The 143816-nt window shown below is 39.6% G+C and overlaps 5 protein-coding genes across 7 annotated transcripts; 3 read left to right on the top strand and 2 right to left on the bottom strand.

Annotated features, from left to right (window-relative positions):
* Positions 1-76821: 76821 nt before the first annotated feature.
* Positions 76822-91809, top strand: PRLR (prolactin receptor). 2 transcript variants are annotated; one of them, XM_074165867.1, is made up of 13 exons: positions 76822-76891; positions 77881-78013; positions 80084-80253; positions 81048-81214; positions 82361-82363; positions 82557-82698; positions 84163-84295; positions 85535-85704; positions 86971-87140; positions 88091-88235; positions 89028-89127; positions 90081-90150; positions 90787-91809. In XM_074165867.1, exons 1-13 carry the CDS (start codon positions 76822-76824, stop codon positions 91807-91809), a joined length of 2496 nt encoding a protein of 831 aa, XP_074021968.1. The 2 variants fall into 2 exon arrangements, with proteins under 2 accessions (XP_074021968.1, XP_074021970.1); XM_074165869.1 differs by lacking the exon at positions 82361-82363.
* A 10220-nt stretch (positions 91810-102029) lies between these two features.
* AGXT2 (alanine--glyoxylate aminotransferase 2) lies at positions 102030-116801 on the top strand. The gene is made up of 14 exons (XM_074166174.1): positions 102030-102084; positions 103216-103301; positions 103728-103912; positions 104224-104347; positions 105145-105239; positions 107685-107778; positions 108876-108969; positions 110015-110115; positions 110765-110857; positions 111680-111812; positions 112465-112553; positions 114113-114262; positions 114625-114723; positions 116685-116801. Exons 1-14 carry the CDS (start codon positions 102030-102032, stop codon positions 116799-116801), a joined length of 1515 nt encoding a protein of 504 aa, XP_074022275.1.
* Positions 116802-118689: 1888 nt separating this feature from the next.
* Positions 118690-131462, bottom strand: DNAJC21 (DnaJ heat shock protein family (Hsp40) member C21). 2 transcript variants are annotated; one of them, XM_074166830.1, is made up of 12 exons: positions 131232-131453; positions 130801-130894; positions 129754-129877; positions 128720-128842; positions 125435-125739; positions 124005-124156; positions 123559-123646; positions 123158-123316; positions 122459-122498; positions 120364-120554; positions 119877-119952; positions 118690-119181 (listed from the first exon to the last, which is right to left on the bottom strand). In XM_074166830.1, the coding sequence occupies exons 1-12, from the start codon at positions 131326-131328 to the stop codon at positions 119017-119019; spliced, it is 1614 nt and encodes a 537-aa protein (XP_074022931.1). In that variant the 5' UTR covers positions 131329-131453; the 3' UTR covers positions 118690-119016. The 2 variants fall into 2 exon arrangements, with proteins under 2 accessions (XP_074022931.1, XP_074022932.1); XM_074166831.1 differs by having other exon boundaries at positions 118691-119181; positions 119877-119949; positions 131232-131462.
* A 1483-nt stretch (positions 131463-132945) lies between these two features.
* Positions 132946-138187, bottom strand: BRIX1 (biogenesis of ribosomes BRX1). Its single transcript, XM_074166829.1, has 10 exons — positions 138011-138187; positions 137041-137152; positions 136639-136682; positions 135942-136012; positions 135515-135564; positions 135346-135419; positions 135198-135248; positions 134794-134895; positions 133679-133807; positions 132946-133373 (listed from the first exon to the last, which is right to left on the bottom strand). Exons 1-10 carry the CDS (start codon positions 138158-138160, stop codon positions 133104-133106), a joined length of 1053 nt encoding a protein of 350 aa, XP_074022930.1. The 5' UTR covers positions 138161-138187; the 3' UTR covers positions 132946-133103.
* Positions 138188-138263: 76 nt separating this feature from the next.
* RAD1 (RAD1 checkpoint DNA exonuclease) lies at positions 138264-143181 on the top strand. The gene is made up of 5 exons (XM_074166569.1): positions 138264-138477; positions 139142-139250; positions 141659-141917; positions 142288-142386; positions 142842-143181. Exons 1-5 carry the CDS (start codon positions 138283-138285, stop codon positions 143023-143025), a joined length of 846 nt encoding a protein of 281 aa, XP_074022670.1. The 5' UTR covers positions 138264-138282; the 3' UTR covers positions 143026-143181.
* The last annotated feature ends 635 nt before the right edge of the window (positions 143182-143816 follow it).

Here is a 143816-nt window from a genome sequence, read left to right as displayed (position 1 = left end):
AAACACTGGATTGGCTCAGCTAAAGAGACTGTCGAAATCTCCATCTTTGCAGTTCTCAAAGGCACCTCTCTCCATTGACTCATGAGAAATCAGGGAGTTCTCCTCTATCATTCCTCTCCCAGGGTCAGAAGCTTGATTTTAGATTTTGTTAGAGAAGCAGTACCTCAAATGGGTGCTTAAATTGAGCAGAGCATGTTTGGCCTTAGGGAAGTATAGCAATAATTTGATTTGGAGAAATTGCTTTTGCTGCCTTTACACTTTATTTTCTGTGCACTACATTTTCTGTAAGTTAGTGATGGTAGTTCCTTACTCTTTGCTAGGAATGCTTCAGTGAGAAACAGCGTGAGCAGACAAAATTAGCATTATTTTTAATATTTGCTTCTAACTGAGAGTGATTCATAAATAATCTTACAAGGCTTTGTATTTTTATATGATTTTGCCCAGATTTTTTTAAGTATTTATGGAGGTTTTTTCAAATACGTAGTTCTATTGAGAAAGCCATTTATTGTTATGCACAAAGAGCAAGGCATGTATGTTCAATAAAAATTCTTATTTTAGATTAAAGAAAACAATAAAATATAAAAAACAGCTGCTGTCCCTGCAGATAGGCTGTCTTACTGGGGTACTAAAGCTTAAGTACCAAGAAAACAAACATAATTCAGCGCTTTGAATATGCATTATATTATTTGCCATGTGTTTTATTTTTTATTTTGCTTTCCATGGAAGTTTTTCTGTTTATTGTGTTGTGTTGCATGAATGGCTTGAGCAAATTATGTGAAATTACTATTTTTCCAGTCTCTAGAATCTGTCTCTTCAGGTCATATCAATGTAAAGTTCCATGTGTTAATTCCTCCTTTTCAGTCTGTGGTTTGTAAGAAATTGTGACAGCCATTTTCATTGCTAGTTTTCTACTGTGTGGCTGTCTCTGTCTTTTTGCAGAATTTATTTCTTAGTATTAATATGCAGAAAAAAGCTCAAAGTCAAAGCAGGGATACCCCACTAATAAAACATTCTTCAAGTTTTGAACTACTCCAATAGAACAGCATCAGTTAAAAACATTAATTTGGCACTGTAACTATTTGTTTCTTGTTAACAAACTATCACACACAAAGCTTGATTGAATCTTAGGAAGAAAAGTTAGTAATTATCAAGGAGAGAGACAATTATCATCATTATGGACAAGTTGTTTTTTCTTGCAATTATGCCCATCACTCGTAGTGCATAAAGAAGGGGGGAAAAGGCAAACCAAGAACCAAAATGAAATACAGCAGAGAAAAAGATAGCTAAGTGAAGACTAATTATTAGTAATTATGTCAGTATTAAACCAATCAGCTAAAATGCTTTTAGTATACTGATGGTCCTTCTGTGATTTTTTCTAACTAAAATGTGTGATCCTAGTCAAGAGGTGAATCAGTCCCCCCAGATAATCCTGAATAACAATTAAATTATTTTGGTTGAAAATAATTAAGTGGAAAATTGGATAGTCTTGATAGGAGGGAACTTTTCCAAATTTCCTCTTTGGGATCCAGCTTTTTTTTTTTTTTTTACTAATTTCTGAAAGATCAGGTAGTTAATGATGGGAGAGACCTCCTCCTTCAGGCTCACTGCATGGAAGAGGTTTGAGAATGCCCATGTGTGGGAGGAAGAGATGCATCATACCTCCTGTTGTTGTCATTTCTTGATTTAAACTCTGCTAAGTACTGTTAGAAGAACAGTCATACTGGGTCAGATGAAAGGGCCATCTGCTTCACTATCTCTTCTTCAGCTGTGGACAATAAATGTTACTTGAGAAAGAGAATAATCTCAAGCAAACATATATTTCTGTTTTATGAAGTAGTACATTAATCATTCAAACTAAGGCAAAATACAGCAACTTTCTTGTTAAGATAAAGAATACTCAATAGGCAATGAAATACTGCTCACCAACAACATTTTCCTAAGCAATGATTATTCAGATGTTAGGTAAGACAGCAAATCATATAACATGATTTTGAATAGGAATATATTTCTTGGAAGTGAGCATTATTTTCGATTTCATAATGGACTTAATACACTTATTAGAAATAATTCTTAGGGGAGAGTTTTATTCTACTAGAGATACATCTCATAATATGATGTGTTATATCATATTATATAGATGATATGACTTGGAAAACTCCTAATATAAAAAGGCAACAGATTTTTCAACTTTGTTGGATAGCATAGCTGTCAGGCCCAGAAGAGCAGACAGACCTGAGATTGTTCTGAAGCAAGGAGCACGAATACGCTCAGGATCACTTCAGAAAAGATCTTTGAGTAGCCATTCTACTGCAGTCAGGGTTGAATTTAAACATCACTCAGGAGGCACTGCTATTAGCCACAGGGATTATGCTGGTGGCCATCAGTGGAACAGCACAGAGAAGTGCACTAGGCCAAGTTCATAATTGAATAGATTACAGTCAGAAGGAATCTCATCATCATCACATACTTCTGCCTCCTACATATTACATACTTTATTGATTTCACATACATTTCCTCATCTACTTCAACAATGTCTGATTCATTTAGGAAGCAAATGACTCAAAACAGAGTTCTAACATTTTTGCATTTGAAGAGGAAGAACATAAGGAGGGCAATACATAAAAAAATACGCTTTTGCAGCTAGTAAGATTGTCACAAGACAATAATGAAATTAGAAATTAAGCATTATTTGTGTTTAGTGTCTTTTAAAAAGCTGTATCTGCCTTACAGTAATGCATGGGACCATTTCTTAGAGTATTGTAAGAGACAGAATCAATTTAAGAGAGATTGTAAATAACTAGGAGACAAGTGATTTGAAAGCCTGTTTTTATTACCACCTCTTTTTCTACGCATCTTTTCAGACAACATGAGATTCCATTGGACATATTGTGTTGATCAGCTATAGAGTTTTGTGGAAATGCATTCTGGTTTAGAAATGGAGGCAGGATTTTTGTAACAGTAAAAATATCCAATAAGTAATGATTCATTGTATGATAGTGTAACTTTAGTTATAGAACAAAGAGATGAAAACAGTTAAACTGAAAGGGTTCGCTGGTCTGTCACCTACTAGCAGTACAAAGAAACCATCTTATTGTATAAATGCTACTGTGTGTTCGTGGCATAGTTGTTTATCAGTTACATCTTAATGTTGTTAACCCAGTATTTGTATATCAAATCACACATCAACCAAGCTGTTGTAACACAGAATTTTTTTTTTTATAATTTTAGGAAAAAAAAAAAAATCAGGTTATTATCTTCTTTATTTCATGAATGTTCCCATGAGAAGAAAACATATTTCTAGACAATAGATTGAGTTCACTGTTTCCCCCTTCCTCTGCATGATTAAATTTGAAGGAGAGAGTTTTTGACACAGAAATATAAGAAATAATGAATTGAAATACAGATAGTGGATAGGATCCCCATTCCTTCCACCATGTTCCAATTCTGTTTTACTAATAACCATAATTAAACTATGTGACAACTGCGAGAGAATGAGATACTCAGTGAAAGCATCCATGAAAGCTGTGGGTTTATTACAAGTCCACAATTAAAAGAGATAGGAACATTTCAGAAATTTCTTTAGGAGGTAGTCAAGTGATCAAGCTTGGCTTAATGAAGTAGGAAGCTGCCACACTGTACAGTCATCACATCCAAGAAAAAAAAAGAATTATTTTATCTGTGTCAACAGATAAACTCAGCTGAACATGCCAGCCTTGTACAGCTGAATATGAATTTACAGGAGTTTATAGGGCAAGTGATACAAGGCTGAAATAGATAATGTTACTCTTAATATTTAGTCTGTATTAAAAAATAGATCAAAGTACTTCGTATGTGTATTGGACATATGAGACAAGGATGATTCCTGAAGAACAGCTCTCAGTGATGACAGGCATATTCCTTATAGTTATGTAAATACCAAAGAGGTGCTTATCCTTTCAAAACAAAAATAAACATATGCAAAAAACTTCTGTAAAACTAGAAGATCCGGTTAATTCCTTTGTTCATTAATTCACTGAGGCCTTATAAGAGTTTCAGTTTTCTTCAGCACAGTTAGAGCTAGTTAGGTCTTTGTGTTGTATGTACCTTACTTAGTAGGAGCCCAGTGTTCGCTGTTACACCAACACAGATAAGGAGTTGCACTGGCTGCAGGCATGAGCATGTGTGGTAGATGGAACACTTTGTCACTAGTTAAAGGACAACTTTCACACAAGATAAGAAGTGACCTTACTTCTGGCAGAAGTCCTGCCTGCCACAGTCACATGGCAGGCTTACCCCGGAAAAGTGTCAGGTTCTTGGTGACCAGGCAGTCCTCCCTTCCTTTGCCACCCTCAGTCACAGCCGCGAGATGGCTGGTGTCCCCGTGACTGCCTGGCTCCTGAAGCCATGCCTGCTTGCCAGGGTGGTCTGCTGTCTGTGACCACCCAGCCATTGTGTGACCATCTGCTATGCGTTAATGCAAAGGTCATCAGCGTGTCTGAGGGTAAAAAAACCCGGGGATTTCTGTGGCAAATGGTACTGTCACATAGCCCAAGAACAGGAGTGAAAGAATAAGGTGCTCTAAGTGCAGGCTGCTGTGGAGGTCTGGGGAATGGTTACGGTGGCACAAGGCCTTGATTAAAGTGTTGGTGCTTCTGTTTGAGAGGTGCAAATGATATATGGAAAAGACTCAAAAATTTAACGGCTGGAAATGTGGAAGAAATCTTGAAAATAAGCCAGCATCAGTGCTTTTTGTCCATGACCAAAAATCCAGAAACAGGAAAGGGCTGTATTTTTGATGATATGGAGTGTATGCACAATGTCCTGGACATGCTGGCCTTAAGGTACTTCTGGGTAAACGGGGGGGAACAGCTTCAGCCACCAGCCCATCACAGGCCATTCTCGGACAGCATGGGTTACAGCTTTGTCAATATGAGTCCTACCATGGGCTAAGGACATTCTGGTCCTAGGGTTCCTTGCTGTACTTCTGGGGTGAACCTGCTGTGTGACGAGGAGAAGGACAGGACCTTTGAGGCACATGGGTGATGTGAAGGTGCGTGAGCAGCCATGGCACCTGTTGTGTCTTCTCTTGTATGACAAATGTCCTGTAAGTACATTTAGTCTGTCTCTGAAGAGATTCATGCCAGAGGGCTTTGGCTGCTTCTTCAGAGGAAGTCACGGTAAGGAAAGTAGGCAGCAGCAGAAGACAATATTGTTCTCTCTGTAGTTCTATGAATTTTTATTCCTTTTTTATTTCTTATATTCTTTCCTCTACATTTAAAAACAGAGGCTTGACCTGTTTGCTTTCTTCTGCTGCTTTTTTTTTTTTCCTTTTGCCGGGGGTGGGGAAGGGCAGGGACAAACAGCCACAACCCCTATACAAACTGTTACTCTCCGAGGAAAGCTGGAGGTTTTTCATAGATAAGGGCTGTGGGAAAGGGAAAGACAGATTGCAGTCTCCTCATATGCCCTTTCAGATTGCCTAACATGTTCCTTTTAGCATTTTTCTCACCTGTAAAGCCCTTTTATGAAACCTTATTTCTTCCTTTGACTGCTTCCTCCAACTCATGTCTTCTCTCCTGCCTTTCTCCCTATCCTACGTGCTTCCTGTTGAGACACTATTTTGATCTTTTTGAGGGCAGTGAAATTCTGTTCTGCCTAAATGTCCGAAGTCTGATGGAGCTCCTGTGCAGAATAACTTCACTGAGGTTGGTGAGGTTATATTGATACAAATGTCATCATATTTGAAATAAAGTTAGACCCTTGGTCTCTTAATTTACCTTCCTTTCCATAAATGATCTGTTGATGTTAAGGACTGCTGTTTGGAATTGGTAGTTTATTTTAATGGATTCCAAGCCTACAAACTTTTCTAAATAAATCGGTCTCTGGAAATGAAACTATTATGCTTCTAAACCAGCCACAGAGGAATCTTTCTCTGCTGACTATAGGGGCAGCTTAAGATCCTGACCTAAACCAGATTTCTAAAATGGATACACCAGTTACATGACACGGGATGAGTCAAGTTGATAATCCCTTTCAGAGACCGGCCTAGCTCTGTTCCAGAAGTAGCTATGCTTTTTTTTACCCTCTTGAAAGTCTGCTCCAGTTTTTCATGCTCCAGTGGTTAGTATCCTTCTAGTTTACTGCCTGGTTTTATTTGTATTCTGCTTCTACCCGTTGTTTTTTTTTACTCCAGAATGGTCCCTTAGCCTAAACAGCTACTGGACTTTTCCAGGGCTTACTCTCTTTTGAATTTATAGACATATATTACCTTTACAGGGACATGTAAGTGCCTGTTCCATTTTCTGCCTTAACCTTTACTTTGCCACATTAAACCAGCCAAGTTCTATCAGTCACTTTTTAAGAAGTAAGCTTTAAAACCTTGACTTCATCTGGGTGACCTTTCTTTTCTGCTGTCCTAATTTGAACGAATCTTTCTTGAATGTGGGTGATCTGTGTTCTGTGCATATGAGATCTTACTACTACCTTAAAATATTCTGCTTAATCCAATGCTCCTAGGATCACAGTTGTCTTTTCTTGGCCATATTCCACCAGAGGCTGAGTGTGCTTGTACAGACTTGCCTCACTGGCTTGAATATTGCTAGTGGTGTAGCCACAGGCACGCAGTGCTCATCAAAAGCTAAAAAAACTAACTCAAAATCCTGGGGAAATTTAAGAACTATCTCACACTGCACTGCCTGCTGCCGCAGTTACCAAGGTTGCATTACGTCAGCTAGCTATAAACTGGATAGCACAGGTATAAATGTTATTCTTGTTACAGATCTCAATGATACAGATCTCATCCTTCATCTTGTCTTTCACTAAATCATTACTGATATAGTTTTTGTTCTCCTTTTCCCATCAGTGAGATTCCAGGGGTATAAAGCCTATTTTGGTCAGGGGAAAAATCTGCATGCAGACCTTAACATTATATGTTCCTCTTACAGAAATTAAGATAGTGATAGTGTGGGCAGAGCTTCTTGATTCACCTTCATTTTGAAAATCTCTTTTCCCCCTCTCCCCATTTTGATCCCCCTGTGTTTAGCAGAAGCAGGCAGATGCAGAAATAAAACAACCAGCCGCAGCCTGCTACATCTTTTCTGGCTGGTGAAATACCTTCTGTTCTTTTTCTCATTTCTGAGGCAATAGCATCTTTTCAAGCACACATTCCCTATTTACCAGGAGCAGTTTCATCCCTTTCAACACAGAGAGTCACTGGTGGAATTGTCTCAGAGCTGGCTGAATGCTGTGAGCATGTGATCAATTTTAGGGCATAGTTTTATGATACAATCAAGCGAGTCTTTACTGCCAGCTATGCGTTCCGTTCCCCTATCGCCAGCATTTGTTTGACCTCAGAGTGAGCCTGTTCAGAAATTTACAATAGGAGGGAAAAAAAAAGGGAATTGTCTTCCACCAGTTTAGCTCCCTAAACTATCTTAACATGGAGTCAAATGGGTAATACAGTACACACGATGGATGGAAGGGAGCAAGGCAGGCGTAAGTGCAGAGTGAAACTTGTTCCTCTCAGCAGCAGCTGGCAGTCAGAGTAGCCCAAACCACGCTGAGGAAACACACCTGAAGTTTTATAATCTCTGCATGGATAGATCACAAGGTATGTGCTCCTTACTTGAAAATGTTTGCCTGTCATGCCAAGAAACTGTTCATATGATTACTGATTGTTTGAAATAGTCTGCAGAATGTCCATCTGGTCACAAGATGTGAACAATTCTGACCTTGATTAGAGCAACTTGACTCTAGTAACAGCTTAACATCCACACAACTGAAATCCAGAAATCTCACTTCATTATGAAAAAGAATGTTCTTGCTCAATCTTCTTGCTTAAAAGAATTTTCACTACACATGCATACATTTTATTTTCTATTCAGTTCATTGGCATGAATACAGAGAAGATAAAAAATGTTATTGAATGAAAGCATTAGTAAGAATATGTAATATGTTTCCAGTTAAGTAGAGGTGGATGACTAGTGAATAACTGAGTATGTCGGTAAAATTCAAAGCCCTGTTGCATAACCTGAAACTCTTTTCAAATCACAGGAAAAAGCTAGCAAAGTTACAAAAAAGGAATTTTTTTTTTTTTTCTGTTAAGTCAGCTTTTTGATGTAAACCCAACACCTTGCATTCTGTTGTAAAAGGAAATTATATTTTCTGCTATGCTAGAATATAAAACGTGGGTTACCAGTGCACAAAGAGTATTATGGATGCAGTTTATGTTGAAGGGGTATTAGTTTTTTCTTAAAAAAAAATAAACCTAGGCAATAAGCACTTGGAAGGAGACACAACAACCTGTAGAGTATGTAGCTGATGCTTAAAAATATTCTTTTTCTGCTGATGCATTTCTATGCTCCAGAGTGCACCTCTTACCTTTAAAGCTGTCACACTCCAAACATTGCTTGCACTGAAGAGGATCACTGTTTTGCCTCCAGCAAGGAACATAAATGTTGCAAGACTGACTCCTCCTCTAATGGGGAGAGCATGCACAAGTACGCAGAGTTGTATTTCTTCTAGAGCTGCCAGGCTGAATATTTTGCAGTCAGAGCTGTAAACCTTACAGGCTTTTTCTTTGTTTATCATTCTACTTCGGGGTCTTCTCCCCTCCCTTTTTTTTTTCTGGATTCTTTTTTGAATATATGTGAAACTCTTTCAAATGCTGGATTTTGACGTCCTTGTTCAGGAAGCATTCATGAATTGACATGGGTCAACATACTTTTTGTTACCAGGCAAAAGTAAGTACTGCAGTTAAACCTGTTCTTACTGTATGTTTACCTGACTATAAAGGGTTCTGTGTCGCTGTATAAAGGACAGAGTAGACTGTAGTTCTACTAGCAGAAATTTAAAACTTACAAAAAAGGTAAAGTCAGCTGGACTTAGTATGGTATGCTAAATATTGTATGGGTCACATTCTGAAAAAAAAAAGGCGGCATTTTTGCTTGTCAGTCAGGGGTCTCTCTTTTGAAGTACTGAAATAAAATGGACACAGAGATGCTCTCCTATACATTTTTTTTTTAAATGACATTCAGGATTGCGTTTATTTTTTTAAAGCATTTTTAATGCACTCGATAGTACTGATTTTATGATATTACCCCTTTATATCATTTATGTGTACTAAATATTTATGTCATTCATTAATGAAAATATGCTGGTTGAGGAAATAAACCTTCTGGAGCTCCCATGACTGCTGTCATTATCTTCCACTATCTAATGTTCCCTAGCTATTATTTTATTCTTCCTGTGTTACCCTCTTTTATGTTTGCATATACATTCACTAGTTACCAGATCCTGTTGTGTGTTATTATCTTCATAATCTTTGTATTGGCATAGACTGGCAGTCGACGGCTAAAAGGAAAGGGGGAAAAAAAAAAAAAAAAGCTTATAACCTAGCTGGCAAGGAATAAGATAAACGGTGTGATTTGATCCTGAGAGCATCTTTTCATCCACTTTTCCCTGCATTCTGTTGAAACACTGTATCATCATCCTCTGTAATATTTTCACTATTCCAACAGTCACCTGGTAATTCATTAATAGTCTGGGAAGGGAAAGGGTTTCTTTTGCTCTGAGTTCCCCCTAGAGAGCGCAGCAGCCTGCGAGACAGCGTGCAGATTCTGTGTCCATACTGCCAGCACAAGCTCCCTGCTGCAGAAATGCTGTGCTGCAGCTATCAGTCTTGTCTTCTTGTGAGAGTTGGCTTGCGATTATTGAGCTGAAGTGGGCACTCCCTTCCCCAAGGCAGGCAGATGGATTGCCCAGGCCGTGAACAAGTTTAAGCAACAAGTAATGCCTGAACGTCTATGTAATGAATGCAGCCGTTTCCCATATGCACGCTCTCTGTGGCACCAAGTCAGTGGCACGGCTGCGTATCCGTCTTCTGTGATGAAGTGCAGCCTACTTAAAGTCTGACACAAGGATTAGCATCTGCCCTCATTTGGCATGGAGCTTGCAGATCTTGAAGGAAAACAAAATCTGGATAAATGCAGTTAAGTGTAAAGGCAGCAAGGAGCAAAACCTGATAGGTAATCTTAGGACTTTCTGTGTTGTTGAAATTGAACTGGAAATCTGCCAGAGCAAATTTTCTTGTGCAAGACGTGATGGTTTCACAGGGCTATGTTTTCCAGTGGACTGAACTCAGAAGGATATTTCATGTCTCTGAATTTTCGTCTTTCTTTTTGAGAAGGGCTTTATATGGTTTAGAGCTATTTCCATTGGATTATCATCTTTTGCTGTTGCCCAGCTAAAGATCTTTTTCAAATGTGTCAGATTTTCATGGCTCCGGCTGAATTAACAACTGTAGCAAATGAAGCTGTGCTATCAGAAACAGGGTACTTGGGGAACAAAGGTGGCTTTTGAAAGGTCTGGCCTTCATTTAGAGATTGTGGAAGCTTGACTTTTACACATTCCTTACTGCAGTGAAGCAAATGGAGTTCAGCCACTTCCTTCAGCTGCATTAGGATTTCAGTCCAAACTTTGAGTCTCCCAGGCTTGTATTCTTCACCGGAATTTGACACAGGTTAACTACAGGCTCATAAAACAATAGAAATACTTTGTTCTTACTACCTCTTGGTTTTGTCTTGTTTGAAGCTAATATTCCAGACACTCAAATTTGGAAACTTTAATATGTTTTCTATATATTCATGTACCTGCATATACATATATACACATCAATACACTTTTTATCCTTCAGGTAGGATTTTGTTTGGGTTTTGTCCCAAAGTCTTGCTATGCAGTAACCTTCTTTCAAAGATCTACTGCACCATGAAAACCTTGGTTTTCTGTGGCTTCAGCTTCAGCACCACTTTCGGGTCCCATTTATTCCTTCAGTACAGCTGCCTTTCTGAGAGGTTGTAGGACCTCACAAGGTAGGATGAAAGAGAAAAACAACCTCTACCATAGGTTCTTTGTTGGACTAAGTAATTGGACTAATCTGACACTCTAATAACTTCATTCACAAAGACTTTCTCATTTACCTTTTCTTGACTAGTCTCCTACACTTTTGGGGGGATGCCTTCATTCCCTGGTTTGGACTCCATGCTGGTTTAGCTGTGATTGCTGAAGCATTTCTCCTCAGCCTGGCTCTGCGTTAGAAATCTCCTGTGCATTAATCTGTACTTACTTCTGCTGCATGTGCAAGCTAGGCTAAACTTCATTCATTTGAGGCTGATCTTAACCCTTTTGAAGAACTAGCTCATGTTATTTTAATATCTTTTATTGATTGGTCAGCTGTATTCTGCAATCTTCTCCTCACTCTAAGTTACCACTGTGGAGCAATTCAATTAAACATTATGAAATCAAGGATTCAGATATTTGCATGAGCTAAATAATGAGAGAAGGAAGGTTCCTCACTTTTATGTCCTTCCTCCTTCCTCTCTTTTTAATTGCCTGACCTTACTGAAGAGGTCATTACCTCACTCTGAGAGAGTAGTATCTCACAGTTCTGGTAGGTACTGGTTGGTAATGGTTCTGTTTAACATGACCTTTAATCCTTGTAAAAACTTAACTTGCTAAGAAACTTTCATATCCAGTGTACTTTTTTTTACAATCACCCTTTAGCCCTAGGACTTTATCATAACTTTCAGTAGAGCCACAGGTAATCCTGTTGGTAAGAATATCTTTGCAGACAATCTAATTGGACTTTAATATAACTGATTTTTCAGTTCATTGCCAATACCGAAAACTATTTTTGAGGAAATTTAAATGATCAGGTTTTCCTCATTGTGTCTTGGCAAATTGAAAAGACAAAACTTGAGGCAGAACAAAACATTCAGCTAATGCTGTCTAATCTGAAAAAAAATAATTTCACTTTAAAGCTCTATTTTTTTAGAAATAAAGTGAATTATGAAACTCTCATATTAAAAATGTAAAAGTGTTCTTCATAAAAATCTGTGATGGCTGATTTCAGTGTTTCAGAATATTGTTTAGGTTTTCTTTCTCTTCTGAAACACTTTATTAAAGTTGGTAGAGCTTGTTTAAATGTTCCAGCTCCCTTTAGCTTGTGAGTCTTGATAAAAGTTCTAACGAAAAATTTTGTTCAGTATAAATAAAATCTCTGCTTTTCCTTTTCTAAGATTTACTATCAATTTTGGTATGGTCTGGACTAGTGCAAACTTTATTCTGAGAATCTTGTGACTACTTTTCAAATTGTTACTTGTCTGTTATGAGTAAGAAGGAATACCTTCTAATTGCACAAGTACAAGGACTGTGAGACTTGCAGCTGTTGCATCCACCATCAAAATCTTTCTCCCACTTTTTCAAGTATGAGTATTGATAAACACCAAAGCGATGTAGTCATCTCATCTTACCTGGGACATCACACCCTACTTATTTTTGGTTTCAGAATTACAAATTCTTACTGTCCTTTGGAATTTAGTCAAATTGCATGGTAGTTTTCTACAGCTGATCAACGTAAGTTTTATTAAGGAATAATTCAATTCGTAGTGTATAGCAAGTAACTTCATGTTCTCACAAGAAGCCTATGCTTGGTAGAATTCTGCACTGATAGTGATGTTTTCTGTATGTGCTGTATTCTTTTGGAATATTCTTTTGCAGTAAAAAGGTTTCATATTTTGAATTACAGGATAGACAGTGACCTTGCAAAGGTTTGGTTTGATCTTTATTTCAAAATAAACTATGTAGGATGTTTAATTGACTATTCAAAAGAGTTTAGATCAGAATTCTTAACATGAGAAATCAGGAAGCGGTGAACCATGAGGAAATTTGTATCAGTTTCTGAGGTTATGACTAAGGAGTCTAGTTGTAATGACAATGATTCATCTGAAAGATGTATCTGGAGGTTAAATCTGGGAAAGTGTATGATAAGTTTACTTTTACTTAGAAATAAATATCCCCTTTTCTATCAAATTCAAGCATTCAACTCAAACTTTATTTATTGTAAAAGCATTTATTAGAATATACACTAAAGTGACATAAAAGGAGAGAAGAGAGACAAGTTGAGAGACAAAACAATCATTTGTGTCTCAAATTATAGTATTGACGAACACAGTTAACTGCCATGGAACAGTTCAGGTTGAGGTCTGTGGTAGTTCAAACTTTGAAAATCCTCTGCAGGACTGCAGATTCATTTTTGCAAACAGCTTTATTATACATATTTTTCCATATTTCACTGAAAATTGTGAAATTGGCAGGTAATAAAAAATGCATTTTAAAAGATCGTTGCGAAGATACAAACAAGTGTAAATTGCAAAGCGCTTATGCGTTTCCATAATCCAGGCTTCTTGTCTTATACCATGGGCGTTGGGAGGGATGGAGTATTCCAGAAGTATTTGCAACACATGAGCATTTCAGAACAGTACTTAGAAGCTTCTTGAAGAGGAACACTCACGTGTCCACGTATTGTACCTGTGGAGAATGCATGGAGGTGTCTGCGAGGTGCTCTGGTGCCACCAGATGAACTCTGCAACACCCTCTGTGGGGCAGCCTGAACCCGGGCCAGCCCTTAACGCGGAACCACTATTGCCCCACCTGCAGTGTGTACCTGCCGAGTGCAGCCTTGGCTCTGCCTGGTGGCCTTTTCCTACAGCATGTACCCCCATACCTCACAGCAGTGAATGACCAACCAAGCAGAGGAGTCTGGTTAGACTCCTTTTAGGGTGGGCTGACATAATGCACCAAAAAGGAGCTGGGGGATTGCTTTACATTTCTAAAAGACCACTAGATTTATTTATCTTTTTTTCTTTTGAGGAGTCAAGGGCACTCTGCTTTATTTTTGTTGTTTTCTCTTCCTGTCCCACTCTTGGATGCTGAATTAAAAATTTGAAAGAATCAATGTTTAAAACAAATGTTAAAAATACAGTTTGCTGTTGTTCAGGATTGCACTTAGGTAAGTCTTATTGCCTTTGTATATGGGCTAGATTATCATTATGATACCTCTAGCTTTACAGTTAGTGATCTCTGAAAAGATCTCATTCAGAACATTTGTTACATCTGATACAATTTTCTTTCCTTCTCTTGGGTAATTTTCTGATCTCCTGGTTTTCAGCTCCCTGACAAACTGAGGTAAGCAGAGTTTTTTTAGCATGAGGTTTTTTTTTTAGCACATTCGTTGTTCCCTCAGAGTGAAGTCATTCCATATTAATACTATTTTTAAATTGTCACATTTCCACTTCCAGTGAACATGTGATACATAAAATTCCCTGCAAGCAAGTATGTACTGGTTCATAAAAACTGTCAATAAATTTGGCTCTGATAATTTCTGAAAACTTTCAGATCTCTAACTGGAGCAAGAACAATCAGAAGCAACCATGATATAAAAATGGCAGTTTTATCATTTAGGAAAGAGCACTCTGTTTGATTAATAGCATGTTTTGGATGCTGCCATGTGGTGTGACCCTCTTCCTTGGAGGAAACAAGAGATGGCGTTTTGAAAAGCAAAGATGTCTCGTAGCCAAATCTGCATCTGCTTGCAGTCTCATCCAAAAATTGGATTGCTGCTGTTGCTACTTCTTCACTCCTAAACATTAGTTGGGAAATCATAACAGTTCAATCCAAAGAGAGTAGGCTTTTCCTTTAAAAGATTAATTTTACTTAATTGGCATGCAAAGAGAAAATAAAGAACAGTATGCTTCAGTTATGATAGGCCAAAGTCATGGGCTATGGTGATATGAAAGGTAGGTAGATCATGATTGTGTGAATACAGAATAAAAATAGCAAAAGTACGTAAAAGTACAAAAAATAAAAGGTACATACTTTAAATTAAGGGTAAAGATTAGTTTTAAAAACATTCAATAGAGAAATTACCTATTAAAATGGAAGTTTTAATAAACTACCAGGTTTAACCAAACTACTAAACTACCAGGTTCAGTGACAAGGTCTGGGCATCTGAAGCTAGGATGTTTGTGTGGCCCCTTTGTTTTAAGTAATAACATAATTATCTTCGTCTATATAAAGTAATCGATTATGATCATACCATACCAGTGTGAGGAAGATAAAAAAAATTTTGTTGACTATTTGGCATTCAAAATATTTCTTCTAAACTGCTCTCCAGGAAAAGCCCAGCTTAATGTGTCTTGTATCATCACTATACCTTAATCCTCATATATATGGTTAGCCTAACTAATGCCAAATTAACCCAAACTGTCTGTAATAATTACTAATATATGTTAAAATATGGCTCATTGCCAATGATTATTATTTACTGTTTCCTAGCTTATTTTATGTCAAATATCTCACTTCACCCCTTTTTTGAGCGGTGGCAACATAGATCTCTGCTGTGATTCAGAAAGATGGGGAGAAGGTGAACAAAAGGCTGCAACTGAGGGAAATGTTATTAGAATCAGTTAAAGAAAAACTTTGATACATGATGGTGCAGGCCCCATTCCCCCACCTCCTGCTAGAAGACCTACCTCTCAAAATTCTCATGACCCTTGTCCCCAGAAGGCCTTCCCACTTTTCCAGCCATATGCCCCACTTGTCTCAGAAGTGTATTAGATCCCCAGGGCCAGGAAGTCCTCCCTTTGTCCATGAGAGTCACTATTTTGTCATAATCATGGCCAAACCCCATGTGATCTCAGAACCCCCTGTAATTGCTGACAGCTGAAAGCCTGCCTTTTTCTTTACCCCAGAAATATGTCAAAGGCCCTCACATATGCATTTATATACACGCACACGTACTTACGTATATGTGTGTTTGTAAAGATACATGTGAGAGTATACAAAGTGTATAAATGTATGTTTATAGAGTTACACTTCTTTATAAATACATAAGGATTATATTTATAAAGGGTGTGTATAGAAATGATTAATAACAGATAATGAAATTAAGAAAAAATTAAATGTAAACAGAAAGAAAATTAAAGAAAAGGAAAGTACGGTTGAAGGGTATTTGAGTGTGTCAGAAAGAATGGGGTGCCATGAAAAAAATTGAGTATGTGTTGCGCAAAGCCTATTAACTAACAAAGAGGTCACCAGCCAGCCACAGCTGGTCCAAAGAACAGACCTGTGAATCTGACCAGAAAGGCCTCTTCACCTACCTTCAAACCAACCCCATTTCCCTACAGTATTACTGGGGCAGTCCTTCAGCTCTGTCCTATGCTAGAAAATACAGGTAACGTTGCTTACTAAAGTAGAAAGGCAGAACAAAAATCAACTTCACAGAATGTGTGTAGTTACACCTACACCCCAACGGGTTTTCCTAAAAAGACCATGTGCATTGGAAAGAAGATGGTTGGGATGGAATTTTAGAAACAGAAGTTTGTTGGAGAGGGTGGGAGGCAACTTTTGCCTACATCTCAGTGTGCTAACAGCTGCTTGTAATACCACGACAGGGATTGTGCTGCATGTGTTCCCTTATCCTTATGTTGACGTGGTTTTTATAGCACTTTTTGAAAGCATAATCCTGGCTGATTACATAGAAGACGGAATTATTCTGTTAACTGGTTTTTGTTTTTTTTTTTTCCTGCTTAGGACCACAGGATTAAAAAAAAAAATAAACCAAAAAAACCCAACAACAGCTTTGAAAGAAAAGAAACAGAAATGAATTCTCTGATGTTTGTTTTCCTATGTGCATGTAGTAGCAGCATGCTACTAGACTGTATCATCTGTTAAAAGATACTTACTATGCTCCTGGGGAAGCGGGAAGTTTTGGGAGTGTAAATCCCCTTTCTGAAAAAGCCAGGAGAACAGAAACCAGGTGGCCGCATGGCTTGTAAACCAAGACGTGTAACACATAGGTAAGGCAGTGAGAAAGCACATTAGAAGTAATAGGTGTTTATGGCATATTCTAAAGACAATAACAGTGTTAAGATCATTTTAATGGTGATGAACATATTATCCAAATGTGCCTGGACTGTGTGTCTAAAAGGCAGAATGGGTTCCGAAACAAATGAGGTTTTTAAAACTGTTTTTGCTGCCTCAGTAATTGCAGACCAAGCAGGGAATGGATGGTTTTAAACCAGCCTTTAGACAAGCTGTTAGAGTAATTTTCACTACTTTGTTGCTAATAGTGTAGTACAGGCCTCTGTCACAGGTTGCTTTAACAGGACGCTAGAAACCAAGAAGTGGGGATGTTTTACAGCACACAGCTAAGATTTGCTACATCGATGTGTTACTGGAGTTTATGATAAAGAGCTACAACCACAGCTTCCACAGTACTGTCAGAGTCAGATCTGTGGATGTGAAACCTCCAAGCTCTGCAAGGATTTGGAAAACTGCGTCTGGGGATTGGTATAAAATGCCTCCATTCAGAAAGGAAGACCATGTGAGGATGTCTAAAACAAAAGAAAGATTTGAAAATGGTAGTGAGCAGATGTTCACAGATAGTAGTTGAAACTGTGAGAAAGGGTCGGATACCCAGGTACCACTTAATAGACTACAGTCATTGAGCTATCAAGGGGATGTTTTGTTCCCATGAACTTTAAAAAGTGAACACTGTTGAGGACACAATCTGCAAAATTGAAAAGTTTCTAGTAGTAAAAAGGCAAGAAAGGAAGAAACAGCTGTTTGTAAAGTGCTGTTGCTGGCCCTAGAAATTTAACAGCTGGATAAAAGTCTCTCACATCCATGATGTTTAGCAGTTGAAGCCAGAGTGGGAGAAAAATAAGGATGGTAAACTGTGGCTTTTACATCATGCTCCCCAACAATGCTTGCACCCCCACAAAACACCAGTTTGAAGTTTACTAAAGAGCTATTCAAAGCCCCTGGGAGCTGTCAGGCCAGTGGGAGGTGAGGTTAGCAGAAACACAATACCCAGAGAGCTGGAGTAACATTAATAGTGCTCCTGGGTAAGACATGGCATTATTCTTTGCGGCAAGTCCATTATCCATCCATATGCATATTACTGCAACGTATAAACACTTACTAGTTCCAACCACAGAGCTTTAACTGTTGACCAGCCATAGGCCTAGTCTTCAATCCTCTATTAGGAAAAAAAAAGCTTAAAACAGATGAAAAATCTTGTGCTTTTTGTACAGCTGGGAAGCTAGTGATTTTCTTCTCCTAGGTTTGCCAGTGGCAGTTTCCCTTGTGAGCTGACATCCCTGGAAGGTTTATTTTGAACTACCTCTACACAAAACCTTGTTGAGCACCAGCTGGTTGGAGATTTATCAGCCCTATTATGATGCTGTGTTCTGGCAAATGGTAGTAACAGTGAGATCATTACAGTGACACAGTACAAGGTGCATTATGTGCCAGTGAACCAACCTCATATTGATACAGGCAAAACTGAAATAAATACAAATGAAAACAAGCACAACTTCACAGTGGAACGGAGGTTGTGAAGTTGCATCTGCTGCCCTGGGAGGTTCTGATTTTTTAAGAAAGCACACCATCATGTAGTAAGTAAGTAGTAAAGATAGTAGCAAAAGAATTAAAAGGACCTCTCCTTGTACACAAATTTTCAAAGAGCCCAGGTGGAGTAGAAGGTGTATTCTACAGCCTCTTTTCAAAAGTTATATAATTTTTCTGAAGGACTTTTGAAATTAATAAACCACACATGAAAAGCGTGGCTGTGAACATGACCAAAAATGTGATCAGATGTCTCCCAGGCTGTTGTGGCCAAGCTGCAAACATTGGCAAGGCACGAGGTCTGAGGGGTTGTTGAGTGACATGTCACAGCCCTGAAGGGATGGCCTTCCTCAAACCTTTAAAAAGAAAAGGATGGGTAGTGCCAGGTTTCATTCTGGCCACAAGAAGTAAAAGAATAACAAACCCTACTGAACAGTGGAAAAGAAACAAGATTAAAATGGGCCATTTTACCACTAGAAAAGGAGATATATTTTAACAGGCTGGTCCTGATTTTTGTTCATGGCTGCTCAGAATAACGTACCAAACCCAAACTGGATTCATTTGAAGTGGCTCCAATGCAGACAAACATTCAGAAGAGCTTGTTCACTGAGATGTTTTCAGCTATAACAATTTTCCCCCTGGACTTGAATGGGAAAGACTATGTAGGTCTGAACAACTGTACTGGATCTTTGTTGTAAAATTGCTGAAGAAAAGCATGAGTCTGATGAATAATTGTTGGCACCTACTTTGACCCAGCTGGATGTTACATTCGGAGACAACTGCATTCTGAGTTTGTAAGGCACAGCCTGCTATATAAGGTGTAGATCACCTGGAAGTTGTCTTTGGGAGCTCATTTTCTGTCCTGGAAGGAAACATGCTTACTGCTGCATCAGGTTCAGGGGAGCCATTCACATCAGAGAGACCTTTTGGAAGGTGTACTCCCCTGCCCTTGTCAGGCTGCACAATTTGGGTTTGTTTCAGAAATCACAACCCAACTATCCTTTATCCAATGAATGTAGTCTTTTGGGTAGGATCCATTGGGAACTTTTCCTAGTGCCCCTACACGTGTTCCTCTAAAGTTGAGGTTTTGTTCTGGCTTTCCATTTCAGTAGGCAACATTGCCTGTATTGTCATCTGGTTGGGTTTTCAACAGTCTTGTTAACTTGTGGTCCCATACCTGTATTTTCTTCTTATTTAATTTTCCCTTCATATTTCAACTTTGTTAATTTCAGTATCTCTTATTAAGTGATCTTTCTTATGTAAACTTTTGCAAATACAAATTCATTTGTATCTGTAAAAAGAAGTGTATAAATGCATTTATGCATATTTATACACCTCTCTCTGTATATATTTATAGAGATATTTACATGGCTCTATGTCATATGAGGGCCCTTAAGAAGCTTCCAGGTGACCAGGAAGCTGGAGTTTCAGCTGCTTGTTTGGAACTGTCCTGACGCTTCGCAGAACCTAAAAGAGGACAGGGGGAAAGGGAGACTAAATATTTTCTTTGGACGGAAGAATGCCCAACAGTCTGTTTGCAATTAGTAGCTCTGCGCTTCCGTTGTGTGAAGATTTTTAGCTGGTGGATGTGCTTAGTCAGAAGAAAGAAAAAAAATTTATAACAATGATAATTTAAATTTAATGGATGGGGGGGGCAGGCAGGAGAGTGAAGAATAGCTTTTATGATCATTGTGCAAATTTCTCTTAATCACCCATTCTTAGGCAATTAAAACTGAGACACCTGTGCCCTCTGTGTGTTAATCAGTTGATTATATTTATATTGATAAACTGCTGAAAGACACTGAAATGAATATATGAGAGAACCTGGAGATCAGTAACAGCAACATAGGTTCCTCCCAAAAAGAAGCAAACTTCTTAAAGCACTCCAGTTCCCTTCTAACAAAGGCCAACAAGTCTCAGGGATGGAAGAGCAGCCGTGATGTTGAACATCTGCTCGGTAGTCAGGCTGTCAGTGCAGTCTAATGAAATTTTCATATATTAGCTAGAAACACGTAGTCTGGAAAAAACTACTGTGCTGGATACTCAGGTCCTTGGAAAACCCTTTACAAGTGGTTACCAGTAGGTCACTGTCAATGCAAGAGGATGGATTGAAACCACCTGCACAAGATGAACTCCTTGGTGGGGAACTAATCAGTACTTCTTTAGTGACCTGGATAATGTTATACCAAGTGTATTTGCTAGACAACAGTGAAAAGAGAGGGACTTCCAGTTTACTGGAGAAGAGAAAGTGTTTTTTTTAACAGGTTGTTGTATTCTTTCTGATGAAAAAATAAGTTACTTAGTAGAAACAAAAGCAAGGTGCTGCTTTTAAACATAGGTACTCAATTGCACAAGTGCAGGAAAGAGGTAACTAGGATTCAAGAAAGTATTTTGTATTAATAGGGGTTATAATGCTACACAAGAGGAACAGGAGTCAGTAATGTCCTCCTGCTGTGCAAAAAGTAAGTACCATGCCAGCAATTATAAATAGCAGTCTAGTTTGAGGTGTGCAAAGTGATTCTTTTATTCCCTTCAGTATTTTCAAGGCCTCAACTAAAATACTTTGTCATTCTGAGGCACGGTGCTTCATGAAAGATAGGCAGAGAGTCTGCAGGAGAGTTAACAAGAAGATTTAGAGGTCTGGAGAATGTGGCATATGAGAAAATGAATCAAGACTGATAAATCAAAGTAGGAGAAGACAAGAGTGACATATATACAAAGTGTTCAAAATAGTGTTTCTTCTTCTGCAGTCTGTTGTTTTGTTGCTTTTAGACTGCAAAAAAAGTACTTGGATTAAGTTGCAGCAAGAAAGATACAGATCAGATATTAAGAACATTTTAATAATAAAGATAATAAAGCAGTAGCTTACATTGCTTAAGGTGATTGTGAAATTTCCCTAACTGGAAATTTTAAAAAAAGATTAAGCAAATCTCAGGAATGAAATTGGCATTGTTAATCCTTCCTTGGGGCACTTAATGGGCTAGATGACCTCCTGAATCCTCCTCTAGTCTATAATCTATTGAGAAACTTTTATGAATGAAATTATTAGGTTTCACATTCTTTGAAGCAGGAAGCATATCTTTTGTATTTGTACAGTGCAGAGAAGCAACGCAAGTCTAGAGACTGTTGTTATTATAGAAGCTGTATAGCAATAATGACATCTAATCAGCATGTTATGTTGGAACATAACTGTAAAACCATGAGTTACTGTGCTATCAGTGTTGTGGTAGGTTGACCTTGGCTGGATGCCAGGTGCCCACCAAGATGCTCTACTGCTCCCCCTCCTCAACTGCACAGGGGGAGAGAAAATATGATGAAAGGCTCATGAGTCAAGATAAGGACAAGGAGATCACTCACCAATTACTGTCACAGGCAAAACCAACCCATCTTGGGGAAATTAATTTAATTTATTTTCTATTAACGCCAGAGTAGGATAATGAGAAATAAGAACAAATCTTAAAACACCTTCTCCCCATCCCTCCCTTCTTCTCAGGCTCAACTTCACTCCACTTCACTTTCTCTACATCCTCCACACACACAGTGCAAAGGGACAGGGAAGGCAGGTTGTGGTCAGTTCATCACATGTTGTCCCTGATACTCCTTCCTCCTCACACTCTTCCCCTGCTCCAGTGTGGGGTCCCTCCCACATGAGAAAGTCCTCCATGAACCCCAACACGGGTTCTTCCCACAGGCTGCAGTTCTTCACAAACTGCTGCAGTGTGTGTCCCTTCCATGGGGTGCAGTCCTTCAGGAACAGACTGCTCCAGCTTGGGTCCCCCATGGAGCCACAGGTCCTGCCAACAAACCTGCTCTAGCATGGGCTTTCCATGGAGTCACAGCCTCCTTCAGACTTCCACCTGCTCCAACGAGGGGTCCTCCATGAGCTGCAGGTAGATCTCTGCTCCACTGTTAACCTCCATGGGCTGCAGGGGAATAGCCTGCCTCACCATGGTCTTCACCACATGCTGCAAGGGAATCTATGCTCCAGCTCCTGGAACACCCAGCTGTGTCCATTGGTGGATCCAGCTTGGAGCTGGCTGGCATTGGCTTTGTCAGACATGGGGGAGGCTTCTGGCATTTTCTCCCAGAAACTACCCCTGTAGCCTCCCTAATTTCAGAATTGCTTTGCATCATCCAAATTATCTTGGCTAATTTGTACTTTATTAAAAATTGTGGCTGTGACTGGTATAGGTAAAAATCAAGTTTTGATATGATCTGTAATAGAAATCAGCCATGATAAACTCTAATTTATCATTTCAGTATGTTTTTGTCAATATAGTCACAAAACCAATTTTAGTCAAGAATTATTATCGGTGTCATATTTGCAGGGCCCTTAGTGTTTGCTTTCTCCCAGACCAATGATCAAGAGGTACTCAGATCAGATGGTTATAACACTGCATGCCATTGAACTCAAGGGGCTCTTGGATTTCATACTGTTTTTCTTTATCCATTAATTGCCATACAATCATAAAAAGTGTAGCAGTTATTAATACAACCGTCCTGTTCAGCCCCTTGATAAAGGGGAATACTCCCTAAATGAATGATGTTCAATCTGTTGTGAAATGTCTTCATTAAAATGATTTTTTTAATGTCTTTTAGACTCTGTTTAACTAGTAAGAATATTAACAGTGTATCATGTACGTGCCACTGCCTGGTTTTTATTGGAAGCTGTAGTCTAGAAGAGATTATATGCTGCGAAAGGGCTAACAAATGCCTTCTCCTGAAGAACTAAAAAGCAAACACTTTACTAACCAAAGCAGTTTAGAGAAGACACTTCAGGCAGCAGATGGAAGTGGGAAGCTATTTACAGCACACAGTGATGTTACACAACAGTTTTTGGAAGAAAATATGGAAAAGAGTCTTTCATTAACTAAAGCTGCAAGGGGAATTGTCTACATTACACAATGCTAAAAAGCAGAATATATTATCCCCTGTGGAGGGTTACATTAACGCAGTGATACTAATTTAAATGCTGGAACTAATTTAGTTGGAACTAGCTTGATTATCTGTGGATGGCACTGACAGGTAGACGGACCCTTAATTTTGTGTTTCAGACACAAGAAACCCAAGTACAGTTTCACAACAGTGTAAATCAGGGGTGAACTTGTTGAGGTAAAGAGGTGCTTTTATGGTTTAAATCAGGGTGAGTTTTATGAGACTCGGGCCTTTAGAAAGACACAGTCTTTGAAGCAGTGCATCACCTGACTCCATAGAGAGTGTGAAGGAATAGTGCAGGTATTGAATAGTGAGTTTTAATACGTGTTTTTGCAAACAAACTCTAAACTCAGTTACAGATTATTTTAATTTAAAAATTGCACAGTTACTTCTTTAAATGATTTTATAGTTCTTTTAAGATGGATTTAAACTGTTTTCTTTCTAAAACAAACTTGCATGTTTCTTTATCTCTTCCACAGTTCTTTCAATGTAACTTCTTTCAGTCTCCCTTTCTAACCTCCTGTTGTATAATGGAACATATAAATTAATTAGTTATATGAAGAAGTACTGGTGTAAAATGTTGGGAAGTTTTATATTTTGAGACACAAATGTTCTATAGGAATATTTAAAAAGGTCTTTTTTTTTTAATTTGGAAAGGAGATGTTTCTCATTATAATTTTTAATCAGAAAGTCTAGTTAAAGTAGTTGAGAGGCTAGGGCATTCATTTTCATGAGTTTTTAAAGAATCAACTCCAGTTCTTGCTTTCTTTCAACCTAAGTAGAGCCTTTAACTGTAGTATTTTATGCCCTGGTTGATTTATCTTGCCCACTAGGATAAAAATACTATGATACCTTTCTTTTTTTTTCCAGTTTGAAAGAAGTCTAAATAGCTGCTACAGAATTGTTTCACCTCACATCGCCACATAGTTAACTAGTATTAATATTTATGAAAAATAAAATAGTTGAATTTCTTTTGTCAGTAGTTCCACTCTTCGTTAAGTAATACAGTATTAACTGTAGCAGGGATCCTGGCTGTCCAGCATTGTAGATGAATGTTTTTGCTGCTGGATTATGATTTTCTTTTTGCTCTCTGGTTCAAATAATATTTAATAACTATACAATGGGGAACAATTCAGGCAGGCTGAGCTGAGATACAGAAGACTTGTCCATAACTCAGTAGGAATGGCATTGGTTGGGGTTTTAGAGATTGTCTGACAGTCCCTGGACTTTTTAAGGGCCAGTCCTAATCTAATCATGCATACTTTTGATGGAGGCCATACGAGGCTCATGTAAAGAGAGGTAAAGAACAGACATGCTCAATTAGCTGTATCTGACTTAATTTCTGCAGATACATCCTGTGGCAGGCAGGGTTAGTTTGCTTCTGTATTGTAGAAAATGAACTTTGATGGGCTCTCTAAATCTCAAGAAGGGCTAGATTCCTGTGTAAGGTTACTAGAAATGAGATAAACTAGTCATGGGACCTAGAGATGCATTAAAATCATGGAGTATTACGGAAGCAGGACAAGCACTGTTGTGAACCTCTGGGAGGAACAGAGAAGAAAACAGGAAAAGATGTTTTTTAAAATTGCATTTAATTGGGATTTAGGAATTGCTACCCAAAGGAAGCAGTCCAGAAAGCCTGGGACATAGACATGGACATGGCTAGGAGATTTTATGTCTGATAGAAAAGGGGCAGTCTAAGTCTTGGAGTGTGGAAGCAAAGAGGCACTCCAGGAGAGGTTGCTGGAAATTTTTATGCTGGGAAAAGATTGCTAATGCATAGTGAGGAGTGTTTTCACTTTTCTTACTGTTATGGAAAGAAGGGATAGTACAAAAGGATTATGTCAGGGCAATACAGCGTTGTTGAAGGCAGCTCTTTGAGGGAGAAACGTACCTGGGTTGTGCCCAAAGAAACGGACAAGGCACTCCGGCACACCTCACATTCATGTCTTCATATATTTAAAGTAAGGCATCATCAGAACAAGATGGAATTGCTAATAAAAAGATGGAGACACTATTTTACCAAAGCCAGGAGCTCAGTGATTGAGGCACTCACTGTAGCAAGGAAGACTTGCATTCAAGTTCTTGATCTGAATCAAGGAACAGCAGGGTTTGAGACTGTATTTTCTATAGCCTAGTATTGTGCTATTTGAATGTTTGGGAAAATGTATTTTCTTTAATGGGACAAATTTGTAGTGATCTTTGTTTTGCTTCTCCTTCAAAACTGAATCCATCAAAGAGCAACGAAGGCTCTGTTGAAAGCTGCAGCCTTCACAATGAATCTCACTTCTCTACGTCTGATAACATCTGCTCATCCTGTGTCGGAACTCAAGTTTGAGTTCCATTTCCCAGTATCCCAGAATACTCCAGCACCAAACTCTTGAAACATGGTTCCTTGCAGCATACAAACTGGCAGGTCAATGTGCTACAAAATACACCATTCACTGTCACTGCTGAGCGGATTCTGGAAACAAAGGAGTGGTAAATACCTGATTACTGTTTCCTGACTCCAGTAAAAATTAATTAGCAAGTTCAGACTAGAACTCAGAAATGCTCCAGAAGAAGGAGAAAAGCAGCTTTTCTCCTCTCTTTTCTGGTTCCTGCAGTACAGGTCAGCTGAGCAGCGGCACCCTGAACTGAGTTACTAATGCCAGAAACTAGCAACAGTGAAGGAAAGAATTATTCTAGAGTCTAGGCACCGATCTCAAGTGCAAGGGCTGTCTATCCCCTTTCAACTGAAAATTATAGTTTCTTGTGGATGCAAGAGGTGGGTTTGAGTTGGTTCAACACCAATGCCTAGTATCAAAGGTTTTATGTAAGATTTTAGGTACAGCGTGTATGTGTTGGGTTTTTGTCTGACATTTGATGTGAAGTAAGAAAGAATATTAAGCTTGAATAGGTGTCAACTAAAAAGTATTTACATTATACATTGCTTATAATAGCAAAGCTAAAGAAATTCCAGCCTTAAGCTTTTATTTCCTACCCCTATCACTGTGTCGTGCCAATATAGCTGTTTGTTTAGTGACAGTTTAAACTGAATCACTGAGATGACTGAGGCTTTAAGAAAACTTGTAGGTTACTTTTTAGTACACACGCTTTCCATGATTGCCTCACAGACCCATAAGCAGCTGTATCAACCCAACTGGGTAAGTAGGAAACTGCAGTATGGGAAGGGCTGTAAGTTTAGTTAGGAAAGCTTCCTGAGATAGCTGTATTGGTGTACATCAGTGTGTTGCAGAACTGCTAGCAGTTGAGAGGTCAGCGTACCTACACTCCTTGCATGGGCAGTGTGTCTGCGCTGAGGACTGTGACCCTGTTAACTGGGGAACTGCTGCCTTCAGTCTGATGACTAGTAATGGAAGGTGCTTGACACAAACCTGAAGTTTCAAGTTTCTATACACAAGAAATCACAACTTTATATGTACTATGCATCCAAAACCAGGTAGATACGGTCTAGAGTGTATGGAGTAGATACCTTTAATAGGAGATAATTTTCATTGAGTCTGTAGAATTTTGACCCCCCACATCCTATCCCCATTACCATTTTTTCCACCAGACCATAAAGATTTCTTTTTCTGACTGTGGGAAGACCAGTAGCCACAGCTTAAGGACCAACATCATGTTCCCAAATTTTTTACTTCTGAGACTTTTCTTATGGTATTCCATTGTGTGGGGATCCTACTGCTAATTAACTGTAACAAACATACTTGAGAAAAGTGCTGTCTGTGTATTTAGCTGATTTTAATCCTCTCAGGAAAATCTTTCCTTGGTTCCCACAAAAAACAACTAACTTTTCCCAGTTCACAGGGGTCTGTGTGGCTGTTTTCTGGAGACAGGTAGCTGAGACACAGGTCACCCAAGTTTGGAAGCTCTTCTTCAGTTGTGTGATGGACTCTCTTTATAAATCTTGCGTAGTAACTCCATGAAAGTCTGGGTATGTCATCACAGCTGTGCTAGGAGTTGTAGCATGAGCTGTCTTCATTTAAACAAGCATGAGGGAAACTTGTTGCAGGTGATAAGCGATACTCGTGAGTACATGAAAAATGCCTTCACTGCATTTCCAATCTTGTGTTTTGCTTTTCAGCTAACTGCTGTTAACAGATGGCTTAGTAGGTTCAACAGGTCAGTGACTGTGTGGGGCCAGCCTTAATGGCTACAAATAAAAGCTAGACGTATTTTAATCATTCTTTGATAGCAGTCAGGAAAGAACTAGTTTTGCATTGGCTTTTGCATTGTCATCTTGATGTTAACTTTTAGCTACATCCTCATACTTGAATCAAAACTCCACAGGGATTATCCTTAGCTTTTGCCTGAAGCAAGGGTACTTTAAACAGGTTGGGTTTAAGTGTGATTGCATAACAGTTTAAACTATCTCCACCTCCTCACTTGTTCTTTCACTGATTTGTTCAAAGAGATAAGGTAAAAAAAAAAACCAAAACAAACCTCTACAGAGAGAAAAGTGATTGGTTTTAGTTCCTTGAACTGATTCATTGCAGGTTCGGATGTGTACTGGAAAAGATGCTACAGAGAAGGTAAAAATATCTGGAGTTTATTGGGCAGGACTGCTGAAATTAATTCAAGTAGTAGAACCATGCCATATAAACTGACTTAACTGTTCAGCATCACCAAGAAAGGCCAGAAGAAAATTATCCTCTACTACAAAACGTGAAGTGTTTTTTTTCAGGTTGACATCTGTAATTTATAAGTAGGTTGGAAGTTATTCTAACAATCTCTCTCTCTATATATAGAAATTTCTTTTGAAGATAGCAGATGACCATTAGCCATGCTGACCCCATATTCTGCTCTACAGTTGGAGTAACTTTGCATGTTAAAATCCTGTGTCCTATTTTGGTTTATATATCATACCATTCTTTAGGTATTTTCTTCTGTTCTAATCCATATAAGGAAAAAGCTAATATTATAGTGAGTTTTAAGGGAATAACTTCAGACTGGTGTAACTAGAATGATTGCCTCTCCCTTGCTCAAAATGTCCGGTCTCTTTCCTAACTAATAATCTTAATCCTGTTGCACTACCAGAATGAAATAAGCACCTATATTGTTTAATCAGCCTCCTGAATGTTGAGCAGTCAGTGTCCAATGACTGATAACAGGTAGCTCATTAAATTCCATATAAAATACCTCATGGGAAACATTTAAAGGATTAAATCAATGAATTAATGAGTTAGCATTTATTCATTTTTTGTTTCAACTACGTAATTTTAATAGAGTTAATTAAACTTATTTGCTCTTCTTTCCTAATCCAGTTCACAGCCTGCTAGTGTAGGCACTAGTGAGGGTTAAGTTGAAGGAAGAAACCTTTTCGTAAATCAGTGCCATTCTGAAAACAGTTGTCGGGTTTGATATAGCACTGGTAGATTAAAACCTGCCTTCTTGGTTCTGCTGCTTTCCCCACAGGGAACCTCCCACGTTTAGCTTGGTGGGAATTATTCTCTATCCACCCTGAAACTCAGGTCCGGGCGTCCTCATCTGCAGAATGCGTTGTTAATCAGGCAGCGCGATCCTGCTAAGCTACAGAGTAGCTTAAGAGTTAGCTCTTGGCTACTGTCCTAGCCCAAAGGCTGCATGAGCATTTCCCAGTACTTGGGACACAATGCAGAGCAGCAGCATGTGTGTCACTGCAGCTGCTGGCCTGCCAAGCGCAGCGTTCCACATGGGGCAGATGATGTCCATGCCCCTCTCCGCCTTTTGTTTCGCGATGCCTTGGTCCCCAGCTGTGCTGAAGAGATTTGCCTCAAGAATTTGTTCATATTTTCCTTTAGAGAATCAATTAATGCAAACATTCTGGAGTGTTTTACAAAACAGATCTCTTCCCATGTAAAACATAAACTGAAGTCAACTGACAACTCGCACTGAAGCTGTCTCTGTGTTGCCTAAAATAGACCACTGAAGTTAAAAATACATAGGCAAGAGTCTGTGTTAATTTTACAGTCAAGCAAAGACTCTCTTTTTTTGTTTAGCTAGTTGGAGAATTCCACAGGCAAGGCACATGACACAGTAAAACACGTCATGGCACCAAGCAATGGAGACTGCAGGTGCACTTAAAAGTGCAGTTTGTTCAAAAGTCCAGTTAAAGCTGAACATAGAGATCCCCTGGAGACATACCGAAATAATACTGATTTACAGGTATGCTTTCTGCTAGAAAACTATTAACTAATGTAATCTTCAGTTGATCTCTAAAACTTAAAAATAGCCTGACCCTGTTACAACTGACAGAAGTCAACAAGAATTAATTTGGTCAGAAGAATATATATTTAAACAACTACATTGTTCTTTAAAAAAATCTGTCATGGTGACTCTTAAAGGCCAACTCTGAGGATTGATATTGTTGTGCTAGTTCTTTAGGAAAACAAAATGCATAATCATTCTATCCTGAAGATTTTTGTTTGGTCTTACAATTTTCCACAAAATATTTTCACAAGAAAAGACTGCTTTTCTTCTGAATGTAGATATATTTCAGATTTTTTAATAGACAAAGGGCTTTTCACAAGCTTTTTAAAGGGTCCAGTAAGAGTGCAGTTTCATCTTGTCCATGTCCCTGAATGTTTTTTTTTTGTTTCAAATATGCATTGCTGTTTCTATATGAGAATTATATCCTCTAATCCTCTCAGGTCCCACAGAGAATGGATATGAGCTAGCAGGCAGAAGGCATTAGGTGTAGATATAGTTCTGTTGAGTTCTGTGTGAGAACATAGGCAAGCCAATTTTTTTTTTTGCAGAATCAGGCTTTGCTGGATCAGAGTATGTTACAGGATCTAACGTAGAATAGCTGAAATTTAGATTACGTCAGGTGGTTCTGAATTTGATTTTGTTAACCACAGCAATTCCAAAATGGAAAAGCATCCTAAAGCTTTTCTTGACCTACAGTGACTACTTTAAATCCCAAGGCAAGATTTCTTTATAAGGGTTCTTGAAGGTCTGAGTTACATTAATGATATAAAGTTCCATAACATATCTTTTCTTTGAAAACCATCTTAATTTTCTGTTCAGAGTTCTGTTTAAAACAGTAAGTCCTTCAAGAATGGATTAAAATACACAGTAAATCTCCAAAGGTAATAGTGTTTCTTCAGAAGTGTTTCCAAAAGACCTCTGGAGAGAGCAATACCACATTTGCTGTTGCTTGATTAATTCTTGATGATGAAAGAAATAATGAAATCACTCCTGAGTAAAGTGGCCAACCGTTGTCATGGAGGTAAATAGGATGAGAAGACGGCAATCCTCTATGGCAGTTTGTGTCACATGATAGCTTAGAGCCATTCATACAGTGTGTTAAGCATAGTTAGGTACAAAATGGTAGATAGCAAGGAGTGAGTAATGAAGGTAACTTTTACAGAGTGGAGACTGTGTCACTGACTGTGAGAACTGCCGAGGCTTCAGAGAGGACGAGCAACTGGATACTGTCAGTGGGCTGCTGTAGGCTAACATAAGATCTCAACAAGCTTGCCTCCATAACAGGGTAATTTTGTTTACAATCTCTCTGTACATTACAATATGCATTCTTGCATATTCAGTATGTTCCTACATTTTATGAATCCTGAAAAAATAGAAGAGTGCTGAGATCTACAGTATTTGTGGAGGACATGAAGTCAGAGTCTTAATGTGAGGAGAATCAGTCTGGTTATTCAGAAAGAATAGGTGACTTCTTAATTTTTAAGTAATTGCATCAGGAGAAAAATTATTAAAAGCCTTTTCATATGGGGCTTAAAGTTGTAGGAACAAATCACCAGAACCTAAAACCCTAAAACCAGAAAACTTAAAAGTAAACACCACCCTTTCAGTTCTGAGCATGATTCTTCTGCCAAGATAAATTATTGGGGATAATGTCTAAATGAGGACTTTATGGTAGGTATCCATAGGGAGAAGCAAGGCATAAGCTGAAAATTGACACAAGATATTTTTTTTGGTGTCAATTGGCAGGGGGAAAGCCACAACACTGCACTTCAGCCAGGAGATTTGGAGTCAAAGAAGGTTTCTGAAATCTGTGGAGGCTGCCTGAGAACAGAGTCTGGTAAGATCACACTGTTACTTCTGCCCTTTTTCTGAATTATACGTATTATCTCAAGTTATTTGGATAAATAGATGAAATGTACTAGCCCCAGATGTGCAGATGGTACTAGATGTTCTGATTTTTCCTTTCATCCTTGAACTCTGTGTCTGCATATAACGTGGGAATTACTTAAGTAATAAAAGTAGGGTATGTGGAGTGCCGCCCTGCTACAAGTATCCCACTAGAAACTTAAGCTGTGGGCAAGCTACTGCTGACACAAAATTCCTGTTACCTAGGATTATAGAATATGTCTGTATCATATTATCACCAAAAATGTATATAATCTTTGGATTTGAGTTTTAAATGGAACATTTCTCCAAAAACAGTAACTCCCAGTGTTTTAAATAAAATAATGTGTCTGCCCCACCATTCAAGAATTGGAATAAACAACCTACATGTTAGTAAATATCCACTAGGTTTTGTGTCTAATGAAAAGAGACACAGAGTTGAAAGGAAAGACTCCAGAGGAAACACTTAAGAAACATTTCAGACTTTGTTAAGAAGCAGACATAGAATCAAGTCCATGTAAAAAGAATATTTGAAAGTCCATTTTATTTAATATAATGGAACACCCTGTGCCTTTGAACTAGGTCTGTTATTTCGCTATTTGGGTTTTTTTCTTATAGCTAGACATGGTGCTACATCTATGTATGTAGGTAATTTCTTTTCAAGTATTTTCCTCAGATTTACAGAATGAAGCTGGACAAGCAAACCCTGCAAGGCCATGTGAAAACTCTATATGTCTTTAGAAACTAGTATCACCAGAAAAAAGAAAAGAAGTTATTTTTTTACAATCATTTGTTCTCACAAGAGCTGTGTGTGTTTGCTTGGCATTTTCATTGTGTTGAGAATGTGTATAACTTTGTGGGGTTTGTGAGAATTTTACTCCTTGGATAGAAGAAATAAACCTGAGTTTATAACTTGAAACTGTATATCTGAGAAATAAGATATTTCAGTTAACAAACATTTGCTTTTAAATTTCAGAACATCTTTGAAGCAGATGAAATGATGAATTGGCAAACATCTGAGCTAAACCCAATCTTTTTAAGACAATACCAGAATATAATTTTAAAGATCTGAGAACCACAAAAACAAGGGTGTTTTAGAAACAGTGACAGAAAGCCAGGCTGCTACATACTGCCTACAAATCTGAGAACAGTGCCCCAAATTGCTAACACACAGCGTTGGGTTTCAGCATTGTTCTTCATTTCATAAAACTGTACACATTTCAGTAGATGTTAACTTTTTGCCCGCATTGATTTGTACAGTTATACATCAATGGGTGATTTTATTTTTTCAATGTTTCACACGAGATTTCTTTTTACAAATGATTTGTTGAGTTCCCATCTTTTGCTAATGTTGGGAAATGGGGAATCTCCATCACATAGCTGTGTAGAAACAATATAAGAAAGCAGAGCATGTAATTATAAAGTCTGTTTGTTCTTGAATATTATTAGATGACTCAAGAATGTTGTATATATAGACACTATATTAAAGGGGAAGTTGGGAGAAAAAGATGCAGGCAGCTATGCACTGTGCAGAGTAGTTTAGAAAATACACAGAACTTCAGGACAAGTCTTTTAAGGTAAAGACAAATACAGAAATAAAGGGAGAGTAGAATGAAATGCTGAAGTAGTTTAAGCTAGACTAGTCTGATACCTGTCTACATAGAAGTGCAGCAAATCTCATCTAATTTCAGTGAAGCGTATCTTTTGTTGACACATAGGAAACTATGAGATTGAATGGTGAGATTTAGAAAAGTGTTTGTAGGGCTGTACCTCAGTCAGTAATGACACTAGCAATGAAAGGAAAGCTCCTGTGTAGAAGAGGGTTAGCTTTGAAAATCTTCAGGGTAGGGTTGGATCTGAATCTTTAATACCTGTTTTAATCACTTGGATGCAAAAGCTAGGAATATGGTGATGAAATTTCCCGGTCATGCAAAGTGCACGCTCAGTGTCGAAGTGTTGTATGGGAAAAACTAGGTGACCTTGAGAACTACAGTAATGTAAACAGGATGAAATTCAGTGGCACAAAATGCAAATCCAATGGAATGGAATGCAAGGACTCAGAGTGGACTAATAACAAAAATTACTGTTTCAGCCAGAAGCTCATTAGCTGGAAACACAAGCAAATTACTTTGGCAAGTACAATCCTAGGAGCTTTGGCCTGTCTTAGCTGAATTATTTCTAGCAGAATTAGAGGAGTGATAATGATGTTATGCAAAGTTCTAGTGAACACATCAAAATAATTTGTTAGGTTCTACTCATTCATATTAAAGAAACATAAACTATAATTAGTGCAGAAGCAAAGAAAAGCTCTATTCTTACTATTCTAGTAGCCTTTCTTACAGGAAGATACCTCAAAAGTAATCTTTTTACCCTAGCAAAAAGTCTGAGAAGGAATAAAATTATTTAATCATAGAGCGGTTTGGGTTGGAAGGGACCTTTGAAGATACTGAGTTCCAACCCCTCCTACCATTGGCAGGGACATCAAAGCCCCATCCTACTGTCTGCTCTCTGAGAGGGGACATTGTATCTCCCCATAACATGTTGTACAGTGAAGGAAGAATGCCAAGGGGAGGCTGTAATACTAGGGACAGAGAGGAAAATAAAATGCAAAACTCTGAACTATCTGAGCCACAAGAACCAGTAGATGTAAAACAGAGAATAAACTTTAGTGGGAAATTGGAAGATCATTCTTTTCTGTTAAAGCAATTAAAGGGTTGATCACCTCCCAATAAGAACAGTGAGAGCCAAAGAAGTAACTGGTATTAAAATGTATTTTGATTAGTTCATTAACAGGCTTATGCAATATGGTTATTCGTAATAGCAGGTGGTTTGGCTGAATCAGGTGATTTCTTCCAACCTGTGTTCCCACTTGTTGCCTCTCTCTGTAGAGAAGTCTGTGAATGATCCGTGGAAGTCAGAGTGCTGATATATTACAGATCTACCTTAACTCAAAGTGTTTTTTTGAAGACTGAATCATGACACTTGGGTCAGCTCTTTGGAGTTGTCTGGTTCTGCTATTTATTTGATTGCCTGCAGGACATGTATTCATTGCAGATCTAGGCAGTGGTCAGAGATGGTTCATGTATGCAGGGGTGTTAGATTTTCTCACTCTTGAGCTTTTGACATGTCAGTGAAAAATGTGAAAGGCTTAATTTTGCCTTTGTGAAGCTGAGGTGCTGTCTTTGGTGGGAAGGAAGTGCTTTATGGCAGCTGGGGAGACCGTGATCCCCTCAAGCCCTGTGGTTTTGATGGTTGGGCAGCTCCAGCATGACAGGTCTGGCTGGTGCTCCCCCAGCTTGTCTGGCTGTCTTTGCTGATGTGTGCAAGTGAAGGGAGTTTTTTTGGGAAAAAACGAGAGGAAAGGAAAAAGACATGGGTCTATAATCCCACCTTTCAGACACCTCGTCAGAGTGCTGTTGCCCATGTTAGTGGTAACTGTCACTGAGTTTATAAAGCCCTATTTTGTTGACCTCTTCCTTAGATTAGTGCAGGTTACCAGACTGGCAAGTGGGGCAGGTGCCTTGAACTTGTGCTCTTCTTTCCATGCACTATTGCTTTTCGCCCACATGTATAATCCCAGCTAAAGGTCTTGGGAGCTTTGTTTAGTGACCATGCATGTTTAACTGCCATACTGAACAGAAGACTATCCATGTTTCTGTAGCCCAGCTCTGTACAATGGAGTTAAGGTTTTCATATTGTTCTCTTAGTTTCTCACCCCATTTTTTCATCCAGCATCCAGTAACATTCCTGACTGTCCAGCACTGTGGGCATCTGCAATGTGCACTTGAGTGGGAGCAGTAGTTACAGAAACACTTCTGGCGTTTATGCACTTCTCACAGACCTCTTGGAGCCCTTGTGTAATACTTTTCTTCAATAAAGAAAACCGTATAAGTATTAATCATCAAAACTTAGTGACATCATGTAGTTTGGTGGGTTAGGCAGCTTGCCTGGGTTCTGCAGAGCGCAGTTTCATGTTTTTTGGCATTGGCAAGTTCAGGAAGGATTGGATTGGCTAAGTGGATTGGGTCTGGCTGGGTTGGAGTTAACTTTCACTGTAGCAGCCGTCATAGTGCTGTGCTTTGTGTTGGTAGCTAGAAAGGTGTTAATAACACACCAGTGTTTTGCTACTGCTTGAGTAGTCCTGGCACAGCATCAAGGCTGTCTCTCCAGCATCCCTGCTCCAAAGGCCGGTAGGCTGGGGGTGGGCAAGAGGTTGGGAGGGGACATAGCCACAACAGCTGAACGAAGCTGACCAAAGGGATATTCCATACCATATGACTGCTGCTCAGCAATAAAAGCTAAGAGAAAGGAGGAGAGGAGGGGGCAGTAATTATTAAGGCATTTGTCTTCTGGAGCAACCTCTATGCATACTGAGGACCTGCTTCCCAGGAGGTGGCTGAACATTGCCTGCTGATGAGAAGTATGCAATTAATCTTTTGGTTTTCCTGCACTTCTCTGTGCAGCCTTTGCTTTTTCTTTACTGAACTACCACAGCTACTGGCTTATTAACTAGAAAAGCTGATGAGAACACATATATTATATGCTATTCAAGGAGATGAAGTATTTTCTCCACTCTCTTTTGTCTCCCTTCATAAATTCTTAGAGAAGTGTAGCATAGTACAATTTGATTTTACAGTCATCAGTCATGCAACTGGCTACAACTTTTTAGGACTGGGTTTGATGCTGCGGCTGAGTTAAGCTAGCAAATGGTTTTGTAAAAGGGGAGGTCCTGCCTCCCCCCTCCTCCCTCTGCTCCTTTATTCCTACCTACCAGAGAGCCCTACCTCCTCTGCACCATCTTTGGTGCTCACTGGACCTTTTATGAAGCTGATTTAATTTACTAACCTGACAGAGGTTTTTTTTGTCAAGGTAGTTGTTCATCAGTTTGGAGCTCAGCTGGCACATGGAGAAGTGGGAGCACGTGTCCAGGAGAAAGGAGAGTGAGGGAAGTGGGACCTCCCCACTTCATTGATCTGCTCAGCCATATTGTCAAAATGCCCCAGCTGCGCTCTCAAACATATAATATGCTGCCCAGCAAGAAACTAGGTAGAGACAAACGCTTACAATTGTGTCAGAAATATGTTTGTTCATAATTTGTGCAAGGGCTCAGTCCTGCAGTGCCTGAATAAACTTAGTGACGGTAGCGAGGTTCAGCCATAAGCTCAGATAGCCAGACAAGTCCAAAGAGATGAGGGAGGTTGGGAATCAGGCCAGGAGCTCAAGTTCAAACTCAGGGTCAGTGTCCAGACGAGTGAGGTGCCTGGCCCAGCACAGGCATGGCTGCAGCAATTAGCATATACAGGACAATGACATGGTTAATGAATGATGAATAAGCCATTACAACATTTAAAGAAAAGTCTAAAACCAGCTTGCATTTATAATGTTCTGGCCTTAAAAGAAGAATGTACTTGTCATCATAACACAGTGGAATTATTCTCTTAAGTAAATTGAAATAATATACTTGGTCTTTTGAAATGTCTTTGGGTGATCAGAGCTCTCTAGTGACTTAGTTTTACAGATTTTCTTATATTTATTCTTCTTTAATGTATTAAAACTGTATTTGGTCTGCATTAAATAACAACAGAGTTTTAAAACCCACTGTTGTCACTTAATAAATAATTATGTGGCTGTCCATCAGCAGTCTTGAACTAGCCTTACAGAATATCACTGATGTAATTCTTCCCTCATGCTGTCTGCTGTCCTGAGTTCAGTACGATTGTTTCCAGAACAACATTGTGTTCCAGTATTCTGCAAGTCAGTCAAGGCCAGATTATCATGGAAGAACAGAAAGGTTGCATTTGAGTCATTCTTAGGAGTCTACATGTGTAGGTAATTAATCTTTTTTCACTACAGTTAGAAGACACCTGATATTTCTGGTACAGAAGAATAAAACTAAAATATGTCTGTAAGGAAGAAATATTTTGGAGGTTTCATAATTTTTTAAAGTTTATAAAATGAGTATCTTTAAGGAGAAATAGTATGTAAATATGGGCAGTTGAAAGGAATTCCCTTCTCTCTATACTTTGCTGTACGAGCTGGTATCTTATTGCTTTAGTCACTCAGTTCTGTTTTAAAATTATGTCACTTGCTGGAGGCAGAACAGTGAAACTAGATTAGTAGTGGCTGCTTTAATTTGATCAGACAGTTTAAGTGAAATTTAAAACACAGATCCGCTTTTCTGTTATGCTTCTAAAGATGAAAACATATTTGTCTCTTCAAATTCACTGTCCCTATGTATGAGATTTGAATGTATGGGCAAAGGTAGCTTTTGATATTCGAAGTTTTGTAAGACTACTGTTTATGCAGAACTTAAATTTACAAGACCTCTCAAGTATGGTGAAAATGTCTGCCCTGATTTCTGTAGGAGTACTTCTAATTAGAGGTATGCTAACCTGTACATGTATTTCTGCAGTTTTCTCTCTGTTCCTTTTCCCTCTCATGTGAGTAACAATCAAAGGGTTTTTGATCATTGTCTTTCATTGTCTAATTCAACTCGCTCCAGTCCACAGTGATGAAATAACTTCTCACTTCGAAGTACGAAGTCTTAGATTTTGCTTTTGTCAGTTAGGATAGAAAACTTCAAAGCGTGAAACATCTTTCATAATCTTTATAAACTCTTTAAGATAAAGCTAATGTCTGTGGGGATCTGGAACAGCATGATCAAGATCAGATTTATTCTGTATTACAGTAGTAACAACAAGAAAGGGGCCCTTATTCTATGATTCTTTCTAAGGAAAAAAAAAAAAAAAGGCCCTTTCTAAAGCGGTTGCAAATATCTACTGATTGCTGCCATCCCCTAAGTTCACAATCAGATTTGTCATGAGTTTATCAGTAGTAACCCTTGCCATGCTGCTACTGTTTCTTTTTCCTGTGTGTAAGCATGAGGTATCCCAGTTTCCAGTTTTTATTGTGTCAGGAAAAGAGGGTGATACATAGAGGACTGCTGAACAATGATCTAAGAAGCATGTCACAACTTTATGAATACTTCATATGCTTAATCCATGAAGTGCATTTATTGTAGATTGGGTTTGAAGAATTTATTGTGAGTATGCATTCATCAAGCTTTACAGGAACTCTGAGAAGAATAAACCTGGAGACAATTAAGTGTCTTCTGAAATTAGCATCTTCCAACCAAGCATTTGAGATCATACTCATTTCATAGTAATGCACTTCCGGGATCCTGGCAGAGTGACATAGTTGTATAGTCAAATCTGGCAATTAAATAAGAAATAAGAGCACTAAATAAAAGAAACTTTTTTGATTGAGAAATCCGGAGGGTGTATTTGTCAGGCGATGTTCTTATTGGAACAGTCTCAGGTCCTGGGAGAGTATCTGAAAGCAGCTGAAACCTTCCCCAGCTCTCAGGGAATGGTGGGGCTTAGAGAAAGCAACTGTGTAAATGGACTTTTTAGGATGGGACAATCCAAGAGATAATACATTGCTCTAAAGAAGCTGTCTAGTCATGTCTCACCAAAGCCATTACTTTGACAGGATTCAGATGCTGTCTCAATGCTTAAGAGGAAAAGCTGAAGCCATGGAAAGACTTATTTATACCTTTTCCTTGAAATCAAAGCCCCCTCCTGTACTTGAGCACGCTGTTTTAGTTAATTGGATGACACTGGTTTTGTTTTGCTAACACTGGGGTTTTTTTGTTAACCCAGGCTGCTATTTACTAGTTTTGAGATATTTGCTTAGTTTTGATATAAATTCATTTTGGAGGAATGCCTTGATAATTACACTTGCTATTTGCTATCCCAGTTGCTCAGGACTTTAATTTTCTTTATTAAATCCTTCTCTATCAAAATCTCTTTGGTAATGACTACTGTACATCTTTGCAAAATGTTGTGCTTAGGTTGTGTACTCCAGAAAGTAAATTAGGCATCAATTTCCCTAAGGAGATCATCATTCCACTGGGCCTAGAACCTGCTTCTTGTATTTGGTGACAAATAACATGTTGGTTCCAAACTCCACAGGCCAGGGCTTACATATGCCTCTCTCTGCCACCTGACCTCCCAGTGCTGATGCTGGCAGTTAATGCTTATTGAGACAACTGCTACATCGTTTGGGATCTAAGCTGGTTAGAGATGCTTAGGCACCTCCAGAATTCATCAGCTCTGTCTAAACAGGATGGGGGCCTTTGGGCATGTCGTGGCTTAACCTCAGCCAGCAGCTAAGCACCACGTAGCCACTTGCTCACTCCCCACCAGGGGGACTGGGGAGAGAACCAGAAGAGTAAAAGTGAGAGAGCTTCTGGGTTGAGATAAAGGCAGTTTAATAGCTAAAGCAAAAGCTGCCCTAGAGATCTTGCATTATCGCTAGGAAGATTCACCCAGCATTTGCCTCCCTTGTACTACATGTGCTTCATAATCTCAGCACGTAAGCCTGTTGCATGGGGTGCCCTACTTACTGCCTTAAATGTCCACATTCGGGGTTTTTTTGTGTCAGCCTGCTGTGAACAAGCTGATACATGTGAAACTGGAAAAGGACGAGATGCAGGCTGGCTGAATGCACAGTCAGGTAGTTTCCATATTTTTGTGTCTCTGAGACAGTATCACTCAGCAATGCAAAATTACTCCCTGTCCATTTCACCAGAGAACACACCAGAACTGTAGAATGATGGCAACACTGGGGTCAGACTAGCATCACCTGCAGACAGACTGCATCATTCTTCAGGTGTTGGACTATTAGTAATGGGATACTAACCTCAAGATGTGGAAGACCCTTCTGGACCTTATTTCATTAATTCATAATTAGCAATTCTGCCTTTTCAGAGCTGTTCCTGAGTGTCCATACTGATCTGGAAGTGAGAAGACATCATCTGGCCACAACATACTCATGAAAGGTTTGGGGCTATCTTACCATTGGCAAGCTCTGTTCCTGTAACTGTTCCTGTAGCAAACTTGCTCAAGGTCATCCACTAACTGTTCATTGCTTTGGTCATTGCTGTCCTGACACCACTGCTGCTTTCCATGGGTGTGACATTACCAGCCGGGCCAGAGACTTTATAGGTGTTCTCTGGAGAGGTCCTGACAACATTGCATCATACTCTGATAACTTACAAGCTACTTGAAGCAATTCAGCTTTATTGTATACTTTGTGAAACACTGTGATTCACATATTTCAGGACTTCAGAGTCTCCCTGTAGGCCATAATGTTAACTTGTTCCTGTGCAGAGATTTACAGTCAAGACATGAATGTTCTGACCTAGATTCTTACTGCTTATGCCTAGCTCTGCTGCCATATGGTGTGTTCCCCTCTTCTGATGGCAGCTTCTTATGAGGTACCTACTGGGTGCATTATCAGGTGGTTTAAGGCGTACTAGTATTGTCCATAAAATCAGCTTAATATAAGCCTGGATGAAATTGCTGGAAGGCAGCTGAATACTTTGCAGTCCATGAAAGGACAGTAAAGAGCAATGGCCCTTACTGTTTGTGTCTCCAGGCCCACATCTAAGCTGTTGCCAAACCTGGGACTGACTTTTGTTACAAAGCCAGCAGTCTATGAGGAAAAGATCTTGCTTAAGTTTCACAGTACCATAACTGTTCTTGCCTTTTCTTTTACCTAGTCTTGAGAGTCTAAATCTACTCCCTTCACCCCTTGCAAACTCTTCTTCATCTTCCTCCTTATCCCATATTTTCATAGCTACATACAGCAAAGAGGTTGAGCCAGCCAGCCAGAACAGACTTTGTAGCACTCACATCAGAAATGTTAGTGGACATATTGGGTGTAGGTGTCAAGGTCTTGGCATCAGGGGGCTGTAGGGGTGGCCTCTTTGAGAAAGGATCAGGGGCTGGCTCATGCCACACAGAGCTGGTTCCAGCTGGCTCCACAGCAGACCCACCATAGGACACAACTGACCCCATCAGTGAAGCTGGTGGCACCTCTGTGAAAGCATGTTTAATAAAGAGTAAAGTGTTGCATGGCAATGAGAGGGAAGTGAGGAAAAAAGCGTGAGAAACAATAGTGTGAGAAATAATAGTGTGAACACCCGGGTCAGAGAAGAGGGAGGGAGGTGCTCCAGATGTCAGAGCAGTTATTCCCTTGCAGCTCATGGAAGAGATCACAGTGGCACAGATACCCATACTGTAGCCAGCGGGAACACCATGCTGGAGCAGGCTGGTATTTCCTGAAGGAACTGCAGCCCGTGGAGGAGCCCACATAGGAGCAGGTTCTTCTGACAGGAACTGTGGCTCTTGGAGGACCCACATGGGAGCAGATTTTTTTCCTGCAGGACTGAAGCCTATGGAGAGGACCCACACTGGAGCAGTTCTTGAGAGACCCCAAGGGAAGGACACATGCTGGAGCAGGGGTGTAGTATAGGGGAAAAGCATGAGGAGGAAGGAGTCGCAGAGATGAAGTAATGTGTACTGGCCGTAGTCCTCCACTCCCCAATTCCCCCTGGACCAGTGGTGGGGAGTAAAGGAGTCGTGTCCAGTTCTGGCCCCCTCAGTTCAAGAAGGACAGGGAACTATTGGAAAGAATCCAGCAGAGGGCTACGGAGATGATCAAGAGAATGAAGCACCTCTCTTATGAGGAAAGGCTGAGAGTTGTGGGTCTGTTTAGCCAGGAGAAGAGAGGACTGAGAGGAGGACTGAGAGGAGACCTTATCAATGCTTATAAATATCTAAAGGGCAGGTGTGAAAAGGATGGGGTCAGACTCTTCTCAGTGCCTGGTGACAGGAGAAGGGGCAACAGACACAAGCTGGAACACAGGAAGTTCCTTCTGAACATGTGGAAAAACTTCTTTAGTTTGAGGGTGCGAGAGCACTGGAACAGGCTGCCCAGAGAGGTTGTGGAGGTTCCTTCTCTGGAGATATTCAAAACCCATCTGGATGCATCCCTGTCCAGCCTGCTCTAGGTGAACCTGCTTTGGCAGGGGGTTGGACTAGATGATCTCTGAAGTTCCCTTCCAATCCCTACAATTCTGTGATTCTGTGAGTCAGGAATGAAGGACTGAAGTTAAGCCTGGGAAAAAGGGATGTGGGGAAAAGGTGTTGTTTTAATTTTGTCTTTGCTTTTCTCACCATCCAAATCTATTTAGTTGGCAATACATTAAATTAATTTTCCCCAGGTTGAATCTGTTTCACTCAAGATGGTAATTGGTAGATAATATCCCTGTCTTTTTCTCAACCTACAAGGGTTTTTTAATTATTTTTTTTTTTCCTCCTGTCTTGTTGAAGAGGAGGGCAAGAGTGGCTGGATGGGTGTTTGGCGGCTGACCAAGGTCAACCCAATATGGTTTAAAAAAAAGGCTCTTTCCTGGATGTTATTTCAGCCTTTCTATAAGCAAGAGGACTTGCTTGGATTTTACACTGATACTTAGACAGCCTTAATTTGTGTATGAGCTCAGAAAATGCTCTGCCCAAGGCACAGTGTAATGGGGCACACAGGACATTTGGCTGTACCTCAATGAGATTTTGCCTCCAATACCTTGTGTCAGCAGGGCTTTTCCCCCCCCTTTTTTTTTTCTTTTTTTTTTTTTTTCTATAAGTCACTTTTATTGCTGCCCAGACTTTTTCTGCTTGAGTGTTGCTTTTCTGTCAAGGGCAAATGAGCATCTTCCATAAAAGCTGACACTCAGTAGTGACCCAAAAATGACATGCATATTTCCCCTTTTCCAGTCCTTATGTTGTGCAACACAGGGCTCCGGCAGGAGTTCTGCTGTCCTGTACCTTCTTTCTCTGCTATTTCTAGCGTATGCAGTTGGTGCTGCTGTGTCTTTTATAGAACACTACAGGCTTGCCTTTAATTCATCTCATGATGCACTCATCATGAGCTTCATGAACTGCTTTTTGCTCACCCAAAGCCAGGACTCCCTTTGCTGGGCAATATGGTAGTCGTGTTTGAGGGAAGAGATATTGCCTACATCCTGGAATGCATTACAAGAAAAGATGGCATGATATGGCAGGGTCCCTGGCCTCCATCTGTAATATTTTTTTGGAAAAAGCATGGGGCAAGGCTACCAGTCCTTGTTTATCTAATCAGACTCCTCCATTTGGCCAGAGCGTCCATGACAGCCTTTCATGTGTCTACTTGCTAGCACATGTAGTTTTCCTTAGTGGCTCAAAGCACACTCAGCAACCGTTGCAATGGAGGTTTTGCTGCAAAAGCCTGACTAGTCATGGCATTCAGCTTCTGTCCTGATTCAGGACTGTTCCTCATCCTTTGTGGCATCCTTAGGGACTCCTTCCAGAGCCATGATTTATTGCACTGTCTTGAGATCTTTGTCCTCTGTATTAGGTGATAATGTAACATACTCACTGGAGTTCTGCTCCTTTTTGTGGTTGGCTAAATTTTGTCAGACAGATCCTTCCAGAGGAAAGGGATTTCTTTGTATGTGGGTCAAATAACAGGCTGGGTGGAGGCCAGTAGTCTCAACAGCATCGATATTCCCTGCCAGAAGGAGGAAGGGGTGTCCCAGCTGGATGGATTTAGCTGGTAATTGTATCTTATTGTTTCTGAGTTGTAAACCTAGATGAGTAGATGGCTAGAGATTTTGTTGGAACAGTGGTGTACCGTGGTAAAAGGACACCAACAGCTGTGTAAATAGAAATCTCCCTCTGAGGAGGTATCTACAGCATACCTTGATGGCCCCTTTTATTCTCTGGCACATTATGGTTATTCATGCATAGTTACAGGCTCTGTAGTTCTCCCCAAAGTGAAGGCGTCTAACAAGAGTTCTTCCTCCCCACTCCACTTCAGTTGTCCCTGTCCTCAGATTTCTGATAGTCATAGTTTCTTTACTTTTGTCTTACACTCGTGTCCAGTCCATTCATGGCATATAGGCAGTGATGTCCGTGTAGTAGGTGACATTTTTAAAAACATGATCCTACCTGCACAAACATCTTAAATAAAGTAAGGAAGGTGCTATATGTCACCTGGATTCATGTTCCATTTGCCTCCAGCCCTGAAATGAAGTATTGCAGCATGTTCTCCATTGTGCAGAAGAATGCTGTGAAAGTATAGCAAGCATTGGGCACTCAAGAGGTTTCACTGTTTGGTGCTCTCAGGGAGTGTCTTGAACATGCAGAAACTTGTCTGTCTTCTGAATGTGACTGCCAGAAACCCTCTGGTACTTCAGATGTAGAAAAAGACTGGGCATCCTCCATTGCTTACAGAATTTCTCCTCTTGCTGGCAGTACAAAATGTTCCCTTATTACATACTTATGAAACTCTCTTGTGTTTATACATAAGCAAAGAATTATATCCTTTTTGACAATGAGCAGCAGGCCTATCCACTGTATAGATTGTTTTACTGCTCCTCTTTCTTCTTTTTTTCTTAAATCAAAGCCTTATCCAGTCCCTCTGTAAGCTTCCATTTGAGCCTGACAGACTTAGCTCATTAATCTTTCTGCTGTGGTCTGGAAAACATCCCCAGACTCGTTCCCAGATGTTTTGTTCACTTTCTTATCCAAAATGTGCACCCTGTTGGTGAATCTAAAATTTTAACCCAATCATGGGTACTTTTTTTCACAGTGCCATTATAAACTGCATGTTTTCCAGATCCCTTGCAAACTCAATGCATAAATAGCTTCACGAAGTCATGAAATTTACCAATTTGAATTTTCCCAATTTGTCTGCTAAATTTGTACATCACCACCACTACCACTGCAAAAACACATACTGGTTTTGTTTACAAATTAGTTGGTGTATCTGCAGGGAGTAAGAGCTTGCACTGGGGGACCAAGACCACTTTTAATGAAGGCACATGTATTTGCTGAGGAGGTCCACCGGAGCAAGTTCAGAGCCTCCATTTTGAAAGCCTCTCAAGCTTTCGTTCTGACAGTAGCTGCTTTGCTATGTGCAGCATGTGGTTTACAGGATTTCTGCGTGCCATAGTGTGGGCCACAAACATTCACTTCTTAGAAGTCTGAAGGAAAAAGTCTAGGTTGTTTGTCCATGATCTAGAAGCATGTTCTTCTGGCAACTGGCCCCTGAGAAATACTGATATCATGTGTTAAAAGCATAAGGCTCTTCTATTTTTAAATACTTAACTCTTATTTGTGCTGCTTATTACTTTGATTTACTTCCCTGGACCTTCAGAACAATGGAAACTATTTTAGAATGCTTTTAGACATCCTCATCTCCTCCGTCACAGCACCTCTGCTTGGTTTAATGGCTTTTAGAAAGGTGTACGTTCCAAGTAATGGGTAAATGATATATGACATGCTATTCCATCTTCTTGGTTGCTGTAGCAACATCACACTAAACTACGCATTAGTCAGTAGTCCAGGCCAGCAACTGTCTTTTTTCTAATGCATGGTTTACACATTATGAAGACTATTAGAAACAAATGCTAAACCAGATAATTGGCTATATAAGCAGTTCCAGTGGAAGAATGTGCATGAGAAAGCAAAATATTGATTTGGTTTAGAACTGAATCTGTCTATTAAGTTCCATACATAAAACTTTCAAATTTCCCTCACCTCCTCTTTGTCCATGCAAGTACATATACCATTTTTTATATGCGCGCAGTGAGGAAAAAAACCTATTTCAAAGACAGGTAAAAAATGAGAACTGGAAGTTCTTTGTGATAACCTATGTATCTCTGTCCTATATCTGTGGTACTCAGCCATATGATGTTGTTGTATTTGCCATGGTCTTTTTGTTTCTGTATATAATATGATGACACAGATTTTAGGAAAATTAAATAGGGCGATTATATCTGAAAAACAGCTATCAAAACATCATTTCGATGAGAAATAACATGAGATATTAATAAGCGCTAGTCAGAAAATTGAAAATAAAATTTGAATGTTTGAATAAGTTCTAGATAAGCGGTAATCTGTTCTAAATTTCGATGTGAGCAAAAAGGAAACACTTCTTATATGTAAAGCTGTGCATTTATTTTTATTATAGTAGAAAAGTCTAATCAAAGAAAATCCTTACTAGTCTAGATCTAACAGTTACAGAAAAGAAAAAGATTACCGTGTTACAGATTTCAGAAAAAGTCTCAAATTTAGTAATACAATGAAAATTTTTGTGCACATATTCCTAGGATTTACCTTTTTTTCTCTGCTCATCCTTTTGCTGCCTCTGTCTGCTAAGGTCACCAATGCCAGTCTGCCTCGAGTGGAAAGGAACGGGGAGCATTGCAGCAAACCATCAGTGCTCCAAGTCTTTCACTGAGAGGAGTTTAATGTTGCTGCTGGGGTTACTTGCTCGTCTTTGCTAGGAGGAATATGACATTGGTGTTAATGGTTTCTTTGTCCCCTTCTTTAGGACATGCTTTGAGCCGTTTTTATAGATTTACTAATGTTCTGCACCTGGCTGTTTATACACTGGTCTGCCAGCTTATGATACATCCAAGTTTAATCAACTTGGTGGTTTTATATCTTTTGGATATTGTTCTTCACTACCTTCATTTTGCTCAGCTCAGTGTAGGCATTCTGTAACTGGCCATTGGCAAGTTGTTTATAGCCCTTGGATTTCTAGTGTCAGCTTGTCCTCTTATTCTTATCAACCCGTGCCTGAATTCCTCTGTACTGCATCCTGGGTCCTCATTCTCAAGGCTTCTGCTATCAGACCAGCCTTGTATTCCTCTACACTGTATCATTATGCCATTACTAAATATTTCATCATATCAGAATAACGATGTTACTACCATATATAAAAAATATGGTTATACCATACAAAAAAAGAGAAATAAAAGTAAAATTAATTAGAAAAATTATTATTATGCCTAAAAAAGCCCTCCATAAAGGTGCAGGTGGGCCAAGAAAAATTCAAGCCTCAGTCTTGTGGACTTGCAAAGCCAGTACAGTCTGCAGCTCATTGCTAACAATGGCAATAGTGTGTTTACAGGGACACAGGGCTACAGGAGAAGACAGCTTTACCTTTAGAGAAAAATGGAATTGAATTTGAGATACAATTTGATCATGGATAACAGTATGACAAGCATCAAGGTGCTGTGATTCAAAGTACCTGTAAACACAATTAAAGAAATGTGAAGTCTCACATTAAATCAGTACCTGGAAAACCAGATGCTGATAACTTGAACTGACATGAATTTTTCAGTTTGCTTGTTAAGTAAATGCAAGATAGCTATGGCAAATATTCAAAGTGTTGCCATTCCTGAAAAAAAAAAAAAAAAGTTGTTGCTCACTGGGTAAACTTTACATAAATTATCCCTCCATAGTTAACTTTTGTGAATTACAGCCCATCAGAATGAGAAAGAGGTTGATGATTTGATCATAAAATAGCCAAAAATACTTGGTTAGCTTAAAAAGCTGCTTGAAATTCCACTCTAATTAGGAAATACAGATTTGCTTTCAAGAATTACCCTGAATATGTTTATATGGGTGCAGCGTTCACATGGTTTGTTTCTTAATTTCTGACTAATTGTTCTCCTTTCTTGCATGACATTTTTCCTCTTGTTTAAAGATATATTCCTACTTACTAAGCTAGAATTATTCCAATTAAAGTTGGCACAAGTGGCAGTGAGATTAGGGGGATATTCTTGGTATTCTGTCAAACACTGTGATTTTGTTTTTCTTTAATCATGCAAGTTTTCCATGCATCCCATTTCATGCAAAACTTGTTAATTTGAGTTTTGTGGGGATTTTATATTTTTCACTATGAAGCAGAAAGCTGCTGGCTGGAAGTCAGATGTTTACTATGTGTATCTTAAGCTAATGCTAAATTCAGTGAAATTTCTCTTTATATGCTGGTCTGAATGTGGACAACGCAGAGCAAAAGGAGAGATTAAAGCATACATGCGGTTGGTATAGCGGGTAAAATGACTCAGTATTTAACGTAGAGGACTGCTTGCCATATTTTTGTTACTGGTCATTCTTAGAGATAAGATAATGGCTCAGATGAGCTTTTGTCTAACCAGTTAGAGAAAGTACCGTGATTTACAAAAGAAAAATGTATGCGATCCCTCCCTCAGTATTCTTAAAGGACTGATTAAAACTGTATTAAAATCAGTATTGCAGATTTGCAGATTCTTTACATGTTAATTACAAAGGTTTTAATTGCCTATGCTTATGAACTGCTGGTGTCATTTCTGTATCCTGCTTCTCCCAATGGAAAAAATAATGAGCTAGCATTCACAGACACTGAAAATATTGAACTAAAAATGAAAATAAAACAAATCAATGCTTTCCACTATAAAGGCGAAAAATGAAGACACCAAAGTCTTTTGTTTTGGAATATGCTTTATTTTCTGAATCAAGCTGGAGATCTTTTTCAGGATTCATGGAATATTTTAGTACTGGATTTTTTCGGCATTAAAAGTGGATCCTGGCAATGTCATGGAAGAAATAATTCTGTAATTAATAAAGAGTTTCATCTTTGGTCTGAAGAAATTGAATACACATGTTCACTGTATATTCCTAGTAATTTTTTTTTCCTATTTCATCCTGAGTTGCCATTTTTTATTCTCATTACCACTGATTTTGACAGCAGTAGTTGCTGTGGACAGTTTTGCAAGTTATGTAAGTAGCCTTACAGGCAACTCAGGCTTCTTGCGGTTTCACTGTTACAGTATGCCTGAGCTCCACTATTCTGGCATAAGAGTACTTCAAAGCTTCTTTTGTCAGAAGCAGTTGTAATATTTAGGTTAATTGGGAAGGCAGTGAGCAAGAGGGAGAATCTGTACTCTTAATGCAGAATTAGGAAATAAATATTATTCACTCTTTAAATGTACTCCTAATAAATAACAGTTGTTTTCTTGGGAAAAAAAAAAAGGGTGTTAGACAAACCCAAGCAATATTGTAATTAAACGTTTCCTCCTTCAAATCTTCACCTTCGTCTAAGATCAGATATGCTGATCTTGTGCCATACCAATCTTAATTATAAGTATTTTAGATAGGATCCATATTTTTCCTGGTAATCTCATAATTAGATGATCAGGATAATCAATCAGATAACTATTTAAAATTATTATTTGGAATGTCAGAGCATTCTGATCAATCAATTTGCTTTAGGCAAGATAATAGAGAATTTTCACTAGATTTCATAATTAATAAGCTACTGAAATTAAAAATAAGGTCCACCAAGTTGGAGATGACTGCAAGCTTGTGCAAGGTGCCAGAAAGAAGCAGTTGCAGTTACAGTGCAAAGAACTGTATGTGTCTAGTAGGGTATGTTACCTTCAGATAGGAAGAATCTTCTGAACTATCTCCTGTGAGATTTCCAAGTATCTGTAGGTGCCTAGTGTGGCATTTACGCAAAATCAAAGCATGTAAATCCATCATTTGCAAAATCTATCAGGTGCTTAACTTTGATTTTGAAAGTTCTCTAGGTGTTTAAGCTTAGGCGTGTGTGCCATTGGTGTAAAATTGGTGTAAAAGAGCCAGCGAGAAATACTGGCTCTATTCAGCATGCTGAAAACATACCTAATTCATACCAACAGTATAGCTCCTCTTTTCCCAGTTATAAAATACATTCTTTATTAAGGAGTGCTCCTGACCCAAAGTAATTTCTTATCACATCCTTAAAGTTTGCAGATCAAACTTTGGGTCCTGTATGCAAGCGTGTAACAATAATAGAGCCCCTCCCTCATGTACCAGACTCCTTGAGCTCTCCCCGTGGCAGCCCCAGCTGCCTCACTAACCCATCATTGGAGATTTCTTTCTGGGCAGCATTAACAGCAAGAGCTGCAGGAGAAGCTTCATCTGGATCTGCGTCCATCTGCTGAGTCTCCGTCGCCTTGCCTTTGCTGCAGCTCTTCCTCTACCATGCACAACCTGTAATGCAGTGGAACAAAATCAACACGTGGGTTTTAAAGTCCTCAAAACTTTTGGACAAGTGAAAACTGAAATTTATTATCCGGGCGTAAACTTAATTAATATCTCTTCCTTTTCAAGAGTGTGTGAGATTTGCTTTGTCAGCCAACAAAAGCTCTTTGTTTCATGGGTATTTAAGAAGTGGTTGCTATTTTAATTGAAATTCAGTTACGTATTCTGTGTCAGTAGGTCCCAGTTAATCTCATATTTATAACCCTGGTTAAATAAAACCAAGGTTAACTGGATACTGATAGTTTCCAAGGATTTTAGGAAGATAAGGCATACAGTGACTCGAGTATTTTGTTTCTAATAATGCCTCCTTTATTTTTAAGTAACTTGTTTTCTCATAGCCATTTGCCCATGTTTTTTGCTCTTCTTTTATGTATGCCAGCTGTCTGTATAGAAAGCAAAATGGTTGAAAGTTGGTATGTCATGATAATAAAACTGCAATACATTATGGCAAGCTTGTTCGTTCACAGGTATTTTATGTGGTATCATGTTTACCTGTTTGGCAAATGTCTAGATTCAGAGCTGAAAGAGTTTCTGCATGAAAACAGCATTCCTCTGCATTAAAAAAGTCTTCAGTGATTTTTTGAGAAAAAATAGATTCACTTTTCATGGCATTTTTATGCTATGATCAGTCTCAAATATGACTTTCAAGTACGCCTTTCTCTACATCTACTTTCTAGAAGTCTTTCCTAACTTACTTTCTTGGAAGTTTTCCTCACGGCTTCCTTAATTCAATCTGCTGTTTTGCTTTCAGCTTTGTGTTTGTCTACACGGTCTTTCGTAGCCAATAGGGCCTTGGAATAACCCAGACAACCTGTTAGTTTCTCCTCCTTCTTACCTTGTTGGTTTGCATTATCCTGTGACGGAGCAGAGGTGTTTGCTTTACTCCAAAGGAGCTCGGATTGGTGAGAGCAGATGGGCACACGTGTTGTGATCAAGCGGGGTGATCAAGTGCTTTTGTAGAGTCACAGCAGCAAAAGAAAATACTTTGTTATTTATTTTAAATAAATTTATATAAATTTATTTTAAATATGCTTTACAGTGGGGGTGTACATAAATCTGAGGGCTTCTTTTCCTGGATTTGTAAATCATTAACAGAAGAGTATGTGTGGTCAGTATTCAGTTTACGTTTTAAGTAGTGCTTACTTTTACCTAGGGCATGTGGTTACAGCAAAGCATAAAACTGGTAAAGGTTCAAACTCAGCAATATCTCATCTCTAGATGCAAAAATGATACCTCTAATTTTGCTTATATATAGTAATTGTTCAAAATATAAATACTCCTTTTCCTTATAGACAAATCCAGCTACTGAAAAGCAGCTCGTGAACAGGATCTGCTTAAACTAATCTTCTTTCCTGCTTCGCCCTCTTCTCCTGGAGTCAGTCCACTCATGCCCTTTATTTCCTTAAACAGAATTTAAGCGGCTTGTCCTCACCCTTGAAGACTATACAAACTTACTGCAGTTACTCATACAACCCCTCCCTAACCCATGGCTACACTCCCCTCCTCTTTTGTACTATCATGTGTCAAGGTTATTGTTCTGTGCCTATTCCTATCAAATGCATTTAGGTCAATGTAAACTTTGTTTTTCGTCTTTCCTTCCTCAGTGTAAAAAACATTTGAGGGACAAGTTAATACTTGCTCTGGCTGGGACAGGCAGTGAAGGCTTGAATTTATAATCTGAGTTTTGTGATATTCAGGTTTACTTCTTTCACAGAGTTTTTTATGGAAGAATCAGTCACCCCATTCTTGGCTTCCAAGAATGCTTTTATCAACACTTACTACTTCTAGAAATTCTCCCAAACTCCTTCCTAATTTGTAACTTTCTGCTTGGTCATTCTTAGCTTCTAAGGCATTAGCCGTAGGAATGCATCTTAAACTGCAATTTGAAAAATAGCATGTAAAAATGCAATGCTATATAAATTATTTTTAGCAGTAGCTTGTTTAAGAGTACTATATATTGCAAAAAGAGTTTGCATTAGTTCATTTTAATCCTTAAAAATCATCTACCGATACATCATCTTTAAAGAAGACTGAAAATAAAAGTAATAAAGCAAATATTTTGAAAGGAAAGGATATGTTTTTATCTTTTATGATATTTAAGGTCCCTTCCAACTCTAACAATTCTATGATTCTACTACTGGAGCCCTGCTGTATTATCATTTTAGAGTCTTTCTGAACCCATTTGCAGACTTTTTCCACATAAACAGCATGGGTTTAATTAAAATAAAGATGTTACATTTCCTGTGATCTAGGATATGTTCTTAGAGTGCAACTTTTTTGGTTTTTCTCTAGTATTCACAAGTTACTTATATCATACACACATGTTGCATGAGAAAAAGGGCATTGCACTCCCCTTATGAGTAAAAGAATCCATCAACATCAGCAAAACTTTCAAGGCTTATAACCACATAAACACAAGCCAAAAAAAAAAAAAAAGTGGGAAAGCATATTGGAATCTAAAAACCTTTTTGTGTTTTCTGTTGCTGAGTAAAGGCAAGATGCTGCCTTTTCTCTATGTATAAAACTTTCTTGTATCCCTCCCTGAGGAAGGAGTTTCAGTCTCTTGCCATAGTAAAGAGAATACTGTATGTGCTCCCAGGGCCATGAGTAGGTATATTGACCCTTAGGATCTTAGGGACTAAGAATAATGAACTGATAATTAGTTATTGATGTAACTGCATTCACTTCCACAGTTTAAAACCTAAACATTTGTTGTCTAGTTATCTTACTTAACAAGTAAAAAATCTTTATCTAATAAGTTCCGTTTTTCCTGTGCAGGTCAGTTTAGTGAAATGCTAATACTACCCAGTAAAATGTCTCTTATTCTGCAGCTGAAGGTTTAAATGAGCACCTGCAGAATATCTCCATCTGTGGGGAAGGAGACAGTGGCATTAAAAGGAATGGACTACACCTGGGAACATGCAACTCTTATGAAAATGACAATGAAAAATGAATTCCCACCTATACTAGTCTTATTCCCACTTCTACTAATCTTTTTCATCTGAACAATAGGCAGTTGCATCAAGCTAATCTCTTTCTAATCTTGCCAATTTCAAGAAGTACTTTTTCCATAGGTATGAAATGTTCTTGAATCATTTCTTGTGCACACAAGGCTTGAATACATTTCGTTTTAGCAGTGAGTTGGCATTTTTTGTGCTCGCTTATTCTTGTGTTATTTTTGTAGTGTTCATCCCAAACTGGCTAGGGAAGGCTGATAATATTATACCAGTCAAAATGTAAAGTCCTTTTTCTGAGCCTACAGTGAAATCCATCATTTCAACACTGTTCTATTAACAGCCATTTCTCCTGAGAGCATGACAACCCACAGACTGGTTCCCATTCTTTGTTGAACTCCTGGCACTGGTTACCCTACCTCCCTATTTAGAACAGTTAAGTCAAAATACGACTTGGTAATTATCTCACATATATCTATTTTTAATATTTTCATGGAGTTCTAGTCACATTTAGCCAATGTTACTGAAGGAACTCCAGTTCTGGTTTTACAGTCTTTGTTTGCTTGGAAGAGGGAGAAAGGGCCACAGACATCATAGAATGAACATGCAGTTACTGCATCAGAAGGTCAGCCTAAAATTCAGGTAAGTGCTCCAAGAGAGTACAAGTTTTGGATTACAGAGAGTGACAATAGGAAAGCTATAAACAGAAAAGAAAATATGGGCCTGCATTTTCCTGATGGCAGTCTTCCAGTACCTGCAGGGAAGATATTGAGAAGATGAGGCCAAGTTCTTGCTGCAGTGCATGGTAGGAGGACTAAAGACAACAGGCATGTATTGTAGCAAGAGAGGTTCAAACTGATTATAAGGTAGCATTTGTTCACCCTAAGGACAGTCAAGCAGCAGAACATGCTGCCCCAGAGAGGCAGTGCAGTATCCGTCTTTGGAGATTTTTAAGGTAGGAATGGATAAACACAGAACAACCCATTCTGGTCTCACTGCTTTCAGCAGAGGATGGTAGAGATCTCCAAGCTCCCTTCTAACCTGGATTATTCTTTGATTCTATAGTTCTTCACTGTTCTACTTCATTTTAATAGGTCCCATGAAATGTAGGTGACCCTGCTGGGTTTTCTACTCCTTTTGTTTTCCATTTTTATGGCATTTCTTACAATATACTTCCATACAGACACATTGTCTCTTTCTGTGTGCAGTATTTCCTGAATTTAATGATTCCTGTGTGCAAGTCCCACACAGTTACCTCTGCTTTTTGAATTGATCACTAGCAGTGCCCCGAGTAAGAAGTAAAACTTCAGTAACTTATACTTAACTGGTCTTTGTAGTCTTAGCAATAAGACTGACCTGCTACATCTAGCTCAGTGTAATTAACACACGCAGGAGAATATGTGGATACTGTGCTTCCTAACCATAAACCTAGAGTTTGTTTACTGTGTACTAGGTAGCTCCAAATGTTCACAAAATTTCATGGAGTTCTAAACAAACATGTTGTATTTGGTTTTCCACTTTCCTAACGTACACAGCTGTTGTATGTCTAGAGTTAAGGTCAACTAGCTTTTTTGGTTTTCTTACTTATGTTCAGGCAAATACCATTGATTTGTTCTTCAAGACTGTTTTTAGAACATTTCTTTTGAATGGAAAGTTAAACAAGTGTGTGCTTCTGCATATCTAATTTGACAAACAGAGGTAGTTGGCTAATTTCAGTCTCCAAGGATGGTGATTCCACAAGCTCTCCTACGCAAACTTTCACTATTTAATAAGCAGCTTGTGAAATATCAATTAAACTGCTAATTGATTTCTCTCTCTAAAAAATTGCAAAAGACAAGTTGCTTTGTCCCTTTCGCGCTAAAACTGTCTTCTCTTCTTCCTTAATCTCCCCTCCCTTCTGCATGCACACGTGTACAGACACACACACGAAAGCAGACAGAAGTTTTTCTTTTATCTGTCTTCCATAAATCTTTTGACTACTGAAGCATGTCTTCTCTGTTCTTTCACTGCAGGGGTCTAATCTTGATCCCCTTGCATTACCCCTCCACATCTTATTCTGCATCTCATCGGAATCAACAACTCCATCTATCTTCTCTGTGGTGATTACCCATGAAACTACATCTCCAAACCTTTCCTTTTGCCTTTTGTCTGAAGAAAAATACTGGCCTGTCTCTGATTTTCCATTGTGAATGTGTCACCAGCAGAGCAAGCTAGACAGGGTCGAGGACAGTTCCTGATCAGTCAGCCAAATCCTTTGTTTCTCATGTTCTTCCTTAACTACTGCAGAAGGCTGAACCACCCTGCCAGTTAAGCAGCAAAACACTTTTCACATTTGAATTCAAATCTGTTCACATCCAGGCTGTGTTGCACATTACTTTGTGTTGCTGTTTTAAAGCATCATGTTTCCTGCCCACCAAATCTCTTCATGTATTTTACATATGACTTAGCAGCTACTGTACAATAAACAGAAAACTTGGGCAAGGAGAAAGCAAACCTCATTCTTTCCCAACAAAGTATACTGAATACTAACCTAAATACTAACCAGTCATATTCTATTCTGGTTAACTTTTTTCTGTCCCTCTAACTTGCGTTCATTGCCAGAATGGAAACAAGAGGGGCAGAGAGCAATTCTAGCCCAGATTGCTCTATGCCATAGGAAATAAGAGGTTTAGGATTGAATTCCCCTAGGATGAGATGATAATTTAACTTATGCCTCCTTCTTTCTAGGCAAATGACCAAAAAGGTCTATTTTTATCTAAGTGAAGCAATAATTTGTAGTCCAAACTTTTTTTTTAAAAACCTATGCCCTCTTTTCTCAGGTGGCAACCCATAAAATAGACCTGCATGCTCAGAGTGAGCAGAAACACTTTTACAGACTTACTAGAAAAATAAAATAAAAATTACTCTAAAATTACAAAATAATAATTGGAAATTTTGATATGTGAAGCTCCTCTTGGTTTACTAAAGAAGTGAGGCTAACTGATCTCACAATCTGTAGTCCCCATTCCTGCCAATATTGTATTATCCTGTTGCCCAGTATAAATCACATTTAAAAGAGGGTAGAATTCCCAAACAGAATAGAAACATGCAATTTTTCTGAAAATTGTCAAATTAATAGAAAAGAGGGGCCCTCATGTGTTCCTCCTCATGTGGATGAAAAATTGTGCAGAATTTAGTTAACATTGCGTTATATTTGGCAAAAGCCCATTAGACAATCAGCATATGCATGCTGGCCATTCAAGCCAATTCATGTAGAAGGAACCCCATTGGCATAAGTTTGTCTCCAGCCCACCCATACCCTTTCAGTCTCTTGGCCAATGGAGTATCACAGAGGATGTCAGGAAGGAGGAAGCTGGTATTACAGCGTCAAGATGAAACAAATTCTTAGAAAATCAGGCTTTATTAATTCCATGGCTCATGGAAAAACATGGTTTCTTTCCAGTCTGGTCTCAGCTTAATCATGTGTTACTGCCATGTTTTAGAACTTAATTCCTGTTGACTCAGTATTGCAAAACTGTTCCTGAAAGAGCTTTTGTTCTCACGAAGTCATAGACTTACTATATTCAAGGGCACAAAGTGTTAGCAGTGGCCAAGAAATGGTTGCTGCAACTGAGGGCATATGGGATATGTAGTCTTTCTAAGCCACTTGTCACACCCCGGCACCATCAAGGTAGGTCAATAACTCTGTGTAGAATGCAACTATTTGAAAAGAATTTTGTTTCATACCAGCTGTCAGTGATTCCAAACTCATGTCCTGGCTTGAGAAGAAGGATGGTACATAAATCATTACAAAAACTGGCATGAGTAGTCTCTTCCTCTGTGCTGCCATAGTCATGGCTGGCACAGAGCCCATCTCTTCAATTCACAGTGTCCTTAGTCAGGTTCTCCACCCAGACTTCATAACCTAGTACTGCTTTCATCATATAAGTAGGAGGCTTTGCTGGGTTTTAATGTCAAATGTAATTGTATAAGTAAAGCTGCAGGAAAAGCACAGACCTGCATATTTCGTAGATGCTGGAAAGAACAAAGACGCATGTTCCTCAGTTGAGAAGCTTGCTGTCATTCTGAGCTTTTTGCACAGTGATAATCATTAAGATATTCTAGGATGTAATTTCAGTGCAATCACTGCAAATGTCACTCAAATAGAAACGCCAGGCATATAGTTCTTGTTAGGGGTTACCAACCTGCATGCTAGTGGAGGGAGAGAAAAAAAAACAAGAAGTGACAAAGCTTTTATTTTCCATGCAGTTAGCCAAATACAGACAGATGAACTTTCTGAAGAATGACAGTTTGTTTCCAGGTTGAGAATTTGTATGACTTATTTAATGGTTAGCTGTAAAGTCAAAAATAAAGTAGATTGTAAAGGAATTAGGTCATTGGCTGCTGCTTTTGTTATGAACACAGCACCTCTAAGAGGAATCAGATTTTGACTAATGGAAAAATATCATATAAAAGAAAATAAAAAGAGATGCAGGATTAGAACCAGAATTTCCTGAACCTCAGCGCCAGTTCTTATACATATTCACCAGTGGAAAATGAACATAGTGAAGCTCTAATGCAAAGTTCTTCTCAAAGAATCATAGAATGGTTAGAGTTGGAAGGGACCTTAAAGATCATCGAGTTCCAACCCCCCTGCCATGGGCAGGGACACCTCCCACTAGAGCAGGTTGCTCAAAGCCCCATCCAGCCTGGCCTTAAACACTTTCAGGGATGGGGCATCCACAACTTCCCTGGGCAACCTGTTCCAGTGCCTCACCACACTCACAGTAAAGAATTTCTTCCTAATATCAAGTCTAGAACTCCCCTCTTCCAATTTAAAACCATTACCCCTTTGAGCTGGCCTCATAATCTCTCCCTTTCTCAATGAATGGAATTAGTTGTATATTTTAGCTTTGGTTTTGAGTGTTGTCCTGAAAGGTTAGATAGCCTTAAGTTTAAAGCACCTGGAGCGCTGTGTTTGATTCAAGGATACCTAGTAGAAAAAAGACATGAGTATACTGGAGTAAGGCCAACAAAGACCACTGTGGTAATTAAGGGACTGGACCATCTCTCCCATGAGGAGAGGCTGAGTCACCTGGGACTGTTCAGCCAGGAGAAGAGACAGATCAGGGGAATCTCATCAATGGGTGTAAATACCTGATGGGAGAAGTAAAGAAGATGGAGCCAGGCTTTTCTCAGTGGCATCCGGGGAAAGAACAAGAAGCAACGAGCACAAACTGAAGTATAGGAAATTCCTCTTAAACATAAGAAAAAACTTATTTACTGTGAGGGCAGACAAACAGAGGAAAGGGTTGCCCAAGGAGCTTGTGGAATTGCTATCCTTGGAGACATTCAAAACCCAGCTGGACATGATCCTGGGCAGCCTGCTCTAGTTGACCCTGTTTTGAGCAGTGGAGTGGGACTAGACAATCTCTGAAGGTCTTCCAATCTCATCAATTCTGTGAGTCTTTGAAATGTTTACTAAAATTCCTGCCTCTGGGATATTTTTTAAAATTATTTACAACAAAATCACTACTAGCAATTGTTCTGCTCATGAGTAATCCCTTCAATCTAAAGTCCTCAAAGTATCTTGGAAACCTTAATTTCAACCAACATGGAAATTATAAGTGTAGTTAACATACACATCTCAGTCAGATGTGGAGTCTGCCCATTTTTCATGTGGACAAGAGACGTCCAACATGTCAGAGACCAAGCTATTGGCAGAGTTTGGAGCAGAACTCTGGAACTGAGTTCTAATTCTCCCTCTTTTTCCTCTTTCTGATACTCAATTCTGTCTTCCCAACCTCTTGGATGGTACCTGGAAGGCTTGATGTCCTCCATAATTCTCTGCCCTTGACATTTTTTTTTCTTCTCTTACCCACAGATTTGGATAAGACTTGCAGCAGCAAGTCTCTAAACTGAGAGCCTAGTTTTAAAGCCTTTGAACCAATGGAGGTTCCGACCAATTTCACTTGCAGACAGCCTGCAGAAATGCCTCTGATTTTAGCAGTTGCACCCAGTGATTCTGCAATATTTTTTAAGATTATTTTATTGGTGCTAGCAGTACTTCCTGCTGATTGTTTACATATCCAAGTGATATATTTAGCCCATAATCTAGAGTATTTCCCCTGTCAAGGTTCCAAAAACCCAAAGTATTTCTTATCCTTTTTGGTTTCTAGAATGGATTGATTACATCTAAGTATTTAATTCACTGAGTGGCAAAGATGCATTAATTCTGTAAAATAAAATTGACTTCGTATCAGAGTATATACTAGTGAATTTAATTCCAAAGCAAAACTGACCTTGAGAAGCTGCTACTAAGGAAAGTGTTTGCTTCCTGAAGAATTGGAGCAAAAATTGTGTCAAATCAGGAATTACTCCATAAAATTTTACAATTCACATTCATTTAGTGTGCTACTGTTTTAGGAGTCCACTTAATACTATATATTCTACATGTAGCAATTCATATTTTGTAGGTACTATATTAAAAAAAATCCTCAGATGCTATAATACTTAGGGTTAAAGAAAAATCTAAATAAGCCAGTGTGTAACTCCAATTTGTTCATCACAGAAAAGACAGAGAAATCTCAAAAAGTAAGTTCAGATCAATAGGACTGTCAAAGGAGTAAAGAGGTATGAACAGACAGCATAGTAAAGGACTAAGGCCATGTGCTTGATTGCTGAGCCTTGTGAAGTATGAACATATCATTCCTAGAAATTACGCTTGGTAATAACACCAAAAAATAGATTGGTCTGGCCTGTGAAATTCTCATGAGCGTGAGTGAGTTTTAACAGGTGAAATATCAGATGTGTGGCATGTAAACAAAATGTAGTATTAATGATATAAAAATCCATCACATGGAAAAATAGGATAACAAATAATTCCTGAAACACTGATAAGTCCTAATAGCCTTTTCCTGAGTAGAAGAGTCTTGCCTTTGCCACATAGAGGATCTTTGAACTGCTTTCTTCTTGCATCTGCTATTTGCAGTTGTCCCATGGATATATATCGTAAACATATAACAGAGTTTATAGAATCACAGAATGGTTAGGTTGGAAGAGACTTTAAAGATCATCCAAGTTCCAATCCCCCCTGCCATGGGCAGGAACACCTCCCACTAGAGCAGGTTGCTCAAAGACCCGTCCAGCCTGGCCTTGAACACTTCCAGGGACAGGGCATCCACAGCTTCTCTGGGCAACCTGTTCCAGTGTCTCACCATCCTCACAGTAAAGAATTTCTTCCTAATATCAAGTCTAAATCTCCCCTCATTCAGTTTAAAACTGTTACCTGTTGTTCTATAGCTACTCTCTCTACTCTTTTCTGTAGGCCCCTTTTAAGTATTGAAAGGCCGCAATAAGGTCTTCTTGGAGCCCTCCCTTCTCCAGGCTGAACAACCCCAACTCTCTCAGCCAGTCTTCACAGGAGAGTTGCTCCATCCCTCTGATCATCTTCGTGGCCCTCCTCTGAACATGCTCCAACAGGTCCATGTCTTTCCTGTGCAGAGGGCTCCAGAGCTGGATGCAGTAGTCCAGGTGGGGTCTTTAATACTAAGCCCAAAGTAAATATTCATGTATATCTAGTCTCACAAATGTATCTGATCAGAATGTGATCCTGTAAAAGGAATCACAGCGTTTGTTTGCATTTTAAACGTTGTAAGTTATTTGAGGACATGGTGATTCAAGACTGAGTGTTAAAATGAAAAGGAGTAAGTGTAAGCTAGTAAATAAGTAAACTAAGAATAAATGGTCATACTTTGTATAGCGACATGGTTATTATTGTGCACTTGCTGATTTGGAGATTTTCTGTTTGTGTATACTCTTGTATACACATAATTGTGAAACTATTCTAGGTATAGGCAGGTATAAAAAAGTAAGCACTCTTGCTCAAATCAGAGTTTTCAAGACCTAAAAAAGAGCCCCTGACCCTTTCCTTTCATGTGCTTCTGTGCATAGATCAGTATTTTCAATTACGACTTTCACCTTTCAAAGAGTGAATTTTGTTTAAAGCAGGTAAAGAGTTGAGCAATAAATTAGAATTGGAAACTGAAATAGTGGAGGAGATTTTGAAATAAAATGTGCATCAACAACTTGTGGAACCAGTGTCCTTTTGCACCACTGGAGGAGGAATACCAGAAATCTCTATTAAAAAACCTGTCCTCTTGATTTGCTTTTCATATCAAAGACAAAATAGTCTGTGAGAAGTGGCTAAGTGTTACTGTGTTTAACCCTCCAACAACAGGGGCATTGCCTGTCTCTTGTCTGTACAGGATAACACAGCATTCTGACTGCACTTACAGCTCCTGTCCTGTGTTCAGATCTGTACCCCTGTGGATCTCAATCTGAGTAACTCTGGATGCCTGTCCTGAGTAGCTCACACTGTAGTCCAGAAGGGAGACATGGGGTTTGCATCGGAAAGCTGCTTCAGTGGCAGTAGGCTTCTGAAGCAGTTTGGGAACATTGCAGAGGTGGCTGTTGAACTGAGTGTGTCCTTAGCGTATGTTGTTCAGCAGCTTTTACTATGGAGAAGAACTGATCTGTATTATCGAAGAGGTAGTCATTTTTTTACCTGTCAGCATACTTCATAGAAGGTAGCTATGTAAATGAAAAGATGGCAAATGTTTAAATGTGGCTAGGACTCTGAAAGTGAGGTAAAAATCAGTTTGAAGAAATCTGAGTAAAAAAAGCAGAAAAAAAGTTTTTATAACCAAATGAACTTCTATGACTCAGCTGCTCTACTTATTTCTAAAAGGTATGTTTATATTACAAAATGCCTCAATTACCTACACATATTGTCTACAACTAATTTGTCCTCCTAAGGTCCTATTGCTATTTGTGCTGTCTTGAAAGACCATCTCGAGGCAACCCTCAAAACCTGTTCTTCACCCAGATAGCAATTTTTGCAAGCTGAGTCCCCTACACTCTCTGAGCTACACCTGGGGCAAAACTCCAGGGAGAAGGAAGGAAAAGTGTCACTTTTTACCCACTTTCATGGTTCATAGAGCTCTAATAGTTTTTGTTTTCTTGAGCTTCTTCACAGCTGCTTTGTTCTGTGAGCTGGGGACAGCCTTCTAAGACTGTTATATTGGCAGCCTTGTCAGAGTGTAGTGATCCTTTTCTCATGTTCTCTGAAGGATGCGCAGATTTCAAGTGGAAGAATACCTTAAGGGAGGCAGAGATCTCACTATTCTTGCTCAAGTTTCCCACTATGCCCAGTTAAACAAACAATCTGAATTGGATTTGAAAGTCTGGTGCCAGTGTCTATTAAACAGCGTCAGTTCATATATTCAACATACTGTCAGTGGAGCAACTCAATGCTTAAATTAAAAGAGAAATATAAAACATGGTTGTGTTATTCTTTGATTATTTTTCTATTTAAATTATATAAAATATGTTAGGGCAAGCAGCCAAGAAGATGCAGGCATATGACCATAAAAGGCATCACTGAAAAGGCAACTTGAAAGGATGCAGGTAACAATAATGACTGAAGGTGTGGATCCAAGTTTCAATAAAAATGACTTTTATATCAAGTAAAAAGGTCAGCCTTTATGCAAGCAAGGATTTAAAAGCCTGTGTTGTTATTACCTAAAGTAAAACCCACAGTTACAGCATTCTTTCCTCCTGCCATTTCATAAATGTCAGCATAAGGTTTTTATTTCAGGGATTGTCGAAGAAATATTGTGGTTTAAACACAAAATGGATGTTTTTACCATTTGAAATATGATTGGGTAATTGGATGCTTACAAAAAATTACTAATTGAAGTTTATTTTAATGGGATATAAAACAAAATGGGTTGATGTTAAATACAGATTACATTACCATACTTAAAATTATTTCAGCTGTTTATAAGACTTACTAGCTTGCTGCAATTTACCATGAAGTCCACCATACAAAGGGCAAGCATGAAGGTTCCTGTTGCTTATGCCTTCTCTTTGATTCCTTGTAAATATCAAATAGTTCTAAAAGAAATCTCATTGATAGTTCAAATTTATTACCTTCACATTTTCTTTTTTTTTTTTTTTTTTTTTGACATTTGTGTGAGACAGCCTTTGTCCAATTGAAACATGCAGATCTGACATTTCAGATGCTTGGGCATAAAGTCGTCTTTGTCTACCTACAGTTATTGAAACTGAATTTTAGTCAGTTTTCTTTTAGGTGAAAATCAGATGGGTTTGCTTGCAAGCAGTTCTGAATTGACCACTCCAATACCCCACCTTCATACCTTTCCCTTTGGCCCCTAAACTGGATGGCGGTTTTGTAATCTTGAAGAAGCATGCCATTTCAAAGGCAGAGGGCTCCAGTGTTGACTCCAGTGTTCCAAGGTGAAGTCATTACCCTGTATAACAAGGTTTATAAAGCTTGATAGTTATCGTTCACTCCATAGGTCTAATCTGAGACTGAGTGCAAAGAAGGAAAAATTTCACAGCCACTGGAGCTATACAGCACACAGTGAATCAAGAACATTTACAGAAAAAAACAGGTGTAACCACATGCACTGATACAGCTATAACTAAAAGCCCTTAATTTCTGAGTCTTTTTTTCACCAAATAACAGGAATGTACGGAAGAAAAGTGTTAAAATAGATTTTGCTGTAGTACAGAATATATTTTTTATTCTTTGAAATCATTTATCCTCCAAATTCTGTTTAGTAACTATTTCTTCACTATTTAACCAAAAAGTGTGCAAACTCCACAGAGGAGTAGGGCAAACTGACACATTCATGTTAATTCTAATTGGACATGTTTGGTGTTACAGCAGAGGTAAAGGAGAGGCATGGCATTCTTGTGTCCTTAGTATGTTGAAACTAAACACTATCCATAGTCCAAAACCTAATATCCCATATTTAGTTAATCTGTATTCATGGAGCCATTTGTTTGCCTTTGCTGCACCATGAAGATTTCTCTCTCTTTGCAAAATGGATTTCTTCAAGTATTTTCTTGACACATGTTTTATTTACTCTGTCAGAGATGCAAATATTACCTTTTAGAAATGCATTCATCAGTAGAAGACACAATATTGTCCGTGGAGTTTCTAAGGAACAGAGCAAGCAAGTTAATGAATGAATGGGTTAATGAATGAATACATTAATAAATTTACCTTTAACCTCCAGAGATTGCAGTGTAAGTCTTTATGCTGTAAACAAGTACATAAAAGTCTCACAGCCTGCAACCTCAGGTTCACTTCCTTATACTGCAAACGAAATGAAAAATCCAAAACGATTCACCATGACTGAGAAACTCCAAGGAATAGCAGCCTGGCATGAAGATGGGGCATAGATCAGGTTAGTTCTACACTTCATTCAGTTTATATATTCATCATGAAGAAATTAGAAGGGAAATCCGTACTCCTGATGAAAGGGTGAATTCAGTTTCTTCAGAATGCATATTGCAGCTTTCAGGACCTTCAGTATTCTTCCACTGCAAAACTGTGATTAAATAAAGATATTTTTGCTGGAAGATGAGCATCTATGTGGAATTTAACACAGCTGTGATACAGCAGTATTGATACTTTGGCACGTAGGAAGTTCAAAGTAGTTTGAATATTTGACTTTCTTTAATGAGACATTCCTCATAAGGAAGCTGTGTGGTTCTTACTGACATTAAAGATTAATGCCACCTATGAAAACACCTGTAGAAAATAATCTGTTTATAAAATGTGTTAAACACTAGTCTGGTCAGGAATTAGGTACCGGAGGAAATCTACGAAATGCCACCAAGATTAGAGCTGGGCGTGATAACAATACTTCTCTGCATATCCACATATTTCTGTATCAAAAGTAGTATAATGCTTTAGGTTAGAAGTGCCAAAAGGTAAATTATTTTATGCTTAGGAAAGTGAAGGTTGAAGGTTAAATATTATTTTATTCCCATTATTGTCAGCAATTTCTCTCAAGTGATTGTAAGAGAGGATTTTTCCCTCAGTTGCAGATTACCAGGATAGCGTTGTTTCATTCCTTTAGCTAACCCTTGTGCCACTTGATCTGTACGCAGCATCAGTGGTAGCCTTTAGAATGCAACCACAAAGCTCTTTTATCAACAAGTTTGAAGCTCAGGGAATATGCTTGAGAAATGTTAATGTTCACAAATAATAGGTCATTGAGTGCTTATATCAGTTTGTTTGGAGTAGTAATTTTCGATAATTGTGTTCTTTTACAGAGTAACTCTACAGTCATTTAAGCAATTCTAGTGTAAATGCACAAAGGTATTCAGAAAAAGATAAAGAAACAACTACTTTTACAACCCCATACTGAGGACCTCCTGAAAAAGAGAAGACTGAAACAGAAAACAATTATTTGTCCAATATTTTTCTCTGCTTCCAATGATATTGTTAATTACTGACCATATTTGTGATTGAACAAGAACATTTATTCCCCTGCAGCCAGGTTCTTTCTGTTACAGTCTTACCACAGTCATAAAGCTTTGAAGAGAGACTCCAGACACACTCAGCCAAAACGGACTGTCTCAGTGAGAGGGAATAAAGGAAATGTGCTAGACCTAAGGTCACAGCTTTCTTCAGCATCACCTTACTGATGCTTGCAGGCATTAGGATCCAGCAGATGCTTCTGCTCCCCCCAACCCTATTGTCTGTGTTCACCAAGAAAATGCTATTTGGGGATGGCATCCAGTGGATGGAGCTTTGAAACCCAAAGCGGATGTTGGAATACATTCTAAATTACAACTTTGACCCTTTACTGCCCAGTGTGACCAGATTATTTGTTTTTTCCCCCTTCTGTGTCCTTCCTCATTGTCTCTTCCCATCAGATTCAATTCATAAACCTTTCACACTTTTCTCTGTTACTGTGTTCAATTTGCCACTTTCAAAGTACTGTTCCTTTGCTTCCTGTAAAGTCTTACTCATTTTAGTCCCTTCACAACAAATTCCCCCACCTCTACACCAGCATCTACGCCAGCAGATCCAGAGAGGTGATTCTGCCACTTTGCTCTGGTGAGACCTCACCTGGAGTACTGTGTGCAGGTCTGGAGCCCTCAATATAGAAAGGACATGGACCTGATGGAGCGGGTCCAGAGGAGGGCCACTAAAATGATCAGGGGGTTAGAGCACCTCTCCTATGAGGACAGGCTGAGGGAGCTGGGGTTTTTCAGCCTGGAGAAGAGGAGGCTCCGGGGAGACCTAATAGCAGCCTTCCAGTACCTGAGGGGGGCCTACAGGAAAGCTGGGGAGGGTCTGTTTACAAAGGCCTGCAGTGACAGGACGAGGGGCAATGGTTTTAAGCTGGAGAAGGGGAGATTTAGATTGGATATTAGGAAAAAGTTCTTTACTATGAGGGTGGTGGAACACTGGAACAGGTTGCCCAGGGAGGTGGTTGAGGCCCCTTCCCTTGAGATATTCAAGGTGAAGGTCAATGAGGCCCTGGACAACCTGGTCTAGTTGGAGGTGTCCCTGCTGACTGCGGGGAGGTCGGACTAGATGATCTTTGGAGGTCCCTCCCTGCCTGGACGAATCTATGAATCTTCCACCAGAAATGTCAAAATAGCAAGACATTTCATGCCATTGCATTGCTCATTGAAATTCTTTGTATAATTAAAGATTATCAGAAATTTTTCACATTAACAATTTTTCATTGGAAAAAAAAGTTATAATAAAACTGTAATTATTTTCTTAGATTTCAGAAAATGTTCTACTGGAAAATCTCAAAATGCTTTATGTTGATATCTGGTGATATTTGTTAATTCTGGAATTTTGAAAATTTGCATGCATTGGCTTTCGTTGAAAAAGAATTTGTGACATTCTGAAATGACATTTTGAAGTTAATTTTCTAAAACTGATTCTTCATATGCAGTTTCCAGTTTATGAGGTATTTTGAAAATATTTTGAACCTAAGACAGTGGGATTCTATCTTTGTTCTCAGGACTATCATAATAAATACGATTTGAATAATGATTAATTGTTGTAGAAATACTTGGGTGAACGTAGTTCTCCTGATTAATGCAAGAGATGAGGTCAATTCTATCATGATCCTTTCCAATCAAGCCAGTGCTTATGGCACTATTGTAGCTTTGGTAAAAAACATGTTTTATGTCAGTCTTATTATGTAGGGAGGCGTCACCAGTTCATGGTATCACTTCCTGATGAAAGCAGTCATGAAAGCAGAATAAAATTTGCTGGTAGGATAGAACTGTGTATTTTGATGTAGTACCAAGCAGTAGAAATCAGAAAAAGTGGAGGAAGGTTTACTTTCATTTAGTGATCATAACCAAAAATTTTCTTTTAGAACTACGCTTACTTTTAAATGTGGCACATTTGCATAATTTTTAAAATGTCTCTGTGAAGTGATCTAGATCTATATGGCAGCTTGTATTTTGGGAGAATTCTTCTGCTTAGCCAATCTTGAGACAAACTGTGTTCCCAGCGTGCACACTGACAACCAGATTTCTGTCCTCTCTAAAACAGGAAGCAGTTATTGAGCTCCATCTTTAAACTACATTTCACCTTATGTGATGGTTGAGTAACTTCACTGCAAACATTATTTCTGCCATATTCAATTGTATGTTATCTATGCCATTTAATATATGCACACAAGAAAGAAACCATTTATCGCCCTCAATTAAATCTGATCCTCTGTAACAGCATAATGCCAAATAATTTCATGGCATTTTTATTGTTCTCATTAGCCTTACTGAAATGAAGCCAAACAAAAGAATACCTTTGTAACTGGGTAATACAGCTTCTTACCTGGTCTCCAGGTGATACAGACCATTCTTAATGCTAGTTGTAAAAATATTCTACTTTGTTTCAAACTGTTTAAAGATAAATGATTTTGTAAGAAATAGCATGATGAAGTTAGTTATTTCAAAGTTATTAATTTAATGTATAAATAGATTTCTTCTTTTGGCGGGTAAGTTGCGCACTGAAGCTCAGCTAAATTATTTCTTCACAGCATAGTGTATTCATATGGAATGACAAAGAACAGTTACTTAAGCATAGTGGCTTTTTTGGTAAAACATTTAATTTCAGTCTGTTATAGTCAGCTTCAGCTAAATCAGGTAGCCCCATGGATGTGAGGCTGCTGTAGGTCCATATGCTGAGGTTCTGCCAGCAGTGAAGCAGAGCAGCTCCTGATGGGTGGGCACATGGACACAATAAACACACACAGAGGCCGTACATCAACAAAGACACAACATACATGATTACATGTATTTGTGTGCATTTGCACCAAAAAAAGTGGATCACTCTAGTAACTGGTCTTACATGCCCTCTTGACCCAGTAGCTGGCCCCAGATCCTCTGGTGTCCCCAGCTGTGTGGAGTACAAGCCTGAAGGTTTGCGATCCCACTCCTTACTGGCTAAACCAGCTGAAAGTTCACTACTGACCAAATGTACCCACTCAGATCAGAACATACCCAGACGGAAGATAGTCAGAAATAGGACTCGGTGAGAATATAGGGTAGACTATGGTGACCAGCCACACATCTTGGTCAGACAATCCGCCAGGTTACACTTAACTGACCTCTTTATTCCCCTTTTCACCTTATTTTGCCATGCTTGTTTCTCCCCAGTCCACTTTGATCCCTCCCTTTCTTCTACAAATTCTTTCCCCCCATCATCCCTTAATGAGTCCTGTGCCTCCTTCAGCCTGTGAGCCATATGGGGAAGGGGATTTGTTTGGTTGGCTTCTCCTGCTGGGTTCAACACAAGGAACAATGGTCTGACTGTGTTTTGGTAGTCTTAGGCATGACCCATTCCACGTGCCCCATTTTTACTGATTAGGCTGTTAGGGTTCCTCCCCCAAAGTCCCATCAATTTTTATCTGATCCTGTCCCAGCCTTTGCATAGATGGTGATTAGCCTTTAATCACATAGCCTAGCACAGTCTACTGGAAAATCTTAAGCTGCATCCTAAACTGCTACAAAATTTTGTGCTTTTATTGAAACAGGTAAAGGAAAGAGGGTATGGTAGCATGGTATTTTACCGTAGTTGCTATTGCTCTCAATGTTTAAATGTGTTGACTTAGAGTGTCAGTACATGAATCAACTAATACAAAAAATGATTTTTTTTTTTGTTCTGTATGTTTTAGGAATAAAGTAGTGATACTTCCAGTAACATACTAATCCTGGAATTTCTTTTTCTCTTGCAGATTATCAAGTGAACTGACATTCATGAAAGAGAGGAACAAAAATCTTCATCGCACACATGAATCCTTTAGGTAGGAAATTGGACTTTATATTTCATGACTATGCTACATATAAATTACATTTAAAATTATTATAGCAACATAGAATCATAGGATAGAATCATAGAATTGTCTAGATTGGAAGGGACCTTTAAGATCATGTAGTGCAACCATCAACCTAACTCTGATAAAAACCATCACTATACAATGTCTCTAAGCGCTATGTCTACCCATCTTAAATACCTCCAGGGATGGTGCCTCAACCACTTCCCTGGGCAGCCCATTCCAATGCTTAATAACCCTTTCAGTGTAAAAATTTTTCCTAATATCCAATCTGAACCTCCCCCGGTGCAATTTGAGGCCACTTCCTCATGTCCTATCAACTGTGACTTGGGAGAAGAGACTGACCCCCGCCTCTCTACAATCTCCTTTCAGGTAGTTGTAGAGAGTGATAAGGTCTCCTCTCAGCCTCCTTTTCTCTAGGCTGGACAACCCCAGCTCCCTCAGCCTCTCCTCATAAGACTTATTCTCCAGACCCCTCACCAGCTTCATTGCCCTTCTCTGGACCCACTCTGGCACCTCAATGTCTTTTTTGTGGCAAGGGGCCCAAAACTGGGCAGAGTGCTTGAGGTGGGGCCTCACCAGCGCCAAGTACAGGGAGATGATCACGTCCTGAGTCCTAACCATGCTGTTCTTGATACAGGCCAGGATGCTGTTGGCCTTCTTGGCCACCTGGACACACTGCTGGCTCATGTTCAGCTGACAGTCGACCAACAACACCAGGTCCTTTTTCTGCCACACAGCTCTTCAGCCACTCTTCCCCAAGCATGTAGCACTGCATGGGGTTGTTGTGACCCAAGTGCAGGACCTGGCACTTGGCCTTGTTGAACCTCATATCACTGGCCTCGGCCCATCAATACAGCCTGTCCAAATCCCTCTGTAAAGGCTTCCTACCCTCCAGCAGGTCGACACTCCCACCTAACTTGGTGTCATCTACAAACTTACTGAGAGTGCACTCAATACCCTTGTCCAGAAGATTGATAAAGGTGTTAAAAAGAACTGGCTCCAGTACTGAGCCCTAGGGGACACCACTCGTGACTGGCTGCCAACTGAATTTAACTCCATTCACCACCACTCTCTGGGCCCAGCCCTCCAGCCAGTTTGTAATCCAGTGGAGAGCACTTCCATCTAAGCCATGGGCAGCTTCCATTGTCATGGAAGAAGATCAGGTTTGTCAAGCAGGACCTGCCTTTCATGAACCCATGCTTGCTGTGCCTGATTGCCTGGGTGTCCTTCATGCGCCACATAATGGCACTCAGGATGATCTGTTCCATGACCTTCCCAGGCACTGAGGTCAGACTGACAGGCCTGTAGTTCTCCAGATCCTCCTTCTGGCCCTTCTTGTGGATAGGTGTCACATTTGCTAGACACCAGTCAGCTGGGACCTCCCCAGTTTGCCAGGACTGCTGGTAAATGATGGAAAGGGTCTCAGTGAGCACTTCCACCAGCTCCCTCAGTGCCCTCGGGTGGATCCCATCTGGCCCCATAGGCTTGTTTAAACCCAGGTGTTGGAGCAGGTCCCTCACCACGTCCCTTTGGATTACGTGGGCTTCATCCTGCTCCCTGCCACTATCTGCTAGCTGACGGGCTTGGTGCTCAGGTACAACCAACTCTACTACTAAAAACTGAGGCAAAGAAGACATTAAGTACCTCAGCTTTCTCTGCATCTTTTGTCACTGTTACCTTCCACATCCAATAGTGGATGGATATTCTCCCGAGTCCTCCTCTTGTTACTAATAAATTTATAGAAATTCTTTTTATTGTTTTTAACATCCAAGGCCAGATTAAGTTCTAGTTGGGTTTTGGCCTTTCTAATCTTTTCCTTACATAGCCTTACAACACCTTTGTAATCTTCCTAAGTGGCCTGCCCCTTTTCCAGAGGCCATAAACTCTCCTTTTCTCCCTGAGCTGTGACCCTACCTCTTTGCTCAGCCAGGCCAGTCTTTTCCCCCGACAGCTCGCTTTATAGCGCATAGGGACGGCCTGCTCCTGCGATTTTAAGACTTTCTCATTGAAAAACGTCCAGCCTTCCTGGACTCCTTTGCCCTTCGGGGCTGCCTCCCAAGGGACTCTGTCAATCAGGCTCTTGAAGAGACCAAAGTCTGCCCTCCAGAAGTCCATAGTGGCAGTCCTGCTGACTCCCTTCCTTTCTTCCCTGAGAATTGAGAACTTTATCATTTCATGGTTGCTATGCCCAAGACAGCCTCCAACTGTCACATCCCCTGCAAGCCCTTCTCTATTTACAAGCAGCAGATCCAGCAGGGCTCGTTCCCTAGTCGGCTCCCTCACCAGCTGTGTCAGGAAGTTATCCCTGATACACTGCAGTAAGCTCCTAGGCTGTTCCCTCTTGGCTGTATTGTGTTCCCAGCTGATATCTGGTAGGTTGAAGTCTCCCACCAGGACAAGGGCAAGAAATCAAACATAAGGACTGTGGAGCTGGGCTTGTTAGTTGGTAGAGATGAACTTCCATCACATTTCAAGAGCAATTTTCAAGTTCTAATGTAAATGCTAACTTTGAAACTGTAAAATTTTACTCTTTACAGCTTATGTAAAAGACTGTTGTGAAAATAATAATCCTAAATGTACTGACCACCAGGGAAGAAAATAGAATGTTCAGGAGTTGTAAGACTGGTAGAGGAAGATTGCTATTGTTACCTAAATCATGTTTTCTTGGGAAAACAAAGGGAGTAGAGGTAGTATTCAGAAAAGGGGAAAAAAAACACCTAGTAGGATCAGTTTTTAGCTTTGGTTATATTTCTAGTATGAATCTAAGCAAAGTACTTCATCATTCTTTGTCTTAGTTCCCCATGTATAAAGTAGGGATAATGGTGCTTTCTTCTTTTTGTCTTGGCTTTTCTTGTCAGTTTAGATGTTGAGAGTTTTGAAAAGAGTTTCAGGCTCAGTTCTGTAAAATCAATAGGAGTTAAGTGCATGAATACTTTGATTGAGAAGTAAGTGTCTAAGCTGTTGTCAAGAATCTGGGATTTCATGATTTTTCTTTTTTAAAAATTACTCAAGTCTTTCAGACTGAGAAGCACATTCCTACAGGTGAGAGAAGTTGTTTCATTCATCATAACATGTTGACTGCTAGTCAAAGGAAGGACTACAAAGGGTCATTAGGAGAAGGTTTATTTAGGAGAGAAATTTAGGAAAAACATATTAGAAACCCTCACATAGTCTTCTCAGGTGAAATCTGAAATAACTTGTAGGTGCTTCCAGTTTATACAACACAGAAAGATGAATGCTTGATCCCAAGAAATTACCTGGATGTCTAGGTCCCCTTACATGACCAACAGCAGGAACTAAGCAACCTTACAAAGGACCCTACAAAACCTATGTGCTAAAAGTAGCCTCCTGGAATCAGTAATAAGAAATTTAGACCAGACACATGCCTGAACTCCTTGCCTTCTCTGGAGCCTATTCATCTCCGTGAATGCCGTATTGGGTGCCTGAGGGATTCAGAATCTGGAGAGTTCCAATTAGGGCTCATTCAGAGAGCAAAAGCAGAGCTCCAGACATGCTGCCCATCCACAGCTTCAAATTTGCAGTGTAATCCCAACTATCACTGTCATTCAGAAACACATCAGTGACAGCGATGCCCAAGTCTTGGTTAGGGACATATATCAGTGCTGGCATTTGAGAACTTGGCATGGGAAGGCAGACTCATGCAATGTTCTCAGTATAGTTGAATGTATGGCCAGTAGGATTCTGGGTGGTCTAACAGACTGTTACATTCTACATTCTGCTCTTTATTTGTACTTGGTTTCATACAAGTGTAGTTCAGCCTTTCAAATGGTGACGAACTGTGGCGTTTTGAGACTCATTAAACTGCCTCTCCATAGGCCTGAAAGATGGACGTTGTTTATTGTCATAACCAGTGGGAACGTGAATCTTGTTCAGTACAGATTGATAAAGTACTTTTGGCTTTAGATTTCTTTAGCAGCACAAGCAAAGCCTGTGATCGCCATAATGTCATTGCCAGTGGGTGCTATACAGTTTTTCCCCTTCCTGCAAGCCTGAAAACATTGCAGATAGAAATTTTTTCCACCTGTGCAGAACTGAGTAAAGACTTCTCTGTCTGTCAATCTGAAGACATTTGTCCTTCAGCATAGCCAAAAAAGAGAGAGAAAAGAGTGTAAGAACTAGAACTCAATTAGGACAAGGACATTTTTCTCTCAACCCTGCTCCACAGCACCTGATTTCAGTGTTGGTATTTAATGTTAAGACTCGTCTAATAGCATTGTAAGCACAGTGTTCAAACCTACCATTTCATAATATTATTAATTACAGAGTAGGGTTATTTTACAGGAATATCTAACTCTTCCTGCATTCTAAAACCCAGTAATCATTTCCATTTCCATTAAGGTGTACTGTTTTCTGGGGTGCAATTGTGCAGCTGTTGATACTATATAACAGCTGCATTAAAAAAGAAGATTCAACTCTAATGTCAGAATGTGATAACTTCATTGGAATTAAAAAAAAACCTTCAAAAAGGAGGCATGTGATCTTCTAATATCAGTTGCTCAACCCTTGGTTTTGCATGACGTTCTGGCAAATCAATGGTCACTGTCTGCTTTATAAATGAATGTATTCAGTCCCAAAAGTGAGGCATCCTCTCACAGCAACTTCAGTAATGCTAGTTACCCTTTTGTGAAACCATTTTCACAGGCACAGATAGGGGAGATGCACTTTTGATATAGTTATGACAAAGTGGGCATTCTTTTTTGTATTAAAGCAAGTGCTTTTAAAAAACAAGACATCTCTCCAGAAGCCTTATAAACGATATTTGAACCACAAAAACCAAATACCAGGCAACTATGGAAACATAGGCACTGGAACAAATGGAATACAGTTAATACGCCTGGAGCCTCTTGGCTATTTCTCTGCTGTTTACATTCCTTCAGAATGCAAATATCAGAATGAAGCTTTTCTAAGAGGTTTTTAAGCATGATCTTCAAGTAAGAGGTTCTGATAATTCTTTAATAGAAAATATTTTGAAAGCGTTGAATCCTAAATGTAAAATAGGACATACAGCAACTGTTTGTAATTCAAGTATATAACTTGAATCGAAACACTGGCATGGCAAGCATATATTAGATCATGAAGTCCAGTCCTCAGCTACCACAAAGTACTATGTCATATCTATTTCATAATAGATCAGACTACCTGGGAAAACTAAACGGGATTTTTGTATTTGGTAGACTATTCCAGAAACTCACTGCTGTGATGGTAAATTTTTTCTCTAATTTTGGAGCTAATTATGGCCATCTGTTCTGTTCCAACATTTGCTAGATGTTTACACATTCTTAATTTCCTTCTTTTGATGCTAATCTCCTGCTATGCTTATAGAATACAGGCATCTTTGCGTGGAATAAAAAGCCGATTCCTTAAATCTCCATCATGAGACAGCCTCTGTGTCCCCTGCTCATCTTTGTAGCTGTGTAGCTGTGTTCTAAGTCTGTTCTAGAGAGGTTAACCTGGACTTTTTTCCCCCCAAGTAAGGTGACCAGAATTGTACATAGAGTTCAGTCTGTGGCACTAATAGGTCCGTATTCCTCCCCTGTATCTCTCTTATTCTTATTCAACCAGAGTACAGAAGGGGTTCATGATCATCTCATTTTTAAAATACAAATGTTCACAAGAAAAAATACTTGGTTTTAAATTCATTCATTTCATCCTATTTCTATTAATTTGGTTCTTTAGGTCCTCAGTTTCCAAAATTATCCCATTTTCCTTGTGGAGTGCTCTAATACAGCTCTTTCTTGATGATGCCTCTCTCTTTTGTCATAATGACAAATTTCATTCTTTTACTTGCTGTAACCAGTTTTTCTTATCTGTCAATGCTGCACACAGAAAAGATACATCTGTAAAAGTAAAAAAAAAAATAATCATGGTACGAGTTCCCCATAAGGAAGCACAGTATGAGTCTCAGTTTGAAAGTGTCGTATTTTGCAAATGTTCCAACTACTTTTAGAAATAATAAAATATTGTAAGTGGTATCATACATACATGAAATAATTACTGTTTACAGTTCATTATTTCACCTTCACTTGAGAAAAATGTGTCTTGTTCTTGCATTGGCTCAGTGGTCTGTGCTCCATATTATATAACACAGCTCATTTCTGAAGTTAAACACTAGTGTTTGTAACTGCTGTTTGTTTACAGTCATAAAATCTGCACCTGCTTACACAAAACTGGAATTTATATTTATATGGTTTGCTCTCCCCTACTGTATATGCACAGATTGCTGTAAGTGAGTTTAAAACTAACCCAGACGTGATTTTGCAGCCAGTAGCTCAGTTACATGCGTGAAACGTGCCTGGATATTCAGAAGTGGTATATGGAAATGTAGCAAACTGTTGTTCTTCTCCACATTGTCCAAAGCAAACATGGCTTAGACTCAGTTAAATTAACTGACGCTTTCCTTGCCTTTGTGCTTGAAAAACATTTATATGCTGATGGATTATAGTTTCTTGATACAGAAAATGAATTGCATAATGAAAATTGAGTCATCACGCAAAGAATTCTGCCTCAGCAAAGAGACAGCTTGTTTCCACGCTGTGCTACACTAAATGGGTTTCAAGCATACAGATACCTATCAGATGTGCTTGGTATGAGTGGGAAGGTGAGGTAAGGAGTTTCCTATTTAGAGAGTAGATTGTTCTTCTTTAGTTTCAAAGAGTGAGGTTGACTACTGAGAATCAAATATCCGACGGGAGTTGCCGTCTCCAACAGGAAGCATATTGGTGGGAGAAGCAGGAGGTTTGCTTTAAGCTATTTTGTCTTTTCTTTAGGCTAAGCAAACAGATTTAGCAACAACGCGGACTCCTGATCACCCTGAGCTGTAACCTGAGTTCTGAGGACATCTAGTGGTGTCAGCCCACTGCAGGGACTGGGTCTTCACAGCTGGTGGCTTCCCACTTGCACCTCTGTATTTCAGCCTCTGACCTTTACAGGCTGAAGAAAGAGGAATAATTGCATCCCATCTCGCATTTTCACCTGATAAATTAACTGCGAAGTTAGGCTACTTTTTCCCTGGTTTTTGTTTATTTGTTTGTTTTGATTTGTTTTGATTTGTTTTGTTTTCTCTGCTCTTGGCATTTCCACTTTACTGCAAAATCAAATGCAGTAAAAACAATGAGTTGAATTCTTCAACTCAGGTGGTCCTGAATTCAACATTGCCAGTCCCAAATATTCAGAAGTCATGAGATTAGCTCAAAAATCATAAATTTCTAAATAAATTTTGGATATTTTCTGTTTTTCTTCCACTTTCAGGACTTTCAGAGTTCAAATATGTTGAGGTCTTCTTTATGCCACCAGGGACAAAAGTGTATTTTTTGTTGCTAAGAGTCTGATTTCTCAGGTAAATTAATGAGTCTAAAAGTTAGAGCTTTAAGAAAAGCCAGTATCCCAAGATGCCAAATAAATATGCAAAATTTGTTAATGTTATGGAATTGTAATCCTAGCACTACTAACAATTTGAAGACTTTTAGGAAGATGCACTAACTACTCTTGAGATTCAGGTTTTCTACTTCTGAAGTGGAACTGTAGGAGTTGCTCCACCTTTTTGAGAAATAACAAGAATGAATTACCTGCAATTCAAAAAGGACTTTGATCAAGCCAACATATTACATGTTAAGCATTGTTATTGACTATTGCATCATGGCCTATTTTTCAGTGAGCCCTTGATCTGATATTTCCTCCTGAGGAGAAGCAGACATCATGAAGCGGAAATTGACATCATCAGTTCCAATTATTTTGCTACTTGCTCTGACTGCAGTGGGTCTGACTGGTAAGTACACCACTTCCAAAAACACTTGTTTTTCCTTAAAACACTTTCTTTAGAAAAGTCTGAGGCTTTAATGGATCTATCCTGACCACCACTGGACCCTGTACATATTTAAATTACTTTCTTCTGAAGTTTTGTGTGGAGATTTTGAAAATGGCTTGAGTCCTCTGTTCTTTTTGTAGTATCAATTTAAAGATTATGTGGTGGCAATGATGAAAGGCACTTGCTCCATCCCTATACTCACTCCATGCTTGTCACCTTGTTGGGAATTAGCATCATATGAATAGTAACACTATTAGAGATAATGATATGGAACTTTAATGAAATAAATGTAAGCTTAGGTTGAAAAGCCACGTGCTTTTCATGTCAAAATGTATCTAAGTTTATCATCTGTGTTCTTGGTAGAAGTTAATGACAAGTGGTCTTACCACAAAATACTCTTAAATGTATTGGGATTATAAGGGAATATTCAAATAATTAATTAATACATTCAGGTTGCCAATACAAAAAATGCTCCATCCAGCCCATTGATTCCTTCTTTTTGTTACTTGTCTTACCCATAATTTACCCCAATATGTGGAAATAGTGGAATTTTGGTTCTGTTGCAAAGTTGAAGGTGAAATTTAATTTTAAGATACCTGAAGATAAAAATTTTGGATCTTTTAGGAAGAAACAAAAGGTTGTACTCCAAGCCTTTTAATTTAATCTGGGGATAACTTTACACTTTTTAAGTTTGGGTAGAAATGAAATCTTCCTTTGAAAAAGAGAAGTAAAATAATTTTAGGAGCTATTTTAGAAGTTTAATGTAAAACATATTTACTTTTCTGAATGTTTTGACCCCTTTTCCAGGCATTTTCCAAATTCAGTCCATAGTTTAAAATAATTTTATTGTCCTCCAAAAAGCATTCTTTGCTGAATTTACCATTCAACAATAACAACAAAAAATACTGTCCAACTCTAATATAACTAGCTGGATTTCTGCACTTCCCTAGGTCAATCATACCCTGGAAAACCTAAGATAATAAGATGTCGTTCTCTAGAAAAGGAAACCTTTTCTTGTTGGTGGAAGCCTGGCTCAGATGGAGGACTTCCTACCAATTACACCCTGTTCTACAGCAAGGACAGGTAACAAGCAGTGCATACATATTCTGTAAGTGATCATGTGATGATTATGACAGAACGAGGGAATAATAACGTTAATTTAAAAAGGTGGTTTTATGAATCCATGTTAAACCTCAGATACTCAACAAGGCCTATGTGAGGTGAATGGCTTTCCCTTGTTGGAAGGAAACTTGACTACCGCCAGTCCCAAAGCTTCAGCTTGGCCCTCCTGAAACTCATCTCACCTAAAATTGATCTGGTCTAAAGACGTGCTGGGAAAGGTGTAGCTTGTCCATCTTTCCAGGAGGCACACAGCTTTTAGCTGAATGGCATGCTTCTCTGAGGAGGGGAGCATCAGGGCATCACAGGACACCTCCTCCATCCAGGGTCCATCCCACCACCCCACCCAGGGAGCAGGGCAGGCCAGGGGCAACCCAGCCTTGGTCATCAGGCACCTCCTTGGGGATGGGGACAGGCTGAGGTGGAACTGGGGCTGGCTCAGCAGGACCCATGCCTGGCAAGGGCAGGGGAGCTGGAGACCAGCCCTGCTGCGGTGGGCTGAAATGGGGACTTGGGCCCCAAGTGGTGCCTGGGAAGGACCCAGGGAAGCTGGGCAGGGGCAGTGAGGGCTGGTGGTGCCCTCAAGGGACCTGCTGAGGAGCTTCTCCATTACCCTCCACAGAAACCCTCCATCTAGAGAAAACCTGTAGAGAGTCTTTGCTTCCCCTTTTGGATCTGTTGCCAACCTCATGGTTCCCAAAATGGAGTAAAATCAGATGTAGGTATTGCTCTCAAAAGTTAGTTTTGGTACAGTCTGTGTCTCCCCCATCCTGTTAAAAAATGAAATGTATATATGTTTAGTATCTTTGCTTAACTTGTGCTTCTTTGTATAACTGCCCTTCCTTCCTGAAAACAAGAGGTCTCAGAACAGGGCCAAGTAAGCAGGGAGGCTCAGAGGTTACATTTCTTTGAGTAAATCCAGTAAGGTTCAGAATAGACAAGGTAAAGCCTCAGACTTCCCTGCTTCAATTAAATAAACAACAAAACATTTGGTATTAATTATCAGGAAAGATGCAGCCTTTAATGAAATTACCACACTCAACAATGATCTGAGAACTTTTATTTTATGAAAGTCCAGATGTTTCAACCTCGATCACAACAGAAATTTTAATGGCCTTTTTAAGTCATGCCTATCACAGCTCTGAACAGGCCTGCTTAGGGTTGGGTAGGAGTGCTTCTCTGTTTCATTAAATCTGCTGAACATCGGGCACTGCCAAGCACTCCAGATCTGGGCCACCGTGTCCTTTCTTTGCTCATTGTCTCTCAGGTACAGTCCCCTTGCTCACGTCTTTTCTTTGTGAACGGGGACAAAACTGCCTGGAAACTAGAAGATCTTGTTATTAGTGGTGCATAGAACATAACAGTGGGACTGAAGTGCATCCTTGAACCAGCTCAGCTGGTGCTTTGGGTTTGTGCAGTTCTTCACACCTGGAACAGGCTCTGAGTACATCACCCAGTTCAGCTCTAATTGAGTACAAAACAATCCCTCTCCTGAAAAAGCTGAAGACTCATAAAAGGTAATAGGTAAGAGATTATGAAATGTTGAGACACTTGTGATGATGATCATGTTAAAAAAGCAGATAAATTAACATCTTGCTGAAAACAAAACCTTCTCTGCCATAGGGGCCATCCGGTTACTTTCCAGGGGAAATACGTAAAGAAGATACTAAGCAACTTCTCTTCTTTAGTCAGACTGAATATGTTTAATTTGCCTTTTAACTTGCTTTTAAACATTTTTTAAAATTACCTTATGATATCTCTGGAAATTTCTCTTTCCATTCTTTTGTTGATATATTCGTATGTATGAAAAAGGGCATAAAAGTGTTCATCCTGAACAACTGCAGTAAAAATAGCAATGAAGCATTTATGGTAATAGCATTTGACACTCACCAAAATGTTCCCCAAAGGTGGGATTATATATAGGTTTAAAGTTAAGCATTTTGAATTTCTTTGCTGAACGTAGTCAATTACTAGAGTATTATCTGCTTTGCTTCATTTCCTAAACTTTTAACTTTTTAAATCATTTTATTTCAGTGAAGAAAAAATCTATGAATGTCCAGACTACCGAACGTCAGGTCCCAATTCCTGCTACTTTGATAAAAACCACACTAATCCCCGGACAACATATAATATCACCATAGTGGCAACAAATGAGATTGGAAGTAACAGCTCAGATCCTCAGTATGTGGATGTGACCTCCATAGGTAAAAAGGGAAGAATGAAATGGAAAACAAACTAGTTGGAGGTGTATGTGGTACTTTAATCCCAGGACAAGTAGTGGCAAAAAATTGATTTCCTCGTTATGTGAAACTTGCTATGGAGGAATGTTTATCTACAGATGATCTAAAACATGCATCTTTAATTTATGTGAAAACTGCACATTTTATTGTCATTTTAACTTTGGCAGGAAATTTACTCCAGTTTCTAGTTATCTCCAGTATTTCAATTAGACTCAGTGACAGTGTTTTAGGTTCCTAGCATTGCAGATTATAAAACTTTCAAATTAGGTTAAGCTACCTAAATTTTCCAAATGTAAACATCTTTCTGGCTGCTGGCATTGCATTCTTGGGATAGTAAAAATAACTGCTTAAGCAGTGTACTGGCTCTTTGTAGTGTCTCATATTCCTAACTCCATTCTGCTTTCTGCATACACATAATCTACACATTGTAATGATGAATGTACTTAATCTTTTTAGCTATGAAATATCTGATATTTTAATTTCAAAAGAGTGGCTTAATGAAATTATGATTTGTATTTCCTTAGACTGACAAATTCAGAGTAAAGTCTAAGATTTGCTGATACTGTGGTAAATCAGAAACCAGTTAAACATTATTAGGAAAAAGGAAAAAAAAGGCTATTACACTGTTATCTTACAAAAGTCCTGAATGATGCAGTCCAAAAGATCTGAAATTAATGTAATGAAAGACAAAACCATAAAGGCAATGCCTTTTCTGAGAGAAAATTAAATTATTAATGGCAAACTTTTCATTTATACAGTTCAGCCAGATGCTCCTGTGAACCTTTCTCTGGAAACAAAAACATCTGCTAACACAATGTACCTTTGGGCAAAATGGTCTCCACCTCCATTAGATGATGTCAGCTCTAATTCACGTGTATATCACTATGAACTACGACTAAAACCTGAGGAAAAGGAAGAGTGGGAGGTAATGGGAAAATATCTTTATTGTATAAATGCTCTTTTCAGTGAGTTCTCTTGTCTGAATTTAGCTGATATTATAAAAATCTTGGTTTCTATAAGGACAAAAAAATTAATCAAATTTGTATTTGTACAATCACCCTGATGTCATATATTAAAAAACCCCTACTTCATGCACTGATACAATATTTAATTGGAATTTTTGCCAATGTGTCTGTTCCCAAGTGTCACAGTAAGAGACTGCTCAGTTCATATATTTTAAACCAAATCAGGATCAAAGCAGTTTACCAATTGATTAAGAAGTAATTAACAAGCAATCAGTTTACTATGCAGTCAAGGTCAGTATCAGCAATGTAACAGATAAATCACAATACTGGGCACTTAAAAATGTTAATAGATACCTACAAATTTATAAACACGCTTCCATAACAAGTCCCACAATGCTGCTATATAGAGAAATTCCCCTCTCCCAGGGAGGGTGGGTTACAAACACCGCCCACCCTCCTGGAAGTACAAACTCCTCTATTTACACCTGCTTCTGCAGGGGACATGGATGCTTTAACTTAATGTGAACCCACATCCCCTCTTACAGTCTTCTTATTATTTTTACCCTTTTTCAACTACTGCTGAAGTTTTCAGTCTCCCCCCACTATTACAAATTTTTATGCTTCTTTAATACTGCTTTTCAAGGTGACCCTTTTTGTTTCAGAAGTCTCTCAGTTATTCTCTAATTACTATTTAATTGGGCTGAGAGTTGTCGTCATCATCATTCTCTTCCACATGATTAATCAGGGGCAACCTCCCTCTCAGAAAGGTTGGGATGTCCTTCTCACACACACTATTTCCATTGACGTTCCCAGCTGTGGCCATTTTGCTAGGAGTGGGCCACAGTATACTCCCACAGTTGAGAAATCAGGATAAAATGTCGTTCCTGAAGTCATAGTCAGATGGCCTCGATGCTACCTAAATTGTTGATGCCTTAATGGTGGAGAAAGCTATGTGTCTTGAAAGACTTTCGAAGAGAGATTTGAAAGGCCTTAGGAAAGCATTTAATAATAAGCACTAAAACTAGCCACTAAGAAGTATTACACAGAGGGTTTATTAGAGTATAGTGTTCCTTACATTGTGGATCTGATGGAGTACTAACTTATAGGAAGTCTACAATTAAATATGTTCCTGAGTATGAGAATGGCAGCGTCACTGAAGCGAGTTTTTCTGTTAAGACACTACCTTTGCTTCTTTGAAATTCACATCTTATAAAATATCCGACTGACACAAGCCTACTCCTTTATGGTTTATTTGTTAAAATGGTCCGATTGTTTATTAATTTTCCAGTCTTTCTTTTCCAGACAATATCGGTTGGAGTGCAGACGCAGTACAAAGTGATTAGGTTACAAGCTGGGGTGAAGTATGTTGTTCAGGTCCGTTGCATGTTAGACATTGGAGAATGGAGTGAGTGGAGCTCTGAAAGATGCATTCAGATCCCCAACGGTGAGTGAATGATTACTGTTCTGTTAATTGTTTTTAAATTCAAGCTGGTTCAGTGTTGTAAAAGGTTCCTAAAAGGCAGCCCTGAGAACCTGGTTCTTTGCGCACATACTTCATAGTGCTGAAGGAGCAGCGTTGTGCATCTTGCTGTACTTCGTGTGTAATTGCATATTTAGTCTTGTTGATCGACTCAGGATCCTTTGCTGAAATTGGCCATGACAAACAGGCTGGGATTTACTAGGAAGTCACTTCTGATACAGGTGTCCCTAAATAATTTATTGTTCCCATCCCTCTATTTAAAAATCATGTTGATTTCATCTGTAGCTATAGATATCAGCTAATGGTACTTGTATAAGAATCACTTGTTAGTTCATTAGTAACTGGACGAAAAGCACTGCCATGTCTAAAAAAGCATAATGCAGCTACTAGCACATGGAAGTAATTATCTGTGTTTTGTTGGGTTTGAGTGGACAAATTAAATATACATGACATCATATCTTGTTGTCAGACACTTTAGCCAGGTTGTCTCAAACTTTCTTCTTTTGTCACTGACTGTATTATTCGTTATTTCACATGGAGATTGCTGAAGTACTGTTAATATTTTTTAAATGTCCCATTTTCAGATCTGCCTTAGGCAATTAGAAATTTGGAAAATCAATGTCCCTACCATAAATAGTAGAAAATATGTATTATTGATGTAATAGGACCATATTTTGCCACAAATATGTAACTGCAAAAGTTTCATCAGGGTTTTGACTAGCATCAGCCTATTCAAAATTTAAACATTTTCCTCTGCCCTACTCTAAGTGCTTTGCTTGAGTCTATAAAAACATCATCAGGAATCCAAACAAGTATAAATTGCTTGGCAGCAATCATGATACTGAGCATAACATTACTTTACAAAGAAATATGAGAGCTGCTTCTTTGTATCTTTGGAATCAGCTCAGCATAGGTACTTCAGAAGAGAGTTACTGGCAAGAACATAAACAAATGGACAAACACATTCTTCATTTTCTTTTCCTGTAAAAGCCAAGACAAGTGACAGCATATTTTTTAAGCATTCAGGAGCATCTTAAAAACACATTTTTGGAAGGAAAAATTGGTTTATGTAGAAAATAGTTTGGATAGCAGGGTGTATTTTAAATAATTTTGTAGAACCTGCTATGACAGTATTTGAGCATCCCTTACCAAATCTGGGGACAGAGAACATCTACAGCCAGGAAACTAAAACGTATTTCCTCAGCATAGCTGCAGTGGGAAAGGATTTTGAATCCACGTCAAAGTAGCAGGCTGCTGCTCTAACCACTGAACCATCCTTCCTTTCCTATGCTAATACAAAGCAAAACTATTTCTTTCCATGTAGAAGAAGAAATATTTTCCTGTTCTCTGCTTGATATTGTTCTATGAATTCATGGTTGACCTCAAGCATTAAACTTACTAATTAGTTCATTTCTTTATCTCTTACAGGAGAGTCACCTCCGGAAAAGCCTACCATAATAAAATGCCGTTCTCCAGAAAAGGAAACATTTACTTGTTGGTGGAAACCTGGTTCAGATGGAGGATATCCTACTAACTACACTTTGCTTTACAGCAAAGAAGGGTAATAAGTTATGTATAATTATTCAGTGTTTTATTGGAAGGACCTGGAAAATCAATCCTGATTGGTTTTGCATTTAGGAGATATCATTTTCCATAGCACATGTTTTTGTCCAAGTGACATATTCTGGAATAGCACAATCAGCAGCATATTTAAGGTTGAAACAGGATCTCTTTATAATGTCAAGTTTTTCAGATGTTTGTGAATTTTCTGCCTTGAAAGATAGACTGCCTTGAAAGTTGCCATGGCGCAGCAACTGCATAATGGTATGCAGTACAAATGCACAGTCCTGTAGCTCTTTGGCCATGCAGCCCCAGAAATAAAGCTTTCCAAAATGACCAGATACTAAAATTTTTGTCTTCTGGTAATGCTTATTTTGCACAGCTATTCACAGGCCATGAATACCTCCTGGCTTCTGCAGTAATCTTGGTGTTGGAACTTAGACCGTGCTGAACTTTCATTTTAATGGCATATTCAATATTTTGTTTGGGTGCTGCGAACTATTTTTCATTCTCAGCGCTGCTCAACCTTGTACTGATCTAACTGGAGGCTAAACTCCGGACTTGTCAGCATCAGACAGGTCTTAGTGGAAAAAGACAGATACTGGTCCAGCCAGCCAGGGCAGAATGTGATGCAGACATCCACGACTTTAACTTTTGTTATTGTGTATCTCAGAGGAACTGGGAAACAAATACTACATGCTCAACTTTCTGTCCTGTCCCTGCCTGCTTTGGAAAGCTTGGGAATGGATTTGGAGGACTAGTATAAAGTAGGGTTTTTTGAGGAACAGGTGATGAAAGACCAAAATAGATTCTGAAAGTATATTAATGTAATATACAGAACTCACGTAAGTGTGAAATGAACATTGGAAATACTCAGTTTTTAACAGATGGGTTAGAAGACTTTAGCAATCACTTCTGCTGGTTCTCTGGAGCTTGTATGTAAAGGCTATGTAGTGGACAATGGCATTCAGAGAATTAAGAACTGCACTCTGCTAGTGCACTGCTGTATCTACAACAGCCTAAATTCTTCAAGCTTTCTAGACTTTATTTTGGGGGAAAATGTTTACTACAGTCTCTGAAATTTTCTAGTGACTCATTAGTCTGAAAGCAGTTTTCTGATTTTATTCACGTTGCCAGACATGAAAAACCTGATCTAGCCCAAAATATTGCTGAACTAGTAGTAACCAAAGTCAGGTGGTTTAGTCTGTGTAATCTAATCACTGTGATTTGTCCATTTCAGAGAAGAACAAGTTTATGAATGTCCAGATTACAGAACTGCGGGCCCTAATTCATGCTACTTCGATAAAAAGCATACCTCTTTCTGGACCATATACAATATTACTGTGAGGGCAACTAATGAAATGGGAAGTAACATCTCTAATCCTCATTATGTGGATGTGACTTACATAGGTAAGAGATAAGAAGTACTTTCTGTGGGACCAAATAATTCAAAATTATGGATTTCAACACAAAAATTTTAATTCCAGCTCTTCTCATCTGTAGTATTATATCTAAGTTCAAAACTTGTGAGAACAAATAAGATCTTATCTGGTGTAATAATAAATCAATCTTCATCCCGTTACCATTTGATTTTCACAGGAAGCCTAAAAATACTAAAAGCTTTAAAACTGCATTCAGATAGCCATTTATTGGTTTTCCATATTTCTTTCAGTCAAACCCTAAGAAACGTCATCCAGATAAAATCTTTTTCCACTCTACCAGCAACTGAAATAAAATTGATCTTTTAACTAATAATACTTAAATTTGATTATCTAAGAGTAGTTTCCAGACCCTAGAAAAGCTGAATTAGTGCTTTTTAGAGCAGTGTACTAATAATCTCTTTTCTCAAGACTTTTTTCCACGGAGTGACTGTGGACAAGTATTTAGGTTTTTTTCTAAGGGAACGGAACATTATCAACAATAACTATTTTGTTACCAAGGATCTGGCTGTCTGGGAACTGGAAAAGAGCTGCTGGATAAAAGGCTTTACACTTTACCTCCATGTCCTGACTACTTACGTGATGAAGCTTTGCATAAGACAGCGGTAAAATACATACATGACATGCAGAAGCTCTGCCTCTGAACTGAGGAAGCTGCAAGCCTGACTGTAGCAGAAACCTGTGTTCCATTTTGGCTTATTTTTGAGATATAGACGGAGCTTTAATATTACTGGTTTGTTTTATTTTGGAATATCCTTACATACACATGTAGGGATTATGCTGTTGTGTTTTCTGAATGTAAAAGATAGGGGGAGGGAGAGGCAAATGTAATAAGCTGTATCTGTGTTTTCAGCATTCCTAAATATATATGGCAACTTTGACAAGATTATGGTAAAACACAACTTTCATAACACTGCACTAAAGATCTTAACTTCTGTTGTGGGGAAAAGCAACAATAAATGGTAATGTAAGAAAAAATTATTTTTGGTGATAATTGATTAAGGCAAATCTCAACATCATCTCAACATATTTACCATTCTTCAGATTTTTCTTCAAATTTATAAATCCATGCTTACTTTATCAGGAAACTCTTGATCCCAGAGTATTCCAGCACCAGTTCTAAATTACTAGACACAATGGAGGTGGCAACTCACCACTCACTCCATTTTATATTTCTTCCTAAAATGCAAGGACAAAATCATTTAGATTCTTACTGTCACTTCTTTTACTTTAACAGTGCAGCCAGATCCTCCTGTGAATGTAACTCTGGAATTAAAAAAGCCAATAAATAGAAAACCATATCTGGTCTTGACATGGTCTCCACCCCCACTGGCTGATGTCAGATCTGGTTGGCTTACCCTTGAATATGAGTTGCGACTAAAGCCTGAAGAAGGAGAGGAATGGGAGGTAAGGATGCTACAAGTTTTTGATAGATGTTGTTTTCTGATCAATTAGATTTTGTCAGCCAGGTCCCCTGCCTGAATGTAATGAAGCAGGCACACCGAATAGTTCATCGTTTTTGAAAAGTGCTTGTGATATCTACAATTTCCTACTGAGAATACTGGTATCTCAGATGCTATTGTGTGATAGCAGGTGATAAAGTACTGATTTGTTATTGTGGCCATTATATATTAATCATATTGACATTACAGTTTAAATTGTTCATTCTCATTTAGTCAGGTTTCTTTTGTGATAATTTGTTCTTAACCACAAACACTTCTTAGGTAGCAGAAAGCTCAGTGACATTACATAAAATCATTTAAATTTGTACAAATAGCCATTAGGTAATAGTTTTCATAGCCACATAATAATAATTGTGTATAGCCAGGACCTGGAACTCAAACAACTGGGCGGCAAACTAAAGACTAAGCTGTTGAAATTTGGCTACATCCCCTTCCTGTCTGCTGCAATACTTCAGAGTTGTCTCTGTACCTCCTCCCCATTCCTCCTGGCCGTTGCAAGATCCACTTTTTACTACCCTGTGCAGTTCCACCAACTCCTCCTTTTCTCTCCACATTTCCTTGCCTCCTTCTCCTTCACTCACCATTTCAGTTCCCACAGTTCCTCCCTATTTGCCATATGCTCACAATGTGTTTCTATAGTAATTTAATTTGCACAGTATGTTGGAGCCATATCTCATTCCCACTGAATTATGTCACAAAGCTGACCTATGCAAATAGAACAAATATACTGTTATTCCATGCGTGCATAACAGTTACTAGGAAGCTATCCAAATTCGATCTATATTCCCAATTTGGTTATCAAACCTCAAACCTCATCAGCTGTGATTTTCATAGAAATCATAGAAAAATGTCTCAATTTTATATGCAATTTTATGATTTTTATTTAATTTCCAGACTATTTTTGTTGGACAACAAACACAATATAAAATGTTTAGTTTAAATCCTGGAAAGAAGTACATTGTACAGATTCACTGCAAACCAGACCACCATGGATCATGGAGTGAATGGAGCTCTGAAAAGTATATTCAGATCCCTACTGGTGAGTGGCCAGGCATCCCTTCAGTAATCTTTATTCATGTAGTACTTGCGTTAGCTGTTTGTGCCACCCATGTAGATTGACATCCCATAGTTTCCCTAGGACAGGTAAAAACATCATTGCTGAGGTAACTGAATTCCTATTAGCTTTTCCCTTCATTACTTTTTGAAGTTAAAAAGGAGAATCAATTTCTTTACTTATTTAAACTGTGTCCTTTCTGTTTATTGCCTCATTTGTTCTCATGATGGTAGTTTTTAATTAAAAGAATACCAGTAACTGCATTGAAACTGCTACATAGACAACAAAGAGTGACTGTCTTCAGATAGAGTAAAGAGCTGTTACTATCTGGAACAAACTTGAAATAAACACTTCAATGTAAAAAGTGTCATGTTGCAATAGAAATCCTTAAAAATACCCAGCCCTAGATCATTTAACGCACCATTTAATTAATTGTATTATATGTATCTGATAATGAAATGACTACAGTATTGGCATAGTTGGATTTGAGCTCAATTGCTATAACTGGCTCTGACAAAATTTGACTCTTCATACATTTTTGTGTTATTTTTCCAATAGAGTTTATGTCCTGCACAGTGCCATTAATAAAAAGTAATTTATTATGAGATATTACAATGGTTGTTGAGATCCATCTATGCTAGTAAAGGGCTCTAGATTCAATACCAGATTTCTCAGTTTTTACCAATTCTTAAAATAAAAGTAATTTGAGACTTTTTTTGCATGCTGGCTATACATATGCTAGATGTACGTCCTTAAATAATTGTCTTTGTTTCCTAGACTTTAGAGTAAAAGATATGGTTGTGTGGATCGTCGTTGGTGTCTTGTCCTCTCTTATATGTTTAATCATGAGCTGGACAATGGTTTTGAAAGGGTACAGGTAAGTCACCGATTTTGCAATTAGATGGAGATGAAAATCTCAGCAAACTTTTCAAAAATAGACTGCTAACATTTGACTGAATTTCCTGTAGGTTTTGTGTTCTCTTATAAACTACAAGTTACAGGTATTTGACTTTCAATTCACAACTGATAAAGAGGTATTTCTGTTTGTTAGAGAAATCAGACTAAATTCTTAGTTTCTGAAGACATGTCACTATTAGATCTGACCATCTTGGTTAGCTCTGTAAGTATTCAGTAAACATCATTTGGAGTATCCCTACTCCTGTAGAAGACACACCTTTTGTTTTTGCCCTAATTTCCTAAAGGAAGCAAGGTTATATTATGAAGTTGTCTTTCTGCCTACCTGTCTGTCAGTTCCTCAAATGATTTGTTAGAATGCTGGCTAATTTCAATCAAATCTGAAAGATGAAAGTGTTACAAAGATCATAACTTTTGTACAAGTCTTGCAAAAAATGCTGGATAAGTAAAAGAAAGAGATAGAAACTGTTGATGGAAAAGTCATCAGAAGTCATTCATCATAAATCCTGTGTGGTAGCAGTCAGCTGACAGTCAAGTATGTACATACAGGCCCACTAGTCCTACTGAATTGTGCCCGCGTAGCTGTTTCTTGGCCAGTGATGAAATTACATGGATATTGTAGAACTGGAGATTAAGGGACAAAGGCCAATAGGAGGAAATTAGCAGCGTTACTTTTCCAGTTGAATAACTTACATTGTTCTCTTTCTTATAAAACCATCTAAGGGTAACTTATGAACTGTAACTGGATTTGTAAATTACATGGCTTGAGAGGTAGACAGGAAACAGAGGTCCAACAGGGAGGTATCAGATATGGGAGAAGTGTTTAAAATATCAGTCATATTCTGAGGAAATGGGAGAATGAATAGAGAGACAGGGCCCATACTTATACCTTGTGTGTTTGTTCTGTTTTTTTAGAATGATAGCCTTTATCCTACCACCAGTTCCAGGACCAAAGATAAAAGGCATAGATACACATCTCTTAGAGGTGAGTACCACTGATAACAACAAAAGAATTCACCATTGCTTACTTTTCCAAATTATGCACTAGCAAACACTATTACTTTAATAAGGTATAAGCCAGCTTCAATTAATTTAATCAATGTTAAAAGTAAGCGACACTTTCAGGTTGATCGTGTGGAGGGTATGAGTGAGACAGAGTCTTGCCTTGCACTAGCAGTAGGAAGGCATTTGAGAACAGGGTTTGTGACTGCAGCTGTTCCCTGGGACACCATGAGAGCCAATGCATGTGTGATCTTCCTAGTAGTTCTTATGGAAATAGCTCTCCACAGTCTCTTGCCATGCTGAGGAGACAGGACATGGCTGCTCTATTATTCTCCATTTCCTTCTCGTTAAGCCTGTGAAACCAGTACCTGCCAAAAGCTCCCTAGTCCTCCCATTTAGAAACATGAATTCTGGGATTACGTCTCCCCGCTGAGGGAACTCAAGAAATTTTCTTCTGTTTTTCTACTGTTTGCTGCAGCAGTAGAAATCCAGTTTAGGTCCAGTGATATAACTATTAAAGTATCAGTATATTAAATATGTAGGTTGTTCACAATTGTTCTAGTCGCATAAGCCCTAAGGTTAACGGTGAAAAAATATATCTTATTTATTGTGCCCTTAGACAGGAAAATCTGAAGAATTATTGAGTGCTCTTGGTTGTCATGGTTTCCCTCCGACATCAGACTGTGAGGAACTACTGATAGAGTATCTGGAGGTAGAGGACAGTGAGGATCAGCAACTCATGCCAAGCCGTACCAATGGTCATCCCAGTAAAAATGCAAAATTGATACCCAAGGAAACAGACAGTGACTCAGGCCGAGGGAGCTGTGATAGCCCTTCTCTTCTTTCTGAGAAGTGCAGAGAGTGCCGCACCCTTCCGTCAACACTTCAAACACCAGATGTTAGAGATGTTCAAGAAAATAAAGGAGGAAAAAGGAGCTGGGAAACTCAGTGCATAGCTTCAGAACAGAAAATGCTCCTTTTTAACAATGAGAGTAGAAAATCATCCACATGGCCTGCAGCTCAGTTACCTAATAATCAGCCTCCTATGTTTGCCTACCACAGTACTGTAGATGCACATAAGATAACACTGAATACTACAAATGTGAACATTGCACCGGTTTTGGCGGGAAATGAAGAAAAGCATCAATCACAATATCCTATCACTGAAACTGTCCACAACGACATGGAAAAGCAGAGAGAGATAGAGAATTTGCATTCCAAAACTGACCAAATCACAGTGCAGGTCAAACAAAACATACCTAATGACAAGTCACCATTTTTGAATCCTAAACTAATGGATTATGTAGAAGTTCACAAAGTCAGACAAGATGAGCCAGCAGTATTACTGAAACATAAAGAAAATAACGGAAAGACCAAAAAATACACTGTTCCAGGAACCAGCAAAGAATATACCAAGGTCTCAACAGTTGTGGACCATAATATTCTAGTATTAATGCCAGATTCATGCATCCAGCACACATCTGTGTCTCAAGAAGCTGCAATGGAGATGTCTCCAAACCTTCAGCAAGGTCAAGCTGAGAAAAATATGAGCTATTGTCTGACACCTCCAAGCGAGTGCATAAGAGAGACCAGTGGATCAGAGTACATGGACCCATCTTCCTTTATGCCCTCCTTTAAATAACTAGTAGTTAGTACAGTACATACTTAGTAGTTTTGTGCAGTAAAACAAAACCACATAGCAAATAGTTCCTTAAAAAAGCCTAGCCTTCTATGTGTACTATACAGAGAATAAAAGAAACTGTGTGTTGAGGTAATAATCATGGAAGTAAACCTTGGATCATTAACACATTTCTGACACAGGGAAAAGAGAAAATGAATATTATCTGCCATGAAAAATACATTGTAAACTAATTATTCAACTCTGCAGATTTTCTATTAGTTGATTAAATGTGAGGGAATACTGCAGATTCAACAAACATAAAAATCGTTATGAGTCAGTCAGTACACCATAGTGATCTGAGCAGTTCCTAAATTGGATAAATTGCACAACAGCATTCTGATCTACAATGTATTTTCTTCTGAATACATTCTGACACTAGATTAAGTTTTCTTTATATTTTTTTTCAATCCTCAAGAAAAAAGGAGCTCTTATATGTGACAAATCATATATAAAAGAGAATATATTCAACAAATTACAATAAAAAAAGAAATTCTTCTAAATATATTTTTCCTTTGTTTCAATGTGATAGAAAACTGCATCCCATTCATATCCCTACTCCAATCAAACCATACATGAAAAAATAGCAGGACAATATTTGTTATACTGCCTTACTGTATATAATATACAACTCTACTTTAGTACAAGCCCATATGTTTAACAATGTATTTTAAAGGCTATTTTTCTATTACCAAAAAAAATCAAAATAAATATTTTTTAATTTCCCAGTGCTATTTAGCTACTTCGGAACTTTTATGTTTCCTTCCTTTCCGCTGAGACAGCGGTAAGAACTAAAGCTACCATTTCTGTACAAAGCATAAAATTAAACTTTATACTAATTAAGAATATGAAGTAATTTTTAAGCTATATTTCTAATATATTGCAGATGTACTACTATTTTAATTGTAAATTATTTATTTCACTTGTTTTTTATCACCTGTAATTATAAAATTAAAATAGAATCTAGGTTTTGAAAGCAAAGCTTCTTTCCCACTGAATTTGTACTCTGATGCCAATCATGAATGGATGGTGTTCTCCTGCATCCTTAGACATTGCACTTTTCTCTGAGCCTGGAAGGAAAGTTTGAAGTCAGATATTTCATAATGAACTCAACGTTAATTTTGGAATCCAGCCTCCAAAGTCAAAGATATGTGGCATAATGTCTGAGTCAGAGCTCTGCTGAAAGCGGTGGGAATGAGGAAAGGAGCCCGGTGTACTTGGGCTGGCCAGATGTCCCCAGAAGAGCAGTGGGAACAGTGAGGATTTTTCATATCCCATGCAACCAAAGGTGGAATCAAAACAGTGCTGGAATGTCTCTGAACTGACTGTGGTCCTTCCTTCATGAAAAGTTTAATTTACTCCAAGAAAGTATGACCAAGTGATGACTGGATAAAACTGGGCCAAGTATTTAGCCAGCATCACTAGCTTCAGGGGATATTGGAAACATAAGGTAAGGGAAATTGTACTGTACATGTGAAGGAAAGTGTATTTGCTATTATGAGCTCTCTTCTATTCTTGTCCTTCCTGGACAGCTTTACATTTCTCCAGCTTTGCATGATTTTATGCACTGAGCCAGCCTTCCTGCAGTATCAGGTAACCTGCTGCAGAGCTAGCTGAAAGAGAATTTCAGATTTTGAAGGTCCCAGAAGGCCACATCTAGTTTGGCAAATCAGATTCTCACCTTCTACCTTCATGTCATGGAGCTGCTCAAGTACAGACCAGTCGAGCCGTCTGGCTCTTCCGCTGGCAGGACTTTAGAATGTGGCTAGTTACCTGTGTGTCTGTAAACGTATGTGTTAGTGTATACTGTTACACTTACTTTAGGCATCAAATTTAAAGCCTGTGCCCCCTACAACGGCAGTGTAGTGCCACTTCCAGGGGTTGATCAGGACAGGCTGGATACTCTGCTGAATGTGTAGGTAGCTATCTTAGATTCTTAATTTAGCCACTTATCTAACACTTGAAGACATGAAATGGATACTCCAGAGAGCAGCCAAACATATTTTATTTAGTTACAGTTAACAGGACAATTTTACTGTAACATTTGTAGTATATCTTACAAATTTTCTAAGGATGCTAGAAGTACTGCAAAGAATTATTAATTTATCAGTCAAAACTGGAATATTTTGCAGGGCAGCAACCTGTGTGTGTGCATGTAGGCAAGCTGGTAATATACTCCTTCTGACAGTGCTTCATTTACACTTCAGTTTTCTGACCGAACCTGTCAGAGCTGATCCGGATCCGATACATTCTCTTTCGTTACGCAGCCATATCTGAGCTGAGCTGGTTTTTTCTACTCCTAATGCTGTGCGTAAAGACATGCTGCTACTGGCCTTCTGTGGTGCATCTGGTGATGCATAGAGGCTATAGAATCTTATCAAGCCACAGTCTAAAGATTTTCCTTATGTAGTGGATTTCTTAGGGATTTCTTTCTGGGCTTCTTAGAGTAAAACACAGGTGACTACATAGATGTTGTAAACTGAAGAAAGTATGGATAAGGTGTCAGCAGCAGGCTGTTGCTGTCATACCAGTTACTTTGGACCTGAGGCAAACAGACACAACCTTTAGCAGATTTTAAGTGTATGATTCATCCTGCCTAACTGTAGGTTTCTATATGTATACCTCTAGTAATCCACACAGAAAGAGAACTGAGTGGAAGAGTTTCTATACTTTGCCATAAATTGGTACTGAAACTGCAAAATAGCTGTAGCCTGAGTTACACTGTGAGGTGTAGATTCTCTCCCGCCTTTGCTGATGAACATCTCAATATGCCAAATCATCATGGCTTTCTGTGAAAAGGGAACTTCAGCCAGAGTGGAAAAGGTGCATTTGCTCGCTGCTCTGAGGTAGCTAAGCTTTTTGAGGGATTTGTTAGCTAAATACAATTTGAACACAATTTTCATAAATATATTTCATTCTTTGAGCTGAACAAATGTGCAGGTTAACTATTTTTCCCTTGAATTTGCTTTTATTTTACAAAATACCTTGTTAATCCCACTGTGGGAGCAACACCTTCTGAAAGTGGCCTTTAACATCTGAAAGTACATTATGAAGAGAGTAAACGTGTTATTTAGTGTAATTTACCTTCAATTAAGTTTTTGGGCCTTTGGATGTTCAAATACTGTTTTGTTTCCAACAATAGCTTTGTCTGCAGCTCTTTAAGAAATAGCTTTTTATTAGGAAATAGATGAGATTTTGCAGCAGTTGTACACAGTTGATTGTCGTAAAATTATGACACACCAGTGGGGAATAACAGGCTCTTGAGACATCCTTTGATATACAGAAGGATGAAGTATGTAACAGAATATACTCCAGGAACAGGGATTAGCCCTGTGGCTCTTGCCCTGTTAGTCAAATTTCTCACTTAGAGTAATTATTTGAAAAGTTTGAATGATGTTTTCAATGTCAAATTTATGAGTGTGTCACTTACTGTGAATTACTTTTTAGTAGCATAAAAGCCCTAAAAGGAAGCATAAAGGCTCTTCAGAAGTCATGAATTTTGTGAAATTAATAACATGGAATATATATATTTTTAATTAATTACCTTTCCTTTGGACTCAGACTAATTTTATTAACAGTTTTTCTTCAGTATTGACAAATATGATTCATAATCTTAAATTTTCTAGTTAGACCTTTTTCTTTAGCAGAGACATATTTGATGTACAATTTTAGTGTAATATTCCTGACTTTTAAAGAAATATGATTTATTGAAGTGGGACGCGTGCTCCCAAAACTCACTGTCACATGAAGTGCGGGCTTGAAGAATGGTCTGGATGATACTATGTAACTACAAAGATTATTTAATAAAAATGCAGTAAACTGACCTTACATAATACTAATAAGAGGTTATATGTGTTTATGTAACAAACTGTAAAACAAATATGTAATGATAATTGATTTATGTTAAAGCAGTGAATGCTGTGGTATATGTGTTTATGTGTCTGTGTTTAGATGGCTGGAAAATATACAGTTGCTTTAAATGTCATTTAAGTATTTAAAGTGTAGTAACAGCAGGTGTTCAAAATGAATAAGCAGATTTATTTTTTTTTTGTGATTTCTGAAGCATTGTATATGTGGGGTTCACTTCATGAAGCCTGTAAATGTATTTCATAATTTTTCATTAACTGTAAACAATTTGAAGGTGTTGTGCAAGGAAACCAAAGTCATCTGATCCAGTTGATAGATATTAGACATCTTCCACAAAGCCATAAAGATAAATGAAATGAAAAAGTGTCATGAGATCCAGGCATCATATTCTCAAAGAATTGCTACCTCAGATTATTTTTTTTCCTCCCTTTAAAAAGGCAGACAAAAACATTTTACTTTGTGTGTCAAATTGTGAATCATTCTATCAAGATTACAAAAAATCTTACTTGCTTAAATTATTTTTGTTGACTAACAACATCATAGAATCATCACTTGTGTTGCACTGGTAGTACTAAGGTGGGATATTTGAGATGTGTAGCAAAATGAAATGTTTTTAATATGAAAAAGTAATGGAGAAATTTCTGTCTTGTAGGGAAAGCCATACTGACCAATTTGGCAGCCAAGCGTCAGTCCCTTTCCCGGGCTGAAAATTTTTTTGCCACTGCCTGTGTGCCCAGCTCACTAGGACTGAATGAGCTGAGTTGTCAGAGATGCTCTGATTCTGGATCTCAGCAATGGAACTAAGTATTTATCAATACCTGCTATTTAGAAAGACCTGTTTTCAGCTGAGTTCCTGAGAAGTAAATCTTCAAGCTCTGTCCCTAAATGACTGACAATGGAGACTAGCTCTGCTCTCAAATATCTCAAACCCTCATACTAAATCCAGATTCCAGTTCCTGTGGGTGTGGAAAGATGGACTGAATTACATTAATTAGAATAATTTTGCGGCTTTGCCTTGAAAAACATTTTTAAATAAATCAGGGAATTTTTTCATCTTCCCTTTGTATGTCGAGCAGGAGATTAAAGATAAATGGAATACAGAAATAGATAATATGTGGAGATAGAAAAAGAGCTTAATGATGGGAAGGAGGGACACAGTTGCTGCACGTGGCAGAATGGAGAAGTACAGTCACTATAGGATGGTACACAGGTAGATAATTAGGGAAATCAGAGGGGCTAAACATGCATTTTGACTACAACTGAGAAGAAAGGAAGGGACAACAGAAAATGGAAGCAAAAGAATCAAATTTAAGAGCAGATAGGAAAAAATGAGTAGAACTGAGAGCAGTGACAAATTATGTTTGTGGAAAAAAAAAAAGACAAGAAAATACTTTTGTATCAAAGGTGTGAATATGCACATCTACCTGACATAGTCCACAAAAGTAGTAAAGCCTTATTAAAGGCTGAAGAGTTGGCAAAATGCTGAAATCAGCTACTGTGGATCAGCTGAGTAGAGTAGATCAGCTTCTACTGAGTAGAAATAGTCCTATACATAAGAAGTGGTCGTTCAATTTCTATCAGTTACACACATTGGTCCCTGGCAAGCAGAATACTTGAAGAGCTGGACCCCTCATCTGATCTGTGGTTGCGTTTTCTACATTCCTAAGTGAAAAAAAAAAAACAAATAAAGTGTACCACGCTGTTTTTAAAAGCAACCTTCAATTTTTCAGACAGATCTACAGATGAGGTGTATTTATCCATTTACGTTGTCTCACACATATGCCTATCATTCTTAAGCGGTTTTCTATTTTTTTATTTATTAAAGATAACATAATGACCTAGAAACTCCAAGAGAAAAAATACTTTGGGGATACTGCTACATCATCTCTTGGCATTTCTGGGCATTGTTTAGTTTGTATCTGTGAAAATGTATCTGTTAACATTTTCCTTAATTAGAAACTCCCTGTCTTGGTGATAAATTTGAAAAATTACCAAGTCAGGCTTAAAATACATCTCTCCCGTATAAGCTAAGTTTTTAAGAGAAACTATTATATCTGTCAAAAGTAATTTAGAAAAATATCTGAATTAGTTGTGCAGTGCTGATATGCTAAAAGCTGGGCTTATACTCAAGATGTTAGTGTGTAGAGCAGTTAGACATAAGAAGTATTTTTTTACATCTTCCTCTTTTATTTTTGGAAGGTTTAATGTCCTGTTCTACTTTGTGATGCTGCTTGTCTTGGAACTTGTCTTTATTTAACATATTTTTTTGGACAATGCTGCTTTTGGGTCTGTTTTTGTGAGCTGCTGAGTACCTTCACCTTATTTTGACATCAGTAAAAATGGAAAGATTTTGCTTCAATTCCTACAAAGACTGCAATGGTCAATTTTACAGACATGTAGCACTGAGTAGAATTTTTACAGGATGCTGGAAATCTTTGTAGAAGTCACTTGTAGAAAATATCCCTTCAGTAGTACAGAAAATTGTACATGTCTAGGAAGAAGCAGATTTTTCTACGTGCAGAATCCATGCAGAAAGAGAATGATGTCAAATCATATTTTTTACTATTCATAATGTTGTAGACTACTCCTAATTCTCATCCCTGTGTCCTTCATTCCAAAAGGAAGAGGAAACTACTGCTCAGCTACACTCAGAAAGAGCTCCTGGGCTGCTTTACTGTTGTTTATATTTCATCTTGGAAAGTAATTTTATTTTTTATTCCAACTACAAATACCATTCATCATCTGGAATAACACAACCAGCAGTTCCATATATGCACTATATTGTTCAGAGATACTCAGCACTATCTGGGCTTCTGAAATCTTTATATTGTGCTTCATATATTTTTTTAGTCCTGGTGTAAAATACAGCAATACTAAGGGTGCTGGTCTGAAAAAGTACTGCCCAGAAAAAAACATGTCAGCAGTCATTAGCTAATTGTATTTCTGCCATGCTGTTAAGTGCAGGTAAAAGTCTCTGGAACTTCCTTGCCTTTAATTGTGCCAGCAGGTCTCTCAAAGAAACATATTTATAAATTAAATTGCATGTTCTGAATAATATGCAGAATAAACAATATCCTTTCCAGCAAAGAAAGAGATCATCCAATATTTAAAGCAAACTTATTTCCATTTGCAGAAACCATTTCATTGCTAGCCTTGCAATGTAAGCTAGGCATCTTTTTCCAGTACAATTTCAGATTTTATATGCAGTCTAGAACATCCAAGTAATCATATTGTCATTACTGTAGCAACAGAGTGACTTGAAGCACAATTATTCTATGAACCAGATCCAAATGTTTTGTAAATTTCTAAAATTTAAGAACTTATAGAAAGTAGATTTCATATGCAGTATGTACATTGGCTGGAAAATACTGGTATGAAAATAGTTGCTCAGGAATTCATTGTTTCTAAGTGTATCTGAAGGAAAATGCTTTAAAATGTATTTTTTAAGTTCTTAATATTAAAAATGCTGGCTTTAAAATCTGTTAGTGTTTTCACTTGTAAGATCAATATTGTTCTGAAGTCTGTAGCTTTCTGATGTACTTTTCAATCTTTTGTCAATGTAAAATCTCTCTGCAATGGTGTTCACATTTCAGTTAATAAAAGTTCTTGAATAAAATTCATAAATTCTAGCTTTCTTCATGAAATATAACAATTCTAGTATATAATTTATAAAAAGGAAAAGGAAAAGCTGGATGTCCAGCACAGTCTGTAGGATGGGCTCCTGCTGTGGGGCATGTGGAAGGCTCCATGAAAGATGTGGGGAGATCTTTCTCCATGAAAGATCCTGGGCTGCATCAAAAGAAGTGTTGCCTGCAGATCCAGAGAGGTGATTCTGCCACTTTACTCTGCTCTTGTGAGACCTCACCTGGAGTACTGTGTACAGGTCTGGAGCCCTCAATATAGAAAGGACATGGACCTGATGGAGCAGGTCCAGAGGAGGGCCACTAAAAGGTTGGAGCACCTTTGCTATGAGGACAGACTGAGGGAGCTGGGGTTGTTCAGCCTGGAGAAGAGGAGGCTCCAGGGAGACCTAATAGCAGCCTTCCAGTACCTGAGGGGGGCCTACAGGAAGGCTGGGGAGGGTCTGTTTACAAAGGCCTGCAGTGACAGGACGAGGGGCAATGGTTTTAAGCTGGAGAAGGGGAGATTTAGGTTGGATATAAGAAAAAAGTTCTTTACTATGAGGGTGGTGGAACACTGGAACAGGTTGCCCAGGGAGGTGGTTGAGGCCCCTTCCCTTGAGATATTCAAGGTGAAGCTCGATGAGGCCCTGGGCAACCTCATCTAGTTGGAGGTGTCCCTGCTGACTGCGGGGAGATCGGACTAGATGACCTTTAGAGGTCCCTTCCGGCCTGGACTAATCTATGAATCTATCTATGAATCTATGTGCTTAACCCACTTCACATGCACCAAGCAATTGAACCAGTTAACAGAGATGGCTCATGCAATGGGTCATAACTTTTATACTCAGGCTCCTTTACGACACTTTGTGCTGATGAAAATTATCTTTGTCACTGAAATTCAGGGATTTGAAATTAGCAAAAGTAAAGTTTGAGAAAGGTTGAGCATTGGGGAGTCCTAATGTCCCTAAATGAGGGTTCTTCACCCAGTGTGCAAGAGCCAACACACTGAGTTGAGGTATTGGTTTTTATTTCAATTCTGCAAAACTGGGTGCTGGGCTCCTAACAGCAGCCAGCACACCCACCTTTCAAACTGCCCAGTGTTTATAACAATAAAATACAGCTGATTGGTCAATAATGATTCATTCAGCATTCCTAACTATACATATGCATCTAAGCTCATGTTTAAAACATTTAGGATGGTTACCTGATTAGCATGCTCATTATTCACAAAGGAGTGTATATTTTAGCTTTATAATTACCCAAAGTTAGTTTGGGATACACTCTTGGCTCCAATTTGGTTCAATTTACAATTGCCAAGTTACAATTTTTGGCATCTTCTGCCTAAGTCAGCAACTGCAAAGGAACACATAAGACACATTGTTTTGTTTCAAATACTATTCAAGGTTAGGTACATTCCTTGATGCCTCAACCGTGTCCCAACTGAAACTTTTTGATAAACTTTTAACTTTGTTCTTTAGACATCACTAAGGTATGTGAACACTGCCCTGTTAGTAGAAAGCACAAATCTCTAACCCATTGCAGCAAGATCAGGCAGTTTTCCTGCAAAAGTGGGACTGACTGCCTCTCAGGGTACGTGAAGATAGTACTCAATCTTCTGCCTTAGGAGCATCCAGGGTCACCAAAATCATTGTGAAATATCTTTCACTGGCAATTGTGTCTAGTTACAGTGAACGCTAGTTACCACTCCATGGAACACCATCACAAATCTGATTTCTTTTAGTATTGCGAGGCACTGGCAGGTAATGAAGGAAGGCAAGAGAGAGCATCCCGCTTTTACACAGAATCACAGAATGGTAAGGGTTGGAAAGGTTCTTCGGAGATCATCTAGTCCAACTCCCACTGCCAAATCTAGGGCAGGCTAGGCTACACAGGAACGCATCTGGGTGGACTTTGAATATGTCCAAAGAAGGAGACTCCACAACCTCTCTGGGCAGCCTGTTCCAGTGCTCTGGCACCCTGAAAGTAAAGAAGTTTCTCCTCCTTTTGAGATGGAATTTCCCGTGTTCCAGTTTGTGCCTGTTGTCTCTTGTCTTGTTGCTGGGCACCACTGAAAAGTCTGGCACCACCCACCTGACACTCACCCTTTACATGTTCATAAGCATTGGTGAGATCCCCTCTCACTCTTTGCCGGGCTAAACAGACCCAGAACCCTCAGCCTTTTCTCATAAGAGAGATGCTCCGTTCCCTTCATCATCTTCGTAGCCCTCTGCTGGACTCTCTCCAGTGGTTCCCTGTGCTTCTTGAACTGAGGGGCACAGAACTGGACACAGCACTCCAGATTGGGCCTCACCAGGGCAGAGTAGAGGGAGAGGATCACCTGCCTTGACCTGCTGGCCATGCTCTTTTTAGCACCCCAGGAGACCGTTGGCTTTCTTGGCCACACGGGCACATTGCTGGCTCATGGTCAGCTTGCTGTCCACCAGGACTCCAAGGTCTCTCTCTGCAGAGCCGCTTTCTCAGCAGGTCAGCTCCTAACCTGTACTGGTGCATGGGGTTATTCCTCCCCAGTAGTAGGTCGCCGGTACTCGGCTGCCGGCCGGCGATAACGGCAATGACCGCTCGGCGCCGTTGGAGCCAACGGCAGGCAGTAACGGCCGCTCCCGCCGGCACGTGCGGACGGGAGGGGCGGGGGCAGGACCGCCTCCCCCCGGCACTGCTCCGCTACCGGCCGACATGGCGAGGGGGTTCGGGCTGTTCCTCTGCGGGCTCAGCCACCGGCTCGGCAGCGGTAAGGCAGCAGGGCCGTGAAGGGAGGCGGCTCGGCTGTGCCGGAGGCGCGGGTAGCGGCCCTCCAGGTCCCGGTGGGACGGGGCAGCCGCGGTTGCCCAGGCGGGCGCCCCGCCGGGCCGTGAGGCGGCTCGCCCCGCCGCGGACGCCTCGCCCCGCCGGGCTCTGCCCAAAGCCCTCGCAGGCCTGGGTTGAGCGGGGGAGGCCTGGAGGGCTCAGCTGTCTCCCTGAACGGCCACCCTCATCGGGGTTTTTGGTTGCAGCATCGTATTTGTATCTGTTGGGGAAAGGAGCACTTTTGGTGTCGATGCAGATCCCTTTGAAAGAGATCCCAAAAGCAAAACTTTTCTAACGTACGGTTTTCAATTAATACTTTTGAGACTGGACCCTTGTTGATGATTAAGTACTACATTATTGCTGTAAGTGTTTGTAAGGGAAGTGCAGGGTATGTACTTTATTCCAGGACACTTTATTCTTAATTCATTTACATTTTAAGCTGCTTTATAAACTGTTTAAAACCTTAGACATTTAATAATAAATGTGTAGTTCTCAGCAGATGTTGTTAGGGATACAGAAAGAGAACATACTTAAATGATAACTTTTTCTGATACCTGCTTGATTACACTTCCAGTTAAGGGAAAGGTAGGATAGTGTAATGGTTTTAGGATTTTGGAAAGAGGACGGAAGATGGCAATGAGAGTTGTCAGGGCTCTGGGCACACCTTGTCTGCCCTCTGGGCTGCCTTCACCAGGGGCCTTTTCCTGTGCCCTCCCTGGGTGGACCCTGGACCTGATTAATCTTCTCCACTTATGTGGGACACTCTCAGTAGACCCTGCTTTGCCCACCTTGTTAAGGTCTGTTGGGACTGCACCCTGCTTGCTGAGAGCACCACCTGTGCTGTGGTCACCCTGGGCTCCTGGCTTGCATATACATATATATCTACATATATTTTGCCTTTACAAAGATGTTACTTAATTATGTTTTACCCCAAGAAAATCTCTCAGACAAAAAAAAAACCCCAAACCTAAAACTTGCCTTGATCGTAGCTTGTGTGCTCTCTAAACAAGCTTATTGAGAAACTTTCAGATGCGCACTTTGATAAGTGTTTGGTAATTCTCTTATTATTTTGCAGTTGCCTTTAGGCAGCAGAAATGGAAAAGCTTTGTCTCCCCACAAGCAAAAATGCCTCCTTGCGATTTTGTACCTGAACAATACAAAGTAAGTCGTACTTATTACACTGAAGTTAAGTAAGACTACATTACTACATCTGAGAGACAGGTTTATCTGCTATAAATAGTGCATTAAATATGATTGTAAAATTAGCTAATTTGGGCAAAAAACAATTATGTTACAACCAGGATTTAACATATAGATATAGCTGTGTGACAGTTCTGTAACGTACTGCTAAATTGTTGATCTGAAAAACTTTAAGGAAGAGGTAAATGCAGAACAGCAGTCTTATTTCAAAAGCTGAGTTTCAGAGGTTTGTAAGACCCTTTATGTGCCAAAATTTGTTAAAATCTTAGTTCTGTGAAAAACTGTTCTAGACAGCTGTGTAATCTGTGTGATCCACTACAGCTCCATTAGTCTGGATCTTTAGAAAGCATAAAGGGATACTGATTTTTTTTTTTTTATTCCATTCAGTCCTATCCGTATGAACATATGCAAAAGATTCGTGAACAAAATGTTTCTCCCTCACTGCGACTGTATTACAAGAAGCCATTGTTGCTGCACCAAGGATATATGCAGTGGTTGTTTGATTATGAAGGAAAGAGATACCTTGATCTCTTTGCTGGAATTGTCACTGTCGCTGTTGGTCACTGTCACCCGTGAGTTTGTTAGTTTGATTTATACTATAAAACACAGGAAGATATAGCTATGTTGGGTTTCTTCTTTGTTAGTCTGTGGCACTGTGAGCTTAAAACCAGGGTATGATTCACTAAATGGTCATGTATGTCTTATATTAAGGTCAATTTCCACTACATTTTGAATAGTTCATAAATTCTGTCTATTTATTCATCCCTCTGGAAAATGGCACAGGGTCTGCATTTTCAGAATTAAGAGTGGATAGGTGTGTGTATGTATATGTGCACATCTGTGTTGAATTCAATCCCTTTGTCTCTTCTTGTGCTACATGCAGGAAGGTAACTATGGCTACCCAGAAACAGCTTACTCGCCTGTGGCATACCACTAATATCTACATGCACCCGTCAATCCACGAGTATGCTGAAAAGCTAACTTCTCTTCTTCCAGATCCACTTAAGGTACTTTGCTTCCGAAAGGAGCAGGGGCTGGAGAAGTTTAGGGAAGGGAAGTTTACTGACATTTAAATAAATAAACCACATAAATGTGACATTTCATATGCTGAGAAACAGTAAGAAAAATATTGTGTTTGTTTTCAGGTAAAATAAACTGGTCTTAAAATGAAATTGGGTTAGCAGAAGAGTGTGAGGCTATTGCAATCTTAAAAAATGAAAGGAGAGTTTAAAAATTAAAAAAATTTAAAATGTAAATCATCTGCATACTTAAGCACTGGAGAATCTCAATTACTTCTGAAAATTAACTTTAAAAGTAGTGACACTAGAGTTTGAACTGTTTTCAAATCTCAGAACTTTTATTCAGGATATCCCTTAATTCTCATTTGTTCCCAGTAAGCAAGCTCTACTTGCCTCTTCTATTCCACAGTTGTGTCTGTGGATGTCACTCCTAGTAACTAACGCATGGGGATACCGTACAGCCCTTTTTACCTATGTGAAAGTTTTCTGTTCAGTCAGTCATGCTCAGTTTGACCCAGACACTTTCATTTTTCTTTGAATCACGGTTCCGTCTTAGGAAAACCTGAAGTCTCCAACTTCTAAAGATTTTCTGTGTTCCCTCAGAGTAGATCAGCTTGATTTTTGTTCTCATCTGTAATGTATGGGCAACATTAAGTTTTTTGCAGTGTAAATCACCTTGTGGTAGTGATAGGCTATAGCTCCTAATGTTGTTAAGTGACATGGTCTGATGCTGAACAAGAAGGTGGTTGTTGTGCACTGTGCTGATCCTAAGCATCCTCCCATAGGTGGTTTACCTAACCAACAGCGGGTCGGAAGCCAATGATTTGGCCATGCTCATGGCAAGGCTACATACTGGTAACTTTGACATCATCTCTTTAAGGTAATGATGATAGATCTTCACAAAACTCCTTTGTGTGTGTGAACAGTCTCTGTATGCCTAAACCACGAAATAATACAGAACTCCTCAACCCCACATCTGCTGAGGAGAATGCTATAAATTTATTTTATTTGACAAAGAGGAGTAAAACAGGAGTTGAAGATTTGATACAGTATATTAGGACTAGTTTGCATACAAAACACAACCTGTAATTTTTGCTTTTGTTACTTAGAAAAGAGTCTAGTCTCTGTGTTCGGGGTGAGCCTTGGTGGATCTTCATTCAGGGCCAGAGCAGGCTTCGGCAATTGGAAAGGTTATGGAACAGCTCATCCTGGATGTCATCTCTAAGCATGTAGAAGAAAAAAAGGTCATCAGGAGAGGCCAGCATGGATTTACCAAGGGTAAATCATGCTTGACCAATCTGATAGCTTTCCACAATGGCATGACTGGATGGATAGATGAGGGTAGAGCAGTGGATGTTGTCTACCTTGACGTCAGCAAGGCTTTGGACACTGTCTCCCATAACATCCTCACAGGTAAGCTTAGGAAGTGTGGGTTAGATGTGGACAGTGAGATGGATTGAGAACTGGCTGAATGGCAGAGCTCAGAGGGTTGTGATCAGCAGCGCAGAGTCCAGTTGAAGGCTGTAGCTAGCGGTGTTCCCTAGTGGTCAGTACTGCGTTCGGTCTTAGCATATTCATCAATGACCTGCATGAGGAGACACAGTACCCTTAGCAAGTTTGCTGATGACACAAAACTGGGAGGAGCGGCTGACACACCAGAAGGCTGTGCTGCCATTCAATGAGACCTGGACAGGCTAGAAAGTTGGGCAGTGAGGAACCTGATGAAATTCAACAAGGGCAAGTGTAGGGTCCTGCATGTGGGAAGGAATAACCCCATGCACCAGTACAGGTTAGGAGCTGACCTGCTGAGAAAGCGGCTCTGCAGAGAGAGACCTTGGAGTCCTGGTGGACAGCAAGCTGACCATGAGCCAGCAATGTGCCCGTGTGGCCAAGAAAGCCAACGGTCTCCTGGGGTGCTAAAAAGAGCATGGCCAGCAGGTCAAGGCAGGTGATCCTCTCCCTCTACTCTGCCCTGGTGAGGCCCTATCTGGAGTGCTGTGTCCAGTTCTGTGCCCCTCAGTTCAAGAAGGACAGGGAACCACTGGAGAGAGTCCAGCGGAGGGCTACGAAGATGATGAAGGGAATGGAGCATCTCTCATATGAGAAAAGGCTGAGGCTCTGTTTAGACCGGCAAAGAGTGAGAGGGGATCTCATCAATGCTTATAGACATGTAAAGGGTGAGTGTCAAGAGGATGGGGTCAAGCTCTTCTCAGTAGTGCCTGGTGACAGGAGAAGGGACAACAGACACAAGCTGGAACACAGGAAGTTCTGTCTGAACATGCAGAAAACTCTTTTGCTTTGAGGGTGCCAGAACACTGGAATAGGATGCCTGGGGAAGTTGTGGACTCCTGCTCTGGAGATATTCAAAGTCCACCTGGATGCGTTCCTATCCAGCCTGTTTTAGGTGAACCTGCTTTGGCAGGGGAGTCGGACTAAACCATTTCTGAAGGTTCCTTCCAACGCCTACAATTTTGTGTGATTCTGTGTGAATCACTACTGCCTTCCATCATTCCAGTCCTGCAGTGCCCCTCTTTGTGAGGGTCCAAAGGTACCTCTGGTGTAGCGGTGCAGTGACCCACAGCAGGGAGCTGCTGTGGCTGAAAGCTTGCTGAACAATTTTTTCTTTTATTTGTTTTGCTGCCTTATTTTTCTGCCAGATCCCTGAACCATAGTTCACTGCACAGGTACACAAACAACTCTTCTGGCTTAATGACAGAGGTGGTGCAAGGGTGAGTGCTATCTAAGCACCAGTGTAAGCAGTTCTTTTTACTATGCATCCCAGGCAGCCTTAAATATTAGAATAAAAGGCCTTGTTATGAAGAGCTGTATTTTTCTGTTATTCTGTTCATCAGAACATTGGGTACCCACCTAGCTTGTATAGTCTCATTAATGAACTTTTGATTTGTGTATAAAACTGGCAGCAAACCACCATGTAGTTTAATGATTGGCAGCATCTGCTGGAGAGAGCAGCAGTTCCCAAGATTCAAAGAACAGAGATATTTGCTCTATAGGGCTCAGGTGCTACAGCAGAACTTTGCGAGACACTGTCTGAATTGCTGTTTGTTCCAGTCATTGTTCTCTTCTCCTTGAAAACTACCTCACGGTTTTAACATTTGAGATTTCAGGAAACCAATGCAGATGGCCAGTCATGGATCTTCCAAAACCAGAGCAAAGAATGGCAGTAGGAATCGTCTTGTTTTGAGTGTAACAACGTACATTTTTCCCAATAATTTTTTAGCTCAGAAGCATGCCTTCTCAGAACTAATATTGCTACAGTCTTATTTTGGAAATGAGTGATGTTCATGTGCTTTGTTTGTTTGCACAGAGGAGCATACCATGGAGGCAGCGCTTGCACCCTGGGACTGACATCTATTGGTCCTTATAAGCATGGTGTTGCCAATGGCTTTGGCTGTTCAACGGTGAGATTTTTATGATTTTTTTTTTAATAATGTGGTTACCTGACAGTTTATTTTAATATTTCAACAATTAGTATATTTTCTGTCCTCAGAGTGCTTTGTGGTTACTAACTGAACTCCAGTGTAGCTGTTTCTGCTCTGTGTAAGCACAAGTGACAAGGTCCCCGTTCCTTCTCTCTGTAGTTATTTGTGCTAATGTGGAGTCGGGACAGCCGTAACAGGAGTGGTCATGATTTATAGTGCTTTATTCACGCTTGGTGCTTGCATGGAATTCTATGTAAGGTGCAAAATAACGATGCTTAGAACACCTTTTCTCAAGTTTGTTTTGGCAAGTCTGCAAAGCTGCTTTCAGCTGGTCCGAAGTAGATTATCCCCTGGAAGGAAAAAAAAACCCTATGTCACTGATTTCAGCAAGTTAGGAGACATACTGTTAAGAAGATATATTGAGGATGAATGGCAATATGTTATCTCTCTGCCCTTGAGCAAATGGTAATGTCTTTCTGTCTGCTGGAAACCGTCATTGGCTACTCTGATCTGTACTGGTGGTAGCTCAGCCACAGCACTGGCTTTAGGAAGGCTCCTTTATAGCAGTCTCCCAACGTGGCTCAGTGAGTTGCCTGAAGTCATGCAGTGTTTCATCAGCAGTCAGGAATAGAAGGCTGGAGTTCCTAATTTCCAGCCTGTACTTACTCCACTAGGTCTGCCTGCCTTCCTGTATTTTGCAGATTTTTATCACACCTCGGATTATTGAAGTGCTACTGGCAGCTCTAAAAATGTTGCTATTACTCTCAGATAACCAAAACTGCTTACTAACTTAAAGAACAAAACAAAGGAAATCAACAATTAAGTGACTATTGGTGGAGCAGTCAAAACTTGTTGTTTCCAAACCTTCTCTTTCTGTTCAACTATATTCCTTGAGGGTGATGTTTGGTATTATTCCACAAAGTGTTCTTCAGACAAGCCACTTGAGCTACGTATGCCCTTTGACACTAACAGACTGTTTTTCAGCTTTTTTTCATTAGTTATCCCCAAGTATGATCAAAGCATTGCTTAGAAAGGGTGTCATCAAATCTTGTAGCTATTTCTCTTATGCTTGACAGACAATGTTACCAGATGTTTTTCGTGGCCCATGGGGAGGCAGCCATTGTAGAGATTCTCCGGTGCAAACTGTTCGAAAATGCAGCTGTTCAGAAGGTTGGTCAATGACAAAAACTGTTTGGCTTTTAGATTAGAGAATACTAGAGGCCTGTGGAAATAGGTTATATTTACTTCCTCAAGGAAGGTAGACCTCTGGTTAGTATTTGCAAGGACGACCAAAGAAAATATTGCAGAGAACCTCAGGCATGTGCTTCCCACTGAGAAAAATTTTGGGCAGGTGTCACCTCATATTCTCAGATTTCTTCTTAAAGTCCCAGCATTTGTTTCCAGCATTTGTCATGATCAGATCTAGAAGCTGTGGAAGTCAGTTTAGCACATCTGAGAGAACAGAAACATTGATGGGTGTTTTCTGCTGCTTCTGAAGTTTTGACAGCTCTCCAGCTTTTCTTTTGGAATAATATGAATGGTAAGGACAACCTGAAGCCAGTGGTAGGCAAAAAGTGTCACGTGAAGCAAAACATTCCAGATGCAGCACAGCGTGAAAGCTCTTCTACTGCTCTTCTCTTAAGAGCAATTGCAGTAATTTTTTGCCACTGTTTCAGCAGGCGCTCTTTATTATTTAAATCCACATGCGTACATAACAGAATGTTTTCTTTTTAGCTTTGCCTTTCCTAGCGAATGGCATTTGCTATACTAATTGCTCTGTTTTTATTTCAATATAGACATATGCAGCTGTATTCTCCAGAATCATCATACCTCTACTAACCTAATGATTCTTCATGTCCTATGCTGATGTTTATTAACCCCTGAGAAAGTGTCTGCCTATTCCTTCTGCTGATGTAGGTGATTCACAAACACTTTCTCTAACCTACAACTTACTGACTCACATGATGTGTAACATCTTATTGTCTGGCACCTTTGTTTTGCTGTTTTGGTAGTGGCATTCCTTAGAGCATAAATGATTTAAGAGAAAATAGGGGACACTCTCCTTTAATGTTTAGCCTTCTACTCTGTATTTGAGAGGTGATATTTACTATGCAGTCAGATAGTACTTGTTTCTTAGATATGTAATTTCATATTTTGAAGCTAGTTTTGTGTCATCCTAAGTAAATTCCCTTTAAACTATTTCCCCTGTAAACAGGTATATGTCAGGCTAACGGCCAGTACATTGAACAGTTCAAAGATACTCTGCATACCTCGGTGCCAAAGACAATAGCTGGATTTATCGCTGAACCAATTCAAGTAGGTAGTTTGCCATTTCTCAATTGTGATAGCACAAACAGTGTGAAACATTCAAATCTGATATTCTTTAGCTACATCCTGAACATACACTTCTGCTGATTTATATTATTTTCAACACCTTGAACACCTTAAGTATTTGAATCAATGGATGTACTGTCTTAAAATTTCAGCTTTTGGCATTGATTTCAATGGAGCCAGAATTTTGCTTATGAGGTTAAATTAAACAGAGGATCATGATTAAACGTACACACTTCTGCATCTAAGTGGCAAGTATGGAGCATGCAATCGTTTGGTTTCTAATACCTTCTTGCAAATTTCATACTGCTTTTTTCTTTACTATTTCTGTAAACTTTAACTCAATTCCCCTCCCACCTCTTCACAGCCACATTGTCCACTATGTTTTTAGCATGTCCAGCAAGTGGTGGCCACAGAATTCATTCTCTTGGTGCAAGCTGCTCTGTGGAATGGGAATGAGGGACCTGAGCAGGAACTTTCTGAAGCAGTTTCACTGTTGAAGCTGGAAACTTGAGACAACAGCCTTGCTTACCTGAGGGCTGCTGGTATTTTTTCACTGTAGGATAGTCACATAGTGGAACTCGTGTTTCATTTTCTGTTTCTGACGACACTGTCTTTTTTTTTGTCTTGGCAGGGTGTTAATGGAGCTGTTCAGTACCCAAGGAGTTTCTTAAAGGAAGCTTATCAGCTAGTACGGGAAAGAGGGGGCGTTTGTATTTCAGATGAAGTGAGTTTTTTTTGACATAAGAGATCTGGGGTTTGGGGTACCTCTGAAAGTCGTCTTAAAAGAATCCAAGTGAATGCAAACCAGAAGCCTGGAAATAATCTAAATTAAATGCTATACATGTCATAGCTTAAGTTTAACACAGTGCATCTTTCCAACCATAGAAGCCTCCCAGTTTTTATTGTCTTTATTCTGCTATGTGGTATTCTGATTTTAGACCCAGGTAATGTTAGTAGCAGACTTCAGTCCTTATCTTCTAGGAGTGGTAAATGTCTACAAATACGCAGCTAATAAATGCCAGCTGTGATGTGAGGTGTGTCACAATAACAGTTGCTCTTATGAGTGTTGTTGCATACATTAAACTCTACGAGGGAAATGGTTGCTGTACCTCTGCAAATATATTTTATAAATACATTTTGCTTAGCTAAAGCTATTCTGAAATAGTAGCAAACACTTCAAAGTGATGGGGATGCATACATCAAGCATTGCAGTAGTAAAAACCAACAATCATGGGGTTGCAATTTTGGAGTGTGGTAAGCAACTGCGTTTCCTCTCCCTTTTGAAATGGAAGATGTAGCTTGTGCATCTCACCATGCCCAAGACGTGCTGATGTGTTGTCTCTTTCACATGTGAAAGCAAAACCCAATTACAACAAAGAGTATTTTGTGCAAAGCCATCTGAATAAGGATCCTACCTTATACTAGTTGACTGCAGATGTAGCTGCAGTTTAATGCAAATCAATATCAATAGAAGGACAAGAAAAAGAAAACATATTGTAAAATGTGAGAAAGTGATGGGGATTTCTCTGGATTTTTCTTTTGAAAGGTACAGACAGGATTTGGACGGACAGGCAGCCATTTCTGGGGATTTCAAACACATGATGTAGTCCCTGACATTGTTACTTTGGCAAAAGGAATTGGTAATGGCTTTCCAATGGGAGCTGTTGTTACAACAAAAGGTACAAGTGTTCTGTTCTGCTAAAGATTAAAATAGAGCAATTACAAAATATACTGTAGAATAATTACTTACTGGAGAGATGTGTGTTCAAACAGCTGAGCTTTATTAATGATCTTCATCTCAATCTGTCTTTTGACAAATAAATTGCATTCTCATTACTCACTTGTTTTACCAAGTGCTGTGCTATATCAGTGCAAAGCTTTATTTAAATGGGGTTAGTTGCGTAACTGATGAAGGAATGACCATGTGAGTCATTGGTAGAGCTAGTCATAGGTGCTGAAAATCCTCAGTAAATTCACCGTTTTACTAATCAAGGTACTGCGAGTATATAAGGCAGCATGTTGGCCAACTACTTGATACGTACAAACGACTGACTGAATCTAGTGAAGAAAATTTGTAGATGTCTGTTTAAGGGGACAACTGACAGCATATGTTAGAAGTGTGACTTTTTTGAAAAAGTCTGGGTTTAGTATCTGCCAGACACTATAATTTTGGGAAATAGTCATATTTTGCACAGAATACTTGCATTGTCTCCAGTAGAATCAGGGTTGAAGCACAACAAATTTGACTTTACTGTTAAGTTTAAGCAGATAAGTACTGTTACCAAACATAAGGCAACTGTAAGAGTAATCAGTGTTTTCTTTTTCTTTTAGAGATTGCAAGTGCCTTGGCTCAAAACCTTCACTTTAATACATTTGGAGGAAGTCCTTTGGCCTGCGTAGTTGGAGCTGCAGTTCTTGATGTAGGGAGAATGTTATATAAATTTATATGTTCCACACTCTCTCTCGTAGCATCAGATGAAAAATGTTTACATTTATTCTTACTATAAAGTTATATGTGGGCAATTTTTAAAATAACTGTATAAAATACATGAACATATGCATGTATTATGCATACATGGCCAATGTGCCTTACGGATAAGCAGAAATTTATTTTTTCCTAGTTCCATAGCAAAATTGTCATCACTCTTGAATGAATAGGAGTCCTCTAATTATGTTTTCAGAATCATCTTTCTTTGTCTCCCTCACCTCCTTTACTTTGTTAAGAGAAATGTAGGAAAGCACTTTCTCAAAAGCCTTAGCTAACTCTTTCAACTACACAAATCCTCAGCTAAACCAGATTTATTCTCTGGCATGCATGCCTAACAAAACCTTTTTAACTCCACAGCTTTTACCTTATGCCTAAGAACTCTTAATGACTAGATAGTTAAAAATATTTAAGTTCAGAATTCCTTTGGAAAAAAAAAAAGAAACAAAACAAAACCCTCATGAAAATGACAATAGAAAAATTTGCAACAAATTTCATCTCTTATCCAGCAGAAAATCAGTCAATGGGGCAGAAAGTCACTCTTTAACTTGTCTTGGACATGGACAGACCATTTTTCCTTTAGTCTCACTTCATTACAGCAGACACTGTTTCTACTCATGTTACTTTCCTGAGTGTTTTGGGGTTTTTTTAAGCTATTTTATAAGATGGCTCATCATATAAATAAAAATACTTTGAAAAAACAATTTACAAATATGATAAGCCTGAACCCCTGTTTTGGGTTTTTTTTGGCTCTGAGGTAACTTGGATCCTGGATCTGAAATAAGTTCAAGGAGGTTGTCAGGGCCAAGAAGAATAAAATCGAGTTTAAAGAAAAGTCGGGGGGGGGGAAGAGAAAATTAAAATGAGGAGCACCCACTTTGACTCCTGTAATGGTATTTTTTGTTTTGTTTTGTGAATGTTCTTAATGTAAATATTAAGCTCATAAAACGGTTTGTATCTGTCAGTGCTGATAGCTGCCTGCATGTCAGAACTTTGATTAAGGAGAGCAGAGTAAGGAACCAAAGAAAAAAAAAAAAAAGACTGCGATTAACAAGCATGGTGTCGATGAATCTAATTAAAACACTCAAGTTTTTTCCTTAAAGGCTGCCTAATATACATAGGTATGCCTTGTCAAATTATATTCTTCTCATGATATTGGAGAAAGAGTTAAAATATTTCTGGTAAGATTTTGAAAATAATTCTGCTGGTCAGGTATTTTTCAGTTATGACTACATGTCAATTACTGGATTATGGCTATGAAATAGTAAGTAAAATGTGAAAAATGCCACGACAACATCAAAATATTATGTTCAGTTGTACTGTGATGCCACTAGAGGATTGTAAGAAAAGAAAAATGTAAGGATCGTATTACTGAAGGAATACAGTCTGCAAGGAATTGAGATAAACATAATGTGTCATCAAGCTAAATGGGGATTAACAGAAGGTATTGGAAGCTTTTCCTGCAACGCTGTCATTGTGCCTCATTTCAACCAGGCTATTGAAGAAGATGGTCTACAGAAAAACAGTGAGGATGTGGGAACATATATGCTACTGGAGTTGGCTAAACTACGGGATAAATTTGAGATTGTTGGAGATGTCCGTGGCAAGGGACTTATGATTGGAGTAGAAATGGTGACAGATAAGGTTAGTGATTTACTTTATTCTTTTCAGTTTACAGTGCCATTGAGAGTTTTATCACATTTTATTTCTGTCGAAATAACAGGAAGATTTTCTATTAAGAAACAGATAGTGAAGTAAGAAAACATTGCGCTGGCTTAAAATGAGCCAGAATGTTTCAGCATTTCAAATATTTCACAAGCTTTGAGTAAACAGTGACTTGTGTACCTTAATTGCATAAAGGGATCTTAGAAAGCACATAAACTATGCAGCTGATATTTTCAGCCAGAGATGGGGGTAGGAATTATTAGAGAGACGGGAATATATATCTTTTTTTCATAGAACTACTTTAGAATATCTATATGAAATTTAATGTTCACTTTCCTTAGGAGAGTCGCCAGCCTCTTCCAGCTGAAGAAATCAATCAGATCTGGGAGGACTGTAAAGACATGGGGGTTCTGATTGGCCGAGGAGGACTCTACAGTCAGGTACTGAACCTCTGGTTATACATAGAGCTTATTTTCTCTCCTTATGAACCACATCCCATTTCCCTCAAGCTAAATTAACTTCAGTTTAGTGAATAAACTAGGAAACGTATACTCTTGGGAACTACCTTTGTTTAGTTTTGCTTAATTTACAGATTGGGCAGGAGCTGTTTGTTTCTTTTCAAGTATGCTGAACTACCTCTAAGCTTGCAGTTTTCCTTTAGAGGGACAACCTCCCTTAGAAAAGAAATGTGCTATAATGTGTATACATTAGAAGAAATCAGCAATATTCAGGTCTGATAAGTCTTCGCTACTGTTCAGGCTATCACCTGATCTGTCAGCACAGAACAAGTTTAGTCTTGCTAGTTCTTTCCTTTTGGAGACCTGGTAATGTTCCACCTGGATGGTAATTTAAAAAAAAAGAAAAAGAAAAAATCATTAAGAGCTAGTTCAGTAATGCAGCACAAAAGTGAGAATTGCATGTGAATGGCCGTCAGCCCACAGCAATTGAAGATGCACTGTGCTGTACCCAGGGCACTGTGTCACCAGCTTCTTACAGTGTGCAAGTTAACAGTGGGGAACTGCCTGCGGGCTGGTCAGGTCAGCGAAGCCCCGTGACACAAAGCAGCTTCCTCTGGGTCATGAATGCGGTAGATGAAGGATGGTTAAAATAAATAGGACACTGCATCGGTTCTTCCGCAAGTCACAGACCAGAACGTGGGTAACAGGCTGCAGCTCAGAGTGTAGTGAAGTCTGATTCTGTCTCAGGAGGCTGCTGATTATCTGTGAGTGTTCGCTTCGGTTGGGGCTGTAGCAAAAGACCATTATTCGACTCTTGCTGCAGCAAAGGCCTGTGATATGATGACAGAAAAATTTAAACTGAAAGTTTAAGATTATTATGGAAGTTAAATACCCTTGGAAACATTATAGTATAGATCAAACATTTGGATTTAAGAACCTACGTTCTTGACAAGTTAAACTGTGCATATACCCCTTCCCGATCAACATGCATTCAGGCTGTAGTACCCTAACTGAAAGTTAGCATTTAGTGATTATTTCATACAGAAACACAGAATGGTTGGAAGGGACCTTAAAGATCACAGAGTTCCAACCCCTTTGCTGTGGGCAGGGACACCTCCCACTAGAGCAGGTTGCTCAAAGACCCATCCAACTTGCCCCTGAACACTTTCAGGGATGGGGCATCCACAGCTTCTCTGGGCAACCTGTTCCAGTCTCTCAACACCCTCACAGTAAAGAATTTCTTCCTAATATCTCATCCTCCACCTCCCCTCTTTCAGTTTAGAACCATTATGCCTCATCCTATCACTACACTCCCTGAAAAAGAGTCCCTCCCCACCTCTCCTGCAGGCCGCCTTCAGGTACTGGAAGGCCGCTATGAGATCTCCCTGGAGCCTTCTCTTCTCCAGGCTGAACAACCCCAGCTCTCTCAGCCTGTCTTCACAGGAGAGGTGCTCCATCCCTCTGATCATCTTTGCGGCCCATATTTTCTTAGAAGCCTTAAAAAAGCCTATAATATAACACCAAATCGGCTGATGCTATGCAAGAGGTTACCACTCTAAATAGATATTACTTGTCCCTATGGCAAAGCTGCCAGAAAGGAAGATACACCTTAGTACAAACCCAGCTAAGGTTTTATACCAGCTCTGTCTGGAACCGCAGAGCTGCAAACACAACATGCTGTAGTCAGGTCTCCTTTGGAGGCAGTTGGATTGTTACAAGAGTGGAGCAGGGAGTGGATGCTGCCAAGTCCAAAACTCCCCCACTTCCATGTGTGTTTCTCAGAAGCCTCAGTCCCTGCTCTGCTGTTCTCCTATACTACTATTTTTCACATTTTTGATTAGATTTTTTTGGGCAGAAGGTGAGTGCTGACCTAGATGGTGTGCTAGAAACTGTATGCTTTTCATACAATTTTAAGAATTTCATTTTTTTTTCTCTCTTCTCAGACATTTAGAATTAAACCTCCTATGTGCATCACTAAAAAGGATGCTGACTTTGCTGTGGAAGTATTTCATACTGCTTTACAGAGACATGTGGAAAGAACAGCTGCAAAACAGACTTGATTTGTTCCTTGCATGAGATGCACACAGAACCCCTGATACTTGCCACCCAGACTCTGCGCTATTCTAGACTGAATGAGAAAATCATAGTCTGAAGATGAAATACATGTTCAGTAATTGTAAGAGCAGTCCGGCAGATCCAGTGTTTAATAAAGAATATGCTCTAATCCATTCTGTGCACATACAGTTCAGTTCTGCCGTGGTGTCACGGATTAGCTGCACACCTATTCTAGCTCAGCGTAAAAAACCCTGATGGGATTAACGGGGTATTAGATGGAGAGGCAGACACACATTAATCTTGCATCTATGAAAATCATAACAAAACTGGTAATTTTTAGAAAGAGTGACACCAAATTAATAAAGTTGTTTTGGGGGAAGTACATCGTGTTTGGACTTTGTAGCGTTCACAGGCCCCTGTGGGGTGGTACCAGTGTTGCCGTAGAGTGCCTCTGGCTGCTCTGGCCCAGGTCGACTACTACCGTGTCGACTACTGTGGGCTTTTAAATGTGTTTTCACAGAAGCCCCCGACTGGCCCAGTGCTGGGTCTTGTGCAGAGCTGGCTGGGACCAGTGCAGGGTGGTCCCCAACTGCCATCCACAGGGGTCACCACTGCTCCTGCCCCCACCACTGCTACCAAAACCTTGCCATTTATATCAATACACACAAGCATTTGTAAAACACACAAATGATAAGGGTGTTTTTCTTCTTTAAAAGCCAAATACTTTAAGTCAAAACTAATGCTGCAGGGTCAAGTCTGTGAGATTTCACTTACGTAAGTGTTGTCAATCTCTGGCTGAGAACCACCCCGAGCAGAACGTAACTGCAGGTTTCAGACTGAGTTAGAACTGTTTACTCTTACTACAAGGATACACTGTAATTAGAGCATGAAAAAAAATCTGTTAGCATACACAAGTTGAAAAGTTTCTAATTACAGTAATTAGTTTTATCATGGGGCTGTAATCCAGTCATCATAATCTCCAAAATACGCTTTTCCTTTCCTCCTGCTGCTTTTGGGGTTGCACAGCACACCCATTAGCCATTTAGCAAAGATGCAAACTCTGGCTCGTGAAGTAAGAGGCCATGTTTCTTTCTTACATAATCACTTTTTTTAGTTAATTACCTCCTTCAGTTTCCAACCAAAAAAATGGTGTTGTGTATGGTCAGCAAGAACTGTACATTTATGATTTTACTTTCATTCAAATTTTAACATTTGAATAATTCCTGGACCCAATAAAGGTACCGTGTCAATTTGTGGGGGAAGGAGAGTATTCTGTCACTTTGTGTGATGAGCTGTCAGTGGAACTTGGTTAACATAAAATCAGTGAGTTCTTCTGGAAAAATTATACTCTAGGAGTTTCCTAAACAACATAGCACACAGCCTTCTCCAACAGCATTGACGATTCCTGTGTGAAATTCACTTCCACTGCAAAATCAGGTGCTTGTTATCCCACCCTTTGTTTCATTTTGAAGTGCTACTCAGGATCAGGTAGATTATGCATTTGAACAGAGGTGCAATACCAAGTCCCAAGCTGGTTTTCATTAGAAAGCGGAAGAAGTGCATTTATTTATGTTACTATTTATTTTTCCCTTCACTTAGTCCAGCAAGGTTTTTCCACAAGACTTTTTTCCCCCAATGCCTGGCATGCAGGTGTATGTACAAAACCAACAAGAATTGTCAAAAATGTTTAAGCAGTTTTGTCACCTTATTAGTTTCCTTCTGTTTGATGTAACTAAGTAATTTGAAAGGTCATTTGGGGATGGCAGAAGCCAAGCCAGAGTTTTTCCATGCCTTGGTGATGTTTGGTCTTTGACAGATGATCAAAGCAGCACAGGCCCCTCTATTGGCTACACTCACCCTGAGCTAAGTCCTCTCAAAAGAAAAGAAGCAACACAAGTGTTAAAATAATTTATTATTTCCTCCGTGCAAGTTTCTACAGGACTACAAGGTGAGTAGCTTTGTATTACTATATCCCCATCACCACTGTGAAAGCTGCTGAGACGGTAGGTCTAAAACAGTCATTAAAGGCTCATAAAACCAAAAGAAAGCAGATTCCTTCACAAGATAATACTCCTTTTGTTGTACCACCTTTTTTTTTTTTTTTTTTCTCAAAATTAGGACTTGCCTTCTCTGTTTAACTCCAAATACAGGAAGTGTGCACCTTTCAGTTTTGGGAGAGTTTTCATGTAGGATTCTGAAGACTGTCACAGTAACAAAGTTCTATCTGTTTTTACGTTTCTCTTTTTTGTTTCTGGTGTTTACAGCTCCATTTACAGCTGGCGTTTGTGTTGCTTTTGCATGTCCTGTGGCTTTTAGGTGCTCAAACAGTTTATTTCGGGATGGAAATGCACAGTTGCAGGTTACACAGTGGATAGGAACTTCATTCTACAAGGAGGGAAAAAAGCAAAATGCCTCATGTATGTAATAAATGAAATACACCAACTTGCTGATGCAGTTTCTCTTAGACAATGAAATGTGAATAAGCTGTTTCTATCACACATATATCCATTACTGATTAACAATTAAATATATATGTTTAAAAAAAAAAACAATTATAGCTTATTGAAATTTCAAAGAGTACTAAGTAGAACCAAGAACAAGAATAGAGGCCTTGCAAATCTAATTCAAAATGAAGAATACTTCTGATCTCACCTGACTATCACACAATAGTTTGGGCTCTGAGATTTAGTGAAGATTTAATGTGGCTCAGCTGTAGTTATTACAAGATTCTGCTTTTTCTGGGAAGCATCAGTATTGGAAAAGAGGCAAATGGTACTGCCTGTCACCTGCCTGATGACAGCAGCTCTGTCTGCAGTTGTTTAATCCCAACTGCCTTGGGTACAGAGCTTTAGCAACTCCATTAGAACTGAAATTTAGTCCTGCTCTTCTCTGCAAGGACAAGAGCTGATGTTCCAGTCTCCTAGCTTCTAATAACATCACAGGGATAGAAATACTTGTATCATTAAAAAATAAACAAAACCACTGAAATGGAAATGATGGACTGGAGGCAATAAACCAACCTTGTTTGTAATAAAACCTGTGGCCACCAGGTTTTAAATAGCATAAGTAATTTGACATACCGTTGTTGGTTGCTCTGAAGTTGCCTTGGCAGACTTCTTTGCATCCTTGGCTTTTTTCCCTTTAGGCTTACTACTGCTGATAAACAAAGAGAGACTAAGATCAGTGCACAGGAACACCCAACATTTAAGAGCTTTCGACAGTTTCCACTCATCAATGTCTCTGCTGCTTCCCCCAGCTCTTCCCTCACACAACACAATGCAAGTGCTTCCAGCAAAAAAATAAAGCAATTTAAGTTACACAATCAGTTGCTGATCTCAAGATTCAGCTAGATGATAAATGCAACTGGTAAGCGATGTGGTGGGGATCTGCAGTCAAATGCCATTTCCAAAGTAGATCCCAACACTCCTTGTTTAGTATCACATTTATTCAGCTCTGACTTCGTGGAGCAACCCCCAGTTCACACTGGTGAGTAAAACCAGACTTGTTTTACAGTATCAAGCATGGCACAGAATGACATGGCGACTGTGACATTCCAGGTCAGCTCACCTTTTCACTTCAGTTTTTGCTTCGTTCACTTGGGTGACATCTTCTGTAGCGCTTGCGTCCTCTGACACAGCACATCTTTGGCCGTCGTTTACCACCTCCTCTGCTGAGCCACTGCCCTTGTCCATGCAGGGCACCTCCTTTTGTTCAACTGTTTCTTCATCGTCACTTTTATCAAAGGAGTCCTCGTGAGTCTGTCCGAACAGAAGAAATGTAAGTTAACTACCTTAAGTTCATTAGTGATTATGTTTATAGTATTATACCTCATTTACCCCAAACACGGGAGGGTGGGAAGAACACAAAGCCATGGACCCTCTTAATCTTACTGTGTGTTTTCAGTGTGACTGTTAACAGGTAAAACTTTAGTTCTCCTGTTTTGAAAGATGAGGCCACCTGTGATGAAGGGAAGAAACACCTAATAAAAACAGCCTCTAGAACTACGGAAGAGAAGAATGAAGGTACCTTTTAATTATACACAAGGCTCATTCTCTTCTGGCTACCATTTCACATTATAAGATAGTGGATTTGCAAGATGTTAATTATTTAGACCAAAGTTTTCTGTGCCAGACACCTGTGTTAGGACAATTAAGTGAAAATAACGGAGCTGACTGAAGTCAGGTAGACACGCTGTATTTTTCCTCCCTAACATTAGAAACGCTGGCAGCCTTTTCCACGTAGCAGAACACAAAGCAGATTCAATACATGCATTTTGGCAAAAAGGTCAACCCCTGAGCATGTCTGAAGCAAATCAGCTCAGCCCTCAAAAGCAGGATAACGAATTTGATCTAACACGACATTAATGCAACTCTGTCACCTCTAGTACCTTTTGCAGAGTTTCAGCTACCTGAAAAAACTTGGCTAATCTATACACTGTCAGGAAACCAAAACAAAACTCCCACTGATTCCCTGCACTCTGTAAAGTTTGGTAGAGGATGGAGGTGACGTTTCCAGAAAAATATCTCTGCACAAGATTCCAGTTTATGCTACGTGAGAGTGGCACCTACTGTCTGGGTTGCATAAGACCTTGTGATCAAACTGATGGAAGAGAGACACAGTGCCTGCATCTCTATACAGTGAGAACAAGACCTTCTGATTTCAAACTGAGGCAAGAATTGAACAGGTTCCTGATGGCCTGCATGGAAACAAGAAGGTCAAGCTGATACTGACTTGGACTATGCAATACCAGCCAAAGAGAAGCAAGAAAAATTCAGTTGCTTGAAGGTCTCAAGATCCTTTTCTTGAGGCTGAGAAACAAAAATGGCGTGGGAGAAGGCAGAAAACGTGAACACAAAATAGGAGACTAGAGAGGTTAGGTTGGTGGAAGACAGAAGACCATCGTGGGAAAGGATGGAAGAGGCAGGACCTGGTACGGACAAATAGCTCACTGGGACAACGCTAGGATTGAGGTAGTGAGCAGAGAAGAGGTAAGACTTGAAAAGGATCAAGCTTGAGGAAGGCAGAGAGAAGAGTCTGCTCACTGTGGTGCTCCTGAAACAGCTTGCAGTTCTTGAATTTCACCTTGCTGCTGTCAGCACAGATCGGTTATATCATACACAGACTCAGATCCTTGGAGTACAACAGATGGATTGTAAACACAAGTAACACCAAAGTGAAAGGTGGAATGGATGCATTCATTCCAACAACTGCAGTGTCACTAGGATGCCAATGATGTGTTACTTTTTTTCCCCAAGCTAGAGATTAAGAAACAACACATTATACCAACTCTAGCAACCAAACAGAAAACAACCGCCATGTTAACTGAGCTGCTAATGCATGAAGGCCACTGCTCATCTTTCTGATCAATTCCTTGTATTCTCCCTATCTGCCTGTTTCCACCTGTTTTCCTTACACTTGACTAGCCTTTTCAGAGCCAGCACTGCATTAATTGTGCAAACAGAACAAAGTGAGGCCTATGAGATTATCATCATAAAATATAATTATTTTGCAGTCAAAGAAGAATTAAAAATATCTGAAAACAGTCTTCAAGTTTCATAGAATTTCAAGTTCTCTCTCATTTTTCAGGGAAAAAAAAAGTTAAGTTAGGAGATAACAAACCTGGTTTGTAAAGTTCCCTGAATATCATTATATGACTACATACCATCATTGTTTTCTGTTTCTTCCTCTGCTTCTTTGAGAGTCTGTAAAGATAAGAATGTAAAATTATCTTTTTTCCAAGAAAAAACACAAATAAGTGCCATTTATAAAAAGGTACCAAGTTATATTTTTGCTTATCTTCTTAACATGATATTACAGTGATAGCAGCCACAAACAGAAAATTAGCTGTGCCCGAAATGAAGACAACAGTTCTCCTAAACTACTCATTGCATTTAGTAAAACATCTCTTTTGCTCAGACTCAGCTTGAAGATACTAGTGAGATAGTTGGTATCATGCTTTGTCCATTCAAAAAGTGAAGTTGCGCAACTTATTCATCAATTCTGATTTTAAGCACACTAATTTTCTACATAAGCCAGCATCCACTGACAAAAACTATCAAAAAAAGTACCAAATCAATAAACACTGGCCCTGTCCAAGTTCCCCTGTTTGAAAAATAAAAACCAATACTTTTTCAACATGTATCTTTAAGAAGGAGAGAAAATATGAGGTTATTATCCTACAATATTGATTCCAGTCATACTAATGTATCCATTTTACTGAAACTTTGATGCTAAGAAATATTTTAAATTGCACAATTCTGTGAGTTCCAACACAACTGTAAATCATCAGACACTTCCTCTAAGGGCCTCCAAGACTTATTAAATCATTAGTCACAATAAAATTAAAACCAATGTAAAGTACTTCTGCTTGGGTACGTCTTCTGTTTCTTCCTCCTCTTTGGTATGTATTCCATTTGCATCATCCAAAGACATGGGAAACTTCCCTTCTTCTTGTTCCAGTTGCTGTCGTAGGAGTGCTACCATCGCTCGATGCTTCTTTGATTTTTCATGATTTTTCATGCTGTGAAAATGCAGCAGATTGTTACTGCAGGTAGCTCTGAGCAAACACTGTTATATTTACATATAAATCAGTAACAGGCCTGTTATCCATCACTACTAGGTATGCAAAATTTTGCCCTGACAATGTCTCTACTGGAAAGACGACACTGACCATTATGGGAAGTCAGAAAGTTTTTAAAAATGTGTTTTAAAGAAGTTAAAACCTAACCCCCAACCCCTGGATCCCCAACCACAAGCACTTACGCTTTCTCAGTTTTTAACAGTTTGTCACAAGCAGGGCAGTACAGACCATCAACAAATTCAGCTTCTTCAGTCTCATCGTTGAGTTTGTCTGAAGAGATCAGTGGGGATCAGAGAGACAAAGTCAGATGAGCCATTTTTCAGTAAGCTGCTCTTAAAGCCCCAGCAAATAGGCACAACACTGACAGTCAACTTCTTTAGTATTACTGACATGCAGACAGACCAAGACCATCTCACCAAATCATACATTTGGATAAATTAACAGCTGTAGCTTGATGTTCCACGTTCAATGGAGAACACCAGAGAGGGCCAGACTCTAGCCTGGCACGCCTCAGCTGGAGGCAGGGAGTAGCACCACAGTCCGAACTGCGAATCTAGGGCTTTAAGTGCAGTGAGCCAATATTCAGGCTGAAACGACTGACTATAGGTCATTCCCCGACACGCCGTACCTTCGATGCCTTTTGTCTCCTGTTCCTCCAATTCATCTTCATCATCTGATCCATCTCCAAATTCCTTTTCATATTGTGCCTCCATCTCTTGCAACTCTCTCTCCAGATCTGACATCGTTATCCAGCTCTGCTCTTTATACTGCTCAGCAAGCCTTTAAGTAGAACAATACAGTAACTTCTACATGGCGTCCGGGAGATGGGAATTACCGAAACAGTATTATTTAAAAGATAACTTGTTCTTCTCTGGTATTTTAGGAGGAAAGTCCTGAACATACCATGATGGAGTAACCAATTGTTGGTAGGGCCTGGAAATCCTAGCAGTTAATTTGTGATGTCAGTGGGCACATCTATGCTGCAAGTAAAGAGGTATTAACGCAGCAGGATCCCGCTTGGATTTCAGGCAGGAAATGCTATGCAGCAAGGTCAGTACCAAGCTGACAGCAGGAAAGGCAGATCAATCCTCAAAGCAGTACAGCTGCTTTTACCTGCTGCAGGATCCAAACCCACAAACAATACAGGACCACAAAAGCCACAAGCACATTACTCTTTGACTCTGCACGATGGGAATGTGCCAGCCACAGTTTTCCAAATCTACGTGTGGCCCAAGTTACCAAACAGTGCACCACACTACAGCAGAATTTTGCTCCAGGACTCAGAATTATCAAGCCATTTGTCATTAAATGCATAAATCTGCTTCGTTCTACTTTTAGGGGAAAAAAAAGTACATATAAATAAATATAGTCTGCATAATATTTTAGTTATTATTATGAAATTTTAATTAATATGCAGTTATTTTGCAAGTGCAGTCTTGTTAAGCATTTAAGCTCCTTCCTCGCATTTTCAGGCAAAAAGCTCTTCTACTTGGAAAAATAAATTGTGGTTACACTCAGGAGATAGTCTCTTCCTTCTGCTTAATTTTGGGAAAAATAAAGGATCAAAGAAATGCATTTATTCCAATGAAAGCGTCCTTTCAGAAGAGTTAAAGGAAAAGCAAAACTAAGTTAATTTTCCCCAACTTTCTTTTTAGCGGGTACCATTCTAAGGCAGATGAAGCTGATCCAAGTCCAGGTTGTCATAGTCCTGTTCTCCCTTGTTCCCTAACATTCCTTTTTTTTTAAAGGAACATTGATAACTATTAAATCTTACTTCCCAAGGTAATTAAAAGCACACTGTACTCTGTACTACTACTGCCAGTTACCTGCAGCACACAGATAACTATTCCATGGTTATCTTAGATTTCTACATGTCAGTACAATGCAAAGGGACTCAAGTTTTAAAAAGGTCAGACTTGAGATCGAAACTAATATATGAAATTTTCGAGGATGTTTAAGAGAGCAAGTGGAGCTACTATTAGAATCTAACTCTATACAGTATCCTCATGGATAGCTTTTCCAAGTTTAAAAGAAAAGATCTGTTCCACATTTACATACTTGGCTTGTTTGAGCTTCTGCTGCCTCCGAAATTCTTCTGCTTTCCTAGTTTTTTCTGCATTTTGTTCTTCTACGAGTTTTCTATGAGCCTGTACTCTTTTATCCCTTTTACGAATAAAGGCTACTAGCTGACGGACCAGTTCATTCCTCTCTTTCCTTGCTTTATCTCTCGTTTTCTTGTTCTCTTTTTCCATGGCTCGTTTCTCCCAGCGGTTTGAGGCTTGTCGTGTGTCATATTCTTCTTTCCAAGCAAAGTTTTTCCGAGTACAGAAACTCTGCCAATAGGCATAGAAAGGGTGGACTACCTGTAAGAAAAAAATATTTAAACAAGTCACTTGTTTAGAAGGGGGAAAAAAAACATACCAAATAATTCAGGATTTTTACAGCAGTTTTGTATCTTCTACGCAGGCCACAGTTTTTCCCCAGAGTATAAAGAAATCACATGAAGGTTTAGAGAAACCTTTAATATCATCCTCAAAATTTCAAACCATGCCGAATCAACAACCTTGTCTAAATCATTCCAAACTGCAACTTTTAAAAAATGTCCCCTTGCAGGACTGGATTGCGCTGGTGTCAGTGCCCAGTTACTTAGCTTTGCTGTACTTTTCCTGTCAAACTGAAAAGCACCATCAGAATCAGATATACTGTCCACAAGCAGGTATATGCACATATTGCCTAAAAACTGCCATATCAAATTACGCCACAGGTCAGCCATACATTTCCAACAGCAGCCAATGACCAGCATAAAAAGAGCAATAAAACAAACACGTGTACGTAATGCTATTTCTTCCCAGTATATTCTTTCTGCTTCCAGAGCAAGAGAGAAATTAATAGCCCCTGACGGATTTTTCTTTCATAAATTTGTTCGATATTTATTAAGCCATGTAAATTGTTGGCATATTCGATATCATGGAGAAGTAACTTGCACAGTTTAACAAGGGGCTATGTGAAGAGGCACTTATTCCTGTTTTGTTAGCAAATCATATGACTGCAGGTTAAAAGGATGCCCTCTAGCTCTCAGATTAAAAGAAACAGTAAATGACCTTTCCTTCCTTTTACTATTCATGAGTAAACGCTGGATTAACAAAATGGCACAATAATTTTTTTATTATTATTATTCTGTATTCCTCACCAAGTAATTATTAACCTTCTGCATTTTGTGTATTCCGGAAATAAGATATGCCTAAATTCCGTCCTCACACTACTTGTCCCATTAAGTTGCCTTTTTACTACTTACGCCTACATGCACTACTGTTTATATTTTGGAATACCTCATAGAAGTATTTAACCTAACAGTTTACTATCTCTTCTTTTAGTATCTCCTCCTCCTTCTGTCATTGGTATTCACATATACTACAACCATCAACACCTCAATGCTAATTTCTAATGGCCTATCTACATGCAAAGCTTCATGGCTGTGGCCTCTGGCAGGTTAAGTCACTACCATTTTTCTCTGCTACCACAAAACCCCAGGTCAATAAATACTCATATTTCATCCAATAACGTAAGTGAGATTAGACTCCCCATCTCAGATTTCTGCTTGAGAAGGGGATATCTTCTGTGCAAAAGGATGCATGGCTATCGACTGATGACAGGGGTCATCCTCCCCTTCCATCAGCTGTATAAACTAAGGCTTTCCTGCCCCTCAGCAGCTACCTGAAATACAAGCACATCTCTGACATTCTCCAGAAGACCATACAGCAGCTCTTGCTGAAATCCCACCTGGATTTTGTTTTGCCTGCTACTTATACTTGGAGCTGATCACTTTTATGTCTGCATCTAATTGACCTACAAGTCTTCTCTTTCCATGAAGTCTTGCAAAGTCACAGACTTAAGAGTATCTTCCCTGGCTGCCCGGCATTGATCCTCTCAGGGTTCTTGTGAATTAACTCAGAAGACTGAACCAGAGAGCGTTGACATCACAGATTTTGAAGTATCTGTAGAGTTTTTGTAGCTGCCTTCTGAAACTCTTTTCCCACAATACTCCCACTAAGAAGAGAAGTGGGCACTGCAATGCTGGAATCTTCTGACAGTGTAATCTCTTTGTCTGGATATAAGATAACAGGAATAATGACTTTCCCATATAACTGAGGCTATTTCCCATAAAACACCCCTATGGATCCCTTAAGGGGGCAAAAAAAAAACCAAACCAAAACCAAAAAAACCCCGATAATTCTGCTTCCAGAACAGCATGACAATGGAGATGTCAAAGTATGCTGGTGCTAGAATTCCAGCCATTTTTGCAGTTATTAATTGAGAGCATAAAAGCTATTTTGGGTCTATAATCATATCTATTCCATGGCCTCAACACAAGCAGCTACCAACAGATATTTCAAAATAACTCCATTAATAGACTGATTTTAGCAGTTTCAGAGACACTAAATATTCTCTCCCTAGGAAAGATTTATACTTGTTAAACCATCCTGTAATTTTATCTGACATTCAAACAGTCATTCTGACACTCTTAGTTTGTTTTGTAACTTTGTTTCCAAGTCCTGCCAAGTTTTGCACCCTTGAAGTTAATCATTTTTAAGGTACATATCCATTCAAATTTCATAATTAATTAGTCATACAGTACGATTCCACTAAATGCAACATGGAGAAGTAGCTAGGAGCAGCATTTGAGTACACTGATACTGTGCAATTACTCGCTGGAGAAAGTGCTATTAGTTTACTATTTAATTTCAACATAGGAATACTGGTTACCTTAAAAAAAGAAAAAAAAGATAAGCTTGACAGAACAACAAATAGTTGGCAAATCAGACAACAAGAATTCAAGTGTCCCCCATCTATTTTCTTTTCTTACTTCCCAAAAGAAAGCATGCAGAATTTTGGAAATTAAATCTTACTGCAGAATAACTGTAAAGGACAAGAGTCTCGCAATGGGAGCTCACAATGCAGGTCAATCACTGCATCTCCCATTTCCTACAGGCTGTGTTACATGGCAAGTGCTATGCGATTTTCTTAAATGAGGCAAGACACCACGTGTAAGTTTCCTTGGCATAATTGATGGTTAGCCCCATGAAGTGTGTGTCTGACAACTTACATTAACAGCCCGGCTAATAATATAGTCCAGCAGGAAATATTAATTTTAATTCACCCAAATATTATGAATCAGAATACAGGTACTTCCTTTGCAGTAATGGTCTACAGTAGTAGAAAAGACAGAAGATGCGTGGTGCATTCACCTCAGAGATCAGCAGGAGCCTTTCCTTTGATTTCAGTATGGGACAAAATAATGACTTAACAGTGTTACTTTCAGTTCAGATTTACACTTGCTCTTACTGTATCATAGTCGCTTTGGGAATATCCAAACATGGGGAATTCTTCAGTATCTTCCTGGGTCATACACTCCATCTCTTCTTTTGCAATCTTTCCAAAAACTTGTCGGTAGACTGTAAAGAATCCCTAAAATTAAAATAAAAGAAATTCTGATTAATTTTGCTTGGCTCAATAATAGATGTACACATGCTCAACTTCAGTAGCGTATTTTAGAGAAATATTACAATTCTGTAACAGCAACTGAAAATCAGGTTAAAGGCCTTGTAAGCTATTGCTCTAGATAGCAAGACTCCTCTGTTTAACAAAGTTCCCATTCTCTCCCATTCCTTTTATTTCCACCTCCTTCACATAGCTTGCGTCTTTCACACATGAAGCTCTTATATCCAAACCTACACCAACAGAAGTTTCAGCATGCTGAGGATACTGATACATTTCTGGTTACACAGGACCAAGTTTTGAGCAAGTTCCAAATACAGAATTCATTATTAAGTATCCTAGCTATCTATTTACTTTTTAAATTAAGATGTTACTAACACACTCCTTCTACAGTAACCCAAAGACAGATAAGGATTTTCTCTGGCAGAGGTTCGCCTAATCACCTGGAGCTTTTTAAGTTACAAGAAGTGTCTTAAAATCTAACAGGAAATTCAATTATAGGAAGCACACTTCCCCCAGGCACTGCTACTATATTGCTTTTCTTTAGCCTGAAGCATTCTAGCTTGCTAAGATCTGAATAAACAGATGGTATTGCAAAGCATTGGAACACTTCACTATATAACATGCATAAATAATATACACACGCTCTGTAGTTGTATGGTATCGTTGGAAATCACGGAAATCATAAGTAATTGTTAGACAATAAGCAGGAATTAAAGCTTGCCTAAACATCCTGCATAAGTTTGGTCTTGGAAAGATTTGTGCAAGCATTTTTACTACCTGCAATCAACAATTCCATGCATAGCTTTTCAACATGAAGTAAATGCTGACACTTTTCATGAAATTTAAATTGATTAATTAAAGATGAATTAATGCATTACCTTTTCATCGTCTCCGTATCCAGAGTAACAGCTAACAGTGAAGTAGTGCAGTAAGTCTAAACTATCATCTTGATAGTCTCCATCAACTCCTCCTTTCAGCAGAGCCTCCCTGTGATTATCATACCTAGCAAAAATTCACAATATCAAGGATGTAGAAACACAGAACATTCCCCAGTGCTGGTAAACTAACACAGTACATATATCACCTCAATGTATAGCTTAGCTCAGCGTCTGGAATTTGTGTCTCATATCCAAAGACTTCAGAGAGGGAAAAGACAGGCTCACTAAATATTCTCTCTTGACCTTTAGTTAACTTACTATTATTTATCTGCAATATCCACAGCAGCAGTTTCTTAACAAGAAGGTAGCAAACACATTTGAGCAAGATGCTTCAACAAGCTTTCAGAAATGGGTAGGACATTATTTAAATCATCCAACACTTACACGCACACAGAGAAAACTCCAAATCATACATTAGCATACAAAAATTGCAAACCGGTACTTTCAAGGGAGGCAAACTCAGTACAGATGGTTTTGGCTGCAGCCCGTTTGAAAAACAAGACACACACAACACCTGAAGTAGCACTCTCTGAAAAACGTGTGTGCACGTTTCAAATTAGAACCCTTACAGTAACATGAGGCTACCTGTGTCACTGAGGCCGATCACCTGCAGCCGCCGGTACCACACTAAACACCTGCACACACTCAGTATGGAGCTCCCTCACCCCCCCTACGGCAGAGGGAGGGCTGTGACCGGAGGGATACCTATCCTAACCTGCAAGCTGCCTCGGGCTCTGGAAGAAAGAGATGGAAGCCAGCACTGGTGTGTCCCCACAGGACCCCTCAGCGTTCACTGCCACCTCCCCGGGAGGCTGCAGGTCGCATGGCTCTCAACCCTTCCACAGCCTGAAGCACAGGGGCTCCTCCTGCCGCAAAGGCCCGCCCTGACCGGCAGCAAGGCCCAGCCAGAGGCAAATTCAAAGTGCCGGCTGAGGCAGAATTTAAAAAAGCCTTTTCACAGGCTGCTACCAGACAAACGCTGCTCACCAGGCTCGCTCCTGGGGGTCACTCAGAACATCATACGCTGCCTGGATTAACTTGAACTGTTCTGCTGCCTCCTCCGCGTTCTCGAGGTTTTTATCTGTAAGACAAAATAGAGACGCTGTGAACGACCGACTCAACGCACCCACCACAACCGCTCCAGAAACCCAAGCCAGCACCGACACGCTGCCCGGGCCCGGCCTCCCGCCCTGGCTCCCGGCGGGCCCCCGCCGCTGACCCGGGGGTCCCCAGCGCCGCCACCGCCGGCAGAGCACCGACCGCAGCCGCCTGTGAGGAAAAGGGGCTTCTCCCCCACCATGCGGGGCCCGGCGGGGTGGAGGGAGGCTGGGCCCGGCGGGGTGGAGGCAGGCCGGGCCCTCTCCTCAGGCCTGCGGCCGGGCCGGGCCCGCGGAGGACGGGCATCGTGGCGGCCGTACCCGGGTGCCAGCGCAGCGCCAGGCGGCGGTAGGCCCTCTTCAGCTCCTCCTCGGCGGCGTCGCGCTTCACCCCCAGCACCTCGTAGTGACACTTCATGGCGGCGGGACGGTGGCTCCGCCTGAGGAGAAGCGCCGGCCGGCGGGCGGCCCGGCCAAGGCAGCGGTAGGAGGCGGGGCCGGCGGCGGCGGCGCAGCCATGAGGCGCCCGGGCCGCCCCCGCCCCGCGCCGGGAGGAGCGAGGCGGGCGGCGGGCGGGGCGGGCTCGGCCCGGGGAAGGAGGAGGGCGGGTGGTAGCTGCCTTTCACCGCAGGCCCTCGGCCTCGGCCCGAGCCCCCGTTGTGCCGGCCGGCTGGGCTGCGGCGCTGAAGACAACGGGATCCGGTGTTTTGGGTTGATGGCGAGCTGACTAGGAGTCAACAACGTGCCCGTCGCCCAAAAGGCCAACCGTGTCCTGGGGAGCATCCAGCACAGCACAGCCGGCCGGGTGACTCCCACGCTGGAGTGGCCCCACCTCGAGTTGTGCGTACGGTTTTGGATGCCCCAATGTAAGAAGGACATAAAATTATTTGAGAGTGTCCACAGAAGGGCGACCACCGTGGTGAAGGGCCTCGAGGGCAAGACTTAAAAAGAGCAGCTGAGGCCAGTTGGCTTGTTCAGCTTGGAGAAGGCCAAGGGGTGCCCTCATGGCCATCTGCACCTTCCTCCACAGGGAACAGCGGAGTGAGAGGTACTGATGTCTCTCTGGGGAGCTGTGACAGGACATGAGGAAATGTAATAGAGCTGTGGCAGAGAAAGTTCAGGTTGGACATGAGAAGGTTATAAAGTGAGAGGGTGACCGGTCCCTGGAACAGCCTCCCCAGGGAAGCAGTCGTGGCCCGAAGCCTTCCGGAGTTCAAGGAGCATCTGGACAATGCTCTTAGTGATATGGTTTAGTTTCAGGTGGTCCTGTAAGGAGCAGGGAGTTGGACTTGATGACCACCACAGGTCCCTTTCAACTCGAGATACTCTGTGATTCTACATATTAGACTACACGAATGGAGCAGATGCTTCTATTCACCAGTCCTTTCCAACTAGATAGCACACAGGCCACCTGTTACAGAAGTAACACTGAATTTCCTTTGCCCTACCAGGTGGGATAAAATTTAACACTTAACAGATCAACGTTCTCTTGTGCCAACAGTTCAGCAACAAGGCGCCAACCAGCAGAGGAACCAAATACGAACAGGGCACAAGCAAGGCCCTGAAACACAAGGAAGCTGAGGGAGCAAACAGGGAAATGGCTCTGGAGTCAGTGGAAGAACAAAGTTAGCTACGTGCAGGTTTAGGTCCAGGACCTACCACAGGTAAAACCAGCAGCTTTTTTACTACAAATAAAAAAGAGCAATTAAGCAGCCATAACCCTTTGCATTCCCCAGGAGGGAAAAGATCACCACTCCCCAAAAGAGAATTCCTATAAAAATAAAATTTTTTAAAGGATTTTCTACTGCTGTCAGACTTTTGAATTCCAGTTAATGATGAGTACCAATGACTACCCAGTTATTTGTATTCCTTGTACATGTTACAGTAAGTTGTTTCCCAGAGGTAAAGTATAAAAGGCCAATTCTCAGAAGCAGAAATATTTAGTGTCTTATTCCCCCTTCCTGCTGCCACGTTGTTCTTCAAAACCCAGAATCATCTCAAAGAGAAGAACACAATAAAAAAGTGCAAACTCAATTGCAATAAAGAAATTGGTATTTTGTTTACTTAAAAATGAAGTCCAGTTACTTTTGCTTGTAAAAACAAGTATATACAATATGATGTGAATATAGCTAGGTATGCCTATACCAGACTAACATGATTTTTGAGTCTGCTTAGTTTCTTCACTTGCAACATTTACGCTGATGCTTCAGTTCTGAAAAGCTTTTTTTGCTTCTTCCTCTGAATTTTGCGTGGCTTCTTTTTATCTTTAACAATTGGCTTTGACTCTGGTTTCACGAGCTGTATTTCCACTGGCTTTTCTTCAGCTGGAGTTTCAAAGACCACTTCAGTGGGATCTTCTCCAATAAGCGCCTTACTCCCTTTTTTCTTAATCTTTTGGACTTCCTTCACTTGCTGTTTCTCTCTAAACTTAGCCGCCACTGACAATCTTATTAGGCGCCGATGCTATAAAAATAAGAATTTAAATTACATCAGGTTTCAAATAAGCAAGATGGAAGAAATCAGGTATTAAAATTTCCCTGCTTAATTGTCAAAATCCTCAGTGTAATGCCATTTTTTCAGAGACATGATTTTTGCATTCTCTCAATTTTTACACAATAGGTTTGTCCTCCAATCGTGATCAGTTAAGGCACTCTTTTCTATAAAGCGTCTCAGGGAAAAAGCATATCTGGTCCTGCACAGGCAACTTGCAAGACTAATCTTCAAATGAGTTGCTAAATGGAAGAGAAGACAAAGACAAAGCTGCTTACCATATTTGGGGATCGGTAATGGGGATTTTCATACAGAGTTGCTCCTCCAAAGCTACCTTGGAAGATTTTTATGAGGTTGAGGACAAAACGAGGCCCAATTTCTACTAGAGATGCATCTTCTTCTATTATCTGCAATAAAAAAAAATACTCTCTCGTGGACCGAATCAAAGTACATGACCTCGTAGGCACCTTGCATACAGTGATACGCGACTGAATTTAAATCCAAGATACGATGCCACTGGAGCCGATCAGCCACACTTGTACACAGTTCTATACATAACGCAGTTCTTTTGCATTCAAGCAAGGACGTAGAGAGTAATAAGTATCTGTGAATCCCTCCTTCGGAAAGTAAGCTCCAACACAGTGTGGGCCAAAGCACCAAGTAAGGTTAAAAGACAGGTTAACCTTAAGCTCTGGCTACTACTTCCAGCTACCAAGACAACCATCACAGAATCACAACTAACAGAATGTCAGTTGAAGGACACAGAACTTAAACGAGCTCTCTCCAGAAACACGGGAGAAGGTATGTCATTTTAGTCAAGGCCTTTTCTGCTCCTCACACCATCCCACCAGCAAGTAGGCTGGGGTTGGGGGGGGCACAGCTGGGACAACTGACCCCAAATGACCAAAGGGATGTTCCATACCATGTGAGATCATGCTCAGCATATAAAGCTATGGGAAGGAGGAAGGGGACGTTTGGAGTGATAGCGTTTGTCTTTCCAAGCCACCATTACGGGTGATGGAGCCCTGCTCTCCTGGGGATGGCTGAACACCTGCCTGCCAATGAGGAGCAGTAAACGAATTCCTTGTTTTGCTTTGCTTGTATGCGTGGCTTTTGCTTTACCTACTAAACTGTTTTCCTCACAACCCACAAGTTTTCTCACTTTTACTCTTCCAATTCTCTCAATGCCAACCAGGGGGAGTGAGCAAGCGGCTCCTATCTGCCGACTGGGGTTAAACCACAGTCCTGGCCCATCACTCAAATTACTTTGTGCAAGCACTAGGTGACGGCATATCCTAATAATAACAATTCTTCTCATTTTATTGTAATTAATGGATTTGATATAAAATTACTCTGCAGAGCTCCTCTTGAAGAGCTAGAAGAAACCACTAACCTGATAATTCCGAAACCAGATCCTCTCATCTGTAATGGTGAAGGTAAAAACATGATCTACAAAAGGTTGGCTTTTGGGGTGATACTGTGGTGTACTAAATATCTGGAAAAGAAAGCAGTATTTCTAAATACCTGTAGTTGTAAGATACCAAACATAAATGGCTCATTTTTAATTCATTTTAATTTACTAAAATCCCAATTTTAGTAATTTACATTTCAGAACTCAAAACTTAACAACAAATGTCCCAGTGATTTTTAAGCACATGACCCTAATCCTTTGAAGATTTTTATCAAGTTCAGAAGTGTAAAACTACTACTTTAAAAAAACCCTGAGATTTTTAAATATGTTGCCAAAAACCATTTCCAATGAGGAAGAAAAACTAGACAGCAGAACTAGAGACTGACCTGAATAAACAATTCTTTTAGCAGGGCATAGTGTGGCTCCTTGTCGAATGTCTGCAAAGGAAAAAATATAATTTTACATACAAAGCTAAATGCAGTAGTCATGTAAAGAAAACAAAAGCATAATCGATGAAATAAAACTTATACTTACTGGATCGAAAGACAAAAGGGGACGTGAGCCCCTCAGGCAGTTTCCTGTCATCTTCAATTCAGCCAGCGTGTGAACTACAGTGTTTTTTTAAAAAAGATCACTTTACTACTTAGAAAACCATACAGACAAGAAAGCATAAGTCCAAACAGAATAATGTCAACCAACTTACCATTCTGCACTAAGAATTTAGCTGATGGTCCCTGTGGTGTATTTGAAAGCCTGCAGAGGACAGGTAGTGGGGAGAAGAGAAAAGGAAAATGTTAACAGCAGCCAGAAGATATGCTGTATTTCTACAGTACACTCCAACCAGTCATTTCTGTACTGAAGTAATTTCAGTTGCTTTTACAGCATTGATTCCTTTAACATACTTATAAATACTTGCTTTCTAAACAGTTTTGTAAAACACTTCTGTAGACAGTCTAAAAAGCTGGTGATGCATTGTAAACCTGCACTATACAGACAAGTGCAAGATTAATACAAATTTAACTAACCAACACAATTTCATGCATCTTCGCTATTACACTAAGAAACTTTACATAGAACAGAAGCATCCCCAGCTAAATATAGAAATGTAAGAAAATACAACATTCCCTTACCACATATAGAGATCCTGCTTCTTTTTGGCTTCAAAAAAGATGCACTTATTGCAGTTTTTCATTTCACATACCTACACAAGACACGTCAAATTAGCAGTTTACAAAATCCTGAAGAAATTTTCAAAAACATTCCACATTAATTTCTAATATCTTCCCCTCTCCAAAACACAAGTTCAAAAGCAAAGGTCTTGTTTTAATAGATTACACCTACCAATCCCCGAACTTAAGTTGAAGCACTTGTTTTGTTGAATTGTCTCATATATTTATTACCAGGAGTAATAACTTCACTAAAGCTACAAGCAATCTGATAAGGTCTCCAGGATATAAACGTTAGAGCAGGAGCTGTGACATCAGGTTCTAGTTGCAGAACCACCAATGTCCTGCCATTGTTTGGCCTGGCAGCATATTTGTTCCCTGCTTTCTTCAAGTGTAAAAACTGTACTACACCTTTCACCTATGTAGAGAGGCACATTCTGTTTTATTTCTTCATTAAAAAATTCCATGTTTAATTAAGGTTTTCATTTCGGTTTCATTAATCAAAAACCAATTTTCTGTTTTAATATGATCACTTTTTGAATATCAATAATTTTCATCTGTGAAGTTATACAACTCCGCTTGAACTTCGTTGCCCTTTTCTCCTGCACATGGAATTTCTAAAGAAAATAAAAAAAATAGCACTAGTTAAAACCTGAATTACCTCATTAATTACAAACAACTGGTCTTTACGGTCCATTTTAGTATCTGGAAAACAAGAACGACATTAAGAAGGCTGGGAAACCAAATTCACACAAGACGTTCTTTTAACAGTACTTTCGAAAAAATTTCAGTGATGATAAATGAAAGAATAACTATAAAGCTGTTTCAGCCATATTATGCAATAAATATAGCAACAAAGGCTACAGAAGTCACTTCCCAAAAAATTATTAAGATACAATGACAGTCACTGTATTTGTTTGATCAAAAGGGATTTGGTGTTTGTTTAAGATAAAAGTTTCAACAAAACAGTTAGGTACCACATTTTTAAAAAGAATATGCTGTTAGAAGTTTTTGCTTTAAAACTATTCTGAAAATATAAGCTAGGGACAATGCCTGACCTTACCTGCCTTAGAGTGAGGCATCAATGTCCTTAAGTCCTGCATTAGGTGCCTTGTTCTGAAATTAATTCCACGAGAAGAGAAAATAAGCACTCGCTCCTTGTTTTTCCATTTACCCTGGGAAAAAAAAAAACCCACAAAACGTTAGTAGGCAGTTTGCAGCCTTAAAACTACAACACAGCAACAATATATGTTTGCACTGTAATTACAGAAAAACACAGTAAGAACATCTGTTATTAACATTATCTACCCATCTGCACAGAACCACTCTCAGCAAGAATGCTGACTTCCCTACAGAACAAGGAGTCATACGTTTTTGCATCCTGCTTCAGTACGTTCCAACGTAAAGCCCTTTCACTCATACAAAACGTGTTAAGAAAGTCGTATGCATTACTTATTTGCAAAAGGCAACCCTCCTTTCCTGCAGCGTGAGCAGACCTACAGCCTCAGAGCACTCTTTAACTTTTCCTACATAAGAAATTTTAGTTCAACCTGCTACTTTTTGTTTTAAGCAAGCTGTAAGGCAATTGTGGAAACCTCATCAGGAGGATTCCTGAATGAAACGGGCATAATTCCCATATATCCTTTGTATATAACAGAATCACCCAGCTCTCTAAAATACTTCAGAGATTAAGCCAATGTAATTAATTTACATTAACCAGACTCATACTCGTCGCATACTTTCATAGAAATAACACACCACCACGTGTTACTTCTATTTGCGCAGGAATTATAAAAAAAAAAAAAAAAATTACGAATAAGCCTCTCTACCCTTGCTTAGCAGCTGGGTTTCTCCAGACACCACGTGTCCCACTATCCCAACCCGCGGAGGCAGAATACTCCCGAACGCCCGGCCCGGGCAGGGAGACAAGGTACCCCTCCCATGGGTGAAGGCACGGCGCGGACAGGGAGCCGAGCGAGGACACCCAGCCCGGCGCGGCCCGCTCCGCCCAGGGCAGCGGTGCTGGGAGGTACCTGTGAGACCGGCGGCGGGATGCTGTATTCTCCCGAGACCGCTCCCTCCGGGCCCGGCTTTGCATCCGGCTCGACCGCGCTCGGGGCTCTCTTCACTCGCTTCTTCGGCCGCCCACCCGGGGCGTCAGGCTTCCTCTTGGCCGCCGCCATCTTGCCCGCACCACGCCGTGCCCGCAGTCTCTCGCACTTCCGGCCGCCCCCACTTCCTGCCGGCCGCACTTCCGGCTCCCTTCACTTCCGCCCCCTTCCCGGAAGTGCTGGGGGAGACCGGCATGCCGCTTTCCGCCCCGCCGACCGCCAGCGGGCAGCCCTACGTGCTGTCCGCCAGCCTCGACAACGCGCGCCATCTCTCCAGCCTCCTCAGGGCCGTCCACTTCCAGGACCACGCCACTTGCTTCGCCACGGCCAATGGCCTCCGGGTGACGGTGGAGGACGCCAAATGCATCCAGGCCAACGCCTTCATCCAGGTGGGGGCTTTAGCTGCTTGGTAAAGAAATGCTTCCTGATGTCCAGTCTAAATGTCCCGTGGTGCAGCTTTGAACCATTCCTACGCGTCCCGTCCGTGGATACCAGGGAGAAGAGCTCAGCACCTTTTTCTTCACGTCCCTTGCTCAGCAAGCTGTAGAGGGAAATGAGGTCGCCCCTCAGCCTCCTTTCCTCCAAACTGGAGAAGCCCGAAGTCCTCTGACTCTCCTCACAGGACATTCCTTCGTCTCACCTCTCTCCAGCCCTCTCACCAGCTTTGTTGCCCTCTTCTGGTCGCATTCAAGTCCCTTCACATTTTTCTTAAATGCACACAGTGCTCAAGGTGAGGCTGTACCAATGCTGAGTACAGTGGGACAGTCCCCTGTTTTGACTGGCTGGTTGTGCTGTGCAGTTTGCCCTCTTGGCTACCAATAAAAATATATAATTACTTTTTCAGAAGCACCTCACATCACCTAGCTTTATTTCTGAGATAACTAGTTTTGAGGATGAAGACCCGTTTTTTGTTTAATGGATATTATTACATGAAGAAATCACTTTGTATTGCACTGATCTCTGAAAGTGAAAGCACTGAATTTGAAGAGATAAGTGTAAACTGTTAAATAATTGCAGCAACTCCCCTCTTAATCTCTTTTCTTTCTTTTACAGGCAGAAATTTTTCAGGAATTTGCCGTTCAAGAGGAATCGGTGATGTTCCGGATCAATTTGTCAGTTCTTCTTGACTGCTTGACCATCTTTGGTACCGGTTCTTTGCCAGGTATGGTGCATATTTACCTTGACAGTGTATGCGTATCAGGTGTAATCACATTATGAAACCTGTGCGTAACTATAGGGATATTTCCAGTCTTGGCAAAAGTTCTGACTTCCTCCCCTTAACACCTTCTGAGCATGGCAGCTATCACTGTTAAGCAGGATCCATCCTGTTTACTGAAGCTAATACAAGTGTGTGCTGTGGTAACAGTCGATAGAAGAAAGGAGATGATGGATGTGAGCCTCACCAGTGTGTCAGGGACCTCTGCAGCAGCAGAGGCTAAAAGAAGCTGATTCAGTTTGGAAGATGGAATAAAGGCATATGTCTGTGTGACACTATTGGGATATCCAAGAAACAGAAGAGTCTTCCTGTGAGGATAATGTTTCCTGGATCTGTGTAAGGTACAAAAGAACCACTTGTTTTGGGAGAGAACCCTTTTGTGGCATGAGGTCCAATGAACAACCCCAGCTTGTACCCTTGCTCTGGTTTGGGGCTAAGGATCTCAAACAGTTTCTGTAGTCTTGATAAGAAAACATATCAATTAATTTGTTGAGGTGTCTCTGGCAAGTGGTGTGGTGTTGGGGCTGGAGTTCTGACTCTGAGGCCAGTGCTGTGTCCTAGGATTGACGCATGCTGTGACTGCCTTTCCTGTTGATCAGTTTTCAGTCCGGGGCCCAGATCATCCACATCACATAAATGCTCATTTGTTCCCAAGTGCCCTTCACTTAAGGGCAAAATCTGGGCACAGCTGGCAGAATAGTTCCTCTTCAGCCCATTCAGGGTAGTCATTGTAGATTTAGAGAGCGCTAAGGTTCCTTCTACTAGGGACAGTGCTTCACAGTGTCACATGCTTTTACTGGCCAGCAAAGCAGGCTGCACATAGCATCAGGCTAAAAGACCACTGCTTGGGCAAGCTAGGGCAGCCTCTTACCAGCGTTGTCGCTTTGAGCTGAAAAAGCATGAGAGCTGTCAGTACATCCTAAGGCCACAGGGGATCCACACTGGGCTTGCAAGGGACTCAGGCTGACTAATTGCTGTGAACTGTAGCAGAAATCAGCACACTGAAGGACAGTATAGAAATAGCTTGGAATTTGTCTTGCTGAGAAATTTTGTATCAACACAGTGATAAATGTGATTTCTTTTTCCAATGTTTCTGTGGCTTGTGCAACCCTCAAACATCCAGGTACCTCAGAAACATTAACAAGCGAGTGTGTGGATTAGGAAATGTTCTGGTGCAGATTTACTGGGCTTGAAGAAGTCTGCAGGGGTTCCAGATAGCACCATCAGTTCACTGTGGTCCTGCTCCCAGTGCTTTTATCTGGCACCTTCAGTTCATTCCCTTCTTCAGGCTACACCTGCACCTGTTTTGTGAATATTATCTCCATCTTGTAGATAAGGTACTGAGGAATGATTACTTACCTAAAGTCTCACAAGAAGTCTGTGGCTGGATTGGTAGTACTTCAGGTGTTGTAAGAACACTTTAGATCTTGCTTATCAAGTGTGTGAACTACAAAAATAAAGTAGACTGTGTTATTGATCCTGTTTGTAGTCTTTTCAGTGACAGAGGAGCATGGGAAGCTGCCTTCACAAGTATGTATACAAATATTGAATTACATGAACCCATTTGTTTAAACAAAAAAAAAACCCCAGGTCTTAGCAGATTCTATTTCCTGTAAGTTTATTTTTTTTTTTTACTTGATGGTTGTTCAAAAATATTTTCACAAGCAAAAAATAACTTCAGGTTATTTCATACACACCCTATTAGTGTATGGGTGCTACATGGTGCGCTCTGTACTTACGTGAAGTAGAGTGATCCCATGACAGGTTTTTTGGGCAACTCTGCCATTGCAGCTGTGTGTTGAATTCCACCTTCCTCTGCTGTGTGTCCTCCTTTCTGTTGTGACCCTGACCTAAGGACCTAAATCAGCTGTACTAAACAGCACAGTGGTTTTGGGAGATCAATCATTTGGGTTATGATTACCTAGCAAAAGGAGGATGTGACCACAATGCAAGCTAAGCTGCCTTAACATCAGTTTGGGTTGCACAACTAGCAACAGTAGTAAAGAAAGGTGATGTGAGCCAGAGAGAGCTTCCGGACTGTGGAGGATTTTCCAGTTCCACTAAACTATTTGTAGTGTATCCAGCTTCATTGTCACAGCTACTGTTCCCATTTGGTATATGACATGAATTGGATTTGAACTGGTGTCTCCATACAAGTAATCTAATTTTGCTGCATAACCTTTAGCACTTCATAGGGCGTCCTGAGCATGCTAAATTAGTGTATTGTGGGCTGGACCAAACGTGTTAAATCAAATTGATCTGTGCCCTATATGCCAGTAAAATATGAATTTTCTGAAGTGAGCAGATGGGTGAGCTAGCTCTCAGAAGAATGTACATTTCATTCTCTTTTTCAGGAACAACAACAGCCCTTAGGATGTGTTACCGTGGTTATGGTTACCCCTTGATGCTGTTCTTGGAAGAAGGAGGAGTAGTGACAGTGTGCAAAATTAACACTCAAGAACCTGATGAGTTATTAGACTTTGATTTCTGCAGTACAAAGGTTGTTAATAAAATTATCCTGCAGTCGGAAGGGCTACGAGAAGCATTTGCTGAACTGGATATGACCAGTGAAGTTCTGCAGATTACCATGTCTCCAGATAAACCCTACTTCAGGTACTGGAAACTATGCTTTCAACTCAGATGTTCATGCTTGCTAAGGACTGGAGGTACCATGCTTGGTACCTCCTTTGGTAAGGACTGGAAATTTTCAGGGTGAGCTATTTTAGATTACTGCTTTATTTCAAGAAGAATTGTAATGAGTAGAGCAAATCACCATATGTAATCTAATTAACATAGTAACAAATATATTGACAACTCGGTAAATGTGACACTGATGCAGACAGTTTAGCATTTTTTAATTAAAGCCAAAAAAATCCGACAGTGTTCTGCGAAACAGCCATTGAGATTTGCAAGATAACTGATTTGGACAAGTTTTTAGAGAGCTGTGATCAGGTATTTTGAGATGGTGCCTTTTGTCTTCCAGGTTATCCACTTTTGGAAATGCAGGAAGCGCGCATCTGGACTACCCTCGGGACTCTGATTTGATGGAAGCATTCCACTGTAACCAGACCCAGACAAACAGGTTAGAAAGTCTGTGATCAGTGCCCTCTCTGGCAGCTGATGCGTTCTTGCTGGAAAGTTAACATTGTTTTGGCCAGTGAGGGGGGGTGGGAAACAACTTCCCGTCTGATAAAAGTCTGTGTCTTTGGTCAAAAGCTAAGCGATAACAATGTCTGTCCGATGTTGTTACCAAGAAAAGATAAAATTAGCACATTGCTAATAGTTTTTTAGTTATTCTGTGCTTTAATTGAGAGTAATGTTTCACAGAATCACAGAATGGTAGGGGTTGGAAGGAAGCTTTGGAGATCATCTAGTCCAACCCCCCTGCCCAAAGCAGGTTCACTTAGAGGAGGTTGGACAGGAATGCATCCAGGCGAGTTGTGGAGTCTCCTTTTTTGGAGATATTCAAAACCTCCCTGGGCACCTCCTTTCTGCACAGTGTATTTTTTTCAGATTACTTTTTTTTTCCTTCTGCAGGTACAAGATTTCTTTACTTAAACCATCTACAAAAGCACTGGCTTTGTCTTGCAAAGTGTCCATTCGAACAGATGCTCAAGGATTTCTTTCACTGCAGTATATGATTAGGAATGAAGATGGACAGATCTGTTTTGTGGAATACTATTGTTGCCCTGATGAGGATATTACTGAAGCAGAACTCTAGGTATATGTTTTGGTGTCTGTATTATATTTGTGAATATATAAGAATACTTTATGTTTTTTATAGAACTGAATGAAAGCTGTAGAGATTGATAGACTTGATATTGTTGTTTTGTTTTGTTTTTAACTCTGGTATTAGAAATACAAAGATTTCCTTTTTATTCCCTTGCAAGCATTTCTTAGCCTTGAATCTAAAAACTGAAGCTGAAAAAGCAAAAAAGGATAGTTGATCTCCTATTGCTACTGATCCCAGCACAGATGTTTAAGTGGTGTTCATGTAATACATTACTTTTTACAGTGTTCTCCAAGAATTTTTGTTTGTGTTTGTCTTTGGCTTGTTCTAAGCAATTACACAACTCTTATTGTTAAGCTGACAAATAGAAAGGGCTCCTAGAAAACAACTTTAAACTCAGGAAACAACTCAGTACAAGCACATGGAAACAAAGGATTTGTAGAAGTAACTGGAATAAACTATTTGATTCAATCCACAATCTCCACATACATACAAATCTTTTGAAAAAGACATACACCATTGAAACTTATTGCAGAAAAACACCCACCAATGTAAGCTTTCTGTTACAGGCAGTTACAGGTGACAGCAGGTGCTATACATACAAGATGATCTCTACCTTAGATTATGATAAAAGGTGAAGTGTAAGAGGAGAAAACAATCTAATAGTCTGGTTTTAACATGCAGTTAACCTTCTCATGCAGCTAAGGCCCTACCCAGTAACTAGTGACTGGGTGACAACTGTGTAAACAGCTTGAATTTAGAGTCTTTGGGTAAGTCTCTGC

This window comes from Numenius arquata, chromosome Z (assembly GCF_964106895.1).
Source record: "Numenius arquata chromosome Z, bNumArq3.hap1.1, whole genome shotgun sequence".
NCBI classification, from domain to species: Eukaryota; Metazoa; Chordata; class Aves; order Charadriiformes; family Scolopacidae; genus Numenius; species Numenius arquata.
Note: the sequence above shows the minus strand (reverse complement) of the source record. Positions and strands in the feature narration are given on the sequence as shown.

Excerpts from the sequence above, each read along its gene's own strand:
- PRLR (XM_074165867.1), top strand. The coding sequence starts at position 76,822 with ATGAAGCGGAAATTGACATCATCAGTTCCAATTATTTTGCTACTTGCT. Across the intron at positions 78,014-80,083 it reads CTGTTCTACAGCAAGGACAG|TGAAGAAAAAATCTATGAAT; the intron begins GTAACAAGCAGT and ends ATTTTATTTCAG. Across the intron at positions 90,151-90,786 it reads TAGATACACATCTCTTAGAG|ACAGGAAAATCTGAAGAATT; the intron begins GTGAGTACCACT and ends TTGTGCCCTTAG.
- AGXT2 (XM_074166174.1), top strand. The coding sequence starts at position 102,030 with ATGGCGAGGGGGTTCGGGCTGTTCCTCTGCGGGCTCAGCCACCGGCTC. Across the intron at positions 104,348-105,144 it reads TTCTTCCAGATCCACTTAAG|GTGGTTTACCTAACCAACAG; the intron begins GTACTTTGCTTC and ends ATCCTCCCATAG. Across the intron at positions 105,240-107,684 it reads TTTGACATCATCTCTTTAAG|AGGAGCATACCATGGAGGCA; the intron begins GTAATGATGATA and ends TTGTTTGCACAG.
- DNAJC21 (XM_074166830.1), bottom strand. The coding sequence starts at position 131,328 with ATGAAGTGTCACTACGAGGTGCTGGGGGTGAAGCGCGACGCCGCCGAG. Across the intron at positions 130,895-131,231 it reads GGCGCTGCGCTGGCACCCGG|ATAAAAACCTCGAGAACGCG; the intron begins GTACGGCCGCCA and ends TTTGTCTTACAG. Across the intron at positions 123,317-123,558 it reads CTGTTAAAAACTGAGAAAGC|CATGAAAAATCATGAAAAAT; the intron begins GTAAGTGCTTGT and ends GCATTTTCACAG.
- BRIX1 (XM_074166829.1), bottom strand. The coding sequence starts at position 138,160 with ATGGCGGCGGCCAAGAGGAAGCCTGACGCCCCGGGTGGGCGGCCGAAG. Across the intron at positions 135,249-135,345 it reads CCCTTTTGTCTTTCGATCCA|ACATTCGACAAGGAGCCACA; the intron begins GTAAGTATAAGT and ends TTTCCTTTGCAG. Across the intron at positions 134,896-135,197 it reads TAAAAGAATTGTTTATTCAG|ATATTTAGTACACCACAGTA; the intron begins GTCAGTCTCTAG and ends TTTCTTTTCCAG.
- RAD1 (XM_074166569.1), top strand. The coding sequence starts at position 138,283 with ATGCCGCTTTCCGCCCCGCCGACCGCCAGCGGGCAGCCCTACGTGCTG. Across the intron at positions 138,478-139,141 it reads AGGCCAACGCCTTCATCCAG|GCAGAAATTTTTCAGGAATT; the intron begins GTGGGGGCTTTA and ends TTTCTTTTACAG. Across the intron at positions 139,251-141,658 it reads TGGTACCGGTTCTTTGCCAG|GAACAACAACAGCCCTTAGG; the intron begins GTATGGTGCATA and ends TCTCTTTTTCAG.